At 55.7% G+C, this 129,480-nt stretch overlaps 11 protein-coding genes across 16 annotated transcripts; 7 read left to right on the forward strand and 4 right to left on the reverse strand.

The window, feature by feature from the left end:
• Positions 1-1,412: 1,412 nt before the first annotated feature.
• On the forward strand, positions 1,413-13,620 carry CACTIN (cactin, spliceosome C complex subunit). Its single transcript, XM_052643847.1, has 10 exons — positions 1,413-1,593; positions 4,262-4,751; positions 5,310-5,405; positions 5,867-6,012; positions 6,817-6,979; positions 7,059-7,173; positions 10,533-10,725; positions 11,161-11,283; positions 11,362-11,642; positions 12,145-13,620. Exons 1-10 carry the CDS (start codon positions 1,421-1,423, stop codon positions 12,633-12,635), a joined length of 2,271 nt encoding a protein of 756 aa, XP_052499807.1. The 5' UTR covers positions 1,413-1,420; the 3' UTR covers positions 12,636-13,620.
• Positions 13,621-22,575: 8,955 nt separating this feature from the next.
• TBXA2R (thromboxane A2 receptor) lies at positions 22,576-28,562 on the forward strand. The gene is made up of 2 exons (XM_052643851.1): positions 22,576-23,386; positions 28,043-28,562. The coding sequence occupies exons 1-2, from the start codon at positions 22,601-22,603 to the stop codon at positions 28,286-28,288; spliced, it is 1,032 nt and encodes a 343-aa protein (XP_052499811.1). The 5' UTR covers positions 22,576-22,600; the 3' UTR covers positions 28,289-28,562.
• A 3,541-nt stretch (positions 28,563-32,103) lies between these two features.
• GIPC3 (GIPC PDZ domain containing family member 3) lies at positions 32,104-35,493 on the reverse strand. The gene is made up of 6 exons (XM_052643854.1): positions 35,251-35,493; positions 34,304-34,489; positions 33,973-34,153; positions 32,808-32,920; positions 32,443-32,524; positions 32,104-32,321 (listed from the first exon to the last, which is right to left on the reverse strand). Exons 1-6 carry the CDS (start codon positions 35,491-35,493, stop codon positions 32,170-32,172), a joined length of 957 nt encoding a protein of 318 aa, XP_052499814.1. The 3' UTR covers positions 32,104-32,169.
• A 3,015-nt stretch (positions 35,494-38,508) lies between these two features.
• HMG20B (high mobility group 20B) lies at positions 38,509-44,320 on the reverse strand. Of its 2 annotated transcripts, none has more exons than XM_052643852.1 (10): positions 44,255-44,320; positions 43,919-43,974; positions 43,332-43,440; positions 42,645-42,848; positions 41,643-41,763; positions 41,236-41,282; positions 40,890-40,962; positions 40,482-40,651; positions 39,716-39,848; positions 38,509-39,179 (listed from the first exon to the last, which is right to left on the reverse strand). In XM_052643852.1, the coding sequence occupies exons 2-10, from the start codon at positions 43,954-43,956 to the stop codon at positions 39,052-39,054; spliced, it is 1,023 nt and encodes a 340-aa protein (XP_052499812.1). In that variant the 5' UTR covers positions 43,957-43,974; positions 44,255-44,320; the 3' UTR covers positions 38,509-39,051. The 2 variants fall into 2 exon arrangements, with proteins under 2 accessions (XP_052499812.1, XP_052499813.1); XM_052643853.1 differs by having other exon boundaries at positions 40,436-40,651.
• An 11,074-nt stretch (positions 44,321-55,394) lies between these two features.
• Positions 55,395-65,461, forward strand: MFSD12 (major facilitator superfamily domain containing 12). Of its 2 annotated transcripts, none has more exons than XM_052642757.1 (10): positions 55,395-55,789; positions 59,415-59,625; positions 61,305-61,443; positions 61,539-61,721; positions 62,015-62,107; positions 62,192-62,284; positions 62,750-62,920; positions 63,006-63,100; positions 64,063-64,193; positions 64,321-65,461. In XM_052642757.1, the coding sequence occupies exons 1-10, from the start codon at positions 55,492-55,494 to the stop codon at positions 64,335-64,337; spliced, it is 1,431 nt and encodes a 476-aa protein (XP_052498717.1). In that variant the 5' UTR covers positions 55,395-55,491; the 3' UTR covers positions 64,338-65,461. The 2 variants fall into 2 exon arrangements, with proteins under 2 accessions (XP_052498717.1, XP_052498718.1); XM_052642758.1 differs by lacking the exon at positions 55,395-55,789 and adding an exon at positions 58,357-58,472.
• Positions 64,812-68,520, reverse strand: TEKTIP1 (tektin bundle interacting protein 1). The gene is made up of 4 exons (XM_052643687.1): positions 68,387-68,520; positions 65,580-65,818; positions 65,350-65,475; positions 64,812-65,261 (listed from the first exon to the last, which is right to left on the reverse strand). The coding sequence occupies exons 1-4, from the start codon at positions 68,518-68,520 to the stop codon at positions 65,083-65,085; spliced, it is 678 nt and encodes a 225-aa protein (XP_052499647.1). The 3' UTR covers positions 64,812-65,082.
• A 1,868-nt stretch (positions 68,521-70,388) lies between these two features.
• On the reverse strand, positions 70,389-88,876 carry FZR1 (fizzy and cell division cycle 20 related 1). Of its 3 annotated transcripts, XR_008199678.1 has the most exons (15): positions 88,746-88,862; positions 77,360-77,480; positions 76,186-76,311; positions 76,020-76,083; positions 75,820-75,947; positions 75,343-75,425; positions 74,878-75,061; positions 74,175-74,240; positions 73,687-73,789; positions 73,420-73,604; positions 73,090-73,323; positions 72,676-72,780; positions 72,089-72,190; positions 71,171-71,805; positions 70,389-71,127 (listed from the first exon to the last, which is right to left on the reverse strand). XR_008199678.1 is itself a non-coding variant. In XM_052642854.1 (14 exons), exons 2-14 carry the CDS (start codon positions 77,426-77,428, stop codon positions 71,764-71,766), a joined length of 1,491 nt encoding a protein of 496 aa, XP_052498814.1. In that variant the 5' UTR covers positions 77,429-77,480; positions 88,746-88,876; the 3' UTR covers positions 70,389-71,763. The 3 variants fall into 3 exon arrangements, 2 of the variants coding, with proteins under 2 accessions (XP_052498814.1, XP_052498813.1); XM_052642854.1 differs by having other exon boundaries at positions 70,389-71,805; positions 88,746-88,876; XM_052642853.1 differs by having other exon boundaries at positions 70,389-71,805; positions 72,098-72,190.
• Positions 88,877-102,997: 14,121 nt separating this feature from the next.
• Positions 102,998-111,874, forward strand: DOHH (deoxyhypusine hydroxylase). Of its 2 annotated transcripts, none has more exons than XM_052643713.1 (5): positions 102,998-103,087; positions 106,338-106,671; positions 108,391-108,467; positions 109,837-110,077; positions 111,159-111,874. In XM_052643713.1, exons 2-5 carry the CDS (start codon positions 106,398-106,400, stop codon positions 111,476-111,478), a joined length of 912 nt encoding a protein of 303 aa, XP_052499673.1. In that variant the 5' UTR covers positions 102,998-103,087; positions 106,338-106,397; the 3' UTR covers positions 111,479-111,874. The 2 variants fall into 2 exon arrangements, with proteins under 2 accessions (XP_052499673.1, XP_052499672.1); XM_052643712.1 differs by having other exon boundaries at positions 103,008-103,087; positions 106,341-106,671.
• A 4,054-nt stretch (positions 111,875-115,928) lies between these two features.
• On the forward strand, positions 115,929-116,509 carry SMIM44 (small integral membrane protein 44). The gene is made up of 2 exons (XM_052642841.1): positions 115,929-116,130; positions 116,271-116,509. Exons 1-2 carry the CDS (start codon positions 115,929-115,931, stop codon positions 116,507-116,509), a joined length of 441 nt encoding a protein of 146 aa, XP_052498801.1.
• Positions 116,510-118,052: 1,543 nt separating this feature from the next.
• On the forward strand, positions 118,053-120,615 carry LOC128051695 (small integral membrane protein 24-like). Its single transcript, XM_052644336.1, has 4 exons — positions 118,053-118,119; positions 118,841-118,946; positions 119,205-119,270; positions 120,450-120,615. Exons 1-4 carry the CDS (start codon positions 118,053-118,055, stop codon positions 120,613-120,615), a joined length of 405 nt encoding a protein of 134 aa, XP_052500296.1.
• Positions 120,616-122,384: 1,769 nt separating this feature from the next.
• LOC128050331 (small integral membrane protein 24-like) lies at positions 122,385-123,693 on the forward strand. Its single transcript, XM_052642556.1, has 3 exons — positions 122,385-122,463; positions 122,555-122,666; positions 123,573-123,693. The coding sequence occupies exons 1-3, from the start codon at positions 122,385-122,387 to the stop codon at positions 123,691-123,693; spliced, it is 312 nt and encodes a 103-aa protein (XP_052498516.1).
• The last annotated feature ends 5,787 nt before the right edge of the window (positions 123,694-129,480 follow it).

Below are 129,480 nucleotides of genomic sequence, written 5' to 3' on the forward strand. Positions count from 1 at the left end.
TCCCCAGAGATTGTTCTGCCAGTCCGTCAAACTGAGTAATGCATGGACCCCTTTTAAGGGGAAAATATTTCTCCCTGACTCCCAATTTGAGAAACACTGCATTGAAAACAAGATCCTGTCTCTAAGCAAGCCCTTGACAACCCAGTTTTGATCCCAGACACAGATGGCACAGCTCGTTGGTACACGAGACTAGGCGATCACGACTATGTTCCCCTTATGGTCAGAGAGGAGATATGCTCAAGGATGCATCCGGGTGGGGAAAATCACGTTTTGGGCAAGCCTGTCACCAGGACAACCCACATCCCAAGACAGGCAGTTATCAAGGGTTGCCTCCATGCCACCACCCTCCAACCCGCGCTGCAGCACCAAGCAGAATATGCAAAGCTAGCATCTAGGATGGTGTATGGAAGTTGTGTTCTACACATTTAAAGAGTTGGCTTAAAGAATTAAGCACCATCCCCTGGGGTGGGGTTTGGGGAACTCAGAGCAGGACTTTGGGCTCCTCCAGATCTTCGGGCTTCCATTCTCACCCCTTTGTGGTCTTGCCCCTGCCTAATGGCCCTGCAGGGACTCCACCTAAAGACCCCTTATATCCCTCCCCGCTCAAAGCCCTGCCACAGTTTACCAACACCCACAGGACAAAGGCGGATGGGCCACCAATGAACTCCACACTGGCTCATTGGGGGCGGGGTTTTGGAGTGACTTTCCCTTTCTTAGCCTCAATTTTCCAATCTATAAAGTGAGTTAATGAGGAACTTAAGACGTTATGGAAGTGTTTTTTCAAAGCTTAATCCAAGAAACACAGGTATTGGCAGTGGTGTAGCATTATGAGGACTCTCACAGAAGGTCAGCCCGTCATCTAAGACTTCTCGGTCTGCATCCCAGCACTCACCCCTGGACTGGAGCAGCCGGGATTTAAACCTACAGTCTGGGGGCTTCCCCGCCTCAAGACCAGCGAGAGTTCCCCCCAAGGCACGTCTCCTTGCCCACGCCCCAGAGACCCCGCCTTCTCTTGACCACGCCTCCTAGACCCCGCCCATGCCCGCTCCTCTTCCTCTCTGGGCCGGCTTCTTGGTCCCGCCTCCCCAGGCCCTGCCCCTTACAGGTCCCGTTCACATTTGCTCCGCCCACTGCCCCTCTGATTCGCTAAGGTGCTAGGACCCACCTGGGCCTGCCCCTAGTATTGCCTGAAGAGCGAATCCCAAATTCTGGCGGCGACAGTCCGGCCGGAGTCCATCACTTAGGCCACATTGAGGATAGTGGAGAGGTTAAGGAGGATGGAAGTCCCCGCGGCATGGGGTGACAGGATGGGTTCCAATCTCCCTGCTCAGGCGTGGGCGGGGCAACCAGGCACGCGCCACAAGCGAGGAAAGCCCCCGGCACGGTATTTGTGTCAGCGCCGTCGCCGCCGTTCCAGCCGATGGGTCGGGATACACGCTCGCGCTCGCGGTCGGCTGGTCGCAGGGGTCGAAGGCAACGGAGCCGGAGCGGGAATCGGAGCCGAAGTCGGAGCGGAAGCCATGGGCGGCGAAACCGGCGTCGCCGAGACGACGAGGGGCGACGCAGACGGAGGCGGAGCAGTCGGGAGCGCAGGTAGGGTCGCTGTGTGAGCCGCGCTGGAGGTCCAGCTCCAGCCTTTGGGGAGCTGAAAGCCCCTCGAGCTAGTCAGGGAGGGCTTCCTGAAAAAGGGGACGTCTGAGCACGTCGGAATTAATCAGGCAGGGATAGGAAAGCGAGAGGCTCCGCGAGCTAGGCGTTGGGGAATCGATGAGGGCGGAGAGGAAGCTGGAGACCAGATCGTGCAGGCTTGTGTACAGTTGAAGCATTTGAGGGTTATTTAGAGGGGAGTAGGGAGCTGTGGAGGATTTCGAATCAAGAAGTGATGTCTGGATTACCTTGCACAATTCCCACTGGTTTTCGCCTGGAGAAGGGGCTCAGCGGGACTGCAGGAGTGACACCAAGGAGCAGGAACGTAGTAACAGTTGTCCAGGCAACAGATGATGACTTTCTCGAGGGGAGGCTGTGGGAAGGTACAGTGAGAAAGTGGGTAGATTGGAGAGGGATTTCCGAAGTAAAAGTGACAACACTTGTTCCTGGGGTGTGAGAGAAAAGAACGGTTGATGACAGGTGGCAGGACTCAGTTGAGTCCTCGGACTTGTTGCTCAGCTTCCCATCTGCCCACAGCCCTTTTCTTCTGGAGAAGGGGCACCTGACCAGACTTGGCTTGAGTCTGCTTGAGTCTGTTCCAACACAAGGGAATCAGCATGGAAATAGGGGTTGACTCTCAGAGCTGGGTTCTACTGCTGGCTCAGCTTGTAACTGACAGTCCCTGCCCCACTTTCACTCAAGTTCTGTCATCTGTGCTCTCAGGATCTCCACAGGGGCTCTGGAAGCATGCACTGTCTCCCATCCCTCCAGCCTGTTCTCCACACCATAGCCAGGGTGGCTGTCATCCACTGATGACCCTCTAGGTTTGAGAAGGTGGCTTTTCCTTTTGAGTCTCATAAGATCACTGTCACCCAGGAATTCCAGGAAGATAAAAGGAGTGAAAATAGTAAAGAGATGGTTTAAACCAGGATTTGGTAAACTACAGCCTGTGGACCAAGAATAGCTTTTACATGTTTAAATGTCAAGAGGAGGGGGTGGGATGGGAAAGACAAAAGAGTTGTACTTCATGACACATTAAAATTACATGAAATTCAAGTTTCGGTGTCTAGAAATAAAATTTTATTGAACAAACTTATGCCCGTTAGTTCATGTCCTGTTCATGGGCCACTTTTGCCCTGTGATAGCAGAGTTGAGTTACTGTGCTATAGACCATCTGGCCCTTCACAGAAAAAGTTTGCTGACTCTGGTTTAACGTTTAATGTTGATGTTTTAGCAGTGGTTTGTGGGTAGCAAGAAATTGTTATTGTCACCTGTTGGTTTCTAAGATTTTGGTTATTCACAAGAATCAGCCACTCTAGATAGGTCGTGAAAATCAATGTCATTTATGAAGATTTGACCAAATTTGTAGTTTTTGTTTAATGCCAAATAATTGGTTTTCAAGGTGTAAATTTTTTGTCGGTTGAGCTTAATGGGTGGAGCATCGGACAAAATAAAGACAGGTTTAGTTGCTCAAAGGCCCCCAACATTAAAGAATCTATCCCCAGGGTTCGTACTTTGCCTGCCCGCCTCACCTGCCCCGTCAAGGCTCTGTATTCCCGCCAGTCTTAACTCCTGCCTGTCCTATAGAGCTGGTAAACACCACCTTCTTTCTGTAAGCCCTCCCTGCTGCTGCTAAGTCGCTTCAGTTGTGTCCGACTCTGTGCAACCCCATAGACGGAAGCCCACCAGGCTCCCCTGTCCCTGGGATTCTCCAGGCAAGAACACTGGAGTGGGTTGCCATTTCCTGCTCCAATGCATGAAAGTGAAAAGTGAAAGTGAAGTTGCTCAGTCGTGTCCGACTCTTAGCGACCCCTTGGACTACAGCTTACAAGACTCCTCCAGCCATGGGATTTTCCAGGCAAGAGCACCAGAGTGGGTTGCCATTGCCCTCCCTGGACACCTTGTTATTATTGTTTAGTTGCTAGTTTCTGTCTGACTCTTTTTGCAATCCCATGGACTGTAGCCCACCAGGTTCCTCTGTCCATTGAATTCTCTAGGCAAGAATACTGGAGTAGGTTGCCATTTCCTTCTCCAGGGGATCTTCCCAACCCAGGGATTAAACCCATGTCTCCTGCATTGCAGGCAAATTCTTGACAACTGGTCTACCAGGAAAGCCCCCCTGGACACCTTGGACAGAGCTTATAGTTCCCTCACCATCTGGCCCAGGCCACCTGCCCTCCTGCCCTTCCTCCCATTCTCCCCCTCACTCACTCTGTTCCAGTCACACAGGCCTACCTGCTGCTGTTTAAATATGCCAGATGAGTTCCTGCCCAAGGGCCTTTGCTCCTGCTCTGCCCTTTGCCCCATCACTCCCTCCAGGTCTCCCCGTAGCTCCCCCACACTTCCTCCAGTGTCACCTTCTTAGCGAGCTCCTCTCTGACCTCTGCATGCCCTAATGCACTGTCTCTATCCTAGTGGCTCATGGTCCCATCTAGTGTCACACTTGTTGATGTGAGCCCCACAAAAGCAGGGACCATCAGTGTTTGGGTCACTGCCATGTTCCCAGAACCTAGACCAGCTCCTGGCCCCCAGCACGTGCCTGCCCAGTCAGTGGCAGTGGGACAGGTGACTGGCCAGCTGGCGGCAAGCAGAGCTTCTCGGGTTCCCTCCACAGGTCAGATTCAGAAGAGGAGCGGCCACGGCGAGGCAGGCAGAGCCGGAGCCCCCCTCCTGCCCACCGGCGCGCCCAGAACCGCTCCTCTCAGTCTGACTCGAGTGATGAGCAGCAGCAGCAGCAGCGGGGCCAATGGCCTCGCCGGCAGCGGCGGCAACGGACACGTTCCTGGTCCCCAGGCTCCTCAGCGTCCAGCTCCGTATCCAGGGACCACTCACAGAGTCCCCGGGAGGCAGCGGCGGCAGCCCTGAGCCAGCAACAGAGCCTGCAGGAACGCCTGCGGCTGCGCGAAGAACGGAAGCAGCAGGAGGAGCTGATGAAGGCCTTCGAGACTCCCGAGGAGAAGCGGGCACGTCGGCTGGCCAAGAAGGAGGCCAAGGAGCGGAAGAAACGGGAGAAGATGGGCTGGGGCGAGGAGTACATGGGTTATACCAACACCGACAACCCCTTTGGTGACAACAATCTGCTGGGCACCTTCATCTGGAACAAGGTGAGCCTCGGGCAGCCAGGCTGGGCCCTTAGTCCTGCTCATGCTGCTTGCCAGTCCTTTCTGCCTTTTTGCTTCATACGCTGGTTACAGCTTATTTCCAAAGACGTTGTTTAGCATTCCCAGTGCATGTGCCCAGGTTGTACCTGCCACTGACATTGTGTGCCCGCACGAGCACACACACCAGCTTCCGCCAGCTTCTCCTCTGATGACGCTCTCCTGTGGTGTAAAATTGCAGGCCCTCCACCCACAGAACCAGCCTAACCTCAAGCAGAATGGGAGAACAGGGTTTCAGCATCACATGTAAGGTGGGATTCCATGGTCGGGGCAGACAGAGCTCCACGTTGCTGGAGTGGACTGAGCTGATTCTGCAGGCAGCAGTTCCTGCAGGCAGCCGATTCCCTCAGCCTCACACCCCTCATCAGCAGAGCAGGTGCTTCGGCCTGATGGGTCCCCGCCTGGTAGAGCAGTTATGAAGTGTAGGAGGCTGTGCTGGGTGTTCCCAGGGAGGGTGGTGGGAGGAGGCATCTGTCTCAGCGGGCGTGTGGTTGGCCCTTCCAGGCCCTAGAGAAGAAGGGGATCAGCCACCTGGAGGAGAAGGAGCTGAAGGAGCGGAACAAGAGGATCCAGGAAGACAACCGTCTGGAGCTGCAAAAGGTGGGGGCGTCCTGGGGTTCCCTGCTTCCCTCCTGAGGGATCCACGGGAAGCAGACAGAAAGTGAGTCTGGCTCACCCTGGCTTAAGTCCAGGGGGACCTGATTGGCTTTCGTGGAAAGTTCAGGGGAGATTGGCCTCAGGCATGGCTGGATCCAGAGGCTCAGGCAGTGACAGTACCTCAGCTTTGCTGGCCTCGAGGATCTATTCTAAGGCCCTCCCTGCTGGGTGGCCAGAGCAGCCCTGGGCACTAAAGCTACTGTGTCTCTAGTAGAAAGAAGGTTCCCTTCGGCCCCAGGGTCTGTCCAGAGCTTCAGGCAGCCCTGGATGGATTCCTGGGGCCAGGCTCCAGGAACAGTACCCCCTCAAAACCTTGGGGAACCCCACAGGCTGAGAGGATAAGGGCAGACCCCACAAGACCCCGTCGTCTGCTGTCCCCCGTCATTCTCTGTATGTGCCCTCAGGTGAAGCAGCTGCGGCTGGAGCGGGAGCGAGAGAAGGCCATGCGGGAACAGGAGCTGGAGATGCTGCAGCGAGAGAAGGAGGCGGAGCACTTCAAGACCTGGGAGGAGCAGGAAGACAACTTTCACCTGCAGCAGGCCAAGCTTCGGTGCTTGGGCTCCCCAACCCCTCCTCCTCCTGGGCCCGCCCCTTCTCCTACTAAACCCGCCCTTCCTCCTCTTCCTCCTCCTGCTCCTGGGCTCGCCCCTCCTCCTGCTCCTGGACATGCCCCTCCTCCTCCTAGACGCCCCCTCTTCCTGGACCTAAGGGGGTGGAACCCACCCTTGCTCCCCACCCTGCCCCCTTGGCCCTCAGGCTTGCACCCCGCACCTCCTCAGGGCCCCTCCTGACTCACTTTCTGTCTGCTTCCTTCATCATTGCTGAGTAGAGGGTACCAACCAGCCCTGACTGGCTAGGCCCTGGCTGTCCCCAGCCTTTGAGGCGTTTTGCTCATCAGTTTCATCTACAAACAAGGAAAGCAAGTCTCCTGAGGTGTCAAGAGTTGTCCAAGGTCATGTGGGCTGTGCGAGCCTCAGGCCTGGCCCCTATTCACCTGGCTACCCACAGTCCCCAGGGGCTCAGACCTGCCTGGTCACAGGGCTCTCAGGGGTTGGAACAGGGTTAGCCTCTGATGCCCGTCCCCATGCACAGCACTGAGGCTTTAGATCTTTCACCTGGGCTGTCCTCTCTGCCCCTCTCTCGTGGCCCACCCATTGTTCTTCAGACCCCACCTTGCCCCTGTCTCTGCCTCTTTCAGGGCCTGTCCCTTCCAACTTTTCTTGCTTCTCGGCCTGATGCCTCCTCAAAGCCTTCCCTGACTGCCACCCACAGCGGGCTGGGCTTCTCTCCTGGCTCCCAGTCCGGGAGGGAGGACGTGCCCCTGGCTCTGACTCTGCCCTCTGCTCCCTGGCAGGTCCAAGATCCGCATCCGGGACGGACGGGCCAAGCCCATTGACCTGCTGGCCAAGTACATCAGCGCCGAGGACGACGACCTGGCCGTGGAGATGCACGAGCCCTATACCTTCCTCAACGGCCTCACCGTGGCTGACATGGAGGACTTGCTAGAGGACATCCAGGTGCGCCCTGCAGTGTGCCCACCACCACCACCTCCCGGCCCCAGCCGTGCCCTCACACCGTCTGTGCCCCCTTCTCCAGGTCTACATGGAACTCGAGCAGGGCAAGAATGCAGACTTCTGGAGGGACATGACGATCATTACAGAGGACGAGATCTCCAAGCTCCGAAAGCTAGAGGCCTCGGGGAAAGGGCCAGGTAATGTGGGCCAGGCCAGCAGTATCGCACCTCTGGGTCTCGTAGGAGCAGGTCAGGTGGCTCCACAGAAGACCCGATTCTCTGCAAGTCTCTGCCTCCCCCCGGGGTAGCCACAGCCTCATCAGGCCTCTCTGCAAGCCATCAGGAGCGGCTGGTGCTAAGCGAGGGGCTCTTCTGCTGGTGGGGGAGTCTCACCCAGTAGTGCCAAGGGCTTCCTTTAAGTAATCACCTAGCTCTTGGGTTCTGTGGTATCAACACCAGTGGGACTCTTCTGTTTGGGTGTTAAGTTTTCACTGGAGGCTCAATCTGTTTGAGTGAGAACAGGACCTAGCTCCACTTGGTAGGAACCTGTGCTGTGTGGAGGGCTTTTTTCTTGTTTTGGGTGTTTTTCTGGCCACGCCATGTGTTTTGTGAGGTCTTAGTTCCCTGACCAGGGATCAAACTCATGCCCCTTGCAGTGGAAGCTCCAAGTCTTAACCACTGGACCACTAAGGAAATTTGTGTTCCTTTTTAATTGCTTTTCTTCTCTTCAAAATGATTACATGCGTATAATTGCAAAGAGGACAAGCTCTAAGCAGTGTCTCCCCCCACAGCACTGCTGACATCTGGGCCCAGACCATTTTCTGTGGGCCTGTCCTGGGCCCTGTGGGGTGTGGACAGCCTCCCTGCCCCCACCCACTCACTGCCAAGAGCTCCCAGTTGTGACAATCACAGATGTTCCCTATATGGCCCAGTGTCCCCTGAGAGGAAGCAGGTTCAACTCTGGTTGAGAGCCAGTGTTATAAAAGCTTGTCAGCAATCACAGGAGCCCCGCCGCCCCTGCCCCTTGAAGCCACTGGCTTTAACGGCATCCAGCTCCTGGGGGCCTTGAGCCTGTGTCGCTAAGCTCTCAGCCCCGTATCTCGCTGCCCACCCACGGCGGCTGAAGAACAGGCGCCGTCTGTCCCCTGAGCCTATGTACATTCTGCTCAGACAGGGTGGTCGGGGCCATTTCCTTCCTCTTAGGAAGAGGAGGAGCATCCTTTATCTTCAAAAGTGGAGTTGTACTTCTCTCAGCCCTCCTCTCAGGGCGCATCCTGTAGTGAGTCCCAGAGAAAGGAAGGGGCTCTGCCATCAGCAGTGCGTGTCCAGAGTACTTCCACGGCTGCACAGCAGTTAGGGCCCGGCGTTCCCACTGCTGCAGGCCCCGGGTTCTGTCCCTGGTCGGGAAACTAAGCTTGCACAACCCTCCCGGTACGACCAAAAAAACCCCGAAACAACAACAGAAACGTCCAGAAACACCTGCTTGGTTGGCAGAGGTGCTGGTTGAGAGGTGCCGCAAGGCCCTTGGACTGGATGACAGCCTGGGGCATGGCTCTGGGGGCACACCCAGGCCAGCAAGCGAGTAGCTCGGCCACCAGGGGTGGTCAGCAGCCTCCCCAGAGCCTGGGTGTCCTTCCTGTGCGCAGGGGACAACCTCCCGGAGGGTTGCCAGAAGAGAAGTGAGCACGTGGTCAAAACATTCAAAACAGCATCCACCTTTATGGAGTTGGCGCCTAAGCTCAGGACTGTGGCAGGCATGGGGGATTTTTCACCGATGCCCCCACCTTCCACGTCACTCCCCACCTTCCGCTTCACTCCCCACCTTCCGCTTCACTCCCCACCTTCCGCTTCACTCCCCATGGGGGCAGACACCTGGAGGGTCCCATCTGGCCCACTGCCCCCTCCCTGGGCCCTTCCTCCCTGTTCCCTTGAGGGTGGGGTTGTCCGCCACCACCCTTCTGGGGCTTCCTGCCTTCGCACCAGCAGTGGAGCCCTGCTTTCTGGGACCCCCACGGCTCTTTTCTGCATCTTGGCCCCACACCCTCCAGTATCTTCTGGAGCGGGGCAGGAAATTGTTGGTGTCCCACATGTCAGGAAGCATTTCCTCTCCCCTCGCTGGTGTTTGCAGGGCTGGGGCTGGAGCTCGGCTCTGGGCGTTTTCCTTCTGAAGCACAGCCCACCCCAAGGCTGCAGGAAAGTGAAGGGACATTATGCCAAGTGTCTGTCCCCAGTCCCATACCCCAGCCCCGTTTCCAGAGCTCCCCGAGTGCCTGGCCCATGGCCCCCCCCCCATCCCCACCACATCAGTGGCCCCTCTGTCCCCTTTCCCCCTGCGTGTTGTGGTTGGGGCCCCAGGTGGCTCCAGGTGTCCTCAAAGAGCAAGTGTGTTTGTTTGCTTTGGGCCTGATTTCCGAGAGAGGAGGGGAGCTGAGAGGTGTGACCCCCCTGTTCCCAGAGCCCAGACTGGCCCTTTCCTTTCCTTCCTTCTTTTCCTTCTCTTTCCTCTTTCCTGTTGCCGCACCCCTGGGCGCACTGCATATGGAACTTGCCCACCTGGGGATTGAACTTGTACCCACTGTAGTGGAAGCAGAGTCTTAATCCCTGGACCTTTAGGAAAGTCCACCTTTGTTTTTTTTTCTTTTCCCCTCCCATCACCTCCCCTTCTCTCTTTGTAGCTGGGGAATCCTCACTATACAGTAGGGTGTGCAGGAGAAAGTGGGTCCTCGGACTTGTGTGGCCTCCCCAGTTCCCCACCCTGTTAAAGCCCCCTTAGGTCCTTTAGACAGTGGCTTAGCGCCTGTGGCTTCTATGGATTGTTAAATTTTCACTGGTGGCTCCATCTGTCTCAACAAGCAGATGTTGAGACATAAGCCCCTGGCTTATGTCTGAGTCAGTGTAGGACACAGTCCTGCCTGGCTGGGTGTGAAGGCTGCTGCCAGATTCAGTTTTGGCCCCATGATATGTTTGCACCTGTGAGAGACTACAGCCAGGCTGCGGGTCCTACAGGTCCCACTGAAGCCAGTGCTGCTTGGGAGCCCAACTGCTGGTTGCAGAGTCCCACGTTGGTTGGCTGAAGGGACTCGGGTTCTTCTTGACCCTGTCTGATTAACTGACCCTCTGTCCACTGGCAGGGGTTGGAGAAGCCAGCTTTTGAGCAGGGAACACGAGCTGGTTGCCTGCCCTCCATTCACCCACCCCAGCACAGTGCTAAGCAGATAGCAGCTGGAGGTCCCTTAGGCCAAGGGAGTAGGCTGGTGACTGTGGAAGGCCTCTCGGCAGACGGGACATTGTCTCAGGACTGAGGATGGCAGGGATCTAGGAGGCCAGCTTCATGGGGAAGAACTTACTGCTGGTGGGAAGCTCCCATGGCACGTGCAGAGGCCCTGGGGCTGGGCGGGAGGGTACACAGCTCGCTGTCTGATGAGCCACACAAGGAAGCCAGCCAGTGTGAGGGACAGGGGTCAGTCAGCCTTTGCCTCGCTATCTGGGGCCTCTCAAATTTGAGGGGTTAGGGCCTGGGCCCAGCCCTTACCCGAGCCACCCCCGTCCCACTGCAGGTGAGCGGCGAGAGGGGGTCAACGCCTCAGTCAGTTCCGACGTGCAGTCAGTCTTCAAGGGGAAGACATACAGCCAGCTGCAGGTCATTTTCCAAGGCATCGAGGGCAAGATCCGGGCTGGGGGCCCCAACCTGGACATGGGCTACTGGGAGAGCCTGCTGCAACAGCTGCGGGCCCACATGGCACGTGCCAGGTAAGCGAGTGGGGCCTCCCTGGGAGCCCCCCCACCAGCTCCCAGCCACCTTTCCACCTTCCTTCCAGCCTCCACTGAGCACTTGATCTTTGTTTTCCTGGGTCAGTAGATATCCCGGGAAGCCCCAGAGGCCACTGCCTCCCCCATCCCCAGGCTCCACGCTCCCAGTGTTTGAATTTTCTGCATGCTTGGGACCATCGTGTAAACACAGTTCCTGTCTGCCACAGAATGCAGTCACTTCTAAATTTATCCTCTTCCTCACCAGTCCGTGGTCCTTTTCCGGCCCAGGGCAGGGACCTGCCCCCTCCCGGTGTCTGTGCTGCAGCCCCTTGTTGCCCTCAACCTGGTCCTTGCTGCAAATTGGGGGTCATGAGAAATCTTGGGTAGGAGCCTTCCCCATAGGGCTTCCGGATGACTGCCTGGCCTGCCCTCCAGGCTCCGGGAGCGGCACCAGGATGTGCTGCGGCAGAAGCTGTACAAGCTGAAGCAGGAGCAGGGCGTGGAGAGTGAGCCGCTATTCCCCATCCTCAAGCAGGAGCCGCCATCTCCTGGCCACAGGTAAGTCCTGCCCTATCTGTCCCCACTCCCCAAGACCCTCTCCCGCCCCGGCCCTGCTCAGCCCAGCCCTCTCTGCAGCCTGGAGCCTGAGGACCCAGCCCCCACCCCACCTGGGCCCTCGGAGGGCGGCCCCGCAGAGCCGGAGGCTGAAGGGGCCACGCCAGTGGAGGGCGACGGGGACGGGGAGGCAGTGCTTATGGAGGAGGACCTGATCCAGCAGAGCCTGGACGACTATGACGCCGGCAAGTACAGCCCTCGGCTGCTCACGGCTCATGAGCTGCCACTGGATGCCCACGTGCTGGAGCCGGACGAGGACCTGCAGCGCCTGCAGCTGTCGAGGCAGCAGCTTCAGGTCACAGGTGTGCAGTGGGGGTGGGGCAAGAAGTGGGGCTTCCCTGTTTATGGGGTGGGCAAGGCCGGAGCTTCCCGGCAGAGAAGGGGGCATTGTCCTTGAGCCCACTTGGATCCTCCTCCTCCAGCTCTCCTGAGTGTCCCTTTGTTCACTTGGTCGCTCATTTGTCCAAAGGACACGGGGACGGTGGTGTTTACCTCCAGTGCCTGGCTCTGCTCTGAGCTCCTTACATGGCCGTGGGCCAGGGCCTGGGCCTCCCAGGGCGGCCATCATCCCTGGTACAGAGGAGAGACTGCCTCGGGGAGACTGGATCCAAGGTCCCCATGCGGGCCTTTTAACTACCAGGCCCTTAGGGCAACTCGGCAGGGGACACGTGGTGTTTGGTGCCCACCTTGGAGGACAGGGGGCACAGGGCAGGCAGGCTGGGAGTGGGGAGTGTGACAGGCAGGGCGACCGGAGGAGGGTGTCCGGGGTCCCAGGTAACGCGCCCCCCACCTCACCCCCTGCAGGCGACGCCAGCGAGAGTGCAGAGGACATCTTCTTTCGGCGAGCCAAGGAGGGCATGGGCCAGGATGAGGCCCAGTTCAGCGTGGAGATGCCGCTGACCGGCAAGGCCTACCTGTGGGCGGACAAGTACCGGCCGCGCAAGCCGCGCTTCTTCAACCGCGTGCACACCGGCTTCGAGTGGAACAAGTACAACCAGACGCACTACGACTTCGACAACCCACCACCCAAGATCGTGCAGGGCTACAAGTTCAACATCTTCTACCCTGATCTCATCGACAAGCGCTCCACGCCCGAGTACTTCCTGGAGGCCTGCGCCGACAACAAGGACTTTGCTACGCTCCGCTTCCATGCCGGGCCGCCCTACGAGGACATCGCCTTCAAGATCGTCAACCGCGAGTGGGAGTATTCGCACCGCCACGGCTTCCGCTGCCAGTTTGCCAACGGCATCTTCCAGCTCTGGTTCCACTTCAAACGCTACCGCTACCGGCGGTGATGGCCGGGCCCCTTCCTGGAGCCCCACAACCCAGAGAGGGCTTGTGCAGAGCCGGCAGCCTCCCCTGGCGGGGCCTGGTCCTCGCAGGGCGCCCCCCCTTCCCTGCATGAACAGGTCCCACTTCCCTGCGGAGCCTACCTGGGAACACTGAGGGGATGCACAGACAGGTGGGCCTGTGGCACTGACACACTGGAGGGGCTGTTAGGGGGTTTTCAGAGCCCAGGGGACCCGGCAGGTGTTGCCAGACCTCGGTCCCTGGGCTGACGCTAAGCCCCAAGCGAGACAGGCCCCATGTCGGCCATCTCAAGTCAGGGCCTCAGGGCTGGCAGGGCACTCACTGGCCCAGGTTGCTGATGGGTGGGTGTGGGACCAGTGGGACCCAGGCTCCAGGGCCTTGAGTGCATGCTCCCCAGGAGGCCATCCGGGGATGTCTGAGCTCTCAGGTCCCCCAGCTCACCCCCTGTGCTGGCTGGGGGTCAGTCTCCCCATGGGCACGGAGGTCCTGTTACTGCCCACTATCAAGTCTGGGAGCAATATCCTTCCATACCTGCCGCTGCAGGGCCCCCATCTGGCCTGGGCATTCTCTGGTCCCTTAAGGCTGCCACCCAGAGCCACCCTCCTTGTCCCCGAGTCTTGAATAGGGACAGTGGAGAGTCTGACAGGTACAATCTCTCACCAGGTCACAGACTGCCAGCGGGGCCCCAGGCCGGCCCCTGTCCCTGCCCCGCCCCAGAAACAGACTGCTTTTTAACAATTTCTTATGGAGACATTTCCAGCCTCAAGTGGGAAGAAGCCTGAAGGGCTGCCTCCACTCCTCAGACAGCGTGGCCCAGACACCTTATTTCATCTGGAAATATGTACATTTCAGGTTGTTTCTCTACAAAGATATTTTTAGGTGGGGGGAGAAAAATCTTGTTTATTTTCCTTTAATTGGTCTATTTGTGAGAGTGCATGTTTTTTTAATAAACATTTTATTTTAGAATAATTTTAGGTTGTCAGAAATGCCACAGAGGTTGTCTCACGTTCCCGCCCTCAACGCCCATATCCACACCCAGCTGTCCACATTGCTAACATCTTGTGTAACCACAGCACATCTGTCAGAACTAAGACACCAAATAACCAAGACCTTTAGAAAACAAGTACAGCCCCTAAAAATAGTCGGTAACGGTTCCCGAGGGAGCTCCTTGTCATCTGAGGGTTTCCTCCATCTTTGGCCCCCACCCTCACCCCCCAGAAGGAGGGCACATTCCTAAACACTCCAGGGGGTGCTTAGCTGCTCACCTAACCCAGGGGACGATGCTCAGCAGTGCCTAGGGACAACTGTGGTTGTCAGGACCTGGGGGACTCCTGACATCAGGGCGGGGGTGCTCCACACCCCACCGTGCCCAGGATGGCCACCCTCAGAGAGTGATCTGCTCCTAGGTCCCCAGCACTGAGACTGACAGCCCCAGGTCCCCCAGTCGTCTCCCAACCCTGACTTAACTGTGTCCTGGAGCCTCCGGTTCAGCTCTGGCCTCCGCTGATGTGCCCCACCCCACATGTTCTCATCAGTGGACATGTTCTAGATAGCAGGGCCTGGGGACTCGGGGGCGAAGTGCATGTAGTCAAGGGGCGCCCACTCCCCACTTGCAGACCCTGGCCCACCCAGCCAGCCTGGTCCAGGTGGAAGAGTATCTTTTACAGCAGCATGAAGACCCCATCCATCCCCTTTGGGACCCTCCATGGACATCACTAATCAATGGCTGACTGTCAGAGCAATCAGCATCTTCTGGCTTCCAGTTGATGCCGGGCCTGCTCCACCCTCAGGAGCAGGACAGGCCCTGGAGCAAGGTCGAGTCTGGGGCAGGGCTTGCTCACCAGATGGGTGGGGCCCTGTTCTGCTCTCAACATGCAGGCTGTGTGTGGCTGCAATGATCTGGCCTTTAGCAGCCGTTAGGCAGACCTCACGCCAGCCATACATGACAGCATTTACATCCACTTGGGGAACAGATTCACAGAGGCCCATGTTTTCAAGCCTGGAAACCAGCAGTCAGAACCCAGCCTTCTCCAACTTCCCATTTCCAGCCTCAGGTTCCCTACCTGCCCCAAGAGGAGTCCTACCAGCCCCAGCTTCTCGGTCCCTCCTCACTTCACTTCTGCAATCCAGGTGGCCTGTAGACCCCCAAGGGAGGCAGTGGCTCTGGGGGAGGGGAACAAGGCAGCCATGTCCCCGAATTGCTGGGCACGTGTTTAGCAGGAGCCCCCAGTCCAGAGGGAGGAGAGCTGCTCCAGGCAAGGGGTCAGGCTGGGGCAGGGGAGGCACAAGGTCTAGGGGTCCCAGAAGGGGTTCTGAAGGTTCCCTGGGAAAGGGCCATGCCAGGCCTGGGAAAACAGGGCTGCCGGACAGAGAAGGAAGTTGGGCCTGCCTTGCAGAGGAAAAGACAACAGGTACTTCCAGGGCAGTGAAGTGAACTGAAATTCACTCAGTCGTGTCCTACTCTGTGATCCCATGGACTGTAGCCCACCAGGCTCCTCTGTCTGTGGGGATTCTCCAGGCCAGGATATTGGAGTGGGTTGCCATTTCCTTCTGCAAGGCTTCCAGGGCATGGCTGAATGCAAGTCCAGGTGCTGGGCTCTAGGGCACTGGGGAGGCATAGAGGGTAAGTGAGCTGGGTGGGACACAAGCTGGGTGTAAGGAAGACCCATTAGGCAGATTGGAGGCACCACAGCACCCAGCTGCCCCAGGACCCAGCCCCTGCCCAGTGTCCACCCAGCGTCCTTCAATTGCCCCCAACCCCCACCTCAGCCTCTTCCTGCCCTTCGCTGAGTGTGAGACTAAGAATAGATGCTCCCTGACTCCCAGCGGAAACCATAGCCCCGGGAAGCCAGTCCTGAGCCTGACCTCTGTTTCCACCATCTGCCGCCCCCCACCTCCACCCCACAGACCATCTCAACACTTCTCACGACTCCCATGTGCCCTTTGACCAGGGCCGGGGCAGAGACCAAGAGACCTCCAGCCTACAGCCTGGGAGGTGGGAGAAGCGTAGAACTCATGGTCAGATCCCACCTGTATGTGGCCTTGGATCCAGCCTTCCTGCCCTCCAGGTCTCAGTTTCCCAGTCTATAAAATGAGCATTTTCGCCCCTGCCTTGCAGAGTCCTGCTGTGACCCAGGCACTTGCTAATCTCAAGTCAAGTGTGTTTATCTGACCCCTGCCCTGGCTGTTTACCAGAAGGAGCACTGTCCTTTTATCTCAGGGCAGAGGAAGTGGGAACGGAACAATCCTCCATCTCAGCCCACCACCCTAATCTAGAGCCCCAGCCCCACATCCTCTGCCCTCCTTACAGTCCCCTGAAGCCTCATGCTCTCTCTTACTTCCAAAGTTTTGCACGTATAATTTCTGCCCTGTCTCTTGGATGTGTGGAACTCCTATGCATTCCACAAAGCCCCCGTTCTCACAACTTCTGCCCCATCCCCACTCCAGGATGCCTTTCAGACTCACCTCCTGGGCCCCCCTAAGCCCTGTCCCTTCCTTTGGCCATGCCCTGAATGCAGGAGGCTGGGAATGTCTGTATACAGCTGTATTTTTCTCCAGCCTGGGGGATTTTTGAGGGCAGATGTGGTTTACAGTCTACCTGGGGCTCACAATTGTCCTACCATATGGGCTAGGGCAAACAGTTGCCCTAAAGAAAAGGCTGGGAGGAACAAGACTGCCTCCTTTGATGTGGGGGGCATCAAGGCTTTACAGAGGAGAGAGCCTCAGAGCCAGGGTTCTGCCAGATGCATAGGAGTCAGGGAGACTCCTTGTCAAGGAAGAGGAGTTAGGGCTAACCTGCTGCGGACTCAGACAATGGTATGGAACAGAGGAGGGGCCATCTGGAGGGATGGAGAGGCCAGAAGGATAGTAGGTGGACACAGTGGAAGGGAGATCAGGGCCAGGGCAGGAGTCCATCTTTCCCACTTGGAGCCTGTTCCAGTATGCCCCTCCCAGGCCCCCCAGGACTCAGTGGCGTGAGATCAAGGCCAAAGCAAATGGGTTCCAGACCACTCCAAGCTGTAACTCAGGGCCCAATGAGGCCCAAACTCACCCCTCTATGCCCCTACCCTGCCTTCCATGCATCCTCGAAGGCCAGTCCCAAACCCGTGGACCCCCTTCACTCACCCGAGGCCCAAGGACTGTGGGCAGGAAGGGCCTTTAAGAAGCTTCTCACTTTCCTGCACCACGGTCTGGGTTCAGTCCCCACACCTTTGCTCTAGCAGCACCTGACTGCTCACCCTTTACTTTCACAGATCTGGGCAGATGAGACCCTGGCCCAAAGCCCTGGGGCTTTCAAGGAAGTCCATCCTGTCTGGAGAGTCATTTCCCAGCTTCCAGCTCCCTGCCTCAAGCGCGATCATTCCTGCAGTGATGGGCTCTGGGGAGCAGAGGGAAAGCGTACCTCCCCACCCCCACCTCAGGGGCCCAATGCCAGCCTAGGTGCCCAGGTGCTCCCCCTAGAATGCAGCCACCACAGCCCTCCCGCTCACCTGCTCCCAGGAAAACCTGTCTGAGCAGGCTGCCCACCAGGCTTCCAGCTTCAGAGTGCGGTCCCTCTCCCCTCTGAACACCCCTGCACCCCCACCCCCAGCCCTGACAGGGCCCTCAAAGAAACCCTACACTGATGAAGCATCTACTGAAGGCCAGCCACCCCTCAACCACCACGCACCCCGCGCTCACCAGGTCTGAGCTCTGGGCCCCTGGGCTGCGGTCTGGGCGCCCTGGGGAGCTGACCCCGCCCCCGCCCCCGCCCCCTCTCGGTCTGGGGTGCTACCTAGACGGTGAATAATACGGGGCCTGGCGCCGGAAGGGGGCCTAGCTGGGGCAGGCTTGGGGGAGGGGGCGGGCGGAGGCTCCTGAGAGGGCGCCGGCCACCCCGGCTGCCGCGCCCCTGCCCCTGCGGCCCGGGATCCCACGGACTCCCCCTCCCCCAGAAGGCCGCGCGGTCTCCCCGGGGGCTGGGGGGCTCCCCTTGACCCTCGGCAGCCCGGCCTGCGGGAGGGGCGTGGCCAGCGCGGGGCGGGAGGGACTGATGCGAGACAGACGGAAAGACTGAGAAACTCGGGCAGAGACTGGATCCAGCTGCAGAGCAGAGCCCCCGCCCCGGGCTATTTTTAGACCCCGTGAGCCCCCCTCCAGGCCGGGAGGGGTCCTAGTCACCCCTCCTTCGGCCGGGGACCCCGCGCCTCCACGCCCTCCGTCGGTGCCCGGCGCGACGTGGTAGCGCGGGAGTCCTCCCGCTGTGACTCGGTTTCCCCAGGACCGGGAGGCCGAGCTGCCCTGCTTCCGCCTCCGCACGCCCTTCCTCCCGCCAGTCATTTACGCGTGCTCCAGGGCCCAAGACGGCGCGCCTACCCCTGCACACCCCCTCGACCACGTTCAGCTGAGGACAGTTGGCCCTGAGGTAAGGGGCGGGACATGAGAGTGGGCAGGTGTGGCTTGGGTGCATCCTACGGGCGATCCGCGCTGCCGTGGGTGTGTTCCCGTGGGCGGTGACAGCTACTACGTGCTGGGTGTCCAGGGGCAATCTTGAGCCTGGGTCCCAGTCTGGAGTGCTGTCTGCCCTGGGCACCTGCTGGCTGGTGTGAGCAAGAATGTGCTTGTGTGCGGATTCCCCTGAGTCTGAGCCAGGCCACTCTATGCCCTGTAGCGCTGCAGCCAAAGACAGTGCTGAGGTGCTGGGTATGGCTGGGAGTGAAAGCACACGCCTGGTTGGCTGTGTGTCTGCATGCACACTCGGAGTTGTGTCCATCACTAACCACTGGCTGCCTGGCCTGGATCGGTCCTGTCCCTCCGTCAACCATCTGTTCCCCTCGCCAGTGGTGAGCGCTCAGAGGATGCCCATTGGACAGATGAGGAAACTGAGGCAGGGGGACCACATGAGTCAGGGCCAAGGCTCAGCTCTAACCCAGGCAGGCTGACTGGGGTGGGGACCTGGTTGGTGTCACAAACAGGAAAAGTTCCCGGAAATTGAGCCTTGTGGTGCGGGGAGCCAGGGGCAGGTCTGGGAGCTGACAGGAGCCCTGCGTGTAAGTGTTTGTGTCTGTGTGGGCGTCTGTGGCTTCACAAGGGCGTGCAGAGGGTCCCTACCCTAGGGCGTGCAGGTGTGTACCGGGCATGAGCTGGAGCCAGTGCAGCAACGGGCCTGCTCCCTGCATGTTCGTGCCCGAGGGCGTGATCCTTGGTGAGCTGGGCAGCATCAGAGGACTTAGGGAATGGGCTGAGGCCATACAGCGCATCAGGGCTCCCGCCTGGCTGCTCAGTGTGTGCAGCCAGCAGACAAGCTGTGAGCACAGCCAGGAAGCAGGAAGAGTGCGGGCACCAGGCTGGGGTAGGGTGTGTGTGTGTGTGTGTGTGTGTGTGTGTGAGTGAAAACTCAGAGTCTCAATGGCAAGAGCAGGTTGGGCCTGGGAAGACCAGCCCAAATGCTGGCAGGCAAGTCAGTGGCCTTGTCCCCGTTTCAGAAAGAGGGAAACTGAGACTTGGCGAAGTCGAGCCCCCGCTTGACAGTGGCAGATCAGGGGCTCCAGTCCGAGCTTGTCTGAGGTCACTGTCACCCCTCCAGGGGAGAGTGGGTAGGCCCCTGGCGTGGGGACAGGCAGGCAGGCCAGGGGGTGGGGTGTTGAGAGGGAGAGGGACTTCTTAAAAAATGGATGGCTTGCGGAAGCAGGAGGAGGAGAGTGGGCAGGCAGTGATGGACCATCAGGCAGAGGAGGGGCCCAGCCCTTGGAATCCAAAGACCACAGTCTGCCAGGGCCACCGTGGTAGTGGGGGGGCGGGCAGCCTGGTGCCCACGCCCAGGCCTCTGGGACAGTGGTGGCTGGAGCCCTCCCACCCTCCCCGAGGTGAGCTGAGGGAGCACTGAATGTCCATCCCGCAGTCCTGCAGAGAGGAGCCAGTACCCGAGAGAGAGATTTCTGGAACTCAGGACCAGCCAATCAGAGCTCTGGAACCTCAGCCCCCTTAAAGTCTAGACGCTTCAGGCCTTTGCATTCCTGAAGTGGGACCTTGTTAGAATTCTAGAACCGGGGACTCGTTAGAATTCCAGAACTCTGGATTTTCCAAGTCCAAGCCTCTCCCACTCTCAGGTTATAGGATCCCTGGGTTTGTCCAGCAAATCTGGCGTCCATGCTTCTCCTGAGGCACAGAGAGGGAGAGCAGTTCTCCCAAGGGCCACACAGCGGTGCTTTTGGACCTTGGAGCCCTCCTGGTCAATGTGGGAGGGAAAGGGAGGCCTCGCCAGGTGCCCCTCCCGGCCCGCTTTCCTGGGGAACTTGAGCTGGCTGTTATCACCTGAACCCCTGGTTGGCGGACTGGAAACCACGTGCTGGGGCCAGAGGAAGTGGTGCCAGTTTCCAGTCTCCCCCAGGCCAGGGGCCCTGGGGTTGCAGTTTTTATTCCCACATATGGGAAGTGTGAAACAGACTCAGGGTCTATGTCCCTGGGTACATGAGCTCCTGCACAAAGTAGGGGACCCTGGGGCCATGAGATGTGGGAGGGGCTGGCAGTCACTCCAGGGTGAGGCAGGGGCAGTGACCACAGACACAGTCCCGAGAATGTTTAGAAACAACACATACCAGCTCTTGAGGGAGGGAGGGAGCGCCCTGTCCCGAGGGAACTCAAGTGCAGATCAAATCTGAGCTGACGACAAGCATACCCCTTCCCTGGAGTGGAGGGCTCAGACGGCCACGCAGCACCGCACCGTGGAAAGGCCGCATCCCACCCTCTCTCAAGCTTTAGTTTCTCACTCGAGGCCCCACCCCCACCAAGGTGGTGGTGACCTTGGCTGTCAGCCTGGGAGGGAGGCTCGGAGGAGCTGGCTACCAGGAGCTGGATAATTTATGAGGCTAGATAAGGAGTTGCTGAGATGAATTAAAGAGATGGGGAGTGAGGTGGAGTGCAGCTAAGCACACTCGCTGCTGAGGCTGGTCATGGGACATGGCCCTGGGGCTTGTCATTGGCCCCATTTTATCAGAAGGGAGACTGAGGCTCAGAGTAGGGAAGAGACTCCTCCAAGGTTCGTGAGGGGATTCATGGCAGTCATTTTAGAAAAATTCTATCCCTTTTTGGCTGTGCCTCATGGGACCTTGGCAGTGAAAGCATGTAGTCTTACCCACTGGACTGCCAAGGAATTCCCTAGAAATGATGACCCTCCACACCTACTTCTCACCAGCCTCCGCCTGACTGCAAGGCTTTTGACTCAATTGTACACATTGATCTCCAATCAACTCCGGCTAGGCTGTGTGACTTTGGATTAGTTACTTAACCTCTCTGTACTTCAGATTCCCTGCCTCTGCAAAATGGGGATCATAAGACTCCAAGCTCTCATTTCAGGGGACCCTGAAAGGTTCCATCCCTGGTCAGGTAACTTGATCCCACATGCTGCAACTAAGACCTGGTACCGTTTAATTAATTAATTAATTAATTAATTAATAAAATAATGTTGTTGTGGTGGTTTAGTCGCTCTGTTGTGTCCGACTCTTTTGCGACCACGTGTAGCCCTGGGGAGTGAGGTGGGGCTACTCTGTCCATGGGATTCTCCAGGCAAGAATACTGGAGTGGGTTACCATTTCCTCCTCCAGGGGATCTTCCCAACCTAGGGATCAAACCTGAATCTCCTGCATTACAGGCAGATTCTTTACCACTGAACCACCTGGGAAGCCCAATAAAATAATAATAACTAATTTTTTTTAATTAAAAAAAATAAGTGGACCTTTCTGGGCTTCAGCTGCCTAGAACCTCCGTGCCTCCCACCGTCCTGCCTCCCCACCTTTGTCCACTCTGATTCTGCGGCCAGTGGCCCCTCACTGCTGGCACAAGCGTGGTTTGTGACATGCATGCACACCACATGGGAGGCTGGCCCCATGGGTGACCCCGTGCCCTCCCAGCTGTATCCTTTGGGGGAACTGAGAGGAGACTTTTTTAAAAAATTATTATTTAAGTATAATTGCTTTAGAGAGCTGAATTTTAAATGGTGTCATTTTATTTCTCCTCAAACACTGGTCAATTCATCCACACCCCAGACAGTCTGACCCACACGTCTCTCCAATTTTCTCCCCCAGCCCCATGCTGAGTAGTTCATAGCCCATTACATCCCTGCTACTGTTTATAGCCTGTCACTAGGGACCCAGTTGCTTCCAGTGAACTGGGTTTTGTTTTTTTTTTCCCCAGAATGGAACTGGATTTCAGGGTTTATTTTTTATTAAACAAAAATGGCTGGGGGTGAGAAGGAGTCTACATGATTCTAACATGGGAGGAAGGATGTCCCTAAAAGACCAATGGGGTCAGATCTTCCTTGAGGCCTCCATGAGGAATTGTGACCTCAAGGCTGACCACAGAGCTGGCCTGAGAGTCAGTGACCTCTGGCCGCCAGCCAGTGGCCCTCCCCACACTGCACGTGTCCTATTTTACAGCAGTTGAAATCTGTCCTGCATCCTTCCTTCTATGAAGGACTCAGATGGATGACCCCCAGGGAACCCGAAGTTTAGAGAAGAAAAAATCATTTGCCTGAGGTCGCATAGTTGGTGTCAGGGCTAGAGTTCAAACCCAGAGCTTCTCAACCCTTCTCTGCAACCTGGCAGATACTAACTGGTGTCTTCCAGGATTCCCAGAAGAGGGAAAATTGATCCTTGAGGGTCACTGAGCCTGGGGCAGGACAGAGTTGGAGCAAGTCATACTAGTAATTGTAATAGCAGGACTACTACTAGGAGTAGTAATAGTAATGCTTACTGAGCTGAGAGTGGGATAAGTGAGGAGAGGCTTCTTCAAGGAGGGGCTATTTGAGCTGGGGCATTGAAGTTTGTGTAGGAGTTCACTGGGGCTACTCAGACTAAAATGCAGAATGAATCACCAAAATCTTCTCTGCCGCCCGCCTCCCCACAGGTGTCTCTGAACCACCATCAGCCTTGGCCTGATGAAGTGGTGACTCTCCCTGCTATGCTCCAGAACCATGTGGCCCAATGCCAGTTCTCTGGGACCCTGTTTCCGGCCAATGAACATCACACTGGAGGAACGGCGCCTGATTGCCTCCCCATGGTTCGCAGCCTCTTTCTGCCTGGTGGGCCTGGCCTCCAACCTGCTGGCGCTGAGTGTGCTGATGGGCGCACGGCAGGGCAGCTCCCAGTCTAGATCTTCCTTCCTGACCTTCCTCTGTGGCCTGGTCCTCACTGACTTCATGGGGCTGCTGGTCACTGGTGCCATCGTGGTGACCCAGCACTTCGTCCTCTTTGAATGGCAGGCCGTGGACCCTGGCTGCAGCCTCTGCCATTTCATGGGCGTCATCATGGTCTTTTTCGGCCTGTGTCCACTGCTACTGGGGGCCGCCATGGCCTCAGAGCGCTTCCTGGGCATCACCCGGCCCTTCTCAAGGCCCGCGACTGCCTCACAGCGCCGAGCCTGGACCACAGTGGGGCTGGTGTGGGCCTCTGCGCTGGCACTGGGCCTGCTGCCCCTTCTGGGCGTGGGCCACTACACCGTGCAGTATCCCGGCTCCTGGTGCTTCCTCACACTCGGCACCGATCCGGGGGACGTGGCCTTCGGCCTGCTCTTTGCACTCCTCGGCAGCATCTCAGTGGGGATGTCCTTCCTGCTCAATACCATCAGTGTGGCCACCCTGTGCCACGTCTACCATGGGCAGGCGACTGCCCAGCAGCGCCCGAGGGACTGCGAGGTGGAGATGATGGTGCAGCTCATGGGCATTATGGTGGTGGCCAGCATTTGCTGGATGCCACTGCTGGTGAGTGGCGGGGGTGGGGGGAGGGGACTGCCTGGGGCCTGGGTTAATCCTTAATAGATTCATAACCCTTAGGTTCTCATTAGCCCAAGAAAATGTGACCCCAGGGTCCAGGGGTACTCCCTTGAGTGAGACACAGATAACCCCAAACTGGGGGCAGGACTGGGGCAGAAGCAGTGTCCTGGGACTGAGATGTCCAGCGAGGGGATCCCAGGCTCTACCCACCCCAGGGGGGTATCAGAGAAGACTTTCTGGAAGAGGGTCATTGGAGCTGGGGTTTTGAAGGAGGAAGAAGAGCTTACCTGCTAGACGAAAGCAGGGAGGATATTCCAGGCAGAATCACTGAATCATTTCTACCTTGTGCCTACCCCAGCTTTGCACAGATGTTCCCTGAGTCAGGTGAGTTTACTGAAGTCCTTCCACTGATTAATATAATTGGCCTTTTGGAGTTGTTATTTTTCCATTTCTGATTCAGTCTGAACAAGTCTGAAGACCAGAATCAGATACTTGGTTTCCAGCCCATATGCAACAAGGACTTACCATGTGACTCTGGCTATGGGCTTCCTTCTTCCAGCCTCAATCAGTTCCTTAGATTTTTTAAAAGAAAGAAGAAAGTGTTTGTTGCTCAGTCATCTCCAACTCTTTGTGACCCCATGGACTGTATAGCCTGCCAGGTTCCTCTGTCCATGGAATTCTGCAGGCAAGAATACTGGAATGAGTAGCCATTCCCTTCTCCAGGGGATCTTCTTGACCCAGGGATCAAACCCGTGTCCCCTGCACTGCAGGCATATTCTTTACCGTCTGAGCCATGGGGGATGGGGATGATTTAAAAGGTGCCTGCCTCCCAGAGTGATTCAGGAGGAAATGAACTCATTCATCCATTTGTTTCTTCAACAAACGTTGATTGAAAACCAGCGTGTCGCCGGCTCTGGTCTAGATGCCGAGCAGGGAAGAAAAAGGACAAAAATGCTCAACTTCCTGGAGCTCCTTGATCGTGGTGGTGGTGGTTTAGTCGCTAAGTCGTGTCAGACTCTTGCAACCCCATGATCATGGGGAAGACAGCAAATAAACAGTGCATAAATAAGTGAGATGGTAGATATTAGGAAGTGATAAGCGCTAAAACAAAAACTAAATCTGTGGGATAGGAAGACTGCAGATTTGGTTGTGCTTTGTTTTGCTAAATGTTTTTACATGTGTCAGTGGTGGGAAAAGAAATAGAAGGGAGCATAATTTTTTTGTGTGTGATACGTGAAGCTGCAGGCGTGACGGGCCCCGGGGGAGCAAAAGTTACAGTATGATGCTTCTGGCTGAGCAACGTGCTTCTGAAACTCAGTCACTGGGGTGTCCCTCCCAGGTCTGTTTTCATACAGCTGAGACCGTTTCTATTTTTGTTTATTATAATTATTATCATTATTATTTACTGAGCAGCATCCAGAGGATGCCTGTGAGCATCTGATTCAGGTTTCCCCCTCTCTGCCTACAGCACTTCAGGGCTCCCATCTCCCTCAGGATAAAACCCCAAGTTCTCCTGCAGCCCACAAGACCCTGCAAGACCTTCTCCACCCCCTCCCTGCCCTTCCCTCCTCCCTCTCTCCCCCTTGCTCACTCTGCTCCAGCCACACCAGCCTCCTTGCTGTTCCTCCAACATGCAAGGCGTGATGCTGCCCCAGGGCCTTTGTATGCACTGTTCCCTCTGCCTGGAATGCGCCCCCAACCCCAGATCTCCATGTGAATCACTCCCTCACTCCTCCATGTCCTTGTTCAAATGTCACCTTCACCAAGAGTTCCCTGACAGAGGTCTGCCTCAGCATCTTCCTGATCCCTGCCTTCCAGGCTTGATTATCTTAGAATGCCCCAGATGACCCCTGCCCCTCGCCTGAACCATTGGAGCTGAGACTCTGAAGGATGGATAGGAGATTAGAGAGATGTGTGTGTTAGTCACTTAGTCGTGTCCGATTCTTTGTGACCCCATGGATTGTAGCTCGCCAGGGTCCCCGTCCATGGAATTTTCCAGGCAGGAATACTGGAGTGTGTTGCCATTTCCTTCTCAGGGATCGAACCCGGGTCTCCTGCATTGCAGTTGAATTCTTCACTATCTGAGCCACCAGGGAAGCCTGAATAGGATATTTGTTGTTCAGCTGCTCAGTTGCGTCCACCTCTTTGCAACCCCATGCGCACCAGGCTTCCCTGTCCTTCACTATCTCCCAGAGTTTGCTCAAACTCATGTCCATTGAGTCGATGATGCCAGCCAACCATCTCATCCTCTGTTTCCCTCTTCTCCTCCTGCCCTCAGTCTTTCCCAGTATCAGTGTCTTTTCCAGTGAGCCAGTTCTTCCCATCAGGTGGCCAAAGTATTGGAGCTTCAGCTTCAGCATCAGTCCTTCCAATGAATGTTCAGGGTGGATTTCCTTAGGATTGATTGGTTTGATCTCCTTAATAGGAGATAAGCTGCCAGATAAAAACCAGGAAGGCATTTAATAACCACTGAGCCATTAAATGATTCCCAAGTCCCCTTTGGCAGCCAAGTTTTTCCTAAAAGGCCATTTGGTATACCTTTTAAACACTGTCTCTGGGACAACCACACAGCTCTTGTATTGGGGTGTGAAAGCTACCTGGAAATGACTGGGCACGCCTGAGTGCCAAAAGGACTTCATTTATGGACGCAGAAATGTGAACTTCATGTAATTGTCACATGTCACAAAATATGCTTTCTATTTTTTTTCTCACCATTGACACATGTAAAAACATTCTTAGCAAAACAACAAACCAAAAAGGCACAAATAAAGCAAACAAAGCACAACAAAAACAGGTGGCAGGCCAAAGCTGGCCCATGAGCCCACTCATGCTCTGAAATCTCCCGTGGCTACCTGTTGTCCCAGAGGAAAGGGCCACAGACACTTCCCTCCATCTGACTGGGGAAACGCCTATTCTCCATCTGATTACCTCTCCCAAGCCTGGCCCAGTGCCTCCTCTGGGCTACAACAGTGCCTCCATGTCTGCTCGGTCACACCCACCCCACCGCCCAGCTGAAACCACCTGGGCATGTAAGTAGAGCCTGAGTCCATTGTGGCCATGGCACTGTCCCCAGAATTGCCCAGCACACAGTAGGTGCTCAGGAAACTACTGTAGTAATCCAGTATAATATTAATATTAATCATAGTATAATTTAAATTATAATTATGAAATATAATACCCATTATAATAATTATTTGTATTTGAATTAATATATATAGTTATAACAACTGTGATATAATTGTTAAATACTATATAATATGTACTATAATTATATAGTATTAATAAATACTTAATAACTATATCAATCATATATAAGGAAGCCCTAGTTAACACTTAATAATTATATCAATCATAATATATATTTATATATTATATAATTGTTAAATACCATGTAACATATAGCTATATACATTCATAATTAATTATATCAATTATTATATAATATATGATTATATATCATATAACTGTTAAATACTATATAACATATAACTATAATTAGGGGGTTTCCCCAGTGGCTCTGCAGGTAAAGAATCTGTCTACAATGCAGGAGGTGCTGGTTCAATTCCTGAGTCAGGAAGATCTTCTGGAGAAGGGAATGGCAACCCACTCTAATATTCTTGCCTGAAAAAGCCCATGGACAGAGGAGCCTGGCAGGCCATAGTCCATGGAGTTGCAAACAATTGGACACGACTGGGCAAAACTATTATAATTACATATTATTAATTAATATTTAATATATTGATCATTATATAGTATATAATTGTTAAATACTAGATAGCATATAACTATATATTATTAATATTTAATAATATATTAATCATTATATAATATATAATATAATTGTTGAATACTATATAACATATAACTATATTTGTTATTAATGAATACTTAGTAATTATATCACTCATATGTAATACATAGTCACATTACAATTATATATTATATAATGACATATATAATTTTAAATACCATATAATAAATAATATGGTTATAATTAACAATATATTATTAGGTAACTATATTATTATACTCTATAACCATTTATAAATTAGTATATATAATAATGTATATCTTATATTACATATTGTGTAATATTAAATATATATCCAATATTTAATAAACTATATTAAACTGATTTGCTATGTTTAACATAAAAATTAATATAAAATTTTTGTCATAGGATTTTATAAACTATAAATTTCAATATAATATAAAATGACAAAATAACATAAATTTTAATTATTTAATATAAATCTTATACCATAATTTGATATATTATTACATATAGTATATATATTTGATATGTGTAAAGTTTATGTAGAACATGTGTTTAATAGAATAATAACACTGGCAGTCACAGTGATGCCACCTGTTAGCACCTGCAAGTCCTCTTTGTCCACCATCTTTAATCATGTCCAGCGGAGGAGCAGGAAAAGTGTGCTGTTTTGCAGCCACATCAGCTGAAGCTCAGAGAAGTCAGGCAGATATCCTGAAGGTCACACGGCCCAGCAGGAACAGAATCAGCACTGGATCTCGGGGACAGCAGGTGGCACAGGCAGGTGTTGGTAGAGGGCAGGGCTGGCTGCCAGCCTGGCCCCTGGCTGACTGCTCTGGCCCCTGGCTGACTGCTCTGGCCCCTGGCAGGTCTTCATCGCCCAGACGGTGCTGCGGAGCCCGCCTGCCATGAGCCCGATGGGGCAGCTGTCCCGCCCCACGGAGCAGCAGCTGCTCATCTACCTGCGAGTGGCCACCTGGAACCAGATCCTCGACCCCTGGGTGTACATCCTGTTTCGCCGGGCAGTGATCCAGCGCTTCTACCCTCGCCTGAGCACCCGGTCCAGGTCACTGTCCCTGCAGCCCCAGCTCACCCGCAGGTCAACAATTCACTAGGTCCTAGGCTGGACATAGTGACAGCTCTGGAAGGACAGAGCACCCTGCCAGAATGTCCCGCACCAGACCTTTATCTTCCCTGTCGGTCGCTTCTGTCTGTCCTGATGCCCAGGAGCCAAGAGTGCAGCATAGACAGAGGGTTTGAACAACAAAATTGTGTCCTATCTTCCATCAGCCCCAGGGACACCCCCTCAAGTCTTCCCTGACTCCCCTTTCCAAAGCCCTTCCCCTCTCTCAGCCCCTACTTTGAGTCCCCTCCCAACCCCAGGAAGGATTTGACGGTGCTGGGCAGGTATCTGGAGGAAATCAGACTTGTAAGCTTTCCCTTGCAGAAATCCTCCAAAAATAAGGGGCTCCGACCCCTGAATCTGACCTGCTTACTGGGGTATGGTTGATTCCCTTTGACACCCCAATTCGTAAAGGCTCTGTCTAGAAAGGTTGAATGCCAACAGACCCCTTCTCTTGCCAAAATATAATCTCCACCTTGGCTTTATTTTCCTTTGGCTCTGAAATCATCCATCATTGAAGTTTCTGGTGTCAAGATTCCTATCCAGCCCACAGCTGGTGAACAGGACTAGGGTGGGGGTTGGGGAAGCCCCAGCTGAGCAGGACTAGGCGAGTCGGGGAAGCCCCTAGAGGTGGGGCTGGCTCCTCACTCCTCTACCCCCACCCTTTATTGAGTCTTGCCTGAGCATTTCACGGTTGAGATCTCCTGGAATCCTGCCTGCAACCCTAGGAGCGGGTTCTGGGTTAAACCCATTTTGCAGATAAGGAAAAGAGAGGACGAGATAGATACCCAGAGACCATGGGGTACACGCCTGCTTCCTCCGCTGCAGATTAAGCACATGCCTTCATCAGCTTGTGGTTTCACCATCTATCCACTCAGCCCCTCAGACTCCCTGCACCTTGAGCAAGCAGCTCCTGGCCCACAGTAGCTGCTCAATAAAAGTAGATTGATCTTGTACAGACTGATGTGTGTCTGCAGGGCCCTCAACACCTGCACAATTAGCACTTATAAGGTGCCCAGCACATAGTAGGCACTTAAGAAGCATCTAGTGTTTTCGTGTCAGCCCCTCTTCCTCTGCTCTCCCCCAAATACCCGCCAAAATAACACATCAGGCTGCAGGGGTGGGAGGTGCCTTTATGCCTTTATTCCCCATGAGCCCTCAAGGTACATGAGAAGGAAACTGCCTCCTGCCTCCCCTCCCCTCCCCTACCCCACTGCCCTCCCATAGACCTAGGATCAGCTGTTTCCACCCTCCCTTCCTCACCTGCCCCACCCCACTTGCGGGGATGGGGGTGGGTGTGGAATGAGGTCACCTGCTACTTCTGGGCAACCCAGGCAGGGAGGAGCAGGAGGAGCAGGATGGGGGCCATGGGGGCCCCAACTATGTCACGCCCAAGCTACTGCCCTCCGTGGTGGGGTAGGAGTTCTGACTCCCGTGGAGGTAACCCAGACTCCCTGAGCATAGAGGAGGGGGCAGGCCCCTCAAACGAGGGTTCAAGGGGCTGAGAACGAAGGAGGGCCACCCTGGGGGCAAAACTAGGGATGACAGATTTGGTGGGTGGGGTAGACTTCTGGGGTCCCAGCTGGGGCTTGGGAGAAAGGGCTGGTTTCTGGGGGATTAAGGGGGACTGTGGGTGTGGGGCCAGGGGAGAAGTTGAGGGGCTTCGGCCAGGGCCAGGGACGGGCAGGGTTCCTCGTACCAGATCATGGGGCTGGGGCTGGGGGCAAGAGATTTGGCTAGGACCTGGAGTTGGGGCTCTGGGTGGTGGGCCTAGGTGTTGAGGTCGGGCATAAGGGGTGGGATCGGGCTGGGTTTTGGGGTCAAGGCCTGGGGTCTGTGGGCAGGGCCCCTTTCTAGAGCTGAGCTGGATTCTTGGACTGGTCTGGCTTCTAGTTTCAGAATCAGATTCAGTTCTGGAACTAAGGTGGACTCCAGAGCTGTGCTGAGTGTTTGAAGTGGTCTGGGTTTCAGAGCTGGCCTGAGTCTCAGAGCTGAACTGAATTCTAAAGCTGCACTGGGTTCTGGAGCTGAACTGGACTCCAGAGCTGAGCTGAGTTCTTGCACTGGTCTGGGTCCCAGAGCTGGGCTGGGTCTCAGGACTGAGCTGGGTTCCAGAACTGGTCTGGGTTCTAGAGCCAGGTTGGCATCCAGAAGCAGGCTGTGTTCTGGAGCTGAGCTGGACTCCAGAGCTGGGCTGAGTTCTTCCACTGGTCTGGGTCCTAGAGCTGGGCTGAATCTCAGGGCTCAGCTGGGTTCCAGAACTGGTCTGGGTTCTGGAGCCGGTTTCGGATCCAGAGCTGGGCTGTACTCTTGAACTGCCCCAGGTTTCAGGGCTGGGTAGCATCTCAGACCTGAACTGAACTGTGGAGCTGGGTTGGGTTTTGGAGTTGTGCTTGACTCCAGAGCAGGGCTTCATTCCTGCACTTATCTGCATCTCTGAGCTGGGAGGGGTTCTAGAGATGAGCTGAGGTCCAGAGCTGGTCTGCTTCCCGAAGTCTGGCTCAGTCCCAGAGCTGCCCTGGGTTGTGGCCTGGATTTGGTTTCTAGAACTTGTCAGGCTTTCTGAGCTGAGCTGAGCCTCAGAGGTGTTTTGAGCTCCTGGGCAGGGCTGGGTCCTTGAACTGGGCCTACTCTCGGAGTTTGACACAGCTGTGGAGCTGAAGTCTGTGTCTGCATCCTTCTGGGTCCCAGGACTTGACCAGGTTCCAGACATTAGCTGTATTCTGGAATGCACCTGGGTCTCAGCAGTTGACTGTGTTTTGGAGCCAGGTGGGATTTCAGAGCCAGCCTGGGCTCTAGAACCGAGCTGAGGTCTGGAGCTGGGTGGAGTGCTGGAGGTGGACTGAACTTTGGAAAGAGGCCAAGCCCGGAGATCTGTCCTTGTCCCAGAGCTAGATGGCATTCTAGAGTTGCTCTGTGCTCTGCAGTGAGCATGGGGCTCAGCATCAGGCTGAGCTCTGGAGGCAGGTCTTGCCCCAGAAATGGGTGGGGGTCCAGAGGTTGTCTGAATCCTGGAGACAGGTTTGCTTGTTGCACAAGGCTGGGGGCTAGAGCTGGGCTCAGTCTCTGAGCTGGATTCATCACTGGAGCTGGACTGGGCCCTAGGACGCAGATAGGGTCTGGACCTGGGCTGGACTGAATTGTGCATCTGGGTTCCTGAGCTGGCCTGGGTTCGGGAACAGGGTTGCACTTCAGAACCATCTTTGACTGCTAAGCTGGAATGGCTTCTAGGGCTGGACTGCCTCTTGAGTCTCACGTGGGCTCCAGAACTAACTGGCGTTCCTGAGCTACATCGAGTATCCAGGTTCGGCTGAGTTATGGAGCTATCTTGAACTGCAGAGTTGGATCGAGTTTTATGGCAGGGCTTGGTCATAAAGCTGGCCTGGCTTCCAGAACCAGGCTGGATTTCAAAGCTGGGCTGGGCCTTCAAATTTATTTGGGTTCCAAAGCTTGACTTCACATCAGAGCTCCACTTAGCCCCAGAGCTGTTCTGGGCTCTAGAGCCATCCTGAGCTCTAGAACTGAGCTGGGTTCTGAAGCTGGATTGCATCTCAGAACTGGACGGGGTTCTCGTGATGAACTGGGCCTCAGAACTGACCTGGGTTCTAAAGGGGGATTTGGACTCTGGACAGGGCTGAGTCTCAGTTCTGGGCTTGGTCTCTGAGCTGGGCTGGGCTCTAAAGCAGAGCTGGGGCTCCGATCTGAGTTGTGTCGCAGATCTGAGCTTGGTCCCTGAACTGGGCTGGACTCTAGAGCAGAGCTGGGTCTCAGGTCTGGGCTTCTGGACTCCGGAGTAGGGCTGGGCTTTGGAAACTGACCGGGAGGGCTGGGGCAGGGGGCTGGGCTCCGAGCTGCACTTGGCACTGGAGCAGACTAGCCACAGGCTTCCCTGGCCTCGCCGATGGCGGCCCACACCTCCACCACAAACTCGTCTGGGAAGGCGAACTCGCCCAAGACGGAGTCTAAATGGCGTGCAAACTCCTGGACGCTCACTGTCTTCTTGGACGTCTCCACCATGGTGGATGCTGCAGGCCAAGCAGAGGGGAAGTGGGTGAGGGTTCTCCCTGGGGCTCGGGGGGGATCCCTGCCTCCTCCCCATGGGCTGTCCTCCCCCCAGGGTCCACCCAGCTTACCCTGGCCCCTTACCCAGCTCTGGGTCCCGAATGCCCATGTAACTCTCCAGCAGGTCGTCCACCCTCCGAGATGCCTCCTCCTCAAATTCACTGGGCTGGGGGCATGAGGGGCCAAGTAGAGAGTCAGAAGCCTGGGATCCTCCGGCCCAGCCCCCTCCCCAAGCCGCTACGCCTTTGGTGACAGCAGATTGGGACCTTCCATGAGTCAATGCTTCTGGTCCCACCATTACTTCCCTGCCTGACAAGAACCCATTCTGCAAACGGGGAAACTGAGGCTGGGTAAAGGAGAGGGTCTTCCCCAGGGTCATGCTGAGTCGGCGTCAGCAGTAGAACTCTGTGTGCAAGAGCCCCTGAAGGCCCCCCATCCCCTCCACTCACCACTTCCTCCACAGTGGCGGCCCCTCCAGACCGAAGCCGCAGGGTCTCCCTCCCACTGCTGACTTTCGCTTCCATGGGGTATTTGCTGCTCCGGCTCCTCTGGCCAATCATATCTGGAGGGGACAGAGTAGAGGAAGTGCGTGTGTTCCAGGTGAAGCTACATCTTTGTAAAGACTCAGAAGCCACCAGCTGAGCCCTTCTAGAACATTCCTACCCTCCAAAAGTCCTCCTTATTTCCATGGATGAATCCTCAGAGACCCTGTCTGAGAATCCTTCCTTCCCTTAAATTTCCCTCCTCTCAAAATGACTCTCCCTAGAAGAAACTACTTCAGATTCTCCTTAGGGCCAGTCTAGAAAGCATCTTGCTCTAGAATTTGCTCTCCCTAATGTAGTCATAGCTTCCCCGCTACCCACGCCAGTGTTCTTGCCTGGAGAATCCCATGGACAGAGTAGCCTGGCGGGCTACAGACCATGGGGTCTCAAAGAGTGGAACACAACTGAGCAACTAACACTTTCACTTTCACAACCTAGTCGTGAGGGCTTCCCAGGTAGCTGAATGATAAAGCATCTGCCAACCAATGCAGAAGACATAAGAGATACGGGTTCAATCCCCGGGTCAGGAAGATGCCCTGAAGTAGGAAATGGCAACCCACTCCAGTGTTCTTGCCTCAAGAATCCCATGGACAGAGGAGCCTGGCAGACTGCAGTCCGTGGAGTCACAAAGAGTAGGACCTGAGTGAACAACTGAGCACTCACACACGCATGGTGACCTCCTTATCTCACCCGTGGACCAGTCACAGACTTCTCTTTGAAAAGCTCCATTCTAGAGTTCCCTATGAAAGCCACTCTCTAGAACTCGCCAGAGACTCAAAGCAGGACTTTAAAAGTTGCCAGTCGGGTTACAAAATAGATCCAGACAGCTCCTTATCCTTTCTCACTCTTCCCAGGCTTCCCCCAACCCCATGCCTGGGCTGACTCTATGACAATGTAGAAATAACCCACCTGTTTCTCATACAGTGCCAGAAGGTCTCGGTCCTGTTACCAGGGGCATCTAGAACCTTCCATCCTGTCCCTGACCCTTTGCTGTTCCGTATATCCAGAGAACCCATTTGTGAAAGAGCTTCACCCCACCCAGCCTGTCCCCCAGGCCCCAGGTGGCCCTCACCGAAGGCTCTCTTGGGTTGCACCAGCCGTAGGGTGAAGGGCTGCGACTTCGGCAGCTCACGCAGCATCTTGGCCACCTCGTAGTGGCGGCAGCCGACGATCGAGTGGTCGTTTATGGCCTCAATGCTGTCTCCCACACACACTGCCTCGATTCGGTTGATGATGCTGCCTTCCTTGATCCTCTGCGGGGGACCCAGAGTCATTCACAGGACCCCACCATCCAGCCACCCAACTCGGGTCCCCAGAGCCCGTTCACACCACAGAGGAGCAGAGGCTCACCCCAGGTCGCTGGACACCCTGGAAGCCACCTGCCCCGCCCCCAAAGTGGGCACCTTGATGAAGGCATAGCCGGCCCCGTTGTCCGTGATGGTCAGTCCCAGGGCGTCCTCCGTCTTAGTGACCTCCACCTCCTTGGTCTCGCCTCGCACATGGGCAAAGATAAAGTCCTCCAACCCTATCTGGCCGCCCAGGAGTTTCTGCATGTCCACCTTGTGGCTGTTTAGGGTGCAGAATAAGATCTGCCCCAAGAGGAGAGGGAGCCCCAAATTAACGACAGCCCTCATTCCCCACCATCTGCACAGAACAACCAGGGGATGGGCTCAGGGGCCTGATAGGGAAACTGCGGCACAAAATCATGAAACCCCCGCCTTCCCCAGGGTCGTAGTCATGCTTAAGGGCAGAATATGGGATCCTCAGAATGGAGTAGGAGGCGAGACTGGGACCCCCAGACTGAGGAGTAGGATGAGAAGGAGGCTGCGGACAGATGGACACCCTTCTTCCATCCTCCCTCAGACGTCCACTTTTAACCCTTTGGTGACCTGACAACCCCAGACCATCTTTTAAAGGCAGTTAGTTCCAAATCTCCTGGCGCCCCCTGGGGGCTGAGGGGCGCATTTGCGGCCCAGCCCCTGACTCCCACGACCTCGGACCGTCTTACCTGTCATGGGGCTGCCTAGAACCCCAGTCCCCAGCTGCGCCCAGGAACCAGAGGCGCTTCCCTGAGGGCTGGGGTCCACTCCTAGCTGGGTAGCCCAGTGTTTTCCGGACGATCTAAGGATCCACGAACCCTAAGACTTGCTCACCTTTTTGCACAGGGAATGCAAAGGGGGTCCACGGGGTATGGGCACCGCAGGATCCAAGAGGTGAGTCTCTGAGATCTGGAGACAGGGTCCCCTCCATCCGGAGATGGAGGATCTGGGGACCCTGTCCCAGAGTCCAGGGTTCACCCCTATCCCCGGTCGACTAGTGGGCCTCCGGTGCTGGGGTCCGCGGGCCTCACCTCGGTGGGCGCGATTCCGAAGGCCTCGGCGATCTTGGCGTAGAGCTCGCGCACGTTGGTGAAGCCCTCGATCTTGCCCGTGGGGCTGCCGTGCGCCAGCTGCGTGCGGAAGACGAGGCGCGGGCGGGCGCGGGGCGCGGCTGGGGTCGGGGACGCTGCCGGGGGCTCGGCGGGCGAGGGCGGGGGCGCGGGCAGGCGCTGAGCCTCGGCCCCCCGGGCCTCGCGGACCGCTGTGGTCTCCATGGCAGGAAGAGCTCGGTCACCCGGGCCACCGCCACAGCCGCCGGATCCGCCGCTTCCTGCAGCCTCCCCTCCCCCGGCCCAGGGCGCGACAGCCGAGCCTCCCGGGGTAAGGGGATCCGGGAACCCGAGCCTCCCGGGAAGGCGACACCGCGGAGTGTGTATGCGGGGGTGGGCCCCAGGTGTCCTGGCCCTGCCAGGGCCCGCTGTGCTCTCCCCGGGGAGCAGGGGGAAAAAAAAGGATCACAAATAAGGATAGGGCAACTGCCAGTGCCAGAGTGCTCACTCTCAGCTGGGCGCACTCATTTAATCCTTGCAACAACCGTCGGAGGTGGGGAGAACCCTTACCCTGGCATAACTGAGCTACATCGTGTCCATCCCCTGCCCACAGCCCTCCAGGGCTCCCACCTCCCCTGGGGTAAACCCTAGTCCTCTATTCTGCCCACAAGGCCCTGCACGAGCTGCCACATCCCCATCCCTGCCCCCTTCTCCCTCTTTTCTTCTGGCTCACTCTGCTCCAGACACATGGGCGTCCTTCCTGCTCATTCCACACAGGGCCCGGTCCTGCCCCAGGGCCTTTGCACAGGCTGTGCCCCCTCCTGGAACGTCTCTCACATCTCCAAGTGGTTCACTCCTTTGCCTCCTCAGCTCTTGGCTCAGACGTCAGCTCCTCACCAGGTCCCAATTTCTCTTCCCTGCTTTTTTTCCTCCCTAGCACTGAGTGTGACCTGGCAGGGCAGGTATTTTATTTATTCATCCTGTGTTTCCTCAGTCTCCTCAACTGGAGGAGAAGAAGGCAGGAGTTCTCTGAGCCCATTGGGTTACAGATGAGGAGGCTCTGGGTACTAGGAGGTTTCTCTCAGAATCCCCTGGGGACCCAGGATCACCAAAAGGAATGTTGCTTTTGGCTCATAAATAGCACTGGAATGCCATATAGCAGTTCAAAAGGGGGGCCTTATGCCTCTGAAGCGGAGAAGGCAATGGCACCCCACTCCAGTACTCTTGCCTGGAAAATCCCATGGACTGAGGAGCCTGGTGGGCTACAGTTCATGGGGTCATTAAGAGTCGGACACGACTGAGCGACTTCACTTTCACTTTTCACTTTCCTGCACTAGAGAATGGAGAAGGCGATGGCACCCCACTCCAGTACTCTTGCCTGGAAGATCCCATGGACGAAGGAGCCTGGTAGGCTACAGTCCATGGGGTCGCTAAGAGTCAGACATGACTGAGCGACTTTACTTTCACTTTTCACTTTCATGCATTGGAGAAGGAAATGGCAACCCACTCTAGTGTTCTTGCCTGGAGAATCCCAGGGACGGGGGAGCCTGGTGGGCTGCCATCTATGGGGTCACACAGAGTTGGACCCGACTGAAGCGACTTAGCAGCAGCAGCAGCAGCATGCCTCTGAAGAATCTCAGAAACCAAGCATTGCTGGAAAAGGCAAGTTGCAGAAGGCTTCGGACGAGGTAAGAAAATTTACTTAAAGCTTGAAAACGTGCAGAACAGCATACACACCGTAACACAGATGAGCCTTGAAAACCTGATGCTCATTGAAGGAAGCCAGATTGCAAAGGCCACATAGCCTGGGCCATTTAGATGAAGTGTCCAAAACAGCCAATGCATGGAGACAGAAAGTGGATTTGTGGTTGCCAGGGGCTGGGGGAGGGGAAGATGGGGAATGATAGCTAACATGGAAGGGGATGCTGTTTGGGGGGTGATGAAATATTCTGGAATTAGGTGGTGCTGACGGTTGCACAACTTTGTGATTATACTAGAAACCACAGAACTGTACATTTTCAAATCTTTAGAAAACAAACTTAAAAAAAATCCATCAAAATGGTATTCTTGTGGAAAGACGTCCTTTAGTGCTAAAGGTTATGTAAAGACCTGACCAGGAATGGTAAGCTCCAAACCTGCAATGAGGGTATGATGCCAGGGAGGGGGTGAGGTGAGGAAGCACACAGTTTGTGTGTGTGTGTGTGAGACAATATCCATCTTTTCCAGTCTCCTGGGGCAGCCATAACACAGTACCGCCAGTTGGGTGGCTTAAAAACAATAGAAATTTGTTCTCTCAAAATTCTGAAGGCTAGAAATCAATTTGTCAGCAAGTCCAAGCTCCTCTGACTCCTTGGGTGGCATCTTCTCCCCCTACCACCACTCCCAGCCTCTGTTGGTGGCTAACCATCCTTGGCCTTCCTTGGGGGTGTGCTCTGCTCCAGTGTCTGCCTGTTGTTACATGGCTGTCTCCTTTCTCCATGTCCAAATCTTTATCTTCTTATAAGGATCACTAGTCACATTGGATTAGAGGCACCCCCACACACACATACTCCAAGATGACCTCATCTTAACTAATTATATCCTCAGTGACCCTATTGCCAAATAAGGTCATATTCTGAGGTTCTGGGGGTTAGGGCTTCAAGATTTTCTTTGGGCGGGACTAAATTCAACTGATAACACCAGTGTTTGTCAAATTAAATCTCTGGAATTTTTAGGGTGTCTCAAATATTCCATAAAAAGCTGAAGTCTCTGAAAGCGTTCCCCAGTAAGTTAAGCATAGGATTATCATCTGACCCAGCAAGTCTGCTTCTTGGGATCTACCCAGGAATAAGACCAGGTGTTCAAACAAAAGTCTACGTGTGTGTTCTCAGCAGCATGATTCGCAAAGCCAAAAGGTGGAAACAACCCAAGTGTCCATCAACCAATAATGGGTACACAAAACATGGGCCATCCACACTATGGAATATCACTCTGCCAGAAAAAGGAATGAAGCACTGAGAAACTCTACAACATGGACTCTGAGGACATGACATTCAGTGAGAAAACCCAGACACAAAAGACCCACAGTGTTTGATTCCATTTATATGAAACATCTAGGACAGGTAAATCCAGAGACAGAAAGTGGACTAGTGGTTGCCAGGGGCTGGAGAGGGTGGGCCTGGGATCCCAACAGAGGATCCTGGCCCATTCCCCTTTAAAAAAAAAATACGCATTTAAGTTTGAAATTCAAATTCCACCTTTTTTATTTTTATTTAAGAAGTCCAGATCGAGTGGTGGCAAAACAACTGCCTCCATGGTGGTTCCTCAGCTGAATGAGCATGGGGTGGTGCCAGCCCCCCCATTCAGGGGTGCAGGAATGTGAGGGTGACAGATAGATGGCCCTGCCAGGAGTGTGAGAGTGTGTCCCTGCAAGGTGCCTGCCCATGTGGGTACTTAGGGTGACACTTGCCAGGCAGGAGTCCCCATGTATTGGATGTGGGTTTTGTCTGCCCTGGGTCTGGGAGGTGGTCCTGGGGAGTGGGTATAGGGTGTGTAACTCTCCCCACACCAGCTGTGAGCGGCTGTGGGTTTCCTCCTGTCCTGGGTTACATTGCCCCTCATGTGTTCCCACGTTTGTGTAGTGTGATGTGACCTGTGAGGCCAACAGGTCTGGCTGGGCCCTGGGAGTCTGTGCACAGTGCACGGTGGGTGGGTTTTCTGGGATGGGGACCTGGGGAGATTCAAAGCTAGAGGGATGCTGTAGAAATTTAATTTTAGGGGGGCTAGAGCCCCCAAGGTGCAGGATCAGGCCTGGCCCCAGAGGATGGAACCCCCCCACCCCTCCTCCAGGGGGTGCAACTGGGGGAGGGGCCATGACCAGAGCTTGGTCTTCTCTGGATCCGTGGGGTGGCCAACACCCTCATAGATGCTCACTGTGACAAAAGAAGAGATTAGGTGATGGGGGACACATCAGGTCTCAGCCCCCGTCCCCATCCTGGGGTACCCCAGAGGCCACCCCCCTCTACTCCTTCAGATGCTAGGGTGGGGGCCCTGGAGTTGATCCCACCTATCCTGGGCAGCTAGGAGCCACCCAGAAAAGCCCACGGAGAAGCTGTGGTGAAGCTCTGGGTCCCCTGAGCCAGGGGTGTGCTGGCCCCAAGATCCCCCAAGCAGCATTTAACACAGTACCAGGCTGAATTAGGGCTCCCCAGGAGCTAGGCCATTAGCCACTTACATCAAACCAGCCCCACCTAGTAGATTCTGCAAGCACTGTGGCCTCGGAATAAGATCTGGCAGCTAGATCCCACCTGGCGGCAGCGGCCTCAGACCCCAGAAAGCACGCTGGAGACCTAAAGCCGGTTTATGTAGCCAGGCTCCTCCAGGGCGCGTCTAGCCTGAGGTGGTCCCCACGCGAAGCAGCCCAAGGTGGGCTGAATGGGACGGCGGGCAGACCTGCCCGGGTACACACCTGGCGACCTGGGCCAGGATCTCCTTGATGCGGACGATGAGCTTCTCGTGCTGGGCGGGGTCGCGCTCGATGGCACCGTGCAGCCGGGCCATGTAGAAGTCCAGGGTGCTGAGCGTGGGCGTTTCGCCGGTGCCTGGGGAGACAGGGACCCGTCAGAAGAGCCCAATGCAGGGGTCACCACGGAAACAAACTTCAGAAGGTGGGGGTAAGAGAAGGGGACCATGGGTGAGCTTCAGCGGGGTCAGGTGCGTGCTGTCAGGGCGTCTGGACCCGGGGAAATCAAAATCAGCTGTGGCAGAGGTCAGAAGATGGAGAGGGCGGGGTCGTGATGGGGGGATTCGGGGACTGGTAGGGGAGAAGTTGGCCTAGATCAGCCGCCGAGGAATGAACACGGAAGTTAGACCAGGGGAGAGGCCGGGCGCGAGGGCCACTGTGGGCGGGACTGGCACGAGCAGCGTTCAGTGAGGACGGGGCCGCGGGGGCTTAGGATAGCCGGGAATAAGGGTCAGCAGGGGAGCCTCGGTCGGACAGAGAAGCGGGTTTGCGAAGCGACTGGGGGTGAAGGGATGCCAGAGTGAGGACTCGCCGGGCGGGGTCAGAGGGGGCGGGACTCGCGGAAGCCGGGGCAGAGCCCGAGGTCGTCGAGGGCGGGGCCAGAGGGGGCGGGACTCGCGGGGTAGGCGGGGCGGGACTAGGTTGTTGGGGGCGGGGCTTCCAAACCCGGCACTGGCAGCGAAGCGAAGCTGGCGGTGAGCGCCTGGCGCACCGCCTGGAGCTGCTGCTGCAGCGCCAGCGTCCGCCGCTCCTCCAGCGCCAGCTCCTGCTCTAGACGCTCGCGCGCGCTGCTCATGCTCTGCGTGTGCCTCTGCAGCACCGCGTTCTGCTCCTCGAAGGCCACGTTCATCTTCCGCAGGCGCCGCAGCTCCGCCTCTCTCGCTGCAGGCGGGGAGCCGGGTCAGAGCCTGACGCTTCCCCGCCATCCCTCTGCCGCCTTCCCTCTGCCGGCTTTGCCCCGAGCTGTGCCCCACGCCAAGCCTTCCGTCACTGCTCTGTCTCCAGCCCCACACCTCAGCAGTCTGGGCTGCGAGGGCAAGAGAGGAAGACACCCACTGCCTCCCGCCTCGATGCCCTCTCGGTTCAACGCTTGCTTCAAGAACCGCTGGTCAGCGCTCACCTTTGTTTTGGTCCAAGAACTCTTCAGTGAAGATGGGGACGTCGAAAGTCGATAAGCCGTCACAGTCCCCACCCTGGGACGACAGGACAAGGTGGCAATTTTGCGGGGGGGCAGTCAACCCTCCTATGGGACATCCCCTAAGCTTGGGAGAGTCTGCTGAGGCTACCTGGGTCAGAGTCCATTTTACTGCCCCCCCCCCTCAATTTGTGTGAGTGCCCTGCCTCCACTCGCACACATCTGGACAGGGTGCTCATTTCACCCCATGAGCGACGGTCCTTGGTCACCCGGGGGTTTAAACACTCCAGACCTTTCTGGCCCAGGTTCTCCTTGGAGGAGCGACGCTTACCTTGTGTCCATTCAAAAGGGTATTCATGAGCCCAGAGCTGGAATCCTCTGGTGGGGGAGGGAGGAGAGCAGGGTCAGTCTCCCAGGTCTCCTTTGACCCCCTGCTTTGCACATGCTGTCCCCTCTGCCTGGAACGCCATTATTTCCACCACCACCACCACCACCCCCAAGCCCTGCTCATCCTGGATCAAAGGCCCCTCCTGGGCCCCTCCCCCCACCCTCATATCCATGTGTGTCCCATCTCAGTACAGATCGCCCCGTTCACTCACAACTGTCTGGTTACATGTGCCTTGTTCCCACGTGACCGTGAGAGACCCTTTGGGAGGGGGTGGGGTGGGGGGGGCATCGGCTTGGGTCACCTGTCTCAGAGTAAACACTCAGATGCCTGGGGGCTGAGGCCCTTCGCACCTTTCTTGATCTTCTTTTCCTGGATCTTCTCCGCACACATCTTGTAGGCTTCTGACTGCTGGTAGGCCCTCAGCTCCTTCATATACTGCTGCTTCTCCCGTTCAGCCTCGTCCAAGTACCGCTGGTGGGGGCAGGGAGAGAAGGCTCAGCCCAGTGGCAGCGGAGGCCTCACAGGCTCCATCACTCAGCCCGCTGTGCTACACTTTACCACAGCTCCCTGCTGCCCTCCAGACAAAACTTGGCCCTTCACTCTGCTGCTCAGGCCACCTCCCAGCTCCCGGACCTCACTGCTGCTGCTGCTAAGTCGCTTCAGTCGTGTCCGACTCTGTGCAACCCCATAGACAGCAGCCCACCAGGCTCCCAATGGCACCCCACTCCAGTACTCTTGCCTGGAAAATCCCATGGACGGAGGAGCCTGGTAGGCTGCAGTCCATGGGGTTGCTAAGAGTTGGACACGACTGAGCATCTTCACTTTCACTTTTCACTTTCCTGAATTGGAGAAGGAAATGGCAACCCATTCCAGTGTTCTTGCCTGGAGAATCCCGGACCTCACTACCTCACCCCAATTCCAGCCTTTCTAAACCACTCCCTGGTGTCTGACTGTCTGCAGGCCCCCACCTCTGGGCTGACCTGCCCTCCGAAACCCATTTTGCCTGTTGAAATCCCATGTAGAGGGTGCAAGCTGCTGGTGATTTCGTTACATTTCCTTGATGTTTTTGCAAATTTTAAATTAATTACCAGAACTTTAAAACTGTAAGGTCTCTAACAAAAATCCAGCATCCACCCCTGACTTCTTTTATAACGGTGTTTATTAACTTTTATGTCTATTCCAGCCAACTGCCACCCTCCCCTCCCTTCAACAAGCTGGAGAGAGCTAACGGGTGGTCAGTCCTTCCGGCAGAACGAAGGGCCTGCCACACCTGTTCCTTGAGGGTAAGTGATGGAGGATGGATGTCTGAGTGAGTGAGGGCAGGTCAGTCAGTGGTCCCAGGCCGTCCCCACCTGTTTCTCCGCCGGCTGCAGCTTGCTCCACTCGGCGCCCAACATCTTGGTGATCTCGGGAAAGGGCAGGTCCGGGTGGCGCGTCCGGATCTGCTCGCGCCGCTCGTTCAGGAAACGCACGTAGCCGGTAACAGGTGCCTTGGGCCCATTCGGCAGGATCTTCTTCCGCTTCTTGCCCTTGGGCCAGCCGCGCTTCTTCACCGGCTGCCGAACCCAGTCGCGCTGTTGGGAGGGGTCTGGAGGGCTGGGGCTGGGCACAGAGGGCAAGGGGCGGGGCCCTGGAAGACTTGGGTAGGGCCTAACCACGAGGTGGGACCCAGAAGGTATGGAAGTATGGCCTGGTCAGGGTTCAGAATTGGGAGAGTGGGGTTAAGAGTGGGGTTAAGGTTTACCCTGGCCATGGGTAAAGGGATCAGAGAGGTACTGGAGACAGAGCATTAACCCAAGGATGGGGTCGGCTTGTGTTGTGGGCGTGTCCCCTGTATGGGCGTGCCTTAGAGTCCCCGGGTAGCGGGCGGGGCCTAGACTGGCAGTGGAGCTCTTGGGGGCGTGGTATCTGACATGGGGCGGGCCTCAGCTTGGGCAGGGAAATCTGGCCTGTGGGCGGAGCCACAGCAAATTCAAATTTAGCTCGGGGCGGAGCTTCAAGGGTAAGGGCTACCGCCACGGCAGTGCAGGGACTCTCACCTCCTCTTCGTGGGACCCCTTCTCTCCGGCCCGCGGGCCCTCGCCGCGCTCTTGCTTGACAGCCACCACGAAGCCCCCATGCTGTCCTGGAGCCTTGGCGCTCGCCGGCCTGGAGCCACGGGAAGCCAGGGTCATTCCCACTCCCCACCCTCGACGACGAATTTGGCAGCAAGGGGCCTGAGTCCTCAGAAGAGGGCTCTGAGAGGGTCAGGATACGGAGGTTGAGACTGGAGCACTAGGGGAGCAACAAGGGACCTCGGAGAGACTAGAGCTACGGGACGCCAGGGTCACCCACCCCTTCCCCCACGACTAAAGCGCTGGCAGCTAGCGGCCTGAGTTCTGAGAGCAGGGGTCTGAGGAGGTCAGGATCCGGGGTTAGGGCAGGAGAACTAGAGGAGCCCAGCAGGCCACTCCTGAAAAGGACTGGAGCACGGAGGTTTGGGGGAAGCCCGTGGGAACCCCGAAGTGGGGGGCTCCTGTTCCAAGTCGGAGGAGTCAAGACCCTGGGCGCGGGGGTCGAGAAGCTCCAACGGGACGGGGTGGCTGCAGCCCCGAGTGAGCTGAGGGGGAGGGGATGTCGCACTCACGCGGAGGCCGAGCCGGGCTGCTTGGGGCCGTGGGACATGGCCACTCCCGGCCGCACCTGGAACGTAGACGCGTGGCCAAGTGAGGGTCGCCCAAGCCAGCGATGGCGGGGCTGAGCTGGGAAGCCCTGTAATGCCAGGTCCGGGGCGCCTGGGGGGGCCGGAACCGGGGGCGGGGAGGCCCTCGGGGGCGGGCGCCCCAGGGATCCTTTGTTGGGCGATCGCCCCCCAGGAGGCCTGGGTCCGCACCCTCCCGCCCCAGGAGGGTCCCCGCCCCGGCCCTGGGGTCCCCGCGCCCCCGCCTCCTCGCAGGGCCCCGAGTTCAGCGGCTGTTTTCACCTCCAAAGAAACTTTCCCGGACCTCTCGGCTGCTACGACGCTCCAACCAACCGCCGGGAGCCCGCCCCTGCCGCCCGCTCCGCCCTGCACCGCCCCCGACATGCTAATAACGACTCGGCGAGCGATCGGATTGGGTATACTCCTCCCTTGGGGCGTGACCATGCAGATGAAGGTCGGCGCGCCCGTTGGTGATTGGCTGCGGTAGCCACTGAGCCGCGTGGGAGGTAAGTAGGGAAAGCTGCAGGCGGGCGCGTCAAGTTCGGCTGTGCTCGGCCGCTCTCGGGACCAATCAGGATGTTTTCAGATTTCGCCGGGTGGAGCCTCTTAAAGGGCCAGCAGGCGCGGCTCAGACTCCTCCTCCCCTGCTGAAGGCGAGACTCCCCGCCCCTGCAGGATCCGGAGACATATGGGGCCGAGTCCGGCCCCGCCCTAGTTGTCATGGGGACGGTAGTAGGTTGCTAGGGAAGGGGTTAAGGTCTTTTAGAGCAGTCCCTTTCCCCACTGCGTAGTGGGGACCTGTTCTTAGCAGACCGGGTGGAGAAGTTTCCCGTTTATTGACTGGACTTAAAGCCCCCAACGGGGCCGTGCCCCGCCCTGCATGTGAAAGGGCCTCCTGTGAAAGGGCCTCAGCTTTCTCTACTATGCAATGGAAGCGTTGCACAGGGTCCATGTCCAGAAGGCCGGATGAAGGGAAGCTGAGACCAGGAGCTGGGCTGGAAGCAACTAGGAAGAATGTGGTGGGGACAAGAAAGCTGCGAGGACCTCGTGAAGATGGAGGGCCAGGAGACCCTGCTCTGGGATCTTGGGGAACCCCAGACAGTAGCCTGGTCCTCTTACAGCTTGGACTGTGTTTCCTACTACCCCAGGATAATTGTGGTCACTGGATGCTCAGGATGACCCGTTAGACCGCAAACAACCTACCCACAGCACTTTTCTGCTCTCGCCTCCCTGCATTTTCCTCCTCACTTACTCTGGCGACCTCAACGTTCCTTAGATATGTCCATTTCATTCATTCCCACCTCTGGGCCCTTGCACTTGCTCTTAATGCCCTTTCCCCAGATTAAATATCCCCCTTTCCAGTGAGACATTCCCAGGCTTGTACCCCACCCCATACACCCCATCTTATCTTTGCTCCATGTGTTCATTTCCTCCTTATAAGCTGCCAGTTTGCTCATTGCTATATTGCCAGCACCCAGAATAGTGCCCACAGGTGCTGTCAATGCATATATATTAAATAAACAAATAAATGTATAACGTAAATTTCTAACAGGCAGGTGCAGCAGCTTTGGAATGCAGTCTGGCAGTTCTTCAAAAGGTTAAAAAAAACAAAACATAGAGTTACCATGCGATGTACCCAGGAGTTAAAGAATGGGCTTGCAATGCAGGAGACCCAGGTTCAATCCCTGGGTCAGGAAGATTCCCTGGAGAAGGAAATGGCAACCCACTCCAGTAGAGAGAAGCGCCTGGCAAGCTGCAGTCTGCTACTGCTAAGTCACTTCAGTCGTGTCCAACTCTGTGCGACCCAATAGACGGCAGCCCACCAGGCTCCCCCGTCCCTGGGATTCTTCAGGCGAGAACACTGGAGTGGATTGCCATTTCCTTCTCCAATGCACAAAAGTGAAAAGTGAAAGGGAAGTCACTCAGTCGTATCCGACTCTTAGCGACCCCATGGACTGCAGCCTACCAGGCTCCTTCATTCATAGGATTTTCCAGGCAAGAGTACTGGAGTGGGGTGCCATTGCCTTCTCCAAGCTACAGTCTATGGGGTCTCAAAGAGTCGGACAAGACTGAGAGACTAAACCACCAGCATCCAGGAATTACTATGCAATGCATCCACTGGATATCCGGGAGAATTAAAAACATACATCCACACAGAAACTTGTACATGAATGTTCACAGCAGCATGATTCACAATAGTGCAAAAGTGGAAACAAACCCAAATGTCTATCAGTTGATGAATAGGTAAATACTGTGGGCCAGCCATCCAGTAGAATATTCTTGGCTATAAAAAGGAATAAATTGCTATGTCATGCTAGGACAGGGATATGCCTTGAAAACATTAGGCTCAGTGAAAGATGCCAGTCACAAAAGGCCATACAGTGTATGGTTCCATTTATATGAATTTTCCAGAACTAGCAGCTCCAGAGAGACAGGAAGTGGATTAGTGGTTGCCTGGGGTTAGAAAGTCAGTGGGCAGGGGCAAAGGAGGTCACGGGGGCTTCTTTTGGGGTGATCAAAACGTTCTAAAATTAGACTGCTTTGATGGCTGCATAACTCCATTAATGTACCAAACCTCACACAATTGTACACTTTACACAGGTGCATTATCTGGAGTGTGAATTAGATCTCAATGAACTTGTTTCTCTAAGAGGCATCCCAGAGCTGAGGAAGATAAGCTGTGCCCTAGAATCTTGACAGACCCAAATTCCACACCCTGCTCTGTTGCTTCATCAGATGTGGGACTTCCCACGCCTGCTTGCCTCTCTCTGCTGGGTTAGAAAATATCTAGGTGAGAATTCCAGCCAGGAGAATAGGAAAGACCCACCCTCCAGGCCCTGCCTCTGGCTTGATTGACAAAACTGATGTTGCCATAGAAACGTGTCCTTCCACTCCCAAGGTACCACACAAGGAATTCAGGGGTCTTCCTGTGTGTGGAAAAGAAATGAAAGGTCTTGAGGTTGATTTTTTTTTAAATTTTTATTGGCATATAGTTGATTTACAATGATGTGTTAGTTTCAGGTTTACAGCAAATTGAATCAGTTATACATATGTCCACTCTTTTTAGATTCTTTTCCCATATAGGCTATTGCAGAGTATTGAGTAGAGCTTCCTGTGTTGTGCAGTAGGTCCTTAATTGGTATCTATTTTATGTATACTAGCGTATATGTCAGTCCCAATCTCCCAACTTGTTGATGTCGATTTTGAAAGCAGTTTGCAGCTCCTTGGCATCAGGACAAATTCCTTGCTGTGTGGGTATTTTCTGGGAAAAACAAAAGTGTCTTGAATCCAAATGGCATTGCATCCACTGCAATGCATGTGATCCAGACACACACCCATTCCCAAGAAGCAACATGTAAGAAGCAGCATTTCTACCGTTTGACTTTACATCTTTCGTTCTTTGATCTAAAAGCAGATACTTTGGCCCCCCCAGAGTATAAATAGGTTTTTCCTTAGCTACAAACTTCTCTCAAGTCCTAGCTCTCAATAAAACCAGGAAGTGGTTTAGCTATCTAACCTCGTATAATTTCATGTTAGTTTCTTTGTATGCATTTCTATGCTCCATTTGGAAATTTTTTAAAAAATATTTTTATTTATTTGGCTGCATTGGATCTTAGTTGTGGCATCCAGGCCCAGTTGCTCCACAATATGGAATCTTAGTTCCCCAACCAGGGATCAAACCAGCATCCCCTCCCACTGGAAGAAGAGTTCTTAACCACTGAACCACCAGGGAAGTGCCTGGAAATTTTTATCATGTGAAACCAGGAAGAGGACCCCAATTTGTCGCCTGAGAAATACAAGATCCATTAACAATGACTTAACTGTCTTTGTGAAATTAATTTTATGATGCAAGCAATGTGCAAATTCATTTCATTTGTACAAATTAAAGTCGTGTGTGAAGGCTACAAGACCCATACCATACTCCCCCTTATCAGCTTGTCACATTTCTTACCAAAACTTTTCCTACCTACCTATACACACACTTACTCTGTGAGTCTCCTAGGGCTATAGGAACAAGGCACCACAAACTGGGTGACTTGAACAACTGAAATTTATTTTAAAAAATAATAATATGGGCTTCCCCAGTGGCTTAGTGGTAAAGAATCCACCACCGATGCAGGAGACACGGGTTCCATTCCTGGTCCAGGAAGATCCCACTTGCCTCAGAACAACAGAGCCTGTGCTCTAGAGCCTGGGAGCCACAACTGCTGAAGCCAAATGCCCTAAAGCCCATGAGAGGCCACTGCAATGAGAAGCCCGCGCACAGCAACAAAGGGCAGCGCCCACTCGAGGAAATGGGAGGAAAGCTCACGCAGCAATGAAGACCTAGCTCTGCCAGAAATAATTTTTAAATGATCAAAATATTAACTAATAAGTAAAAAGGACTTCCCTGGCAGTCCAGTGGTTAAAACTCTGGGCTTCCACTGCAGGAGGCATGGATTCGATCCCTGGTCAGGGAAGCTCTGCATGCCCTTGTAGTGTGGGGGAAAAAAAACAAAACAAAACAGTTATGGGGACCAGAAGTTCAAAATCAAGGGCTTGGTCGGCACTGGTTCCTTCTGAGGCGGAGTCTGTTCCATGCTCTCTGAGCTCTCCCAGCTTCTGGGGGATCTCCTAGCCATCTGCAACCTTCCTTGACTTGTACAAGCATCACTGCATCTCCACCTTCACATGTACACGAGGTTCCTGTGCGCGTCTGTATTTCCAAATTTCTCCTTTTTTATTAGGTCGTGGGTTGTACTGGGAACCACCCTGCTCCAATTGTGACTCATCTTAACTCATTACATCTGCAATGACTCCATCTCCAAATAAGGTCACATTTGAGGTCCTGGGGATTAGGACTTTCACCTGGGAAGGTTGGGGGGGCACAAAGCAAAACACAACATGTATACACACACATACACACACACACGGGTGTGAATGCACTCCTATAAGGAATGTAAGCTCACATCTTGCTTTTTTTTTTTTTTTTTGCCACACCAAGAAGCATGTGGGATTTTAGTTCCCTGACCAGGGAGTGAGCCTGTGCACCCCTGCAGTGAAGCCTGTAGTCTTACCCACGGGACCTCCAGCGGCGTTCCACAGCTTGCTTCCTGTGATCATATGATCAATCACACCGTGAACATCCTCTGCAAACTCTTGAGTCCGCAGCCTTTGGCCCAGTGGCTTTATATGTGAAGCCCAGAGCCCTGCCTCTGGGGCTGGGTAATTTTTCACAGCAAGACCTCATCACCGCCTGTGTAACGAGCTCTGGCAACTTCTGGTCCTTCCTCATACGATTGTGTTGCCGCCTTTGTTTCAAACGTTCCGAACCAGCTGTCTGGACCCCTTTTCCAGTGTAGCTAGGAAAACATGAAGTTACGCGTGGTGCCTCCCACCGCCGCCCTCCAAGCCCCGCCTCTTTGGCTTGATCGACAAGGCAGGCGTTGGGGCGGGGTTACGGTTTGGGGGGCTTTTTGTTTTGTTTTTGTTTTGCAGGGATGCGCTGTGCAGCGTGCGGGATCTTAGTTCCTCGACCAGGGATAGAACCCGTACTCCCTGCATTGGGAGCAGAGTCAACCACTGGACAACCAGAGGCGTCATCCCCCTAACCCACGCCTCCGCGTTTACGTCTGTTTTTAATACGCATTTGCCAGCACCGGGCGGTTCAATTTCTCTCCATCCCCAGGAAGGATCGGGATGCGGTCGGCGCTCTCGTGATATCCCTGCCTTCCTTAGGCTCTTTTACAGAGTGGATTTAATTCAGGGGATTGCCGTTGTGAGCAATGAAGGGCCAAGGAGGCAAAAGCGAAACGCAGAGGCAAACGCTGTCGGAAGGAAGGTGTGTGGGGACGGGGTCTCAGTCTTTTGGGAAGGGGACACTCCCCCTACACACACACCGCTGCTGCTGGACCCTCCTGGGCTCAGGGAGGCGGCGCTGAGGCCCACCTCTGTGACTTGGGCAATTTACCAAACACTCTGTGCCTCAGTTTGCCCCACCGCAAAGTGGGCTAATAAGCACGTCTGCCTGTATGAGGTTGTGGGAAGGATTTAACGAGTTTAATTCAAGCACAGTGCTCGCGACCGGACCTGGCTGGTCAGTGCTCCATAAAGCATTGGTTACTCCTGTCCACCGAGACTGAGGCCTCTGGTACAGAGAATTTTCTAGTGTTGTGGTTTCCACCCAGGGGTAATTCAGCGCCCCTCCTACCCCTATCCAGGGGTCTGATGTCTAGAGACATTTTTGGTTGTCATGTCTAGGGCGAGTGGGGCTGCTCCTAGCATCTACCCAGTGAAGGCCAGAAGTGCTGTCATGCCCAGGACAGCCCCCACCACAAAGAATAATCCAGTGCCAAATGCTGGGAGGGATTGGGGGCAGTAGGAGAAAGGGACGACCGAGGATGAGATGGCTGGATGGCATCACGGACTCGATGGACATGAGTCTGGGTGAACTCCGGGAGTTGGTGATGAACAGGGAGGCCTGGCGTGCTGCGATTCATGGGGTCGCAAAGAGTCGGACACAACTGAGCGACTGAGCGACTGAGCGACTGAACTGACCTGAACTGAACTGAACTGAGCTGAAGCGTAAGCAGTGAACAAGATTGGGAAACTCTGTTCAACGGTCTAGGAAGTGCTCTATCTGCCTGATCCCCCTAAGGTCTCCCAACAACTCTAATCAGAGTTGCTCCTCTTCCCTGGTGGTTCAGGGGTAAAGAATCCACCTACAATGCAGGAGCTGCAGGAAATGGGGGTCAATCCCTGGGTCGAGAAGATCCTCTGGAGGAGGACATGGCAACCCACTCCAGTATTCTTGCCTGGAGAATCCCATGGACAGAGGAGCCTGGCGGGCTCAAAGAGTTGGACACAACTGAGCATCATACACACTCTCACCTCCGTTTTATAGAAAGGGGAAACTATGACCCCGTAGCTTGCACAAAACTGCCTGGTTTGATCTTGGCTGTGGGCCCTGGGATGTAAGGAAAATTTTTTTTGAGTGTTAGAACCTTCCCCCTCTGAGTGTCTGCCCACCCCCTCACCCCCCACCCATTCTGACCAAAGATCAAAGGTCAGAGAAGATCAAAGCAAGTAACTTCCTGATGCTGGATGGGGGCTGCCAGGTCATCCGATATGCAGCTGGAGGAGGAAAGCCCGGTCTGGCGTCTGAGGCGGCTGTGGACGCTCTGAGGGGAATAAAGCATGTCTGGATCTCCTGAACACAAGCTTGTCTGTCCTTCCTTTTGTCCTACCCAAGGGCCCAGCATTATCTGTCCTTCCTGGCATCCCTTCCCCTAGGCATGGCCTTCTCTGATCTTCCCAGCAAATCTGACCCCATCCCCCTTATTAGGGGGGCCTACATGCCCTCCGGTGGTATCCACCCAGGCAGCTGAGGCCTGTTTTGGGATAAACCACCTTCACCTCCATTCCCACCCCTACAGGCTATTTTTTTTTTTTTTGGCTGTGCTAGGCCTTCGTTGTTGCATGGGAACTTTCTTTAGCTGCCGTGTGTGGCTTCTCATTGCGGTGGCTTCTCTTGAGCCTTCTCACTGCAGTGGCTCCTGGGCTCTAGAACATGTGGACTCAGTGGTTGTGGCACATCAGCTTAGTTGCCCCACAACATGTGGGATCTTCCTAGACCAGGGATCAAACCCATGTTCCCTGCGTTGGCAGGCTGATTCTTAGCCACTGGACCACCAGGGAAGTCCCCTCATAGACTTCTTATCTGATTCTCCCCACCTATTCAAAACTCTACTGTGGCTCAGTGACCTAAGGGTAATGTCCCAACTCCTCTGACATTCTGTCACCCTTCCTGGTCTGATTCTTCCAGTCCCAGCACTGATCATGGCGGGGTTTGGAGGATTCAGCTCAGCCCTCACTTAGAATTAGGGGCTTCAGAATCTTTGGGGCTCCAGCATCGCTCAGGCTGAGACCAGATCCAGTGAGTGAATGAGTTCATACATTCATTCATTCACAATGCTCTGAGGCAGCTCCTTGGCTCCCCAGATCAGTCTTGTTCCTGCCATCCCCACGGAGTCAACTTTCCTGGTGGCTCAGACCGAAAAGAATCTGCCTGCAATGCAGGAAACCGGGTGTGATCCCTGGGTGGGGAAGAAGCCTTGGAGAAGGGCATGGCAACCCACTCCAGTATTCTTGCCTGGAGAAACCCATGGACAGAGGAGCCTGGCAGGCTACAGTCCATGCAGTCACAAAGAGTCCAACACGACTGAGCAACTGACACTTGCCAGAGTCAGGGCCAAGAATTACTGCTGCTGCTGCCGCTGCCGCGAAGTCGCTTCAGTCGTGTCCGACCCTGTGTGACCCCACAGACGGCAGCCCACCAGGCTCCGCCACCCCTGGGATTCTCCAGGCAAGAACACTGGAGTGGGTTGCCATCTCCTTCTCCATTGCATGAAAGTGAAAAGTGAAAGTGAAGTCGCTCCGTTGGGTCCGACTCTTAGTGACCCCATGGACTGTTGCCCACCAGGCTCCTCCGTCCATGGGATTTTCCAGGCAAGAGTACTGGAGTGGGTTGCCATTCCCTTCTCCAGGAGCTCTTCCTGACCCAGGGATTGAACCAGGGTCTCCTGCATTGTAGGGAGATGCTTTACCATCTGAGCCACCAGGGAAGTCCCAAGAAGTACTAGCTGGCTTCAATAGACCAAAAACCCAGAGATGAGAGATGTGTTGGTACTTCCACCAAACAGCCCCTCCTCCCTCTGCTGGATCTGCCCCCAGGGGCTGCCAGGTTGATGCCTTGGGCTCCTGATCCACACAGGAGGCTGATAAAAGAGGGGAAACTCAAACATCTTTTACCCACAGGTAAAAGATTATTCACCTGAAAGTGAATAATTAACTCAAAGATATTGGAAGTCACAGGGAATTCCAAGATTCCAGGGATCTTCAATCCACCTCTTGTCAGCTGCTTGCCCCCGGCAAGGAATTTCTGTCTGAGCCTCAGTTTTCTCATTTGTAAAATGGGTGTGAAGTGTTGAGGTAAGAAAAGAGAGGAGGAATGCAAATTAAAAGCTTAGGCTAATAGGGTTGTATTTATTTTTTATTTTATTTATTTGTTTGGCAGTGCTATACAGCATGTGGGATATTCCTGCAACCAGGGATTGAACGCACACCCCCTGCACTGGGGCTTCTCAGGTGGCTCAGTGGTAAAGAATCTGCCTGCCAATGCAGGAAACTCAGGAAACCTGGGTTCGATCCCTGGGTTGGGAAGATCTCCTGGAGGAGGAAATGGCAACCCACTCAAATAGTCTTGCCTGAAAAATCCTATGGACAGAGGAGCCTGGCAGCCTACAGTCCACAGGGTCACAAAGAGTGGAACATGACTGAGCGACTGAGCACACCCCAGCAGTGGAAGTACGGAGTCTTTGGACCGTTAAGTCTTTGGAGTCTTACTTAACCATTGGACCACCAGAGAAGTCCACTGGTAGTGTTAAAGTCGTCTTCTGGGGACTTCCCTGGTGGTCCAGTGGTTAAGACTTCCCACTTCTATGCAGGGGGCTCGAGTTCGATCCCTGATGGAGAACCAAGATTCCACATGCCTCAGAGGGTGGCAGAAAGTTGAAGGAAAAAAAACCCCTGAAATCGAAAGGAGGCAACCTTGGCCGGGAGGAAATGTGGTCCTCTGATCTCTCCTTATCTGTTTATCAGAGATCTGGGTCTACCCCTATCTCCTCTCTTTTTCTACCAGGCTATCTCTCTTGAAGCCACTATTTCCCATTCATACCCATTTCAGTTCCTCTCCATGAAAAAATGTGTGTGGCAGTAATTGGTCCTTATCAGTGTCAAAGTCTGGGCTGGGCACCCCTTGGGTTACTTGAGCCTCAAGTTTACCTTTTGCTTTTCTTCTTTTTCCAGCATGGGGGATCCTAGTTCCCTGAAAGACCAGGGGTCAAATCCACAACCTATGTAGTGGAAGCGCTGGGTCTTAACCACTGTACCACCAGGTAAGTCCCATGAACTTTAAGTTTATAAATGGATTCCCCTCTGTTTCCCAATTTCTGTTTGCATTTTTCTGCATTTCTGATTCTTTGCCTTTATGTCCATTACTCAATCATTTGACAGATATTTCTTTAGTTCCTACTATGTGCCAAGCATCACTGGGGACAACCCAGTAACTAAGAGTGTGTATTAACGGGGATTATCGTCCAGTGGGGAAGACAAAGGGTTACAAATGGGGCAGGGGAGAGCAGGATACTGTGGAACCCAGAGTAATAACTGAGTGGGGAAGAGAGGGTGCTGAAAAGGCTTTCTGGCTGAGAATATTAAGCGCTGATGCTTATATCCTTTTAAAAAATTTTTATTTTATCTTATTTATTTGGCTGGGCCAGGTCTTAGTTGTGGCATGCAGCATCTAATTCTATGATAGGGATCAAACCCAGGTCCCCTGCATTGGGAGGGCGGAGTCTTAGCCACTGGACCACCAGGCAAGTCCCATGACGCTTAGATCCTTTTAAACATACAGCATACCCATTCTAGAGCTGGGGAGTCCCAGGAAGAGATGGGACTTGTCCCAGCAGGAGGAGCTCGGAGTGGATGGGGCTGGACCTGGATCCCGGCCTCTGGTTCCGGAGTGCAAGTTTTAAACCACTGCTGGTGGAGACCCGGAGGCCAGGGGGAACTGCACCAAACTCTTGGAGGAACTTGAAATTGTGTGCGCGATGACCCAGTCGTGGCGAGGGCTGCGGGGGTGGTGGGTGGGGGAAGGCGTTGGAAGGAGGATGGAGAGGAGTCGAGACCGCTGGCCTCAGAGTCGCGTGCACCTGACTCACGATGAGCCCCAAAGCGGTGTCTCGCCTGTGAAATTGGAGACTTGCTCCGCCTCCTGCTCTGCTGGGAGGAGAAAATCCACGTGGGCGCTTGGCACGATCAGCGCTCATAAATGCCAGCTGGTGTTAATATTTTGATCATCCCCATTATCGTTAATAACTAATTAATTAGAACTAATGTGTCCTCTCTGCGTCGGACTGGGTCTCTCCAGGCCCGGAAATCACCGGGCCCCAAGCGAGGTCGGACTCGGACCGTTCTTTCACCAACCCGCGTCCCTAGCCCACCCCGTCCTCCTTGGCCCACAAGAGGCCTCGTAAATTTGCGGGCAGACTGAAACGGCGTGTGTCTTAAGGCGCGAGTCTGATTAGGAGCACCCTTAGCGTCGCCCCCAACCTGCGTGGGAGGGGGTCCGCAAACCAATGATAAGAACGGTGGGCACTAGGACCTCGCAGCCCCGGCGGGGCTGAATCCGCTGGCGCCCGGCGTTGAGAACCCATTTGCCCCCAGGCCACGTCCCCTCTTCGTGATGATTGGCTTGCCGTCTCCGGCGTGTGGCTCCGATTGGCGAGAGTGGACGCCGCTCCCGAGATTCCCCGCCCCACCCGAGGTTGTCCCGGGTCCACCAGCACCGCAGCTGCCAAAGCGCTCGGCGGTGTAGGGCGGAGGAGAGAGGCGCCGCGGGGAGAACCGGACGCGGACAGCCCGGCTCTGGGGTCCAGTCTGCCAGCGCCGGACGGACGGGCCGATCCCGGAGCGCCGCCATGGGCCCGGGGCCGCCGGCGGCCGGAGCCGGAGCGCTCCCGCGACCGCTGTCCCTGGTCGCGCGGCTGAGCTACGCTGTGGGCCACTTCCTCAATGACCTGTGCGCGTCCATGTGGTTCACCTACCTGCTGCTCTACCTGCACTCGGTGCGCGCCTACAGCTCGCGCGGCGCCGGCCTGCTGCTACTGCTCGGCCAGGTGGCCGACGGGCTGTGCACGCCCCTGGTGGGCTTCGAGGCTGACCGCGCCGCAGGCCGCTGCGCCCGCTTCGGCCCGCGCAAGGCCTGGCACCTGGTCGGTAAGCCCCGGTCCAGCCTCCCTCATCCGACTGCCGGCCCCTCTGTCCCACTGCTCAGTCCTCTATCTGCCCAGCCCATGAGCCTTCCCATCGGTCCACTTGACTGCTCTGTACTCTTCCTCTGTCTGACTGTCTGATGGCTGCTGGGTGACCCGTGGAACCTCCTCCATGTGACTCTGGGTGTGACCCTCTAGTGTCGCTTTTCTTCATCTGTCTTATGCTCAGGGGCACCCTGAACCCTCTCTGGGTTGGATCTTCCTGCCAGTGCCTCCACTGTCAGTCTGTCTGGTCTGGCCTGACTTCTCTCTGTCTGTATGAGAGTGACCACCGATGACAGCTCTGAGTTAGGTTGCCTAGAACCCCGTGTCGCTCTCTGTCCCCTCAGTGCACTTTGTCCGTCTGTCTTCTGCCCCATCTTGGGCAACCTGGCAATTGGTGACTTTGGGGAGCTGCCCTGGGAACTGGGTTGTGGGCTGGGTGAGCCAGAAAGGTCAGGGTTCTGTGATTGTCCAGCTGATGGGATGGGGTTCTTCAGAGAAGGCTATGGGGTTACCCTCTGTTCCTTCTGGGGGAGTTGCCTGGACTGGAGGGCTGTCTTCGAGGGGAGGAGGTAGGTGTCACAGGGGCAGGAGTACCCTCCCCCGTGCACACCCCTGATAAGGCCCAGCTCCTAGAGTCCCTCCTCTGCCTGCCTGGACCCTGGGCCCTGAGATTAGCTGTGGGCCACTTTGCCTACTGTTCTCTTCCTGGCAGAAGTACTAGCCGCATCCTGGCACTTGGGGCACGCCAGGCATTTCAAGAAGCAAAGTCAGGAATCCTGCCACTTACGAGAATTCAGGGTGGCAACTTTTCAAGAGCCAGGAGGGCCGGCTAGTATCTCCCTGCCCTTGAAAACAGTGACTGAAGAGGCAGTTATTTGCCCCGGGCCCTTGTGCGTGACATATTTGCAAGGTTCAGCAGACCTCCAGGTTGCCTGTGGGTGGCCGGCATTGCTGTATCTGCAGCAGCTCGGGGCTGGATTTCAGGTTTCTTAGACACTGAGCATGCTCAGGCTGTTAGACGAGCAGCCAGGGAGGGGAGCAGGTAGAGGCAGGTGACTCAGACCGCAGACGGAGGTGTCCCTCCATGGGCTCACATTGGGATCGCTTACAGAGCTGAATTCGCAATCTCGAATGCAATTTTGTTCATAATATTTGGGTAGACTTGTTGATACACACACCAAACAGGTCGTTCCTGGGCCAAAGAGGTGTGAGGACTCTTTTTGTTTTCTGGGATGGACAGATGAGACCCTTCTAAGGAGATGAAGCCTTCAGTGGGTAGGTGGCCCTGGCAGTGGATGCTGCCTGTGCAAAGGCCCTGAGATGGGACCTAGTAGCAGTGCCGACTTCCCCTTTTGTAATCAGAGGGCTGAGCTTCAGTGAGGGTCTCACCTGACCCCAGACCAAAATCTAAGTCCCCTAAACTGAAGACTTTGTGTTTAGGCAAAACAGATGTGGGGAATGGGTGCCCCAACCAGATATCTACCTGTACCCTCCCCCTGCCTTGGGGTTAGCACATAGGAAGATCCATGAAGATCTGTGGGAAGAGGAAGCCAGGGTGGCCCCTTGTGAGGCCTGATAAGGTGACTTGAATGAAGGTCACCTTGGCCACATTGCCCACTTCCACTCTATTTTGCCCCTGAATCTGTGGGTAGTGGGGATGGACTTGATGTTCACCTTTAATGAGCATCTGGGCTCCCCTTCTAGCCCACAGAGGACCCAGAGAGCACATGGATACTCCTGTGGGGTCCAAGCTGGGGCCGGTGGGTAGACTGGACTTCATAAGGAAGAAGCAGAGCACTGGAGGGGGCATTAGCTTTGGGGTTTTGGAGGATGATTAGGAGTGTGTGCTTATGGGGCGGCATTCCAAGTAGTTGAAACAGCATCTGCAAAGGTGTGAAGTCTCATGGCTTTGAAGTTGCTGAGACAGGAAGTGGCTCAGAGTAGTAGGAGTTCCCAATTTCATTAACTCTTAATCCTCACACCCATCTTGTGGGGTATTTTCATTAGCTCCCTTTTCTGGAGGCAAAGGCCCAGAGATGTAAAGTCACTTGCCAAAGTCCCGCAGCCAGGCAGCCTGGGGCGCTGACAATGGTTAACTACCTGAGCAGTGGCAGGGTAGAGTCTGGCTATGGCAGCACATTCTTCTGACCAGAGTCTACAGTTCCTGTCTGGCCCTGAGTGGCCGCCAGACCTCCAGGCATCTGGAGGGGCCCGGGGTGCCCTTCTCAGGCACCAGTTCCAGAGAAATAGCGAGGGTGGTTTGGGTTTCAGTTCCCAGTCCCTGGACTGTGGGGGCGGGCCGAAGGTCTGGGGGATGAGGTCACCTCCAGAGCCCGAGCCAGGGCAGGAAAGAGGAAGAACGGAAGTCTGACTCCAGGCCCTCCGGGGATGGGAGGAGAAGGGTGGAGGGCTGGACTCTTAGTTCCATAGCTCACTCTGTGGGCCTCAGTTTCCTCATCAGGAAATGGGGTTAATAATAACATGTACTGCTTTGGGCTGTAAACAGAGGCCACTGTTATTATTCACTCATTGACAAGATCTTGGTGTGCCAGGCTCTGTAATGGGTGCCAGGGACACAGAAGTGACTTGGAGAGACCTGTTACCCACCCTCAGACAGACAGGCAGACAGACAAAGAATTTCTGTGAGTGCCAAGGGATATGAAGAAGAGAAAGCAGGGTTCAGACGGTGTCTGGGTGGGGAGGGGACTGCTGGCAACGGAGCTGGTTGGGAGGGGAGCTTTTTGGAGGAGGTGACATTTGAGTTCAGTCCCAAGGGATGGAGAGGAGTGGGTCTTGCTCAGATGTAGTGGGGAGAAGCATTCCAGGCAGAGGACACAGATGGTGCCAAGGCCCTGGGGCAGGAGGGACAGCTGGAGGCCCAGTGCCTGGAGCAGAGTGAGCTGAGGGGAGGAAGTGGGAGGAGGGGAGGGCAGGGAGAGTACGGGGCAGGTCGGCAGGGCCTTTGAGGCCTCGAGAAGGACCTGTGCTTGTTCTGAGAAATTAGGGTACTTTCCAGGTAGAGGCCCTCTCATGGGCTCATGGGGACACTAGGGTTCAGGGAGGGCAGGGTCCAACCAGCCCCACCCAGCGTCACCTGGGAGGAACTTGGAGGAAAAGTCCTCCTTGGTGGGGAGGCAGGAAGGGGAAGTGGTGGGCACTTCCCCAGGGGACCCCGCAGCGCTCTTTCAACCTGCTGCATGGCCTCAAGCTCTGCTTCAGTTTCTTGAGCTGTCACCTAGGGGGCGAGCCTGGGGAGTCCTGAGCTGGCACGGGGCCCCCCATTCCTGCCCCTGCCCCCTCATGGGTATGGCATGTGACCTACTCTGTGTGTTTCCCCGCCACACACAAGGGGCAGGTAGCCTGGATGGGGAGGCCCAGCTGCTCTGTCCTGTTTGGGGGTGTGTCCTCGGGGGACCCCTAGATCTCTCTGCCGTGGTTTCCCTATCTGTCACAGGGCTGTGAGCCCAGGGAGCCCGGGGCCTCTGGCCCTCACTCACTGTGTACCCTTGTCTGTGTCTGTGTCTGGGGGGCCTGGGGCCAGCGGGAAGGCCTGTGACATGCCCTCCCCCTCTGCTTGTCCACAGGCACCATCTGTGTCTTGCTGTCCTTCCCCTTCATCTTTAGCCCCTGCCTGGGCTGCGGGCCCGCCACACCTGAGTGGGCCGCACTCCTCTACTACGGGCCCTTCATTGTGATCTTCCAGTTCGGCTGGGCTGCTACACAAATTGCCCACCTCAGCCTCATCCCAGAGCTCGTCACCAACGACCACGAGAAGGTGGAGCTCACGGCTCTGAGGTACCACCTCTGGGGCAGGGCAGGGTGGGGCAGGGGGCCCGGGGCAACCTACCATGTCTGAGCTCTGCTTGGCTGTGTGGCTCTGGGTCTCAGCCCCAGAATGGACATCCGTCAATCAGTGTATCATTCAGCTGTTGCTGTGTAACAAATAGCACTGCATCAGCAGCTTCAGACAGCACATATGGACTGCCTCACAGTTCTGGCAGGTGAGGAGTCTGGCTTCGCTTAGCTAGGTTCTCAGCTTCAGGCTTGAGGCTGCAGTTGAGGTGTCAGCTGAGGCTTCAGGTCCCTCTGCCCCGCTTATGTTGTCATCGTTTGCTATGTTTGCTTCCTTTTAGAAGTCCTGGGGTTTGCTGCTTCTTTGTGGCCAGCATGAGAGTCTCTGATCTCAGGGATGGTGTGAGCCGCCTTCTTTCTGGGGGTCACTTGATTAGATCAGGCCCACCCAGGATGTGCTCAGTCGTTCAGTCGTGTCCAACTGTTTGCGACCCCATGGACTGTAGCCCACCAGACACCTCTGTCCATGGGATTTTCCAGGCAAGAATACTGGAGTGGGTTGCCATTTCCTTCTCCAGGAGGCCCGCCAGGGATAGTCTCTTTTAATTACATCTGCAAAATCCCTTGATCTTTGCCATACGATGTTATCTTAACATGGCCTGACATCCCATTGTATTCATAGGTTCTATTCCCCAAAGGGAGGAGGTTAGACGGAGAGGAAGCAGGGCAGGGGGATCTCTGGGCATCTTAGCATCCTACCTGTCACATGTGGGTACAGCTGGCCCCCAGCTCATCCACTGACTTACTTAAAGGTGGCGATTCTAGGTGCGGTGGTAGCAGGAGCCCTTTAGAACACTTGCCGTGTGTGAGCATAGCAAACCATCTTTCATTCTCATGACAAGCCCAGGAGGTTGATTAACATGTGCCCAGGGAGAGGGTTTGAGCAGAGTGGGGCCTGTGTCGGGGGAGCGGGGATCAGGAGGTGACTGTTGGGCAGGAGAGATGCCGCTCCTGCAGGTGGCCGTTCAGGCATGAACGCTGGTCATGAGGCCCCGCCTCTCCGCGGCCCAGTTCCCCATTAGGGCTGGGAGCTGCAGGCACTAACGGCATCGGGGGATTGCCCAATGACTGGGGCCCCCAAAGGCCCCAGCTGCAGGGGGTGGGCTGGGCTCATAGAAGTCAAGCTCTGGGTGCTTTCTACCCACAAGAGCCTCGTGACTCTGGGGGTGTTCTTGTTTTCACTTTCAGAAAGGGAAACAGAGTCCCAGTGAAACCCAGAGGCTCCTTATCTGGTGAGGCCCTAGGGGACAGGGCTCAGGGGCTACAGGCAGGTGCAGGCCCGGGTAACTCTGCCCAGCTGAAGCCCAGGGTTTCTGAGTATCTCAGGTCTCTGGGTTGCAGCCTGACTCGGCCCTGCTTCGTGGAATCTCTGCACTCTGGGCCCTGGGTAGGCAGGACCTCGTGGTGGAGTCTTGGTTCAGAGCAGGAAGTCTGATAATGTGGAGGCTGGGGAAACTGAGGCCAGCAGAGGCTTTCCGGGGACTACCTGATGTGTTGGTGGCTGACATCATGTGGCCAGGACTTCCCCAGGCATGGCTAGCATCTCTGACTGGGTGACCGCCTGGGAAGGAAGCGGTTGTGTGGCTTCTGGGTGGCCGCTCTGAGGCCTGACTGTCCCGCAGGTACGCCTTCACTGTGGTGGCCAACATCACTGTCTACGGAGCTGCCTGGCTTCTGCTACACCTGCAGGGCTCTCCCCGCACTGGCCCCGCTGAGGATGTCAGCGACCAACTAGGGGTCCAGGATGTGCCAGTGTTCCGGGTGAGCTGGGGGCGCTGGGAGGGGTGCTCCCAAGGACCTGAGCTCAGGGTTGGGGTCAAGTGTCACTGCTGACCACTCTCCTACCCGGTCCCCAGAACCTCTCCCTGCTGGTGGTGGGTGTCGGAGCTGTCTTTTCACTGCTGTTCCACCTGGGCACCAGGGAGGGGCGCCGGCGGCAGGTGGAGGAGCCCGGTGAACACAGCCCCCTGTTGGCTCCCTCTACCGCCCAGCCCTTGCTGCTCTGGAAACACTGGCTTCGGGAGCCAGCCTTTTATCAGGTATGACATTAGGGGGAGGAGGGTCAAACAAGGTTGGGGTTGATGCTCCTCCCCCACCAGGGCCCTCACTGTGCTGGGCTGCAGGCAGAGATGGCAGACACTAGAGCAAATGTACCCCTTCCGCAGTCCACACCCAGAACAGACATTACTAATAGATCATGCCATCTTCTCCACCTGACCAGCTAGGCGGTCACTACTAATGGTCAGGTGCCAGCTGCTGGGTGGCAAGCTGCAGGGTGACTCATCCTGACTTGGCACCCTGCCCCCTGGCCCCATGCTTCATGTGTTCCTAGGTTGGCCTGCTGTACATGAGCACGAGGCTTATTGTGAACCTGTCCCAGACGTACATAGCCATGTACCTCACCTACTCCCTCCACCTGCCCAAGGTGAGCCAGGCGGACAGGTTGGGACAGGGGTCCCTGAGCCTGCTGAGCCAGGCCCGACGTGTTTGCGCCCTCTCCACCCCATAGAGGTTCATCGCCACCATCCCGCTGGTGATGTACCTTAGCGGTTTCTGCTCCTCCTTCCTCATGAAGCCAGTGAACAAGTGCATCGGGAGGAATGTGAGTGGGAAGGCGGGGAGGGGGGTGCCCCCAGAACCTGGGCGACTCCAGACAGGGCACCCACATCCTGATGGGAAGTGAGTTGTAGAACCCGGCGTTGAGCACCCTGTGACCACCCACAGCCCTCTAGAGGTCAGGAGTAGGCCTGGCGGGTATGACTGAGGAACCAAACACTTCATTTGATTTCCTTTATTAACTCGTGTTGAGACATGAGTAGCCACCAGTCTCTAGTGGCAGCCATGGCAGACAGCTTAGCGGTAGAACATGCGCTCCATGGATCACTCAGTATCAGCAGGCTCAGAACCTCGGAATTCTCCGAGGTCAGAGTTGGGGGCTCCTTAGGGATGACCCAGCTCAGTCCTCGTTTGCTGGGGCTGGGGGCCAGATTGGAGACCAGAAAGGGCTGGTGTCCGGCTCAGGGCTGCCCAATGAGGTGGGCCTGACGCCGGGCTGGGTGCTCTGCAGATGACCTACTTTGTGGGCCTCCTGGTGATCCTGGCCTTTGCAGCCTGGGTGGCGCTGGCAGATGAGCTGGGCGTGGCTGTGTATGTGGCGGCTGTGTTGCTGGGCATGGGCTGTGCCACCATCCTGGTCACCTCGTTGGCCATGACGGCTGACCTCATCGGCCCTCACACGGTAGGATTGCTGAGTGGGGCCAAGTCGAGGTTGGGGACTGGGGCCGAGGCCTGGGGTGCTGACCCCCCTGCCTGTGTCCCTCCAGCACAGTGGAGCCTTCGTGTACGGTGCCATGAGCTTCTCGGACAAGGTGGCCAATGGGCTGGCAGTTATGGCCATCCAGAGCCTGCACCCCTGCTCGTAAGTACCCCATCCAGCTGTCGTCATGTCTAGTAAGGTGTGCCAAGCCTGTGTTGTATGCCAGGCACTGCCCGCAGACTATGGATTCCATGACCGACAGAAGATCCCAACACAGTGGTGGTGGCCTCAGAGTCAGGGAGACCAGGTTATTCCCCACTTCCAGCACCCATTTATTCAGAGTGGACAGTGTGCCCTGTGCTGGGCGCTGACAACACAAAGGTGGGTTGGGTGACGGGAGTGGACAGGGCAGTGGGAAGCCTGGAATCCCTGTCATTCAGATCCTTAGGCCTTAGGGTTCCAGGCACAGTACTATCCCATGAATAAATGTGTACGAGGGCTTGAAGGACACCACTTAGGAAGGCCCACTAGGGCAAGAGGTCAGGAAGGGCTTCCTTGAGGTGACATGGGATCTGAAACCTGGGGGATGTCAGGGATTTCTAGGTAAATGGAGAGGAAGAGCCTAAGCAAAGGCCCTGGGGAAGGACCAGGCCTGGTATGTTGAAAGAACAGTGGAGAAGGCCTGGGTGTCTGGAGAGTGAGGAGGGCAGGGAGGGGATGGCGCAGGCAGGTCGTGCAGAGGCAGCAGCAGGGGAGGATGACTGCAGGGTTGGGGGTGGCCCGAGCCCTGTGGGAAAGGGGTGGGCCTGACTCAGTTGCTTACTGCGCCCTCTAGTGGCTCTTGGAAGGACAGATGGGGCAGTGAAGGTGGGAACCGGAGGGGACTAGGATGTAGGGGTGGGGGTGGTGCTGGGCTGGACTGGGTTGGGGGTCCCGAGGGAGGACAAATGGGGAGTCTGGGATAGACTTTGAAGGCAGAGCTGACCTTACTGGTTGAGGTATCAGATGCTGGAGGGGATAAGGGGGTGGAGGGTGACCCACCACCTCCTGAGAGGAGCAGGAGGTCCAGCCTGGGGCCAGAGGGTACCTAGTGATAGCTCTCACTCCCTCTTGCTCCTCCCCAGCTTGGAGCTCTGCTGCAAAGCCTGTGTGGCTTTCTACCATTGGGTGATGGTGGTCGTGACAGGTGGTGTGGGCGTGGCCGCCACCCTGGCTCTGTGCAGTCTCCTGGTCTGGCCCATCCGCCTTCGGAAATGTGAGTTGTAGGTGCCCCCACCCCACAAAAGCCCCAACTAGTTCTGGGTGGTGGTAGGTCTGGGACAGCCGGGCCCAGAACTGGCCGGCCCATCCCCCCAACCCCACTCCCACCCCTTCTCTTGCAGGGGACCCTGGAGCCTAGCCCTGACCCCACCCCGTGGCCCCTTGCCCTTTGTAAATTAACCTCGACTGTGAACATCTGATGCCCAGAGGTCTGGAGCAGCCCCTCCGCTCCCTCCCCTGCATGGTCCTGTCTCTGTCTGGCTGTGGGTGGAGGTCAGGATGGATGAGGTCCCAGCAGCTTATCCCTGCTGGGGTAAGGGGAAGACACCGAGCTGGTGGGATTCTTGTGGTTTGGTGTACTCCAGTGCCAACTCTAACCCATCTCCCATGGTCTGGATGATGGAGGTGCTTTGTGTTATGTGGGGCTGAATATGAGGGTCCTGGGCCCAGGGGCTGCATGGAGTTCAGCCCTGGCCAGCCAAGGGTTTCCTGGGTGCTGCAAGGCCCTGGAGGACAGAGCTGTCGCTAAGCCTGCCAGGAGCCCCAACCTGGGGTTGAGCGGCTGGGCCCAAACCCTGGCCGTGGAGGCGGCGAGGCTCAGCGTGCCTGGCTGGGGTCCACGAGTGCAATCCCCTGCGCCCAGGCCACTGCTGACCATGAATAAAGAGCTGCCTGGGCCGGGACTGCCTTGGCGGTTTGCCTCGGCCAGGGGCGGGGCCAGGGTGGGCGTCTGTCTGCCTCTGCCTCGAGTTTGGCCACCAGGCTCTCCCTTTACCTGACTGCCCCCAGGCCCCGGCCCCAGAGGCGGACGGACGCCCAGGGCGGGTGGGAGTGGTGGCGCCTGCGCCCCTGCAGAGCCGCGTCGGGCAGCAGCACGATCTTTATCAGTGACTGGATGTATAGACGGGCGGGGGCCGCTGGTTGGTGGCGGGACAGTAGGGTTCCAGGCCCCACTGTCGGTAGTTCTGGGCGGTGTAGCGCGGGCGCTGGGGCGCTGACAGGTACTGCACATAGTCAGACGCCCGCCAGAGCGGTTCCGCCCCGAAACGGTGCCTGTTGATGGCTGTGGGGTGGGGCCAGGACCCGGGTCACAGCTGGCCACGCCCCCGGGCGGTCCCGCCCCGAGCCCCGTCCCCTGCCCCCGGCCTCACCGAATTCTTTGCCCCTGATGGGCCTGTCCTTCCACAGCACGCTTCCCCACCGAGTGCTGGGGTCTGTGTACTGGGCGGGGATGATGGGGTCATACCAGGCCGTCTCCCGCAGACGCTGGGTGTAGGCTGCGGGGTGGGGGTTGGGGTCAGCTCCGCACCTCCGGCCCCACCTGTTTTCCAGGCCTGGGAACGGTGGGGGAAGGTAGGGGTGGGAGGGGACGGGCGCTCACCGGGGGGCAGGCTGCGCTCCCGGTGGCCATAGCACCCGTGCCAGCGGGCATAAGCCTCACGGTACGGGCTGTCCGGAGCCCGTGGGAGCGTGTACCAGGCTTCCCGGGAGTCCGAGTTGGTCAGGCCCGTGTACCACAGCTGGCCGGCCGCGTCGCGTCCCATGGGCGTGTACTTCCAGCGCGTGGCCTGCTTGATGGCCGGAGTCCAGCGGGGACCCTCCTGGGACAGGTAGTCATCGCTGTGGGCAAGGGGCGGGAGGAGAGTGACTGAGCTTGCAGCCCCCCTGCCCTCCCTGGGTCTCTCTGTCCTCTTTGCTGGCATCACGGTGCAGAGGCAGAGGCCCTGCCAGAGGTGCGGGAGGCTGCCCCCTGGTAGCCCGCCCCCTGGTAGCCCCTCCTCTCTACCCCATCCTCCCCGACCCCCAGGAACCTCTTAAATGCTTCTTCACCTTTTCTCGCCTCTACTAAGTCCCTTGTCCAACCTCACAGACCTGCAGGCCCTTTCCTCCAGGAAGCCACCCTGGCCTGGAAGTGTACTGGAAGTGGTCTCAGCTACAGCTGAGTGGCCCAGATTTCACTGTCACTGGTCTTGCCTGGGAGCCATGGGCTGAGGATCCAGGGAAAACGTGTGGAGGGGCCCAGGCTCCCAGGAAGTGCCCTCACCATTCCTCCAAGTCCCCAGGGGCACCCAGGCGCTAAGACTGGCTCACATTTAAAGAAGCACCTATGCCTCCTGTTCCAGGGGCCTCTGGTACCAGACCCTCTCCCAGGCTGAGCACCTCAGGAGGGCTTCCTGGAGGAGGAGGTAACAGTGATGTGAGACAAGCAGCTCGTGCAAAGGTTGTGGGGCAGCAGGGGAAGATGTAAGAACTGAGGCTGGAAGAGCCAAGGGAAGTGGAAATATGCTGATGGTGACACTAAAACCTCAAGCAGGCATCATTGAAACTAAAGCTCCCCTTCTAGACACCCTGGCAGCACCACTGCCCGAGGGACAGAGGTGGGTGCGTGCAGTGACCTGGCAATCTAGCTCCAGGGACGTGGGTGCCCCAGGGAATGAGCCTGTGACCCCAAGATGGTGCCAGCAGGGCTGCTGACTAAACCATCTCCTCTGTGCCTGCTTGGGGTTCTCACCCCACAGGGCAAACAAACCAGAAGAGGAGGGTGTGGCCTACTGTGTCTGGGAAGTGGCCGTGGGCTGGGTTTGCTGCTTGCAGGGAGGGGAACTGCGGGACCCTCTGTCAGGCCTTACCCTTTTGAGCTACAAAATGAACTGAAACCACAAAGTGCACGTGGTTTGTGGAAAGGAATTTAAACAGCCTAAAACAACACACAGTGAAAGTGTCTGTCAATTATTACCTCAAGAAATAAAAACACTGCATTACAGCTGAAAGAAAAATGTTTTTTTTCCTAATAAATGAAGCCTTCTTGGTCTCGAATCGAGACACCTACTGCCGTTTAAATGAATGTGTTGTGCTTAGTTGCTCAGTCGTGTCTGACTCTTTGCGACCACATGGACTGTAGCTCGCCAGGCTCTTCTGTCCATGGGGATCCTCCAGGCAAGAATATTGGAGTGGGTTGCCATGCCCTCCTCCAGGGGAGCTTCCCCACCCAGGTGGATTCTTTACCACCTCAGTCACCAGGGAAGCCCAGCGTTTAAGTAGAGCACTGAAGGAAGGTCATCTCCCACTCCAGCTGCCAGCCCTGACCCGCTCCGTCGTTCCCCCAACCCTCACAGCCGTCCTGTACTCATTGCTGTCCATCCCCTCGCAGCAGCAGTGTCTGTGCACGCACCTGTGTCCCACTGCACACCTGTGGGACCCTGCTTCAATCGAGGTGGCACAGCTTTTCTTTTCTTGGAAATGCAGCACCCAAGGTACTCACTCACCTTTTTTTGTGAAGCTGCATAGTATACCATTATAGTTTATTAATGATTAATGGATACGCTAGTGGGTTGAAGGTGTCCCCCAAGTTCCTGTCCACCTGGAATCTCAGAATGTGACCTTATTTGGAGATATGGTCTTCGCAGATTAACTCCAGAGGGGGTGGGGCTTCCCTGGGGGCTCAGTGGTGAAGAATCCCCCTGTGCCAATGTAGGAGACGTGTGCAACCCCTGGTCCAGAAAGATCCTACATGCCGGGAGGCAGCTAAAGCCTGCGTGCCTACTGAGACTGTGCCTTCAAGCCCAGGAGTCACAACTACTGAAGCCTGAACACTCTAGAGCCTGTGCTACACAGCAAAAGAACCTGCTGTAATGAGAATCCCGTGCAGCAACAGACCCAGCGCAGCCCAAAAAAGGGTCACGCTGGGTCAGGGAGGCCCTAACATGACCCCGATGCAGACTCCCAGTAAGGGAGGGGATCTGGACGGGCAGGGGAGGTCACGTGATGCGGAGGCAGTGTGGGTGATGCCTTTACAAGCCAAGGGACCACAGACCGCCCACACCCTCAGCCCAGAGGGTCAGGGGACAGGCGCCCCCTCGTGGCCTCAAGAGGCCCCAACCCTGCAGACAGAGAGCTTGGTCTTGACCTCCGGCTCCCAGAGGGGAGAGGGTGTATTCTGTGCCCCTTGTGGAAACTAGTCCAGCAGCGTGGGGTTCACAGGACCCTCTGCTCTGCTGGCTGGCTGTGCTGTGCAGGCATGAACCACCACGTGACCTGCACCAACTCCTGCCAGGTCCCAAGCCAGGCACGGGTGGGAGGGGATGGGCGCAGGGAGCAGCCAGGTTAGGAGAGGGGAGCCTTTATGGAGCAAGACTGAGGCTGGTGGGAAGCAAACTGGGGGAGCGGCATAGGGCAGCATGTGCTCACCTGTAGAGAGGCGGAGGGAAATCCACTTCCAGGGTCCCCCGGGGAACACAGGGCCAGGCAGCCTGCCGCCTCAGGGTCTGCATGTCTGCCTCTGCGTGCCTGGGGGCTCCTGCCTCCAAGTCCTGTGGGGCCATTGTTGACAGCGACAAAGGCCACCCCAGTGTCCTGGCAACAGCTGGGCCTACTGGCCCCCATCCAAGCCACTGCCTCCTTCCCTCAGGAGAGGGGCCCTCAGTGGAGCTCCTGGGTGAGGCCGGCCTGGGGCTCGGTCCAACCGTCTCTTTTCTGTCCCCCAACACCCCCACAGGGGCATCTTGGAACAGAACCAACTTTCTGAATCTCCCTTCCACAATCTCAGCTCCACCTTCTCCCCGCATCCAGTCCTTTACCCAGTTTTGAGAGTCTGCACACGTGTGTTCACAACAGCACACGCCACCAAAGCCAGAGCGGAAGGAACCCAAACACCCACCAACCGCAGAACAGAAACCCCAAGCAGGGTCCCTCCGTGCTGGGGAGCACTTCTCAGCACAGAACGGAGTGATACACTTGACACAACCCTGAAAACACGACGCTCGTGAGAGAAGCAGACACAGAAGGGCACAGGGTGTGACTCCACTGATGGGAAATGTCCAGAGCAGGCAGGTCCACAGAGTGGGTTTCTGGTTGTCAGGGGCTGGGAGGGGGAAGGCGGGGGGTGACTGCTGATGGGGATGGGGCTTCTTTTCAACATAGGATACATACTAAAAACATACTGAATTGTACACCTTAATATGTTACACGCATTTCACCACACGTAAAAAAATTAACAAATCTAGAACCTGGCTGTCTTTCACCATCTCCAGTGGCTTGTGGCTATACTCCTGCCAGCACCTGACAGGGCACAGCCTCCTCCCTGGTCCCTTCCCACCTGTGTCCAGGTCTCCACACAGCAACATGGTCCTGTTCCACCTCCCTGGGGGTAAAAGCCCAAATCCTCTCCTCAGCCCACCAGGCCCTGCCTGACCTCCCCCATCCCCTCCCTTCCTTCCCCTCCTCCCTCTCCCCCTTGCTCATTCTGCTCCACACACAGAGGTCTCCCTCCTCTGTTCCTCCAACATGGTCCTGCCCCAGGGCCTTTGCATAGCTATGCCCACGGCTTGGGGCACTGCCTCAGCCCGGCTGTTGTCTGTGCCCCACACTGGACCCTTACTCCCACCTCAGCCCTGGGCTCAAGAGAGCTGCCTCTTCCCAAGCCCCCCACCCTCCTTCACACTGTGCCTGCCACATGCACTTAACACTTCACTGTCCACTCACCTGCATGACAGAAGCTACTCAAGGGCAGGTCTGGACTCCGGCCTCCCTCGTCCCCGCTGCCCAAGACAAGGATCTTCACAGGCTGTACCACCAGTCGTGGGCATCTGCTCACTGCAGGAGCCTCACCTCGTTTCTTCTAGGACCCCCTGGGTCTCCACCTGGGGGGCCCATCCAGTGTCGCAGCCCCTCCAGCCTGGCTGCTTTCTTCCTCCCCATCTCACCCTCAGCTGTCACTAACACCCTTCCCCTTTGTCAGTCTAGGAGCAATGGAAACAAGTCCTACCCACCTCCCCACCCCCAAGCCCAGGGCCCTGAGCCAGGCCTTGCTGGCTACTCACACCACCACCCCTGGGTCCACCCTCTCACTCCCACAGAACCTGCCACCAGCTGGGCTGCAAGGACTGGCATGGATCAGGGATCCAGGCATTCAGGGACACTGGCACTCCCTGTTGACCACCTACAAGTGGCCTCCTCAGCCTGTCACCGCCTGCTTGTGACATTCAGGCTGCTCTGGGGTTACGGCGAGTGCAGACCATCAGAGCCAAACACACTGACAGACCCACTGGGCATGACCACGTGGTTGGCTCTCCCACCAGCCGCCTGCTCCCATGCCCAGCCCTGCCCCTGCACTGGAAGACAATACATGCTTCATCATTTCTGCCCTGTCTGTGCCCTCAAATGCGGGGCCCACAAGCAGAGCCAGGCCGGGTGCGGTAGACACAGGACTGTTTTCTTATTAAAAAAAAAAAAGACTCAAAACAAAAATAAGACCTGGACCAATGGGCATACACATGTCTATACACACTGTCCCTCTGCCCCCTGCAAGTAGCTGGGGGCAGGCCCACCCTTCCCCAAGTTCAGACACCCGCCCACCCTCTGAATGCTAGGGCTTTAAGAGCTGTGACCCGTTTTCCCCAGGGGTGGGGATGGGTCACAGCTCCCTGCCAGCGAGCCTTAACATTTGGGGACCAATTTACAGAAACACAAAAACAAATCCAAAGGAAAGTCACAAATACATATGTACACATGCACACGCTGGCTGCTGAGGGTCAAAGGTACTCAGAACCAAGAGCAGGGATCCTGCACGGCCTGCCCCACCCTGTCCACGCCCATCCATGACCTCCCACCTCAGAAGGGGAGAGGGAGGCAGCTGCTCGGGCCCCTGGCCACAGCGGCCTAGCCTCCCGCCTCCGTCTCCTCCAGGTGCAGCGGAAACAGGGTGAAGCATGACAGGGAGGTGGGCCCAGAGCCAGGGGAAGCTCGGGAAACTTGAGGGGGACCCTGCGGTGCCCCCTGCCCTGGCTGAAGGTGCAGACAGGACCCACTAGGGTAGCCTGGAAGGAAGGGCTGGGGAGGGCCAGGCACCCACAGGACCTGACCCTTGGGATCGATTCTGCCCTCAGGCTACCCTGACTGGTCACCCTGCAAGTGCCAAGAATCACAGTTGCCTGTGACCCCGTGAGCAACAAGGAGGGCTCAGTTGGGGTGAACACGTGACAGTGACAGATCCCCCTAGAGTTCTCAGATAACAAGTCCACCTCGAGATGACCTCTGGCATGTAGCCTGCCTGGGCCTGCTCCCAATGTCGTGCACTCAAGAGTCAGCGGGGGGCGGCCAGGTCAGGGAGAGCAGAGGCGGCTGCAGAGACCCCCTCAAGAGGGCACGTTCCTGTGATCCCTCCTGGCCAACCGGCGTGGTGTCCAGCTGTCCTGTCCTGCGGCAGGCGTGGGCGGCGGTGGGCACATGCTTCTGGGCATAGCATGCAGCCCTGATGAGGCAGTGGTGGTGATGGGTGATGGAAGCAGCCAGTCCAGGAGTCGTCCTGCGCTGGGCACACTGTCCGAGCCGGGGCTGCCCAGGGTGGGGAGCCAGAGCCCCACTCCTGCTGCTGCCCGCCCCGGCCCTGCCCCAAACACTGGCCAACAGGGTTCGCAATCAGGCTTTAATGGAATCTTCAGGGTCTCTCCAGGCCCAGCTCCCGCCCCACCCCACTGCCGATCTTGGGCCCGTGTGGGGGGGAGCAGAGGGTCCATGCACGCTGACAAGGTGTTGCTCTGCGACCAGGACGGCCGGTAGCTGTGGGTTTACCGGATCCTAGTGAAGAGGTTGAGGACGGACACAGACTCCTGCAGGATACACAGGGGCAATGCTGAGCCCTCAGCCCAGCCCCGCCGCTCAGGCATGGGAGGGAAGCTCTGCCCGGAGAGACCCCGAGGCTCTGAGCCAGAGGAGGGGCCTGTGCGGGCACCAAGCATGGTGAGCGCCCCAGGATGTGCAAGAGGGCCAGGCAATGCAGAAGCAGAGAGGGGCTGGGGGTCCTGGAGAGATCAAGGCTGGTGGGGCGGGGCGGGGGGGGGGGCAGGATATGCTGGGGGCACACAATTGGGAACATGTGGCGCTGATACCGACCCACTTTACCTTTGTTGAACGGGTTTTGCTAAAGACATTCCAGAACCTCAATGTCTCGTCTCCAGCACCGGTGACGATGGCCTCTCCGTCGGGGGACATGGCCTATGGGAGGAGAGAGAGGCCACTGTCCCTGCAGCTGCAGGCACCCAGGGAAAACATAAAGGACATCCTGCCTGCTGTGACGAGGGATGACCTTGCTGTGCGATTCGGCAAAGGACTCGCTGGCTTAAGGACAAAACTTTTTTTTGGAAAACACCAAAATGCTAACGAGGGCATGTGCGTTGAGGAGAGGGGCTCCTGTCACCAGACACGTGAGAGTGGCTGCTTAGTGCACCGTCTAGAGATGACCTGAGCAAGTACATGGGGGTTATCTGCAGCATCTTCCACTTCCATGTGGAAGCAGACACCTGGAGATCACACAGTGCGCAGAGCCACCCTTGCTCACAGGGCAGGGAGCTGGTGAAACAGACTCAGAGTGACAATGCCACAACCTGTCACTCGGTCCCGGGGCCCGGAGCTGGCCCAGATAGGAGGAAAGACCTGGGCAGCAGGGCGTACTGCCTCTTGGGCCTGGCAGGGAGACTCACCAGGTACAGGACCCGATAGGAGTGCCCGGTCAGCTTGGCCACCTGGGTCAGAGAGGGGTACTTCCAGACCAGGATCTGGTTCTGTGAGTAGCCGTGTGTGCTCACCTAGGGGACAGAAAGGGCACTGTGCCGGGGTCCCAGGCCCCCAGACGCATCCACAAAGCACAAGAACACAGGACCTGCCTAAGGGTGCAGAGACCAGCAGGTGACAGCCCCCAGCCCGGCTCCCTCGTCCACGATTGGACAGACACAGGGACCACACTGCCCATGAGAGCCCTTGGGCCTCTCTGGGCGTCACTCTGGGTATGGCCTCTCTGGGTATGGACGCCTGGGTGAGGTTCTGCCAGATCTGGCTGGCCAAGGCCTGACCGCCTACCCCCCTGCCGCCCACCCGTCCTGTACCCCACCACTCACCAGCTCGTTGGCGTGCTTGGACCAGGCTAGGTTGCACACCTGGGAGCCAGTGTCAATGCACTGCAGCGGCTGCCCTGTGAGCGTGTTCCAGAAGCGGATGCAGCGGTCAGCCGTGCCGCCACCAGACGCCAGCAGCCCATGCTGGTGGGGGGACCAGGCGATAGCCTTGACGGCGGCCAGGTGCTCTGTATACTGCTGCACGGGGCTCAGGCTTGAGTGGTTCCATACCAGCAGCTGCGGGGACGGGGCTGTTGAGGCTGGCGTCCCTCGGCACACCCCCGTCACCCCTGCTCCACAGAGGGGGCTGCAGGGAGCGAGGGGCTGGCCTACCTTGTTGTCGTTGCCTCCCGAGGCGAGGAGCTGGTGGTCGGTGGACCACTTGAGCCCGCACACCTCCTGCCGGTGACCCTGTAGCCGCCGCTCTGACTGCAGGGGGGGTGTCCGGATGTCCCTCTGCAGGATCATGCGGTCCCGGCTCCCGGATGAGAGCTGGTCAGCGTTCCAGGCCAGCGCCCCTGTGGCCAGGTGGAGGGCAGGCTGAGGATGCGGCCTGACCCCACAGCACACCCCCACCCCTGCCCCCAGGTGGCTCCTCACCGACACGCGCCGTGTGGCCTTCCAGCATTGACAGCTTCTTCCCCGCAGCGGCATCCCAGATCTGCACGAAGCCCTTGTGTGTGCCGACAGCCACCAGGTTCCCCTAGGATGGCAACAGGGGCAGGTGTCAGGCCCAGCATGGGGCCCTCCCCTCCCTCCAAAGTCTCTTAATGCTTGTGCCATAGGATCCCCTCCTCGCAACCCAGGCAGGTAAGTCATATGGAGCTTAGGTTTGTTAACACCCACATGACATGCGCAGAGATCCACATGCGTCACAATGTGGAGCAAACCTGGCCACCCCCGTGTCTGTCATCTAACCAGGCTAGGGACAGCCAGGGCGCAGATGTCACTGGGGCTAGACAAATGACCATAAGGCTCCTTCTGGGTGTGCAAGGCCCCACCACTGTGGAAGTCCCTTCCAGTGAAGTCCAGTCAGACCTCCCCTGTGCCTACCCTGCCCAGCAAGGGGATGGAGCTGGTGTACTGACCCTCTCAGACCAGCCTACGGAGGTCACTGAGTCCCCTTCCACGGAGAGGTCACAGAGCCGGGTCACCTGGTGGAAGGCGTAATGTTGGTGCGACAGATGTTGGGCCCACTCCTCCTTTAAGGCCCAGATTGTCTATCCACCCACCCACCCACCCCTTCACTCTCTCATTCCCTCACACCTCAGGCCTGTGGGCAACGGCCTCACTGTGGGCCCAGGAGGTAGCTGGAGGCTCAGGGACACACACAAGCACAGGGATGCTGACTGCACAGACTGGAGGGGCACGGGCATCACAGCCAGGGGGCCCTGCAGCAGGCATCAGCCACGGGCTGTAGGGGATGTGTATGTGGGTGTGCCAGTGTCCCTGTGGGGGGCTCCACTCACTTTCTCTGAACCCACCAACATGTAGTTCTGTCCCTCAAACATGCCACCCTGAGGGCCAGCAGCCACCCAGAGGAGGGGGAGTTACTGCTGGGTGGGGGCCCTGTGCTCAAGCCGGAAGCAAAGACTGTTAACTGCTGGAAGTCAGGCCAGGGCAGGGATGGTCTGCACCCTGAGGAGACGGGGTAGGAGAAGGGGGTGGCTGGGAACTATCCAGGCCCCAGCAGCTCCCCCATGGCTCACACAGGGCCCGGCCTGGCTTGGCTGCTCCCTAGCACCATCCTCCGCAACACACACACGTGTGCACGCGCTCAGCGAAACCCACCTGGCTGGTGCAGGCACTCCACAGGTACACGCAGGTCCCCAGCCCCACGCTGAGCACATTGAGGGAGGACCAGTCCACTAGGTTCAGGTAGAAGTCGTCCTGCAGCTCGGGAGCGTCCAGGACCTTGAAGGGGATCTTAGAGATCTTGCGCGTGGGTTTCCGTGGAGACCGCAATAACTTCTGACTGCAGGGAGGAGGTGGGGTAGTGGCTTTGCAGTGACTGCACGGACCTCACAGTCTCCCTTTCCAGCAGCCCCTGGTGTTTTCGGCTCATCCTGACTGACACACTGTGACTCCAGACCTGTGGGTGACCCCATGGCCACCAACCCTCTGCCATGGGTGCTCAGCTGCCCTGAGCGCTGACATGCACTTGCCCTCTGCTTGGAGCCTCCTCCAGGAGCCTCGCTGACCTGTGCACAGCCCCCAGCACTGCCCCCTCCCCACCCTGTGCGAGTCTGGACTCACCTCTTATTGCTGACGGGGGACAGGGAGTACGGGGACACGTCATTGCCATCATCGGGGCTGGAGCGCTTGGTGCTGAGGGAGTACTGCAGGTGGGGGATACCTCTGAGTGGATGCTGTGCCCCAAAGCCCCGGTGCCCTGAGCCCCTGGGGGGAGAGCACACAGGGCGCCAAGCCGGAAGCACTCTGACTAGAGACACGTGTCCCCAGAAAACCAGGCCTGGCCCCCGAGGTGTCCTCCCACAGGCCTGCTGGCATCCGCCCATCTCTCCTGGCCCCACAGCCACCAGCTCCTCAACTCAGAGTGTCAGGGGGGTCCCAAGCCAGGCCCCTGACGCTGCCCTGGGGCTCACGCACGAAAGGAGTGGTGGGCGGCTTGAGGTGAGCCTGGCATGAGGCAAGGGTTAAAGGGGCCCCCACCGTCTGGACTCCAGCTCCCAGCAGGGCTGCGCAGGAGGCGGCAGCGGCCAGTGGGCTCACCGTGAAGAGGCCCTTCCTCTCAGGCGTGGAGGGCTGCAGCCGGCGGTCCTCTGTCTGTGGGTCCTGAACCTTCTCAATGCCAGCGCCCAGCAACTCGTTCTTGAGCAGCGCTGAGTAGGCCAGGCCATCTGTGGGCACCAAGCTCCGTGAGGCCAGGCTGGGGGTGGGGGGCTGGGGGTGGGGGAGACCCGAGTGCTGACCTTTGCCATTGTCCGAGGTGGCGTCCTTGGCTTTCCGGTTCTGGCTGGGGGATTTCTCATTTTCCTGTGGGTGGAGTGGGGAAGGAAGAGTGAGTGGGAAGGATCGGCCCCTGCCCCCAGGCTGCATAGTCAGGGTCTCACCCTCCGCCCTTCGGCAGCCCCTCACGTTGATCCTGTGGAAATTCACGCTCCAGTTGGCACCAGCTCGTGAGGGGATGAAGCGGTCTCCGTGCTTGCTGGGGGAGGACACGGGGGAGTTGGCAGGGGTCAGGGTTCGCCGCATCTCCGCCACCTGGAAGGACGGCAGGGTGGGCTGGGTGCCTCAGAGCCCCCAAGGCCAGTGACTCCTCCCTGACCAAGGCCCCGACCGCTACGTCTCCTTGTCCGTGGCCTCTGGCTAAGGGTTTGATCTTGGAAGTAACCCATGTGCTGGCGCCTGTGAATGGCACCACGTCTGAGGCTCAGTTCGTGTGTCCCGCTCCCTGGGCAGGAAGTGGCTAGAGAGCGAGAGCCCAAGTGCGGGCATCACCACGACCTGCAATCCATCTCCAGGGTCACACACGGACAGGAGAGGTGGCGGCACAGAACACAGGGCGTCCACCTGTCCCGCCACCCACATCCCCACATGGTCTCTTCCCCGGCTGTGGTGTCAGGCAGTGGGAATGTCCCAGGAACGCCCTTCCTCCTATAAGGGAGGTTCAACTGCGCTCCCCAGAGAGATTTGCTGCGGTCCCGCCCCTGGGACCTGGGGTGCGACCTTAACCGGAAATTGGGTCTCTGCAGGATGAGCTCACATTGGAGCAGAACAGCCCCAAACCTAAGGCCTGTGTCCTCAGAGGAGACAGAGACATCAGCACACAGAGGAAGGGGTGGCAGAGTCAAGGCAGAGGTGGGGTGGACAGGTCTGTGCGCCCAGGAGTGCCAACAACCCCAGACACTGGAAGAGGCAAGAAGGAGCCCACTCTGGACAGCCTGTGCAGAGCCAAGAGTGCTGAGAAGTGGTGGGCACAGCCTGCCAAGTGTTGGGAGCCTACAACATGGCGGAGCGGGTAGGAGCTTGGCAAAGAGCAAAACAGCTCCCCCCATTCATCTGTCCCAGTCACCCAGAGAATGAGGGGTCTGTGGCCCCAGCAGCAGAGGAAGTGTGGGGAGGTGCTGGGGGGTTCACACCTGGGTGTGACCATGCTGCCACCATGGGGGAGAACGTGTGTGTCACCTGTTGGGCACCTCTGTTCTCAAAGGACAAAGCCCAGCGGCTGAACACACCTGGGCCCCCACCAGCCCCACCACACAGGCTCCACCAGGCAGGACGGCGCTGGCGCGCTAGCCCCAGCACTCACGCACGGCATCGTGTTCTCGTTCTGGATGACGATCTGCCGCAGGAGGCGCCGCTCATAGTCCTGGTCCATGGTGAGGCAGGCAGGCACGGCCTGCCAGCCGTGCTCAGCAGCCCTGGACGGCCTGGTGGGGAGAGGGGGAGAGGTCAGCACCGACAGACAGCGGTCCCCTGGTCTCTGGTGACCATGGGGTACCCTGGGCGACAGCCGAGTCCCCCTGCCATGTGGGTGGGGCCTTCCCCCTAGGAGCCTGGAGGGCCGTGATGGGGCAGACAGGCTCCTCTCTGGTTGTCCTGTGGGGAACCTGCCCCCAGGAGCCCTCCTCTTCCCGCACAGGCCCAGGTCTTGCCACCTCTGGACCACATCCTCGCTCCTAGGGCCCCTAGAGAAAGGAGGGGTGGTGCTGATCCCTGTTCCTCTAAGCAGAGCAGCTTTGATCCCAAAGCACAGAACAGGGGGCAGGAGTGGGGAGGGGGTCCATCAGCTGCCTGGCCCTCCCCATGGAGATGACTGGGCACGAGGCCTGTCTGGTGGAGGGACATCGCCACCAGTGGACAGACAGGTTCCCCGCCAGGTCCCCCAGTCGGGAGGCCTCTCTGAAGACCGGAGTCAGAGTGCGGCATGAGGGGAGGCTGAAGAGAGAGGCCTGAGGCAGGAGGGCTGTGCACCTTCCAGGACAGGACGCCTCGAGAGCAGCACACCATTCCCAGGGGGACAGCAGACCTGGGTCCAGGGTGCCCACGACCGCACGCTAGCATGCCCTGAGGGAGGGCAACATGAGGCTCGGGAGGGGGCCGAGCACGGCATGCCCAGAGCCCGCCGCCTCTCCCGCCACTGTCAGTCTACTCCTGCAGCTGGAGGGCCATGTGCAGGTGGGGCCAGGCCAGCTCCAGCCCCTGAGCCTCCAGGCCAGCACACAGAGGTGACAGACCAAATACGAGCGAAGAAAGCAAAGCCTGGCCAGAAATTAAGCTTACTAATACAAATTGCTAGATGTAGTGCCCTGGCGAAGTCCACTCCTGCCTTAAAAAAATATATATGGTAAAGTACACATAACGTAAAATTCACCATCGTCACCGCCTGTAAGTGCACAGCTTAATGGCACTAAACACACTCACTGTTACGCAACCATCCTCCCATCATCTCCAGAACTGTCCCATCTTCCCAAATGGAAGCTCTGGGCCCATGAAACACTCACTCCCCACTCTGTCCCTGTTAAACACTTGACTGCCCCCAGCCCCTCACCCGTTAACTCTTCAAGAAATCAAATATACACAGTCACGAGACCCAGCAAGTGCACTTCGAGATATACGTAGATATACACCCAGGAGAAAGGAAACAGACCCACAAAGAAGCCAGTATTCAAGGGCCTTTACATACACTAATCACGAAAACCAAGAAGAGAAACTCAAGTCATCGACAGTGAACAGATGAACAAATGTGGTCCCTCCACACAGTGGAGTATCACTCAGCCTTAAAAAGGAAGGAGGTTCTGACACCTGCCACACGCCAGGCGGGCCCTGAGGACATGATGCTGTGAGAGGAGCCAGACAGGAAAGGTCACACGCTGGGTCACTCCACTCTTAGGAAGTCCCAGAGTCGTCAAATCCATGCAGACAGAAAAGGAAATCAAAGAACATTTGCTCTTACGTGTGACCACGAGACCAAGAGATGCTCAGGCGGATCTGCCCACGTCCTACTTCCACACCTCAGACAGACTCCCCGAGTTCCTGGGCCTGACCCTGGGCTGAGGCAGAGGCACTGGCACGAGCCTGTCAGGTCCCCGTCCCTCACTGGGACTGTGCCAGGCACAGGGCGTTCTCAGTGCGGCTTTGGCCCAAAGGCAGACGCTCGGCCAAAGCAGAGCCAAGGGGGCTCGACCCTGAGGGGCCGTTAACACAGCCCCCTGTGAACTGGCTGCCTGCACCCTCTCGCAAAGATGAGGACGCGAGGCCGGGCAAGCGGTCAGGGGTCAGGGGTCAGGTGGGGCAAGCAGGGTTCCTGCCTGGAGGTCCACCTGCCCTCCCTCCCCCACCCCAGGCCACGGCACCCCCTCACTTGGCCTGGGGCTCTTCCGAGCCCTGCTGGTCCACAGCCCTGTCATGGACTTCCCACTGAGAGAAATGGGGTTGCAACACTGCCAACCCCCACTCCCATTTCAGGTGAATCTGTGAAAGAAGCCGCCCCTTTGTGGCCATTGGCATCCTGTCTGGCAGAGGTCCCTGGACACGTTTTGTCCACTGTGGCCGCAAGACAAAGCCTCTGAAATGACTGCCAGTCATCTCCTTCTCTGGCCTTCTACTCCTCCCCCAAGGGGCCTGTGAGCAGGTTATGAGCAGGCAGGACACTGAGAGGAGCCACTGAGCTCTGTTCCAGCGTCTGAGTTAGGTCAGTGGCTGTCCCTGCTTGGCAGACACACGGAAACCAGGCTCAGAGGGCTAACTTCCCAGCCCGACATACTGAATGTACTCCACAGACCCAAACAGGGCCTCAGCTGCCACATGGCGGGCAGGAAGCTCCCGGGAGCCCATGTGCTCAGGGGCGCCCCCTCTGGGGCCTCAGCTCAGGGATGGCGAGGAGGGTGCCCACAGGGCTGATGGAAACCACGGCCTCTCCATTCACAGACCAAAGCCACCATGTCAACGCCCCTAGCGGCTCCTTGTGTGGTCAGATGGCAGGGCCCAGACAGTGGTGCAGATGCAGCCCACACACCAGAAGTTAAGAGCCCAAAGCACTGAGGCCATTGCAGAGTCCGTGAAGACTGGTTTTCTAGGACGCACAAAGGAACTGCTGCTAAAACGCTGAGTGTCCAGGCACCGGGTGTGCACTAAATCTGAATCCAGTGAGCACGCCCACGTGAAGCGCCCTTTGCCATCTGTGGGCTACGTCCCGACAGGACAGTCTGCAGAAGGCCGTGTGGTGGGCAGGCAGCTCACTGCTGACAGGTGTGGCTGCTGAGGATCAGAGAGGTCCCTAGTCCCTGATTGTGGCTGTGTTCCTTATATGGCAAAACGGGCTCTGCAAACGGGGTTAAGGCCCCTGAGATGGGGTCGACCCAGGATTCCCCAGGAGGCCCAGTGTCATCACAGGGTCCCTCTAAGAGGGAGGGGGAGGGTCAGAGGCAGACGGGAGATGCTGACTCCCACCTCACGCTGCAGGGCTCCAGGATCAGAGGACACACCCTCGCCCGCGGAGGAGACACTCCCACCCACTGCTGGCAGGAGCCGAAATCTGGCAACAGCTTTCAAAATCTAAAAACGCACATCCTTTTTGACTTCTAAGAATTTCCCTTTAGAAACTCTGGCACACATGTGCAAACCCATGTGTACGGGGAAGCTACTGTATGTAGGCTGCTCAGGAAAGCAGGGGACAGAGCTCAGATGTCTACCTGGGGGCCTGGCCTTTTTCCCAGTGGTAAAGGGGTGGGGGTCTTGGGGACCCACTGCACGCACAACACGCTGTGCAGAACAAGCTGTTTTCAGAAGGTTTAGACAGTCTGGGGAAGAGGAACTACAGGATGGGGTCTACTGAGGAAGGAAGCCCTGGTCTCCTGCCTTGTCACTTTGTGCTTCTTGGACTCTGCGTCTCGGGAACTCGCCAACCTTTCACAGAAATAAGCAGCCAGACACAGCAGGGGTCACGCACACCCGGCGTGAGACCAGAAGAGTCTCCATGGCAGGGGCACGGCGAGCTGTGCACACCAACACTCTGCCCCCTTTGCTTGTCTCCTAACAACTCCTGGCTTTCCAGCCGCTGCCCCACTGGAGGAGGCTTCCCCTGCAGTTTCTCACTAACCCCTGACCTCGCCCAGCCCTCCAGCCTGCAGGATTTCCAGTTACCAAGCACTCAGTACAACCTAGTGGTCCTCACCAGAGTGGTTCTGCCCTGGGGACACCGGGCCAAGTCTGGGGATATCTGTGCTTGTCATGACTGTGGGTGCTGGAGATGTCACTCCACACCCCAGTGCCTGTCACGGCCCCCCAGAGAGGATGGATGATCCGATGCAGTGCTGGGAAGGCCCACAGGGCCAGGCCAGTGAAATGACAGAGCATGGGCTGGCCCTGGGTTGGCAGGGACTCAGGGGCCAGAAGATAACCCAGTGTCCAAGCCCCAAGAGCTCTCCTGACAGCTGGCGTCCCACCCGAGGAAGAACACAAGGGCAGGTGCTCACCTCCAGTCACTGCAGCCCCAAGGGTGAGCAGGAACCACCCCTCCCTGAGCCCAGAGGAAATGAGGTCAGACAGTGGCCTGTGGGGCAGGACCCAGGATAGTGAGCCCCTCCCACTGTCGCTGTCGAGGCCTCCTCAGGTTGAGAGCAGGATCCTGGGCATACCCCTGGCAAGTTTGTGCCAGGCTCACAGGGCCGTGCCCTGCTTCCAGCAGTGCTGAGACCAACTGCAGGTCCTTTGGGGCCTTGCTTATCTTGAGAACCGCTCCTGCTGTTTTCCTGCTGTGGGGCTCTGAGGCCAAGGAGACACCCCGTGACGTGGCTCATGACTCAGGACTCCAGGCAGCTGCTGGCCTCCCCCATCCCCAAGGTACTGCTGACATCCCAGCCATCCAGGGCGCTGTGGGTGTAGAGCAGGCCCCCAGGCCCCCACCTGTCTGATGCTAGGAGGATCCCCCCAGTTGAGTGGATCACTGATGTCCCCAGACACAGTCCAGTGTCCCGAGGTGGGAGGGGAGGCACAGCATCACTCTAGAGAGGGTAAATCTGGCCTCTAGGAGGGAGGTCACACAGGCTACCCAAAGGCTCTCTGAGGACACAAGCCAGCAGAGCCCGTAGGCACTGCATCCCAGGGGATGGGACTCTGCTCCCAGCCCTGTGGGGAGGCGGTCAGGACACAGCTGACGGCAGGGACACGAAGCCCACCTGCGCCCCTCCAGAAGCCAGCGAAGCGCCAGACAGTCCAGGTGCATGACTCAATGCAGTCCCCAGGCTCAATTCTATCTCCGTTCCACAAAGGAGGGACCCTGGGGCTTAGGAGGCTGGTGGGCACCCGGGCACCAGCAGGCCAGCTGTCTAAAGCTCCCAGGCCCTCTCGAGACTGGTCATTACAGCCAGGGTGAAGCAGCACCAGTCGGCTCCAGTGGGAGATATCCAATTAGGGGTCGTGGTGCCCAATACCTGGGGCTCCCTGAGAACCATCAGCTCGGGGCAGAGCCTCTGAGGGGGTTCCTAAACCTCCAGGAGGCACCCTCCTGGCCCATGAGGCATGCAGCTGAAGAAACCAAAGACTGCGGTAGCTCTGGTGCCAGTCCATGGCTTCCTGACCAGCAGCCCCTGAGAAGGCAGGGCAACTGGCCGTCTTAGTCCAGCCAGACTCTGAGGGGTGGGGGAGAAGTCCCACAGAGAGAGACCCAACCAGAAATGGGGGCCTTCCAACCTTCTGCTCCCAGCAGAGTCTCTGCTTTTGCCTTGTCCACGTGGGCGCAGGCCGGCCAGCCCTGGCAGATCCCCTTCTTGCGATCATCACCAGTCCCAGGGCAGGCTGTGGAGGGGGACAGAGCTGGCTGTGAGTCTGGGCTTCGACCCTTACTGGCTAACTGGCACGGGCAAGCAACTTCTCCTCTAAGGACCTGTCTCTTCATCTCAAAGTGGGGATCATGGAGTAACACCACAAGTGCAGGGGTGAAACCGGGTGCAACTTCCATGGAGTAGCTGGTAGGGAGTCTGACCCAAAGGGGACTCTAGGGAGCGGAGCTGGTCTCCCGGGCTCAGTGAGGGGCGCACGACAGGTCCCAGCCGCACCTGCTTCCTGCCCCTCCACTGCCCAGCAATGTAGGCTGTGCGGCATGTGGGGAGCACAGGGCAGGGCCCCATCTTCTCCCCAGAGGTGACAAGGACTGGTCTCCCCTTGGACAAGGGAGGAGCGTCCTGAGAACAGGAGAGGAGTGGGATTCCCGCCGGCTGGAGGGCTGGCCGCAGCTGTACCGGCGTTGACTCCTGACAGACCTGGGCTCTGGGCCTTGCCACAGCGGAGGCACAGACAAGGATGTGAGCAGGGAGTGGCTGCACCTGCAGAGGGGACCCAACCAGCGAGCAGCCCCTCACGTCTAAGGCCAAGGAAGGACAAGCCTGAGGACGGCCAGAGTCAGAGAGGGCTGTGCCCAGTAGGGGACAGTGTCTTCCAAGTGACTAAGGAGCATCACTGGGTGGGGAGGCCCGGCGGTGAAGCTGGGGAGCCTCTTCTTGTCCTTCATTCACTCACTCACTCATTTAGCAGAGGCTTACAGCCCCATGTGCGGGCAGGTGTAGGAGCTGCCAAGCAGCGAGGACTCACAGCCTGGAGGCAGGGAGAGCCATGTCGACACAGCTCTCCTGCCCGTGACCACACCCCAAGAGAGTCTCACTTCCAGGTCCTTCACCCTCACCTCCTGGCTCACAGGGCACCCCCTCCCGTCAGACTGGGTGAAGCTTTCAGGCCTTAAGGGCATCTGGGTCTGCAGCAGCTCAAAGGATGCAAGCCTACGGAAAGGAAGAAGGACTTGAGCGCCACAGCAGTGACTCATGACCATCTATATGACCACAGCTCCTGATCGTGGCCCATCAGGACCCCAGAGCCTTCACAGATCTCTGTGTCCGCCTGCACACCTGGGCTCAGGGACCTCACCCCTCACAGGCAGCCCTGAGTGTCAGAGGTACTTCCTCCATCTCCTCACTGTGGTTTCCACCCACGGGTCCAGGGTGGGAGTGGCAGAAGGAAAAGCCTAGCATGTCGAGGGCAGCCCCCTCCACACATACTGATACGCAGCCAGGTCGTTCCCTGTGGGGACTCTTCTGGGCAGTGGGGTTGAGCAGCATCTCTGCCCCTCCCACTGATGTTGCACCCTCAGTTTTGATGGCGACCCTCTGGTTTAGGGGACTCTTTAGGGGGAAAAGTTGCCTCCTCCGGTTCTGAAGACTAGCACTGACCTCTCAGTGCTCAGCCCTTCTTCGAGTGCAGACAGACAGACACTCAGGCCTACCCCCGATCTGTTCCCCCCACCTCAAGTGGCCTCCCCGTCATCATGGCAGCCTGACCCTGCCTCGTGAAGCAGCTTCAGGCCTGGTAGAGATGACACTCTCACTGAGGGTCACAACCCTATGACTCCCAGGCTAGTTCTGATCTGGGGAAGAGTGGGGGGTTGGAAGGCATGGTCTGGGGGAGCACACTGGGAGCAGGAAGGGGGAAAGGTGACGAGGCTGTCACAACCTCCTGGGCTGTGCCTTGGGGTGGCTGGTGGCAGGGGTGGGGAAGGATGGGGCAGGGGCTTGATGAGAGGTGGTTTAGTGGGCTGGTGAGGGGCTGGGATCTGCTTGCTCAGGTAAGAAAGCAGGTGATCCTAACAAGATGTGGGGGGTGGAGAGGAGGAGTCCCAGGTGAGGTTGGGGGACACAAGGGAGGGGGGTGGGCAGGTCTGAGGAATGGGCCACCTTTTCTGGACATGCCACATAGGGGAGGCTGACGGGCTGCTGGCCACGTGGGCCGCAGTCAGGAGCCAGGTCTGGGCAGCAGCAGCAAATGAGGACAAGAAACTGAGGGTGAGGGGAGGCCACTAAGAGAGAGCAGAGGTGTCCTAGCCGAGATGGAGCAGGTGGGTGCCCCCATGTCCCAAGCAGCTCTCTCCCAACAGACAGAAAGTGCCAACAGCCCAGGGGCCTGCCAGCTGGTGCAGAGACATCAGGACAGAGCCCATCCACACAACAGAATTATCCAGCCACAGAAAGGAGGACATGCTACAGCATGAACGACCCCAAAGACATGATGCTCAGTGAGAAAAGCCAAACACGAAAGGCCACATGTTGTGTGATGCCATTTATACGAAATGCCAGGAATAGGCGGATCCAGAGACCAAGAGTGGGTTAGTGGTCGCCAGGGGTGAGAAGGGGCTGGGAATGAGTGCTGATGGAAACACTCTGGAACTACAGTGGTGACAGACAGATGCAAACACCACATAAACATACTGAAAACCAACTGAACAATTTAAGTGAGTGAAGTGTGGAGCATGACAATTTTATCTGAGTAAAGCTGTTACCCACAAAAATCAGATAATAAGAGAAACATCACTGGAGCAGTTAATCCTAAAGGAAATCAACCCTGAATATTCACTGGAAGGACTGATGCTGAAGCTCCAATACTTTGGCCACCTAATGCGAAGAGCCAACTCATTGGAAAAGACCCTGATGCTGGGAAAGATTGAGGGCAGGAGGAGAAGGAGGTGAAAGATGAGATGGTTGAATGGCATCACTGACTCAATGGACTTGAGTTTGAGCAAGCTCTGGGAGATGGTGAAGGACAGGGAGGCCTGGTGTGCTGCAGTCCGCGGGGTCGCAAAGAGTTGGGCATGACTTAATGACCGAACAGCGACAGTGGAGGCGACTGAAGGACAGGGGGAAGGTGCAGGCTGCCACGTGAGTGGTGGTGGGGTGACTAAAGCAGGCCAGGCACAGTGTGCGCTCTCATTCCCTTCACACCTGAGGACACTGAGCCAGGAGAAGGCAGTCACGGCAGTCGGGGCCACCGATGTCCCGTGGAGACTGTCAGTGGGGGCCGGGCCCTGCGCCTGTCCCTTGACTTAAACACTCCCTGCCTGCACTGGGCAGGCTCTGCAGCAGCCAAAGACTTGGGAGGCAGTGAGCAGCAGGCAGGCCAAGACCAGTGGGCCTGACGAGCTGGCTGACACAGCGAAGCAGCAGCACTGCTCCCAGCAACACTGGGAGCTACCGGGGCAGAAGAGGGCTGAACACCCCTTTCCCAGCTCTGCAGGCTGCTGGCTCCCTGTGCCAATCACCAAGATGGACTGCCCATCCTCTATCCACTCCAGCCCCAGCGTCGCAGGGCACTGACACGGAGACTCTGCACTCATAGGCTTTGGTCGGTGCTCTGGTCCCAGGCCTCCAACTTTGGCACCATGGACTTTCAGGGTCATGGTCAGATCACTCTCAGTGGGGGGCTGTCCTGGGTCCCATGGGGTATGGAGCCCCATCTCTGCCCCCACCCCTCCAATGTTAGAAGCCTCCCCAGTCGTAACAACCACAGATGTCCCCAGACATCACCAGTGTCCCAAACAAAAATCTCCAGGATTATAAGGTATTCCAAGTCGGCTGGTTTCTTTAAGAACAAGTCCCTTGATCTCCAAGTCAGCTCAGAGTCCCAGACAGATTGGAAGATAGACTGGCTTCTGATCCTCATCCCTCTCAGTAACACTGAGCTAAAGGTCCCCACAGCCAACACCACCATGGGCCTCCCCAAAGGCAGAAGTCCCTGGTACACAAAACCTGCCCCAGTCAGCAGCTCCAGTAAACATGAATGGCAGGAGACTTCCTGCCGCAACACAGGGCCCAGTGTGAGCTTCTATGCAGATCTGCTTCTGAAGCCTTGTGAGGTTTCAAGGTCCCCTGTGCCCAGCCCCAGACAGACGCCACCAGCCCAGGCACAGACTCTGAGACCTGCCTGGGCAACAGTCCTGGCAGCAAGCTGGCCAGCGCCGTCACGGGAGACGCTGCCCCCCACCACAGCAAAGCAAGTGTCCTTTGAGCCAAGCACTGTCCGAGGACCAGGGCTCTGGGTTTGGGAGAGGCAGGGCCTGCATCCTTAATGGAACCCTCTGGGAGCAATTAAACCTCACTCACGACGCAAAGCACCAGCGAGTGGCCAGCACACCTGCCTCCACTTTCAAGTTCAGAAGAAACATGAGCCCGGTGTGGCCAAAACAGAAGGGACCCTCCACATCACAGGCCACGAGGACGCACGAGACAGTCCATAAATGGGCTGGGAGATGTTCCAAGCAACAAAGTGCACCACTCTGGGGACAGCCCCCCTACCCCCACATCTCAACAGCTTCCAGAGGACAGATCCAGCCCCTACCATCAGGAGTGTGTTATGTGCCCGACTCTTTGTGATCCCATGGACTGCAATCCACCAGGTTCCTCTGTCCATGAGATTTTCCAGGCAAGGATACCGGAGTGGGTTGCCATTTCCTTCTCCAGGGGATCTTCCCAACCCAGGGATGGAACCCAGGTCTCCTGCACTGCAGGCAGATTCTTTACCAACTGAGCTACAAGGGAACCCCCTCAAAGGTCTTCATTACACAGACATTCCCACCTGGCCCCATCTGGGGGAGGGATCTGGCTGCATGAGGTCTTAGTGGACGGTTTTTCTTTAGGTAAATTGTCCTCACTCAAGGGATAGTAAGAAGTGGAGTGGAGGGGTACAGAGGATGGGGTGTTGCCTCAACAGCCAGAGGCATGAGGTCATTGCTCAGCGTACCAGGGTGGGGGCGGGGGAATCTAGTCCCCAGTCTGAAAGGCCCCTTGAACCCAGAGTTGATATGATGGAGGAAAACAAAACGGGTTAAGGCTGGACATGGACACCACAGTGGAACTCAGGCTTTTAATTGGGGGCAGGTCAGAATAGGCACGGCCAATGGGAGGCGGGGGTCAGTTTTTAGTTGAGGAAGATGGCTGTGATGGGGTGACTGTGGCCTTTCCCAAGTGGCTGCGCTTGTGCTTGGAGGAAGACCAGAATGATCCCGGGCTGGAGGGCGGTTGGGCACAGCCAGGCCATCTCAGATATTGGTGGAGTCAGCGGCGAAACGAAGAGGTGGATTCTGGGTGGGTCGTGGTCAGAACGGGACAAACTGGGAGGGAGGGAGGCAGAAGCAGAAACCAGAGGGGCCGGGAGTCAGAGGGGCACTTAGGTATTCAAAACTCGTCGTCTAACTGCTTCCATGTGCCAGGAGCAGAGAGAGGCGCGGTGAGTACAATGGGGAGCGCCGACGGACAGGGTCTCCGCACCCTCAGCCCGGTTGTTCAGGGTCCACAAGGCTTGGATTGTGTCTTCTCCGGGCGGGGACGGGGGTTGGTCCAGGCCTGGGTGAGTCGTGACAGCTCGAGGGCGGGCGGGGGGGGGGGGGGGCAGTTTCAATTTGGGCCGGGCCCGAGCTCGGGAGACCCGAGGTTGACAGGCCAGACATGCAGAGTAAGGATTAGGGCGTAGGCCGGCCGTTTTGGTGGGCGGAGTGGTGAGTCCCCCGGTTTAGGGGTGGTCAGAGCTCAACCTCATAATTAGAAAGAACAGGGACGCTGACCTCGCGGGGAGATGGAGGGCTGCAGGGGGCTCGGGTTGGGGAGGTCATCCAGGGCCTGGTCTGGGGGAAGGCTCGGACATGGGGGTTCAGAAGGGAGGTGGGATGCTGAGGTCACTCGGGCCTAGCTCGGATTTGGGGGCGGCGCTCGGGGGTCTGACCGGCTCCCGGAGCGGGGCTCAAGCCTGGGAGTGGTGGGCCGGATCGCCGGCTCGTTTTCCGAGGCCCGGGACAGACCCACGCCGCTGCCAGGCCCGGCCCGGCTTCAGGGTCGCAGCTCGGGTCCAGGGGGCGGGTCCCCAGACCTCAGCCGCCTCACCTGGCTCGCTCCCGTTCGCCCGCTGGCTCCACCGGCCCCGCCTCTCCCGGCGCCGCGACGCGCCCACCTGCGCTGCGCGCAGCCCCGCTGCGTCCGGCAGCGGCCGCAGCTGACGGGATCCCGGGCTCCGCGCTCCTTAATATGGCGTCGGCCGCTGCTCCGCGGCCTCCGGCGCCCTCGTCCGCCGCGCGCGCTCCCGCGGCCAGCCACGCCCCCGCGCCGGCGCGCTGCGTGCCACCGCCACGCCCCGCCACGCCCCCGCGCGCCCGAGCATCGCGCCCGCGCCCCATCACGCCCCGCCCAGTTCGCGCGGTTGCGCCTGCGCGCCTCGGGCATCTCGGGAGGACGTGACGTAAGTTGCGATTCGAATCAATACAGGAAGCGTGGCGCGACAGGTCCTGAACCGGATCTGCGGCCCTGAGGAGGCGGCTACGTGGGAATCTGGGGTAGTGACCCGGTTCAGTTTAAGGCGTGGTTCTTAGAGGACCACGCAAAACAGGTGCCCGCTGGGCAGAGCCATCATCGCAATGATTGAAGCAGTCACACCCCCAGATAAGCGCAGGTGGGTGCGCTCTGCTGGTTGTGCAAACCCCACTGCCTGTTGAAACACATTTACTCACTCATTCATTCAGTACCATCTTATAGTCCTCTTGGGTGCTCCTCCAGATCCTCCAAGCAGGGAACTGAGAAATTTAGTATTTCCTGTGGTGTCAATAACCAAGGATGTCACAGTCATCAGCAATTGTAGCCCTCCAGTGTGAGCCAGTGAACCTGAGGGAACTTGGGAAGGAGAATATCTGCCCTCTATCAGCGTTCAGACTACAGTCACTCCCTCTGGTGAGCCCAGAGGAACTCAGGATGTGAAAACAGGATATGGTCCCCAGATAGCTGACGTGCATATCAAAGGAGTGATTTCACTGAGCCCAGACTCCAGCATCTTCTCATACAGAGAAAAACACTAAATTCCTTAACTTGGGTTATCTGGTTTTCTTTAATTCACAAAATTACTTTGGACGTTCAGACTACTTGCCTGTTGTTGCAAAACTTCTATGTAACCTGACTCCTAAACACACACACACATACACCCCCCACCACAAACACGCACACACACACTCTCCTCTGAGCAGTTCTCTCAGGGTTACTTGAGATGCTGCCTCCTGGACTTCAGTCCTAAAAATTTGCTCCAAATAAAACATAACTCTCAACCTCTAGGTCACTTGTATTTTTTTTTCAGTCAACAAAACAGATAAAAATCTCTGTTCAAAAAATGGGCAAAGAATCCAAATGGATGTTTCTCCAAAGAAAAGAAAGAAATGGCCAACTCATGAAAAAAAATACTTACCACCTGCAGTACAGGGAGAAATGCAAATCAGATCACAAAACTACCACTTCAGCCTACTGGATGGCTGTGATTTTAAAAAAATAATAAAACACCCCCCCACCATCACCAGGAAATAGAATGTTGGCAAAGGCATAGAACCCTTATACATTGCTGGTGGGATTGTAAAATGGGGCAGCCACTGTTTAGCCAGTGCCCATAAAGTTATATGTAGAATTATCAGATGACCCAGCAAGTCCACTCCTAGAATTGGAGATCTGTGTGAAAATTAATAAACAGAAGCTTCATTTAAAATGCAGTTAGGAAGTTCCTTGGCAGTCCAGTAGTTAACACTCAGTGTTTTCACTGCTGTGGCCACCTGGGTTCAATGCCTCCTATAGTAGCTAAGATCCTGCAAACCAAAAAAAAAAAAAACGAGTCAGAGGAAAACGAGTCAGAGAGCCAGAACTTGGCCTGCTTTCTTTGTTTCTTTTTGGCTGCACTGGTCTTCCTTCACTGCTGCCTATAGGCTTTCTCTAGTTGCGGCGAGCAGGGGCTACCTTTGTTGCAGTGCATGTTTTTTTGTTTTTGTTTTTTTTTTTAATTGCAGTGGCTTCTCCTGTTGCAGAGCAGGGCTCTAGAGCTCAGGTTCAATAGCAGTGGCTCACAGGCTTAGTTGCCCCATGCCATATGAAATTTTCCCGGATGAGGGATCTAACCCAGGTCTCTTGTAGGTATTGACAGGTATATTCTTAACCACTGGACCACCAGGGAAGTCCCAGAACAGCATTCTTAAATCTTATTGTAACTGAATATGACCCTATGGAGCCTTCCAGGAACTAGGCCTTACCCCACCCCATGTCCTCCAACAGCCTCTTGTCCATAGAAAAACTTTAGACTCCTAGGTCTTCCTCGAATTCCAAAAGATAAATTTTATCAGTGAAAGTGAAAGTCGCTTAGTCATGTCCAACTGTTTGCAACCCCATCGTCTATACAGTCCATGGAATTCTGGCCAAAATACTGGAGCCTTTCCCTTCTCCAAGGGATCTTCCCAACCTAGGGATCAAACCCAAGTCTCCCACATTGCAGGCAGATTCTTTACCAGCTGAGCCACAGGGAAGCCCAAATTTTATCAGAGAAGTGAGAAAATGCAGAAAGAAAGGAAAACAGTCAAGCAACACAAAATAATACTAATTTAGACATTAAAGTCAAGGAAAGATATACCCAACTGAATGCAGAGTTCCAGAGAACAGCAAGGAGAGGTAAGAAGGCCTTCTTCAATGAACAATGCAAAGAATAGAGAAAACAACAGAATGGGAAAGACTAGCGATCTCTTCGGAGAAGGCAATGGCACCCCACTCCAGTACTCTTGCCTGGAAAATCCCATGGATGGAGGAGCCTGGTAGGCTGTAGTCCATGGGGTCGCTAAGAGTCGGAGACGACTGAGAGACTTCACTTTCACTTTTCACTTTCATGCATTGGAGAAGGAAATGGCAACCCACTCCAGTGTTCTTGCCTGGAGAATCCCAGGGACAGAGGAGCCTAGTGGGCTGCCATCTATGGGGTCGCACAGAGTTGGACACGACGGAAGCGACTTAGCAGCAGCAGCAGTGATCTCTTCACAAAAATTGGAGGTATCAAAGGAATATTTCATGCAAAGATGGGCATGATAAAGGACAGAAAGGGTAAGGACCTAACAGAGGCAGGCGAGATTAAGAAGAGGTGGCAAGAATACACAGAATTGTACAAAAAAGATCTTAATGACCTGGACAACCACAATGGTGTGATCGCTCACCTAGAGCCAGACATCCTGGAGTGTGAAGTCAAGCAGGCCTTAGGAAGCATTACTATCAGCAGAGCTAGTGGAGGTGATAGAATTCCAGCTGAACTATTTCAAATCCAAAAGATGATGCTGTTAAAGTGCTGCACTCAATATGTCAGCAAATTTAGAAAACCCAGCAGTGGCCACAGGACTGGAAAAGGTTAGTTTTAATCCCAATTCCAAAGACGGGCAGTGCTAAAGAATGTTCAAATTATCATACAAGTGCGCTTATTTCACATGCTAGTAAGGTTATGCTCAAAATCCTTCAAGCTAGGCTTCAGTAGTACTTGAATTGAGAACTTCCAGATGTACAAGCTGGGTTTAGAAAAGGCAGAGGAACCAGAGATCAAATTGCCAACATTTGTTGGAAGATAGAGAAAGCAAGGAAATTCCAGAAAAACATCTACTTTTGTTTCATTGACTACACAAAAGCTTTTGATTATGTGGATCACAACAAACTGTGGAAAATTCTCCAAGAGATGGGAATACCAGACCACCTTACCTGCCTCCTGAGAAATCTGTAGGCAGATCAAGAAGCAACAGTTAGAACTTTGCATGGAACAAAGGACTGGTTCAAAATTGGGAATTGATATGACAAGGTTGTATATTGTCACCCTGTTTATTTAACTTATATGCAGAGTACATGAAGCGAAATGCTGGGCTGGATGAGTTACAAGCTGGAATCAAGATTGCCAGGAGAAATATCAAAAACCTCAGATATGCAGATGATAACCATTTTAGTGGCAGAAAGCAAAGAGGAACTAAAGAGCCTCTTGATGAGGGGGGAAGAGGCGAGTGGAAAGCTGGTTTAAAGCTCAATATTCAAAAAACTAAGATCATGGCCTCCGGTCCCATCGCTTCACGGCAAATAGAAGGGATAACAGTGGAAGCAGTGACAGATTTTCTCTTCTTGGGCTCCAAAATCACTGCGGATGGTGACTGCAGGCATGAAATTAGAAGACTCATGCTTCTTGGAAGGAAAGCTATGACAAACCTAGACAGTGTATTAAAAAGCAGAGACATCATTTTGCCAACAAAAGTCCATATAATCAAAGTTATGGTCTTTCCAATAGTCGTGTACAGATGTGAGTGAAAGTGAAAGTGCTAGTTGCTCAGTTGTGTGCGATTTTTTTGTAGCCTCATGGACTGTAGCCTTCAAGGTTCCTCTGTCCATGGGATTTTCCAGGCAAGAATACTGGAGGGAGCTGCCACTTCCTACTCCAGGACAACTTTGGGAGGGGGCGTTATTCAACCTGCCACATTTTTGGTTTTGGCACTGTTTTGTATTATGATTGCAGTGGGCAGATACACAAATTTACACAGTGATAAATTTGTATAGAACTTATATACCCATGGATCAATGAGTGCAAGTAAAACTAGTGAAATCTGGATTAATTTGGTATATTGTTATCAATGTCAATGGCCAGTGACGACATTACACTAGTCCTTTGTATGTGTGTGCTCTCACATGTCAGTAATTTTAATATTATGCACATCAAATCATGGTAAAAAGACGACTATAAACAAGATGCATTGTGCTCAGTCACTTCGGTCGTGCTCAACTCTGCGTCCCCGTGGACTATAGCCCACCAGGGTCCTCCATTCATGGGATTCCCCAGGCAAGAATACTGGAGTGAGTAGCCATTCCCTCCTCTAGGGGATCTTCCTTACTCGGGGATCAAACCTGGGTCTCTTGCCTTGGCAGGCAGATTCTTTACCATCTGAGTCACCTGGGAAGCCCCTTAAACAAAACACAGCCCCTCTGTTTCCATCAGCAGCCCACTGCATCATAGCCGACATCAAGGGGGTTCTTCCAGCAGTGCATTTTGTGACAAGTCATTAAGAATCTTCTCAAATCTGGACTTCCCTGGTGGCGCAGTGGTTAAGAGTCTGCCTGCCAACACAGGGGACGTGGGTTCATATCCCTGCTCCAGGAAGATTCCACATGCTGCAGACCAGCTAAACCTGAGCGCCACAAGAACCGAGCCCGTGCTCAGCAATAAGAGAAGCCACGTGATGAGAAGCCCATACATAGCAACAAAGACCCACCACATCTAACATAAATTTAAAAAAAATTTTTTAAGGGATATCTTCAAATCCAGTCGTCTGATTGTTACCCCTCATAACATCCTAATATCCGGTGAAAGGTTTGAGCTTGGAAGAAATGGAGGACGCTGAACCTGTGCTGCTTCGAATTCCATCTGCAGTTTTAGTGGCACAAAGGGCCTCTGGATGTTTCTCAGTGTGGAAAAGTTCATTTTATCTCGGTTGGGCTGGAAAGTTTTTTCTGGCCATTCAAGAGGATAACCAGGCAAAAGTTCATTTTTTCACACAAGGAAAATCCTGTGGAAGAAGATCATGACTTTCAAAAAGTCCACTTGCTGGAAACTCAATGACTGGAATCCTGTCGTTTGGCTGAGGTTCAAGTCCTCTGGCAGGAATCTTCCGCTTCCTTGGGCATAGCCTCCTCGTGTGTGTGTTGAAGATTTATTTACTTATTTTCTTTTTTGGCTGTGCTGGGTTTTTGTTGCTGTGCGCAGGCTTTCTCTAGTTGCAACAAGTAGGGGCTACTTTCCGTCACAGTGCTCAGGCTTGTCATTGTGGTGGCTTCCATTGTGGAGCGCAGGCTCTAGGCAGGCAGCTTCAGTCCCTGCAGCACCTGGGCTCAGTAGCCGTGGGCGCACCGGCTCAGTTGTCCTGTGGCATGTGGGATCATCCCGGAGCACGGATCAAACCCATGTCCTTCGCATTGCAAGGCAGATTCTTAACCACTGGGCCACCAGGGAAGCCCTTCTGTGTGTGTTTTGCATGCAGTTGCCGTCAGGGACAACTGGGTGAAGGGCGCACTGCAATCTTCTGTGTGATTTCTTACAACTGCATACAACTCTGCAGTCATCTCAATGCAAATGTCTATTTTTTTAAAAAATTAAAAAAAAATGTGACCACACCCTGCTGCTTGTGGGACCTTAGTTCCCTCACCAGGGATTGAATCTGCAACTACTGAAGCCTGAGCGCCTGGAGCCTGTGCCCTGCAACAAGGGGTCCTCACACTGCAACGAAGAGGAGCGCCTGCTCACCGCAACTAGAGAAAGCCCAGGCAGCAATGAAGACCCAGTGCAGCCAAAAATAAAAATTGAAGAAAAAGATAACCAACAAAGACCTACTATGTAGCACAGGGAGCTATATTCAATATCTTGTAATGATCTATAATGGAAAAGAATCTGAAAAAGTATATATATGTATAACTGGAAAAAGAGTTATAGATATAGTCATACATACAAATGGACTTCCCTGGTGGCTCAGATGGTTAAGAATCCTCCTGCAATGCAGGAGACCTGAGTTTGATCCCTGGGTTGGGAAGTTACCCTGGAGAAGGGAATGGCAACCCACTCCAGTATCCTTGCCTGGAGAATTCCATCCACAGAGGAGCTGGGCGGCATACAGTCCATGGTGTCACAGAGTCAGACATGACTAAGCGACTAACTTAACTTTTAATACATCCAAATAACGGAATCACTTTGCTGTATACTGGAAACTAACACAACATTGTAAATCAACTGTACTTCAATTATTAAAAAAAAAAAAAAGAACCCTCAGAGCTGAAAGTGGGTTGGGTCTGACTTAGCACAGACTGCCCCCTGGCTATCAGTCTCCCCACAAACCTGCATGTTCAAGATTCCAAGTTCACAGAGGTACACAGGCCCAGCTTTTGGGCGTGGCACCCATTATCTGCTTCCTTCAGTCCTGGGTCTATCTCCTCTCACTCCCAGAGCTTCCCTGGGGCTGCTCACACCATGCAGTCCCAAGTCTTCTGGAGTCACAGCACCTGGCCCACGGGGCAGCTCAGTGTGGATATAAGCCCGAGCCACCCAACATGGTTGTTGATGGTGGCCCCGCAAGCCAGGCAGGTCCGCTGTTAAGCCAGCTGTCTGGAATCAGCTTTCGAACACACAAGAGGACAGTGGAAAAGTACTATGTATTTATACACTGCTGTGTATAGATAGGACTTCCCCAGCAGCTCAGTGGTAAAGAATCCACCTGCTATGCCGGAGCCACAGGAGATGTGGGGTCCATCCCTGGGTCAGGAAGATCTCCTGGAGGAGGGCATGGCAACCCACTCCAGTGCTCTTGCCTGGGATATCCTATGGACAGAGGAACCTGGATGGCTATAGTTCATAGCGTCGAAAACAGTCGAACACGACTGAAGTGACTTAGCACACATACACATGCCAGGGTTCAATCCCTGCTTCTCTGGGAACTAAGATCCCACAAGCCCCAAGGTACAACCCAAAAAAAAAAAAAAAAAAAAGGGCTTCCTTGGTGGCTCAGTGGTAAAGAATCTGCCTGCAATGCAGGAAACAGATTCGATCCCTGATCCAGGAAGATCCCACATGCCTCAGAGCAACTAAGCCTGTGCACCACATCCCCTGAAGCAAGCCCTAGAGCCAGTGCTCCACAGGAGAAATCACCACAATGAGACGTCTACATACTCCAGCTAGAGAGTAGCCCCCACTCACCGCAACTGGAGAAAGCCCCAACAGCAAGGAAGACCCAGCACAGACAAAAATAAATAAATAAATTAGTTTTTTAATGTCAGCTTTTTTTTTTTTTTTTAAGATGACCAAAAAATACCTACTATACAGCACAGGGCGCTCTACTCAATATTTGTAATAACCTGTAAGGGAAAAGAATCTTACAAAGCATGAAGATACGCATATGTATAACTGAATCACTTTGCTGTACATCTGAAACTAACACAACATTTTAAATCAACTATCCTCCAATAAAACTTAAAACACGAAAAGGAAAGTAACAACCATTGGGATATCAGCTCCAAGAGGCCAGAGACTGCTCGTTCTCGGTGCCTGCCATGCAGCAGATAATAAATATTTGCAAAATGAATGACTGAATGTTTACATCAGCCATTGGCCTATCAAAGAGACTTCTCTGCTGTGCATGGCATGTTGATGTTTTTCATTCACGGACCTCATGCTTGTTTGTTTAATAATTTTATTTATTTACTTTTGACTGTGCTGGTTCTTCCTTGCTGTGCAGGGTTTTTAGTTGCAGTGAGAGGGGGTTGCTCTCTAGTTGCAGTGCCTGGGATTCTCACTGTGGTGGCTTCTCTTGCTACAGAGCTCAGGCTCCAGGGCCCTCCGGCCTCAGTAGTTGCGGTGCACAGGCTTAGCTGCCCCTCAACATGTGAAATCTTCCCAGACCGGGGATCAAACCCGTGTCCGCTGCATTGGCAGGCAGATTCTCAACCACTGGACCACAAAGGAAGTCCTTCAGCATCTATTTTGTGCCAAGCATGGAATAGCAGTTGGTGATCCACTTAGTGAGTCAATATACATTGACTCACAAGAGACACTATCAGGAATTTTGTGACTGGGCCATGACGGGAATATTTACACCCCAAGGATTGGCAAACACTGCAAATCAGGGTTTTAAATTACTTTTTCCAGGTTGTTCATTAACCAGCACACCATTGTATCTCATCATGGAGAACAAATTAGACATAAATCCCTGCTCTCATGGTGCTTATATCCTAGTGTGTCCTAGTGGCGAAAGCAGTAAACAAAGCAATTAAGTAAAATGTACAGTAAAATATGGGCTTCCTGGGTGGCTCAGTAGGAAGAATTCACCTGCCAATGCGGGAGACATGGGTTTGACCCCTGGGTTGGAAAGATCCCCTGGAGGAGGGCATGGCAACCCACTCCAGTGTTCTTGCCTGGAGAATCCCCATGGATAGAGGAGCCTGGCTGGCTACAGTCCATGGGGTCGAAAAGAGTTGGACACGACTAAAGTGAGTGTGAGCACACACAGAGTAAAATATAGATACTGTGGAGAATGAATCAGGGGACTGGGTTAAGGACTGCAAAGGCTGAGGTAATTAAAGCGCTCAGGTAGGCTTCCTGGAGGAAGTAACATTTGCGTGAAGGAGCAAACACTTGCACTTGAGTGAAAGAGTGAACAAAGGTGTTTGGAGGAACACGTCTTCCAGGCAGAGGGCACAGCATACACAACGGCCTTGGGGCAGGACTGTGTCTGGTGTGTTGGAGGAACAGCGGGGAGGCTGCGTTTCTGGAGCAGAGTGGGCGCGGGGGAGAGAGGGAGGAAAGGAAGGCTGGGAGAAGACGGGCAGGTCGTGCAGGGGCTTGAGGGCTGCAAGAGGACTCAGGCTTTTTACTCAGGAAGGTGGGAGCCCTGGAGGGCTGTGGGCAGAGGAAAGGCCGTGCCTGACTCAGGCGCTCACACGCTCCCTCTAGTGGCTGGTGCGGGGAAGACAGACTATGGTGGTGAGGGTGGGAGCTGTCGCTGGTGCTCACAGGCGCCCTCAGGTGGCTTCCTAGGGGAGGACAGAATGTGGGGGAATGGAGAGAGGTGGGGCGGGGGTGTCCAGGGTGGAGGCCCCTTTACTGGTCCAAGTGAGTGATGATGAGAACTGAACGCTGAGGGAGGCAGAGGAGGAAGTTAGTGGGTTTTTTTTTTTTGCCATTTCAAATAATGTGGAAACCAATGCTTTTTTTTTCACTTTTTTTTTTACTCTTAGTGTCAGTGAAATTCCTCAAAATGGATTTGCAGACTCAAAGATTCCTCATTTAATAGTTAAAAACACTTTTCAAATATTTAACGTTGAAATGCTGAAACATGGAGAATAGAAATTGCCCTCCTTTTCCCCACCACCTATTTTTCGAACAGTTTATAATGAAAACTTTCAAGTACACAGAAAAATTGAAAGACTTTTACAATGAATTGTCATATGCCTACTGTCCACTTTCTCAATGAACACTTTGCTATTTTTGCCCTATTCTGTATTTATCCATCCTTTTATCCATTCATCAGTATATCTCACTTTTTAAAGTGAAGTGAAGTCGTTCAGTTGTGCCCAACTCTTTGCGACCCCATGGATAGTAGCCTGCACCAAGCTCCTCCGTCCATGGGATTTTCAAGGCAAGAGTACTGGAGCCGGTTGCCATTTCCTTCTCCAGGGAATCTTCCCAACCCAGGGATCGAACCCAGGTCTCTCACATTGTAGACAGATGCTTTACCGTCTGAGCCACAAGTTGTATACGTCACATCCATTAGGATGGCTACTATCAAAAACAAAATAACAGGACTTCCTGTTTGCCAAAAGTTTTACTTTCCTTTTAGGTTCAAAGGATTCCTTTAGAAAACAAACCACTTGTCAAACACACAATAAATAATTCCAATATTTAATAGAGGATTATTTGATTTAATTTCAAGATGCAGCCATTAAAAAAGGGAAATAGAGGGCTTTGCTGGTGGCTCAGTGGTAAAGAATCTGTCTGCCAATGCAGGGGACATGATTCAATCCCTGATCTTGGAAGATCCCACATGCCTCAGAGCAACTAAACCTGTCCACCATAACTCTCTAGAGCCCAGGAACTGCAGCTACTGATGCTTGTGTGCCTAGAGCTCTGCAACAAGAGAAGTCATTGCAACGAGAAGCCTGAGTACCACAACAAAGAGTAGTCCCTGCTCACTGCAACTGGAGAAAGCCCGCGCAGCAACAGCAAAGACCCAGGGCAGCCAGAATTAAGAAAATAATTTTTTTTTTCCAAAGAAAGGAAATAGAAACAATAGAGAAAAGTAACAGCACACACATCACCAGCTTCGGCTGACCAACATCCAGACTTGAACAGCGTTAGGAAGTCCCTTGTTAACAGAATAGGTCCCAGGTGGTGCGTCCAACCAACTGGTAAGATTTCAAATTGCAGTTTCGGGCACACCCACTTCTAATCCCAGGCAGAAAATGATATCATCATCAGTTTGAGCGCAACATTTTAGCTCCAGTTTTTCTTTGAACTTTTACAATGCTGTTTGTTTCACCTCGTGAGTCATAAGACTTCTTAAACCCCAGAGGGTTGACCAGATCCTCAGAAGCTTAACAGATTCCAGGACTCACTTCCTTTCTTATCTGAAGTGCTGTCTGGCTTGCTGTGCTTGGAGGCAGGCACAGAATCCCAGCAGTGTCTAGGCAGGTCAGATGCAGGTCAGAGGCCTGCTCCCCTGCTTCTGAAGTCTGAACAGGACTTCCTCCATTTTAATTTCCCTAACACTTCCCTGGTGGTCCAGTGGTTGCAACTTTGCCTTCCAATTCAGAGGGTATGGACAATTCAGAGGGTATGGGTTTGATTCCTGAGAAAGAAAGATGCCAGATGCCTCTTAGCCAAAAAAAAAAAAAAAAAAGAAAAGAAAAAGAAAGAAGAAGAACCCAGAACATAAAATGGAAGCAATATTGTAACAAATTCAATGAAGATTTTAAAAATGGTGTACATTAAAAAAAACACACACAGAAAATAACAAGGGTTTCTATGAGAAAGTGGAAGAATTGGAATCCTTGTTTGTCACTGGTGGGAACATAAGATGGTGCAGCTATAGACAACAGCTCAGCAGTTCCTCAAAGAGTTAAACATAGAACTACTATATGATCCAGAAATTCCACTCTTGGGTATATGCCCAGAAGATCTGAAAATAGGGAATCAAAGAGGTATACCTCTTTGTACACCAGTGTTCATAGCAGAATTATTTACAATAGCCAAAAGGTGGAAACAATCCAAGTGTCCACTGATGGATGAATAGATAAACAAAATGTGGTCCACTCATGCAATAGGAAGGAAATTTTAAAAGGAAGGAAGTTCTGACACATGCTACAGTGTGGATGAACTCTGAGGATAACTATGCTCAGCAAAATAAAGCAGGCACAAAAGGACAAATATTGTTTGATCCCACTTGCTAAGCTTCCAAGAGTAGTCAAATTCATAGAGAGAAAATATGCTAGAGGTTACCAAGGTCTGAGGTCACTGTGAATAATGCTGTGATGAACATGGGTGTACAGTTATGGAGTCCCTGCTTTCAATTCTCTCTAGGAGTGGAACTGTTGGATCACATGCAGGGGATCCTGGTTCGATTCCTGGATCAGGAAGATCTGTTGGAGAAAGGATAGGCTACCCACTCCAGTATTCTTGGGCTTCCCTGGTGGTTCAGGACAGTAAAGAATCTACCTGCAACGTGGGAGACTTGGGTTTTATCCCTGGAGAAGGGAACGGCTACCCATTTCAGTATTCTGGCCTGGACAATTCCATGGACAGAGGAGCCTGGCAGGCTATACAGTTCATGGGGTCGCAAAGAGACAAGAGACTGACACGACTGGGCAACTTTCACTTTTTTATGCTAATTCTATGTTTACCTTTTTGAGGAACTACTCTTTTGGCATAATCCCTTACAAGCTCTCTTTTCTTTGCAGGCAGCATCCTGGAGACAAAGCGGTAAAATGAATGAAGTGATTGAATTCCAAGTCTATTTCATATTTCAGAAGTAGAGTTAACTGGATGGTTAGCATAGGGAGGTTAATAGTGCTTGCTCCTTGGAAGAAAAGCTGTAACAAACCTAGGCAGTATATTAAAAAGCAGAGACATTACTTTACCGACAAAGGTCAGTCTAGTCAAAGCTATGGTTTTTCCAGTAGTCATGTATAGATGTGAGAGTTGGATCATAAAGAAAGCTGAGCGCTGAAGAGTTGATGCTTTTGAACTGTGGTGTTGGAGAAGACTCGAGAGTCCCTTGGATTGCAAGGAGATCCAACCAGTCCATCCTAAAGGAGATTAGTCCTGAATATTCATTGGAAGGACTGATGCTGAGGCTGAAGCTCCACTTCTTTGGCCAGCTGATGCAAAGAACTGACTCATTGGAAAAGACCTTGATGCTGGGAAAGACTGAAGGCAGGAGGAGAAGGGGAGAACAGAGAATGAGATGGTTGGATGGCATCACTAAATGGACATGAGTTTGAGCAAGCTCTGGGAGCTGGTGATGGACAGGGAAGCCTGGCGCCGCAGTCCCTGGGGTCACAGAGTCCAGACAACTGAACGACTGAACTCAAGTGGATGGTTCATGGTGGCTCCATTCACTTCAGGTGTCAGAAACCTTGTGCTTATCCTGATCAGAACTCTCCCAAATGCCATATGCAGTCCAGCTGCAAATCCTGTTTGTTTCACCTTCAAAATTAACTCAGCATCTGAATACTTCTCTCTGCCTCCACGGTCCCTCCTGTCTGTTTTCTTTTTTGGTGGGGAGGAGCGCCATACAGCATGTGGGATCTTAGTTCCCTAACCAGGGAGCAAACCTGTGCCCCCTGCACTGGGAGTGTGTCTTAATCACTGGACCACCAGGGAAGTCCCATAAAGTGTTTGTTAAATGAATAAATAAATGAATGAATAAATGATTAGGTCAAGTCCGTTTTTTCATTCCTTCCTGTCTAGCATTTGCGCTTCCCTGGTGGCTCAGAGGTTAAAGCGTCTGCCTGCGATGCAGGAGACCCGAGTTCGATCCCTGGGTCGGGAAGATCCCCTGGAGAAGGAAATGGCAACCCACTCCAGTACTCTTGCCTGGAAAATCCCATGGACGGAGGAGCCTGGTAGGCTGCAGTCCACGAGGTCACTAAGAGTCGGACACGACTGAGCGACTTCACTTTGACTTTTCACTTTCATGCATTGGAGAAGGGAATAGCAACCCACTCCAGTATTCTTGCCTGGAGAATCCCAGGGACGGGGGAGCCTGGTGGGCTGCCGTCTATGGGGTCGTACAGAGTCGGACGCGACTTGCAGCAGCAGCAGCAGCAGCAGCAGCAGCAGCAGCAGCAGCAGCAGCAGCAGCAGCAGCAGCAGCAGCAGCAGCAGCAGCAGCAGCAGCAGCAGCAGCAGCAGCAGCAGCAGCAGCAGCAGCAGCAGCAGCAGCAGCAGCAGCAGCAGCATTTACCTCGCCCATTGGTCACGCCCCTGAGACTTGACCACGCCCCAGGAACACTAAGCAAGCTGCATCGCTTGCCGACCCCACCTCTCGGCTGAATCGGGACAAACCATTTCCATTCGTCGTATCGGGATCGGGTGGGGAGGCCGGAGAGAAAATCTCTTATGTGGAAAGGATGGAAGCTGCCCTTCCGTTTCCCCGAGAAGTGCCCGTAGATTCCTCCTGGTGTGAGTGTGAGCTATGGCCCCGTTGCTAACTCGCGCTTGCGGGACCACTCATGCTGCGGAGCCTTAGATTGGATCCTCCCTCGGGGCTGCGTTGGTGCCGGCCGGCCTGGTCACGTGGGCGGCAAGATGGCGGCCCCCAGAGCGCTGTAGCAGTGTGGCGGTTGGCGAAGTGTTGGTGGCAGCAGACGCGGAGCAGGCGGGCTCGGTAGGTCCTCCGATCTGGTAGCTCACTGGGGTGTTCTGGCGGCGAGGGGGACGGGGAGGACGCCTCACTGGGGTCTCGGCCCTAAGATTCTTTCGCTGGGAAGTAGAAAGGCCTCCCTTCTGAGAGGTCCCGGCGAACTATTTCGCTCCGGTTCTGCAGGCCCTGTCTCCGGGGATGCGCGCAGTGAGCAATCAGCACGCGGGGCGCGGGGACGGTCCCGTGTTGGGTGACCTCTTTCTCGGGGTTCTGGGAGAACCAAACTGTGAAGGATCAGGTACTGGGGGACACACGTAAACGGATCTTATTGTTCAGTCGCTCAGTTGTGTCTGACACAGGCTGCCCCATGGATTGCAGCATGTCAGCCTTTCCTTCACCATCTCCCGGAGTTCGCTCAAACTCACGTCCACTGAGTCAATGATGCCATGAGACATCAGTTCCTGGGAGTCTCCTCCAAGGAGCTTTGGGGAGCCGGTCGTCGCTGGGGGGTCCTGGGAGCAGCCCCGAGTGATGCCGTGTCGGGGCGACCTGCCTCTTTGCGGCAGCGGGGGCGGGGGTTTAGTTATCAGAGGTCGTTTTGTTGGGAATTCTTGGTTTAGAGGGAGCGGATTTCGGGAATTCCGAACTTCCCTTCTTCCATCCCTTACTCACTCTTCATTGAAGTCTGTCTCTGAGACACACCTTCGCAGGGGCGAGCGGATTCCCCGTGCCTTGGTTGGGGACTGATCTCTGTAACCCCACGTTCACAGCCTTGTCCCCCTTCCCACTGAAAAAATGGACCTAGAAGTATGAGTAGTGGGCGTACAGGTGGCCAGGTGTACCCCGGGACACGCACACCTTACCCTCCTGAGCACAAAAGTGGACGTTGGGCTACATGCAGAAGTAACTTAACAACAGCTCTGTTTTTATCAAATGCATAGTAAGTACTAGCGGTGGTATTAAGTGCTCTGTGGGCGTAATTCCATTCGCAGCAACTCAGTGAGTTCCCTATGCCCCTTACACCCGTTTTACAGATGACACAGATTTATACTGTGTATAAGGCACTCAGTACCTGGTAGGCAGTGGATAATCAGTTCATTCAACAACACTTAAGTGCTTGCTGCTGTGGTGACGACACTGTGCTAGGCCTTGGAGACACAGTAAGAAACAAAACAGTGTTTCTCCTTTGTGTCTTGAAGGAGGCCCTGCACAGACTGGGAGTCAGGAGTCCTGACTTGGCTGTGTGACCCCAGACAGGTCACAGCTCATCTGTTGTAGAACAATGAGTCGAACCTGGATGGTCCCTAATGAGCTTGCTCACGCCTGGCTTCTGCAGTTTCTGATGGTCCCTCTTTTGTGTTTATTTAGATATTCATTTATTCATTTGGCTGCCTTAGTTCTGGCCTAAGGGATCTAGTTCCCTGGCCAGGGTTAAAAGCCAGGCCCTGCATTGGGAGCTCAGAAACTTAGCCACCGGGCCACCAGGGAAGTCCCTGATGATCCCTGTTTTGAGTGCCACCTCCTTTGATAGTCACCTGTGCTCAGACAACTGCCCCTCCCTTATTATACCAGGTTGGCCCTCCTGACTCTGCTGGGAGCCACAGCCTGCTCGTAAGCTTCACGAAGCGTCCTCACTGGTCTGGAGGGTGAAGACCAGCCTCAGCTGCGTCCTTTCACTTTAGTCCTTCATTTCAACCCTTAGTTTGTGGTTTAGACCTTGACCCTGCAGCCCAGCTGCCGGGATCTCTAACTCTTCACTGGGTTCCTAGGCAAGTGCTTCACCTCTCTGTGCTTGGTGGCCCCTCCTGTAAAACACTGACGACCATGGTGCTTGTCTCAAAGGGTCATGGAGAGGATGGAGCGAGTTTAGGAATGTAAGGGCTTAGAATAGATGGCTGGCACATAGCACATCCTGTGTACATGTCAGTTGCTATTATTGTTATGGTCATTATTCTTTTTAAATTTTTTTTTAAGTTGTTTTTTTATGTAGATCATTTTTAAAGTCTTTGTTGAATTTGTTACAATATTGCTTCTGTTTTATGTCTTGGTGTTTTGGCCACAAGGCATGTGGGATCTCAACTTTCCAACTAGGGGCGGAACCTGCACCCTGTGCGTTGGAAGGTGAATTTTTAACCCCGGGACAGCCAGGGTAATCCCTTCTTTTTCTTTCTTTTTTTTAAAAATTTATTATTCATTTTTTGGCTGTGCTGGGTCTTCGTTGCTGCGTGCAGGCTCTCTCTAGTTGCGGTGTGGGGGCTTCTCATTGCAGTGGCTTCTCTTGTTGTGGAGCACAGGCTCTAGGGCGCTCGTGGGCTTCAGTCCGGCAGCATTCTGGCTCAACGACTGTGGCTCGCAGGCTTACCGGACCATGGATCACATCAGCGTCCCTTGCATTGGCAGGCAGATTCTTAACCACTGGACCGCCAGGGAAGTCTATGGTCATTGTTGTTATTAAGGAATTGTGTGCTGGGTGTACAGGGGTATCTAGCACTCAGTCCCTGCCTTCAGAGTTTCAGCAACTGAACAACAACAATAATGTAGGCACTTAGCTCCCCGACCAGGGATGGAACCTGCGTCCTCTGCACTGGAAGGCGGATTCTTAACCACTAGACCACCAGGGACGTCCTCAGCAGCTCTAAACAGTAGTAACACTAATTTTCAGTTCTGTGGGTCAGGGGTCCGGGCCTGGTTTAGCTGGGTGTCTGTGGCTTTGATCGCTTGTGAGGCTGCGTGCAGACCCTGGCTGGGCTACGACATCTGAGGGCTGGAGTGGGGCTGGGGGAACTGCTCTCAAGCCACCGCTCTCACCTGGCTGTTGGTGGGAGGCTTCAGTTTCTCCACCATGTGGGCCCCTGGAGCCACAAGGAGGAAGCCACAGGGTCCCTTATGACCCTCCCAAGTCACAGTGCCATTTCTCCCATATTCACCCGAGTCAGCCCTATTCGCTGGGGTGTGGCGTGAGGTCCACACAGTCCACAAACACCAGGAGGTGAGAGTCCCTGAAGGCCATATTGGGGACCAGTCTCCACAGCCCCTCTGGCTGCTGTGTGGCGAGCAGACAAGTGGAGTTCATTGGTGAGGTAGATAGAGGCCACAGGCCCAGAGAGAAAAGTGCCTTAGGGAAGGCCACACAGCAGGTAGGCAGGGCTGGACCCAGGCACCCAGGCTGTTCAGCAGTTTGGAAACCACCCCGCTGAGGTCCTAACTCTGAGATGAACAAGTCAGCTAGCAGCAAATGGCACCTTTAACCTGGCGTCTCTGTTTCCCCTCCCAGCAGGTTCTCAAGCTGAGAGTCCCCTGGTTTAGCCCAAGTGGGGAGGAAGGCGGCATCGCCATGGTGACGGAGCAGGAGGTGGAGGCAGTGGGGCAGACGCTGGTTGACCCCCGGCAGCCCCTGCAGGCCCGCTTCCGGGCACTGTTCACACTGCGTGGGCTCGGGGGTCCAGTGGCCATCTCCTGGATCAGCCGGGCCTTTGATGATGACTCAGCCCTGCTCAAGCATGAGCTGGCCTACTGCCTGGGCCAAATGCAGGACCGGCGGGCCATCCCCGTGCTGCTGGACGTGCTGCGGGACACCCGCCAGGAGCCCATGGTGCGCCATGAGGCAGGTGAGCAGACGGGGTGCGGGCTGTACCTGGCGAGCGCTGGAAGGGGTGGGTGGTGAATGCCTTCGACTGTCTCTGCCCCATGTCTCAGCTCTGCTGCCGAAGCACGGGAGCCAGGTAAATCCCAGGTAATGGATGGGTGTTGCCTCGAGCCAGTCCGGCTTTATGGGCACTGAGATGTGAATTTCATGAGTCATAAATCGTGATCCCTTTTTGGTTTTATTTTTTTGGTTGCTCCATGTGGCGTGTGGCATCTTAGGTCTTTCACCAGGGATTGAACCCGCACCTGTTGCATTGGAAGCTGAGTCTTTACCACTGGACCACCAGAAGTCCCTGTCTCTTTGATTAAAAGAAAATACACAGACAATGCGGGAGACCTGGGTTTGATCCCGGGTCGGGAAGATCCCCTGGGGAAGGAAATGACAACCCATCCCAGTATTCTTGCCTGGAGAATCCCATGAACAGGGGAGCCTGGCGGGCTACAGTCCATGGGGTTGCCAAGAGTTGGACACAACTGAGTGACTGAAAAAAAACAGTTAAAAATGGAAATATTGTTCTTTGCTCATACGAAGGCAGGCAGTGGCCATAGCCAGCCACTCTGTCACTTCACTTACTGGACAGTTTTTTCTTTTTTTTTTTTAAATGGCCACTCCAGATGGCTTGTGGGATCTTAGTTCCTCAACCAGGGATCAAACCTGTGCCCTCTGCAGCAAAAGCATAGAGTCCTAACTGCTGGACGCCAGGGAATTCCCTGGACAAATGTTCATGGACCGTCTACTGTGGGCCAGGTGCTATTCTCACAAGAGACTCAGATAGCCAGTGAGGGGCTGTGGTTCCACTTATGATTGTTCTTGGTCCTTTTGAATATTCCCTGAGATAATCTCCAGCTTTGTCAGGCTGCCTCGGACTCCTCTCAGGATCCCAACCATTGACTCCTCTGGGAGCTCTCCTTACAGAGAAATATTCGAGCCCAAACCTCAATTTCGTGTGTGTGATTTTCTGGAATACCGAGTCATGTTATGGTGCAAATGCTTACCTAAGTGTCAAGGAGGAAAATAAAGCCTGGGAAGGGGTGCCAGAGGTGTTGCCTTTTTTTTTTCTTTTTTTTGGCCTTTCCATGGGACATGTGGGATCCTAGTTCCCTGACCAGGGATTGAACCTGCGCCCCGTGCGTTTGAAACTCGGAATCTCAACCCCTGAACCACCAGGGAAGTCCAGCATTACTGTTTTTAATTGCTGGACAGAGATCCGAGTGGAGTAAGGGAGTAATCTAGGTAGTTGTCTGGGGAAAGGGGTTCTGGGCAGTGCAAAGGCCCTGAGGCAGGATGGTGCCTGTCTGCTGACCCTCCTTGCCCACATCGCAGCTTAGAAACCTCCTCCAGGTTTTCGGGGCTCTCCGTGATGGACTTGACTCAGTGGACTGTTCTTGGCTCTCGCCACCCATGTCCCCCAGTTGTAAGGACACGCTTATCTGCATCTCCCCTCTGGGCCATGAGCTCTAGGGGTGTGGGCCAGTGTGGAGTCAGCCAGGTTCCAGCAAAGTCTGATTTCTGGGGAAGGGACACTCACTGGTGCAGATTCATTCAGGAATGGACTGGTCTCTGCTCCAAAACTCATGGCTGGGTGGCCCACCCACAGGACACAGGCAGGGGCGGTGAGGGGGAAGGCATTTGGGGTGTTTCCTAACCAGCCAATGTACGCTCTCTGCCCTGTTCTTCTCAGGGGAGGCCCTGGGGGCCATTGGGGACCCAGAGGTCCTGGAGATCCTGAAGCAGTACTCTACTGACCCTGTTGTCGAGGTAACACATCGACACCCCCATCCCCACCCCATCTCGGATCCAGAAACTGACCTCAGACCCTGTGTCTGGTTGCCAGGGTGACCACCTGGCCCAGGGATGCCAAGAGAGGGCTGCAGTCAGGATGGATGCCAGCCACTGCCCCTTTGGGCAAAACTGAACTCTTTATACTTTTAAAAAAGTGAACTCTTGATTCACATGTAACACCCACCCTGCTCCACTGGTGCTGGCCCAGCCCCCACTCGCCTCTCTCCTAGCCTCCCACGGGCAGTCCCTCGATCGTGTAGATCTCCCAACCCACCCACCTCTCCACCTCCACCCAGCGTCATCCAGTCTTTCCCTGCCGCCGTCCCTATATTTTCTTTAAACAACAGCTTTATTGAGATGCGTCACATACCAGAAAACCCACTCCCTGAAAGTGGTCATTTGGATGGTTTTTAGTACATCCATGGGCTTCCCTTGTGGCTCAGCTGGTAAAGAATCCACCTGCAATGTGTGAGACTTGGGTTTGAACCCTGGGTTGGGACGATCCCCTGGAGAAGGGAAAAGCTACCCACTCCAGTATTCTGGCCTGGAGAATTTCACTGGACTACGTAGTCCGTGGCGTCTCAGAGAGTCGGACATGATTGAGTGACTTTGACTTTGACTTCGTATATGCGTAGAGTTATAAAACCATCACCACTGTCTGATTCCCAGAACAGTCCATCCCCCAAAAAGGAAGCCCCATCCCCATCAGCAGTCACTCCTCCATTCCTTGCCCCAGCCCCTGACCACCAGGAACCCACTCTCTGTGTCTGGGATCTGCCTGATCCCATCAGTGGAGTCACACCCTGTGTGTCCTGCTGTGTCTGCGTCTCTCACTGAGCACCTGTTCTCAGGGTCCATCCATGTGGTAGCAGGTGTCTGGGTTTCTCTCCTTTTCAGGGCTGAGTGATGCTCCAGTGTGTGGAGGGATCACATTTACTTATCCATCATCTGTTAACCTATTCTGTGCCTCAGGACTCATGGTTTGTCATCACCTTTAGGACAGCAGTCTTAAGCAGTCTGGCCTCCTCAGGCCTGGCCTCAGGTCATGTCTGTTGCTGGCTCCCCCTGACGGTCCTGCCTTGGGGCCTTTGCACTGGCTGATCCCACCTGATGCCTTTCTCACTGGTCACCTCTGAGTGACTCCTCCTGACCCACTGTTCCCCTGTCACTCCCTGATCACAGCAGTCCCTGCCGGTTGTTTCCAGCCTGGAAGGATCAATTAGTCCAGAGTCTGTGGGCTCTGTCCCTGCTAAATCGGGTGCCCTGGGGGCTGGAGGGGGACCTGGCATGTCCACTCCCTTCCCTTCCATCCCCAGCGGCCGCCTGTGTGCCCCTCTCCCTGCAGGTGGCCGAGACATGCCAGCTGGCTGTCCGGCGGCTGGAGTGGCTGCAGCAGCAGAGTGGGGAGTCAGTGGTCCGGGGGCCCTACCTCTCTGTGGACCCGGCCCCGCCCGCTGAGGAGCGTGACCTGGGGCAGCTGCGGGAGGCGCTGCTGGACGAGGCCCGGCCACTCTTCGACCGATACCGAGCCATGTTCGCCCTGCGTGACGCTGGAGGCAAGGAGGCCGCCCTGGCGCTGGCCGAAGGTGAGGAGGGGCTTCGGGGGTCGGGGTCGGGGCCCCTTGGCCCCCGTGGCCATATTTGTCGCACAGAGCTGCATAGCATCCTGGACAGGTGCATCCTGGGGCAGATACTCTTATTACCCCCGCTTCTCCGTGGTGGGAGCCTAGGCCCAGAGAGGCAGAGGGACTTGTCCAAGGTCACACAGCAGTCTCAGCTGCAGAGTTTGGGTTTGACCCCAGGGGCCCCCATTACTGTTACTGGTGGCATTTTCTTCTCAGCTCTGCAGGGAGCCCTGTGCAGGTCTGAGGGGCTGTGGCTCATCCAGCAGAAAAGGAGAGGAGGGGCTTCTGGGAATACTGGGGTCCCTTGCTCCCCCCCCCAACTCCTGAGGTGGCTGCTTCTGGTCCACAGAGCGCTCAGAGCCCCTCTGCCTTCCTGGAGCTTCCTGTCTAGCCAGGGAGATGCTGGGACATCACCACCACATGGATCCGGGGTGGGAGCACAGAGGGGGCAGGTGTGGGTTTGTCCTGGGTGGTTGCCTGGAGCAGCAGCTGCACAGTCAGGCGGGCTGGCCTCGAATCCCAGGTCTGCCTCCAGAGGACATCAGATCACAGGCAGGTCACTCCTGGGTCCAAGGCTGGGGCCCTAGCAGGAGAAATCTGGCCCCTCTGTTTGGCTGTGCTGGTGAAAAGCCTGGGACTCTGCCTGTCAGGGTCACTAAGACTCTATGGAGTGTGGGGATCATGCAGGAAACGATCCAGAAGCACAAAATGTATAAGACGCCTGCAGATCGCAGTGGCAGTGTGGGCACAACACGGAGCCGGGGTGCAGGGGGACAGGACGGGAAGGAGGCGGCCATGCCCAGTCTGGCCTCCGGGGAGTGGGGAGGGAGGGGCGAGTTTCCAGAGCCCGATGGGCCCACCCTGCTTCCCCAGCCCCTCTGGTGGCGTAGGGTCCCACCTCTGAACTCCGTGACTGGCGGTGGGGATGTTGGGGAGTGCTCCCAGATACGGGAAACCCCTTTTGACCCCTCTTGGTCCCTCTGTCCCCCGGTGCCCCGCCCCCTCCTCGCTCTGTGGTGACCCCAGCCTTCTTCCCCTGTAGGCCTGTGCTGCGGCAGCGCCCTCTTCCGCCATGAGATCGGCTACGTTCTGGGCCAGATGCAGCACGAGGCGGCAGTGCCCCAACTGGCGGCGGCCCTGGCACAGCCCACTGAGAACCCCATGGTACGACACGAGTGCGCCGAGGCCCTGGGGGCCATCGCCCAGCCTGCCTGCCTGGCCGCCCTGCGAGCCCACGTGGCCGACCCTGAGCGTGTGGTGCGGGAGAGCTGCGAGGTGGCCCTAGACATGTACGAGTACGAGACGGGGTCGACCTTCCAGTATGCGGACGGGCTGGAGCGGCTGCGCTCACCCCTCTCCTAGGGCCTTCGCGGGGCGGTCTCCCTTTTGGACTCGGTGCATAAACCATGCTGGAGTGAATCGGATCTTGCTTCCCTGCCTTCCGGCCCCTTTTGCATCTTGATCGCAGGCTCCTGGGGGCCACGCTGAAGTCACTTCTGCCACTGAGTACGAGGGGAGGAGGACCGAGGGGTTGTGGGAACAAAGCTGCGTCTGGGGGAGTCAGGGGGCAGTGGCCCTGCTTCTCTAGGAATGAAAGGGCGCAGGGAAGGCACTGTGGGGAAACCCAGGCCCCCAGGGTTGGGGGTGTTGGAGCTGTCCTTTGTGGGGTGGGGTGGCCTGGAGCTAAGGGCTTAGGGAGGGCAAGCAAGTCCCAGGGATACAGCTTAGATGGACTATTAAATTATTTTTGCCAAGTGATGACTCTCAGAGTGTGTTGGGGGCAGCAGAGGTGAGGGATGGCAGCTCTAAAGGAACATCTTAAGTGTGGGGGACAAAGGCGTGTAGAGAGCTCAGCTCTGGCGTCTTCCCTGTCCCAGAGACTGTGTGACCAACCACAAGCCAGTGCTCGTTTCACCATCAATTTCCAGGAATAAAATCTGCCCAGCCAGTTCCCCTCAAGTCAGACTCATCCTCACCCAGCCTTTATTGGAGACAGAAGGGAACGGGTTTTGTGGTATGGCTAAGAGCTCGGGCTATGAGTTCCCATCCCACCTCCGTCCACTACTTCCTCCACCTACAGTCTCTAGCAGCCCATTTACTGCTTTGTAAAATGAGTGTTGACAAGAGAATTCATTTCATGTGTGACACATTTTCATACCAAGAAATTCTCAGTTTCTACACTGGCATCAGCTGGGTGTCTTACAACTCAGTTCAGTGCTGACACCATCTGCCCAGAGTAAGTGCAGACCTTGCAGGTTCAGGGGTCGGACCTGCAGAGCTGCCCCACTTCAGACGCTGGTCTGGTCTCGAGTCTGGACCTCCCATACTTTTGATCGACTGGTTATAATTTGGGGCTCCCACCACCCTCTCAAGTCAGGAAAACAGTTTACTTACCTATTTATCATAAAGGAGGCAAATGAACAGCCAGATGAAGAGGCGCAAAGTCCAGGAGGGTCCCCAGCACAGGAGCATCTGTCCTCATGGAGTTTGGGGCGGATGCTTTCATCCGCCTGGAAGCTCTCCAAGCCCCTTCCGGTAGGGTTTTCAACATGGGCACGGTCTGTTAAATCATTCGCCATTGGCAATTAGCTCAGTTCCCAGCCCCTCTCCCCGGGGTATACTCAGTTGTGTCTTAGTCGTACCCGACTCTGCGACCCCGTGGACTGTAGCCTGCCAGGCGCCTTTGTCCATGGAATTCTCCAGGCAAAAATACTGGAGTGGGTTGCCATGCTCTCCTCCCAGGCATCTTGACCCAGGGATCAAACCCGGGTCTCTTGCACTGGAGGCAGATTCTTTACCATCTGAGCCACCCGGAAGCCCTCTCCCTGGGGTGGTGGAGCTGAAAGTTCCATCCCTCTATCCAAGAGTAGGTTCCCTATGCCACTGGGGCCCCCCAACCCAAAGCTGCCCCCACACAGGTGACACAGGTGTGGTGGAAAGAGGCTGATTATGAACAACAGAGGAGGCTTCCTTCATCCCATCACTCGGGAAATCACAGGTTCTTGGGAGCTCTGAGTCAGGTGCCAGGACGAAGAACAAACAGATTTCCTGTCATCCTGCAGCGTCACTCTCGGGTGCTGGCTGCGAGCCCCCTCCCCCATTTTTCCCCAGGGCCCCAGCCCGTCTCGTCAACTTGGCCCTGTGGCATATGGGATCTTAGTACCTTGACCAGGGGTCAAACTCATGGCCCCCACATTGCAAGGCAAATTCCCAACCTCTGGACCACCAGGGAAGTCCCTGTAATTTAAGAGCAGAAAAACAACCACCATCACACACAGTCCTGACCCCATGCCTTCCAGCTCTCGCCCCCATAAGCCCTAGGAAGTTGTCAGCCCCTTGCCAGCTGGTTTTCTCCCAAACCGGCTCCAACTAGGACTGCCCCTTAAGTCCCCAGAACTGTCCTTGCCCACAGATGACCTGTGAGTGCGTGCTAGGTCCCTTCATCGTGTCCGAGTATGTGCGACCCTGTGGACTGTAGCCTTCCAGGCTTCTTTGTCCATGCGGATTCTCCAGGCAAGAACACTAGAATAGGTTGCCATGCCCTCCTCCAGGAGATCTTCCCGACCCAGGGATTGAACCCAGGTCTCCTGCAGCTCCTGCTCTGCAGGCGGATTCTTTACTGCTGAGCCACTAGGGAAGCCTACAGTGTGGCCTCCCAGTGTCCAAATCTCGTTGTCACATCACAGTCTGCACTCTCGTCCTCGGGGCAGCCTCTGACCGCCCAGCCCCTCTGCTCCTGGGAATTTCTCAAGGACCCCGCCTCTGGTCCGCCTTCATCTCCCCTTCCTATCCTTCATTGGCCCAGGGCTGGGTCCTCAAGCCCCACCCACATCCTAGCCGGGCAGCTTCATCCACTGCGGCTGCTGCTGCTGCTGCTGCTAAATCGCTTCAGTCGTGTCCGACTCTGTGCGACGCCATAGACGGCAGCCCACCAGGCTCCCCCGTCCCTGGGATTCTCCAGGCAAGAACACGGGAGTGGGATGCCATTTCCTTCTCCAATGCATGAAAGTGAAAAATGAAAGTGAAGTCGCTCAGTCATGTCCGACTCAGCGACCCCATGGACGGCAGCAATCCACTATTGGGGCTTAAATCCCATCTATGCTTCAATGATACCCACCGTCCTGACTCCAGCCGTTGGGTGGGCGTGGGGGAACGTCCTTGGAGCTCTTGACTCAGGGTCCAGTCTGCTGCTGCTGCTGCTAAGTCGCTTCAGTCGTGTCCGACTCTGTGCGACCCCATAGACGGCAGCCCACCAGGCTCCTCCGTCCATGGGATTTGCCAGGAAAGATCACTGGAGTGGGGTGCCATTGCCTTCTCCGCAGGGTCCAGTCTGGATACCTCCAATTAGCTGATGGGGCTTCCCAAACTTAGCAGTCCTTAGACTTATTACCTCCCACAGTGGCTCCTCCTACAGGAACTGGAAACTCCTGTCATTCCAGGTGTTTAGCCTGCCAACACCAGGGTTTGATCAGTTTAAAGTCTGCCCCAGCTCTGCCTACTCCGCCCCACTTTTCTGCCTGCACCTGGTCCAGCCTCATTATTGCCCATCTGAACCAGCGCAATCCCTCTGGCCCATCCATCCCTTGGCTCCCAACCTCACCTCCAGGATCTGTCCTCCCCACAACAGCCACCGGAGGGCGCCTGTGAGCACCTGAGTGAGAGCCCACCCTCACCTCCACAGTCTGTCTTCCCCACAGCAGCCACCGGAGGGCGCCGGTAAGCACCCGAGTCTGGTCATGTCCACCAAGTCCAAGTCGGTCCTGCTGCAGGGCTTTGGCATTCAATAAACTTCTTCCCTCCGGTACTGCCGGGACTGGTTCTTTCCTCCTCTGGGTCTCTGATCAAGTATCAGCTGAACGTGACCTCGGCTTCCCTATTGCAAACTTTAACTTCCCTCCTAGCAGCCCTATGCTGCCCTCAAACCACTGAGGGCAGGGTGGTCTTCCCGCCCACCCCACCCTCAAAGCACTGTTCACTTTCTCTTTTTTAAAAAATTTAATATCATTTATTTTGGCTGCACTGGGTCTTCATTGCTACACACAGGAGCTTTCTCTAGCTGTGGTGAACAGAGGCTTTAGGAAGTGTGGGCTTTGTACGTGTGGCACAGGGGTTCATTAGTTGCAGCTTGCAGGCACTAGCATGATTAGTTGCCCTGTGGCATGTAGAATCTTCCTAGACCAGGGACTGAACCTGCGTCCCCTGCATTTGCCGGAGGATTCGTAACGACTGGACCGCCAGGGCCGCCCCACTGTTCCCTTTCTAACACAATACAGTCATTACTCTAAGGTTATGCTTTTCTCAGAGCCTGTCCCACCATGTGCACGCATGCATGCATGCTAAGTCACTTCAGTCACGTCTGACTATAGCCTGCCAGGCTCCTCTGTCCATGGGGTTCTCCAGGCAAGATTACTAGAGTGGGTTGCCATGCCCTCCGCCCAGGGGGATCTTCCTAACCCAGGATGGAACCCACATCTCCTGGATCTCCTGCAGTGCAGGTGGATTCTTTACCACTGAGTCACTTGGGAAACCCCCTATCTCCCCATCTTGACCATCAGCTCCAGGAGGGTAGGGATTTTCCCAGAAGAGGGAGCAACCTGTGCCAAGGCCCTGTGGGGGGTGATGGATGTGCACGGTAGCACCTGGCAGTGGCTGTTGCTGAGCAAGGGAGGGGGGCAGTGGGCGGAAGTGGTTTGCAATGTGATCACCCAGGCAGATGGTGGCCACAGGCGAGCCCCAATCCTCTTACCCAAAGCTCCTTAATACTTCCGCCAGGCAGGTCACCTCCGGGCCTCTCCTGCTCCGGGTGGCTGTCATGCCGGGGCTGGCAGCCGAGGAGGGGATGGACGACTGGAGCCCAGCCCCGCCACTCTATGAGGAGTACCGCCCGCCACCGCTGGATGCCATCCGCCTGCCCAGGGGCGTGCTGTACCTGCTGCTGGCTGCCTTCCTGGTGGTGGCCGTGGCTTATGCCATTGTGGGCCATCTCATCAAGGACCTCGCCCACGATCTGGCTGGTGAGCCACTCTCCACCTCACCTGGCGTGGGCTAGTGCAGGATCACGGCGGGAGGGAGGTCCCAAGGGTCTCCCGTAGCCAGGGAAGAGGGCAGAAGGTGGCCATGCCTGGGGATGCTCCTCATCACCTTCCTGTCGCAGACTGGGCTTTTGGCCCGAAGCCGGATCAGGAGGACGCCCCCCGGGAGCTGCCTGAGAGCCCCGAGGGCGAAGACCTGGAAGAGCTGGACCTGCAGCTGGCTCTAGCCTGGCGGGGCGAGGAGGACGCGGGTGGGGGTGGTGAGGGGGCCCCCGCAGAAGCCCCCGACCGGGCCCCCCGCCGCCCCTCCATTGCCTTCAAAGATCCGCCAGTCTGGAGCTCCTTTTGGAAGCTGGGCTGAGTTGGGCCCTGCCCTGGGGCCGAGGAGGCCGGCTCCAACCCCTTTGGCAGTTTTATTAATATAAAGCGGACTCATGCCCATCAGAGCCTTTTCTCCACTGATCTGCGCTGTCTTGACAGAGAAAACATGGTCTTTCTTGGCTGGCAGGCTCCAGTGGTTGGACACTGTTTTATTTGCATGCTCTGGCTTCCCCCATTCTGCCAGAGCCTAACCCAGTCCAGTTTCCACCAAGCCCTGGGCAACCTGTAAACCAAAAACACTAAGGAGATAAAAAAAAAAAAATCTCACAACAATAGCGGCCAACCCTTAGCTAGAGTTGTGGGATGCTAAGCAAGCTCTTTCTGTATTTTATTTCATTCAGTCCTCCAAGGTGGGACTTATCCACCCATTTATCAGATGGGAAAACAGAGGCATGCAGCCCAGACGTGACTTGGTTGGAGTGGAGAGAATTTTTTGCAGAATGAGGCCAGCCCAGCAAGCAACCCGCCTGGGGAAGCAGAGGTGTGCCCCCTGGGCTCCTCCATCTCCAGGTCCTCTCAGCTAGATTATGGGGTGGTCTGTCTCTGGGGGTCCTGACTTCCTAACTAGCCTGAGGCTAGGGGCCTACTTCCCTCCCGAGCTTTGCATGGGGCAGGGCACACAGTACGGACTTCAAGTGTGCCTGATGGGCTGGGCTGACTGGGCTTGCCTTGGCCTCCACTCAGTGGTCCTCATGCACCGCGGCCATGGTCAGAGTTCAGGAAGGGAGGGGGCAGTGATGCTGGAGGCCTGGAGGAGGGCCAGGCCTCCCCACCCCAGTCTTCCTGCCATGTGCCTGGGCCGTGGCTGTCCCATGGCGGCTGTGGGGTAGGGTCCCCCTTCTGCCAGGCAGGGCCATCTATCTAATCAACTTAGTGATCAAGGTTGACACCCAGGACAGCTTGGGGCCTGAGTCATCAGCTGCTCCGGGGCCCCATTCTCCAGGGTTTGAAGGTGGACGGCGGCCCCTCCCTTCTTGCTCCTTGTGCTCTCCCTGGAGTTGGCTGTGGGTGCCCCGGGGTCAGGGAGCCACAATGAAGCAGTATAAGCTGGTGACGAGAGAGACCTTGTTCACATCCTAGTGCTGGCTGTTTCTGCCCAGCCTGGCACTCCTGGCCTCCCTGTAAAATGCAGGTGGCAAAAGTCTGTGGTGTGTGCAGAGAAAGAAATGTAATGAGGTGTAAAAGCACTGAGTCAGGAAGCAAGGTCAGGGCCATCTCAGCTCGGCTCCTGTGGGGCGAGCCTGGGGGCCCCGCAGGCTGGCTGTCCAGGGGTGGGACACAGAGCAGAGGGGCTGGACTCCCGAGTTAATAGTTACAACCAGGTCCAGAGTCTGCCCTCCTGGAAGGCGGGGGAGAGGGTGTGGGATGCCAACCAGGTGGGGCAAAGGGAGGGGCCCTCACTCGGGGCCTGCCCCCCGCCGCCAGACCCACCTGCCCGCTTATCAGGAGCTGGGCAGGGCCTCCCCTGACCCTGACGGGGGGACCGCACACTCCAGCACCCCGGCTGCTGGCTCCTCTGCACGATGGGGACCTTAGGGATCCTGCTTCTGCTCATGGGTCTGCTCCTGTCGCCAGCTGAGGCCCAGAAGGGTAAGGCTCTGACCTCTGGTTTGGGGGGTGGGAGGAGGGGTTAGGGGATGGGCTCGGACATGGGCTCACCCCCTCCCCACTTGATGAGAAACCAAGGACCCTGAGAAGAGAGGGGACAGGCAGAAGAGAAGGGAGGCCCCCTCCCCAACTCTCCCACTCCCTTGGGGCTTCCCACCCCGTCTCTGAGGCACTTCCCTGCAGTCCGGTGTTGAGGACTCTGCTTTCTCACTGCCCAAGGCCTGGGTTCAACCCCTGGTCGAGGGACTGAGAGCCCACAAGCTGCGGTGTTGCAAAAACAAGCAAACAAATTAAAAGGACTTCCCTGGCAGTCCTGGGGTTAGGACCCCACACTTCCACTGCCCGGGGCGCGGGTTCCGTCCTGGTTGGGGAACTAGGTCGCCCATGCTAATGTCTGAGCATCTCCTGCACTCTTCTTTCCCTGTCCTCTTGGGGGCCCCCACCTTTCCCTGGTGCGTCCCTGGTGGCTCAGAGGGTAAGGAATCCACCTGCAATGCAGGGAGACCTGGGATTGACCCTTGGATTGGGAAGATCCCCTGGAGGAGGGCGTGGCAACCCCCTCCAGTATTCTTGCCACAGACAGAGAGGAGCCTGGTGGGCTACAGTCCATGGGGTTGCCCAGAGTCGGACACAACTGAGGGACTAACACTCCACTTTCCACCCTTCCCGTTTCTGAGTCCCCACTGCCCCCGCCTCCCCACAGAGCGCCATCTGAAGCCCTGGCTGGTGGGCCTGGCTGCGGTCGTGGGGTTCCTGTTCATTGTCTTCGTTCTCATGTTGGCCAACCGCCTCTGGTGCTCCAAAGCGAGGTGGGAGCCCCATTCCTCACCCCTTCCCCTCCCACTCCCGAAGTGCTGGGCACCTCCTCCCACTTCATGACCCTCTCTGGTCCCTTTCCTTGTCTCCCCATTCCCTGCCCCCCTTGCACCCACAGCCCATGACAGTCATGCAGTTCCCCCCACTGGCTCTTGCTTCCTGGAGTTCCTTCAATCTTGGGGAGACTGAGGCTGCCTCCACTTCCTGCCCTTTATCCATCCCCACCCCTCCGACTCCCATCTCTTCTGCAGAGCTGAGGATGAAGAGCGGCCCTCATTCAGGATGCATCCCAACCCATATGAGGAGGTGGATCTGAGGTACTGCTATGTGAGCATGAGAGCGTGTGGTCAGTGGGTCTGTATGAGGCGCCTCTCAGGGACAGGAGGGGTGGGTGTGCACTGATGACCTCTTTCTGTCCTGGAACACCTCAAGCACACTCTGGTCCCAGGGCCTTAGCACCTACTGTTTGTTCTGATTTGTACACCTTTGCCCATATCTTCTGGCTGGCTCTGTCTCTCCTCCAGTCCCTGTTCAGATGGTTCCTCCCCACAGAAGCCCAATCTGACGAACAGCCTTCCTGATGCTCTCTCTGACACAGCCCTGCATCTTTGCACATATTGCCAACTGAAATTATCTAAGTCATTTACCGGTTTCTGAACAGAACTTAGCTTTGGTTCAGGCTGGGTCCCCAGGGCTCTGCCCAGGGCCTGGCATGCGGTAGGCACTTACTAAATGCCTGTTGAACAAGATGGTGGTGTGGGATAGTGCAGGGACTGTGTGCAAGCGTGTGATTTGGTGTGGGTGACTCTCCTGGATTCAGCGTCTCCCATGATCCTGTTTCCAGATGTGACTCTGGTGAGAGCTCAGGGCTGGAGGCTCTTATGGAGCAAGCACCCCAACTTTGGGCAAAGGTTTGGGGACAGGAGTAGGAGCTGGGAGCTGGGAGGAGACTATCCTGGCTGAAAGATTCTCAGCTGAACCCAAGATGCCTGAGGGAGGGGTCTGGGCTGGACTATGTTTAGACCCAGCTCAGCCACAGTAAAGTGTGATTCCTGCTCTCAGGATGTGCTGGAGGCTCCAGGTCCAGTAAGTGCTCCTAATTCATAGTTTGCTCCCTGCCAGGTTCATTCCTTCCCCATCCATCTGTTTACACTCCCACCCACAAATCCTCCCATCCATTCTCCCATCCATCCACCCATCCATCTATCCATCCCCCCATCCATCTATCCATCCCCCCATCCATCTATCCACTCATCCATTCTCCCATCCATCCATTCTCCTATCCATCCATCCATTCTTCCAATGAACAACTGAACCTTAGTTCTGCCTTTGTGAAATGGAAATCACAAGGCTGCCTTGTAGGGGCTGTTTTGAAGATGCAGCAAAGACTTTTTGTAAAGCATTGGGACAGGTAAAGGCCTGGCACAGGTGAGGGTCTGTTAAGTGGGAATGACTCTGGTTTGTTACCAAAGTTTGGGGTCTTTGTGTCCTAACAGAAAAGAAGACAAGAAGGGGAAGGCAGAGAAGGAGGAAAAGACTGAGGAGAAAAAAGCTGGGAAGGGGGAAAAGGCCAAGAAGAAAGGAAAGAGAAACTTCGGGCTGGAGCTAGAGGAAAATGAGGAGCGCAGGGACTACGAGAAAGTCAAGAACACGGCCATGTGAAGATTCAGTCACCTCCTCCAAGCATCCCGCCAGAGATGCCCCTTCCACACCCTAGAAGCAATGAACTGAACCTGAAGCCACTGTGGTGACTCCATCTGAGGTTGAGAGTACAGCACCCTGAATGAAGAGGCTTGGAACCCTGCCCACTCCCCACCAAGGAGGGCTCTTCATGTGTTATGCAGTCTGTATTGTTAGGATTTGTTCTGTCTGGTGATTCTTCTTGCACTCAGAGACCATCCCTGGTTCCCGAGAAACCCCCAACCCCCACAATCTCACTGCTCCACCTGCTTCTCCCCACTGCCTGACATCTATTGGCCAAGACCTCCTCCCTCCCGTTCAGCTTCAGGACCAGTATAGGCCAGGGACTGCCTCTTGGGGGAGAGCCTTTCAGAAGGGCTTCCGTTGTCCCCGGGGACTCAGTTTCCCCAGGAGGAGACAGTTTTGGGGGCTGGGAGCAACGCCCGGGCAGCTATGGGAGACCAAACTCCACCGTGCCCAGGTGCTGGGCAGATCAGATGCTCCCCTTGCAATCTTGATCCTGCTGTCCTGAACCCTGAACTTTGAGCCTGAGGGCTGTCTCCTGGGAAAGCCTTGCTCCCCCCACCCCCAGCTTTTTGGCTCATGTGATTCCATTTCCAGAAACTGGGTCTTGACGGGTGGGGTGCCTCTGGGTGCACCATCTTGGGAGGGGACAAGCCTCCTCAGCTCTCCTAACTTTCTTCAGGCCCTGGACCTTGCCCTGGATGTTAACCATTTCCTAATGAGAACTTTAATAAAGGCTGGTGTTTATCATTTTATTTATTGATTGGCTGTGCTGGGTCTCCGTTGCTGCGCAGGTTTTTCTCTAGCTGTGGCCAGCGGGGGCTCCTCTCTTGTGCAGGCTTCTCGTTGCGTTGGCTTCTCTCGTTGCGGAGCAGGCTTCAGTAGTTGCATAGGGCTCCCTTGTGGAGCCAGTAGCTGGGGCGGTAGCCCAAAAGGCGGGGAGCTTCTGAGACTATCCCAGGATCGGCCACCAGGGGGCAGAAAAGTCGTAAATAAAAATATATAATAATCTCCCTAAAAGATGCTTCCGCTGAACGCCTAGCATCCTTATGGTCTCAGTCTCAGTCGGTTTTCAGTTCGTCCCATTTTCCAGCTGAAAATACTGAGACTTAGAAAGAAGGACGCCACCAGCCCAGGTCTCACTGGCCGTTGTTGGCAGCGCTGGGATGGAAGCCTAGGCTGCCAAGGGGGCGGGCACATGCAGGGGCTGGCTAAGGTCAGATTTGGAGGTTCATGTCCTAGGACGGGAGAGGGTTAGGGTAGAGGGTGTTCCTAGCTGGGAGAACTGTGTTCCTCTGGGATGCTGTGTGGCCCCAGGGAAGTGGCCTAACTTCTCTGAGCCTCGAGTTGGCTCCACTTTTGCAATGTGAGGACAAAAGTTCTGACCACCAGAGTGTGAGACTTGATGGAGGTGCTGGGACTTCAGAGCCAGTGCAATGCCTGGTGGTCAGGAAATGAGTTTCCCACCCTTCTCGAGCCGCCCCTACTGTGGCTCTGACCGTGGAGAGTGAGGGTCAGGATGGGCCTCAGGGAGACAGGGACAAGGAAGCTCAGGACCCTGAGTCCCTCCCCATGGTGCCCAGAATTCATGGAGGGGACTCCACCTCCTACTTCCTGGGGCCCCGGCCACACCCTGCCCTGGGGTGCGCTGAGCAGGCCACTTCCTTCTCCCTCCGGGGCTGCAACCCCAGAATCTGCTGGATAGGGGCGAGGACAGAGGGCACAGGATGGGTAGATTCTGGAAGACCCCCGGTCAACTCTCTCTTCTCGCAGCTCTGATCCCAAGGCTGGTGGAGGCCCAACCCCGTAAGGCCTTGGGAGGGAGTAGGGGTAGGGTAGGGAAGAGAGTCCCAACCTGGAGGCCCCGACGCTGACCCAGCCCTGCTCCCGCCCGCAGTGGCCCAGCGGAAGTCGTGGCTGGTGGGGCTGGGGGCTGCGCTGGCCTTTCTCTTCCTCATCTTTGTCCTCACCTTGGTCTACGCCGTCTGGTGCTGGGAGTCCCAGGACAGGTGGGTTCTCACCCTCTGAGCCCCTCCCCATCATTTACTCTTTAACATCTCAGCTCCGCCCCTCTCTGAGTCCCACCCCTCTAAGCTCCTCCCCTACCGACCCCCTCCCCTCTCTGAGTCCTGCCCCTCTAAGACCCTCCTCGCGCCAAGCCTCTCCCCTCCAAGCCCCTCCCCTCTAAGTCCCTCCCCTCTAGGAGCCCCTTCCCTCTCGAGCATCCTCCAAGACTGGGCAGGACCAGCGGGGTAATTCTCTGATTCTGAGAGGCCCCCAGGGGGACCTCACAGGACCTCACTGACTTCGCTCCTGACTACCCACCTGCAAAACGAGGGTGGCTTCCTCAACAGAGATACCCCATCCCTAGGATGTGTTTCAATAGGGGGGTCTATAAAGTATCACCCCCATGCCAACACCACCCATTTATCCATCCACCTGTCCATTATCCATCCATCATCCCCCCTGACCTGTCTCCCACCTTTTCTCTCTCTTTCCCTCCCTCCATCATCCATCTCTCTTATCTGTCCATCCATCCATCCACCCACCTTCCCACCCCCCCATCCATGCGTCCATTCGTTCATCTATCCACACACTCATTAATCCATCCACCCATCCGTCGCTCAAGCCCTTCATCTCTCTGCCGGTCCACTCACCCACAGTTCTGAAACCCAGAAAGCCAAAGAGGCCAGAAATTAAGAGCTCAGTTTTGGCTCATACAGTTCGCGATCCTGAACTTCCTTCGTGTTCTAAGGGGGCCAGTGTCCTAAGCTGCCTGAGTCTCGTCCGCTTCTGTGTCATGGGAACAGTAAGGGTGCCTGTAGGACTCAGAGCTTCTGGGAGAATTGTCAGAGGCCTGGAGCACTGTCTGTCCTTATTAACTCGGATTATCGGGGCTCTTCTGGTCTCCACAGCAGTGAAGAGAAGGAAGAGGAGACTGTGAGAAAGGAGAAGGGAGAGGACGACTGGGGGCTGGAACTGGAGGAGACAGAGGGGCCTCCGAACCATGAAGCAATGGCAAGTTCCTCCACATGAAGTCTTCCCACTCATCTCCTCCAGGCAGTCCTCCAGGGATGCCCCAATGCCTTCTCCACACCCTGTCAGCAATGGACCTGGTCCTGGGGCCAGTAAGATGACTCTCTGGGATTCAGAGTTCTCAGAACCCGCTCTAAATCCCTCTCAGAGGGCTCTCTGTGTGTTACCTGGTGGTCCCGTACCCCTTCCCAAGCTTGGTCTCCACCTGATGATCCTTCTTGAGCTTGGAGGGTGCCCCTGGAGGAGTCGCCCACATCCCCGCAATAACCTCCCCCCACCCACTGTCTCATGTCTCTTTACCCAGTCCATCGCAAGCATCTTTTTACCCAGCACCTGATTTCTTTGCCCACCTCCAATTTCTGTCAGGTTTTGATTTCATCAGAGAAGGCAGGTCCTCCTGTTGCCCAGGTGTAAGCTCTTTCAAGAGTTTTCTTTGAGTCCCAGTCCCTCTCCTGGCTGCTGTTCGCTGTCCCTGGCTCAGCGCGCAGGGCCGTTTCGGGGGAGATGAGGGCTTCTCCTACCCTGTGCTGAGTTTCAGCACTCTGTCCTGCAGGCTAGCACTCCCAGGGGGTGGGGTGAGGGTGCAGGGCTGGGAGTAGGGGGGCGACACAGGATCTTCCTGTCCTGCACTCCTGGTGGGGAGGCTCCATAGAGGAGAAGGAGCTGGAGTCCTCATTTCTTTGCTGTGTATCCCGGAGCAAGTAACTTAACCTCTCTGTGCCCAAGAGTCTAGTTCTGTAAAAGGATAGAATAAATCCTTCTTAAGTTGTCATGAGGAACTGAATGAAATACTGTCTACAAAACTCCGGAGCGCAGAACCCAGCACCCTAAAGGCATCTAACAAGTATCAGCTTTCTGTATGCTGAAATGGTGAGGATGGGGGTGGGGGCAAATGAGCCTGCTGCCTCAGACTTGGGGGATCCTGAAGGTCAGAGGGTGTGTTTTCAGACAGTTCTGGGAGCGTAGTTTTCAGTCCTCCAGTTTCCTCCAGGCGAGGCCCGGCGCTTCCGTGTGGGTGGCCGTGCGGAGGGTGGGGCGGGAAGGGAGAAGGGAGGTGCTCTCTGGGCTCCTCCCTTTCCGCAGGGGCGGGACTTCCCTACTAGGAGGTGTCTGGGGGCATTTCGGGGGAGTTTTTTGGTTGTCGCAAGCCTTCCCCTTTTATGGCATTTAGTGGGGAGTCAGTGCTGGGACAGCCCTTTCAAAGCCCCCAAATTGTTTTACCCCAGGGGCCAATGGATGAAGACTCGGCTTTCCTTGAGATTAAAGGCCAGATTGAGTCCCCCTACCCCGGCTGAGCCTCGACCCTGGGATGAACCTCCAGCCTCCGGCTGAACCCTCCATCCCAGCTGAACCCCTACCAAGTTGAGCCTTACCCGAGATGAGAGCCCCATCCCGCAAAAGAAGCTCCTTCTAGATCCCCTCTTCCCTTCTTGCCGCCCCCCCACCCTTCCTCCCAAGCGGGACTGTGGGGTTGGGGGTCAGCTGACTCCTCCACCCGGGACCTGGTTCCTGGATCCAGGTCCTAGGTCTGACCACAAGGGGGCGCCAGAACCTCTTCGCTGAGCGCAGAAGCGACCATCCCTTCTGGGAATGCAGCAGGGGCAAGGGAAGGGTGCGCGTCCACCCGGGGGTCCTGGGATCCCTCATCCCTGCCTCACGAGTGTTCTGCGCCTGTTACCGGGTGGCGAGGTGGGCTGCGTCCCTGGGTGTCCGCGTCGGCGCATCCTACCTGAGTCCCTCTCCGCTCATCTTGCCGTTTTTCTGTGCCTCAGTTTCCCCATCAGTGAAAAGAGATAGAAACGTCCCTCCCCGGAGTGCGGGGTGGCGTGTGGGTAAGATGGAAGGAGCCTGGGCAGCCTGGGAGCTTTGACTGCATGTCTTGGGGCCTCTGGGGGACTGCTAGGGGGTAGGATGAAGGAGCCCCTCCCCCCCAAGAAGGGGGAGTGGCTGCCCCTCACAGGCATGACAAGCTTCTCTGATGGCTCAGATGGTAAAGAATCCACCCGCGATGCGGGAGGCCAGGTTCAATCCCTGGGTCAGGAAGATCCCCTGGAGAAGGGAATGGCTTACCCATTCCATTATTCTTGCCTGGAGAATCCCATGGACAGAGGAGCCTGGTGGGCTACAGTCCTTGGGGTTGCAGAGTCGGACACAACTGAGCGACTTTGATAAGCATGATACTTCCGTACCGCCACCCTCTGTGGCTTTGGGGAGAGCTGGACATGAGTGGTTCTGAGTGGTCAGGGGTGGGGTTGGATAGACAGAGATGCTGGGGTGCTGGGAGGGCAAGCATGGGCTCCACCTAGGCAGGTGGGTAGGGCCTCCTGGAGGTGAGGGTAGAGGAACCAAGCCAAGCCCCGTCCCCTTCTCTGCCCACAGCCCTCCAGGGCTCCTGCCTCCCTGGGGTTAAAGTCCCAAGTCCTCCTGTGACCCACAAACCCCTAAACAACCTGCTTTGTCTCCTCCCTGCCTTCCCCTCCTCCCTCTCTCCCCCTCCCTCACTCCACTCAAGCCACACAGGCCTCCTCACTGTTCCTCCAGCACACCAGGCACAGTCCTGCCCCAGGGCCTTTGCACGGTGTGTGCCCTCTGCCTGGAACACTCTTCTGTCAGATTTTCAGGAGGCTGTTTCTTCTCTCCATTCAAACTTCTGTTGAAAGGTTACTTCCTCATGCGAGGCCAACTCTCCTATCCCGTACTCTGCTCTATTCGTCTCCCTGGCATTTATCTCCTCTGACATACATTTATTTTTATTGTTTATTTTCTGTTTTCCCAACTTTGAACTGTGCCACGAAGGCAGATCATTTAGGGCGTTTTGTTCTCCACTGTGTCCCAAGGGCTGGATACCCAGAAGATACTCAGGGAATCTTTGGTGAATGAATGGGGTTTTGCTAGGTGGGGGAAAAACAAGGAAGGAAGGCAGTCTGTACATTTATGGAACACTGGCTGTGTGCCAGGCTTTGTCCCTGGAGCCAGGCAGGAGGTGGAATTACCTGAGCTGGCACAGAGCAGGTGCTCCATAGATGCCCATGGAACTTGTTGATCAAAGGCGCTGAGGAATTCCAAGACTGGTTTTCTGAGGCTACCTCCCCCTCCAGCCTCTTCCCTGCACTTTGACAAGAACCTGGAACAGCCTGAACGCAACACAGAAAGGAGGACCCAAGACAGCTAGAAAGAGTCGAAGCATAGCTTGTTTAATTTTTATACATTTTTTCTTTTTTCTTTTTTTTTGCCTTTTATTGAATCTTTTATGGAACCCCCCTTTTCATTTTTTTTCTTTTTCTTTTTTTGCATAGGGAAACAAACAAACAAAATAATAACAGCCAGAGTCACTTTCTGTAAATGGTACTTAGGTAGGCGAGTCCGCGGAAACTGAAACAACTGCGTAATATACAAGGTTATGAACGGAGTATGATGTGGGGGCAGGGGAGCAGGCAAGGAGAAGGCTGGGTCTGGGTCTGCCCGGATGTCCGGCTCCTTGTCCCCCATCCCTGCCTTGGGGAGGAGAAGAGGGGGGAGGAGATGGGCAGTGGGCTGGCCTGGCACCAACCTTCTCCTGACATAGGTTCATGAGCATGGGGGGTGTGTGTGTGTGTGTGTGTATGTGTGTGTGTGTGTGAGAGAGAGAGAGAGAGAGAGATCCGGTATGTGTGGCAAGCAGAAAGCGAGAGACAAGAGTAAACTATCCTGGTAATATTGGTAAAATACAAAATGGGGGAAAAAACTCAAAAAATATCTCCGAGGCGACAGGAAATGAAACAGCAACACCACCAAAAAATGAGAGGAAAAAAAGAGAGAAAGAAAGAAAATTCAGAGAGAAAACGAGTTTCCCTCCTTTCTCCCTGTTGCCCCCCACTGACAACACGTGTTCTGTCCCTCAGACACCTTGCTGTCTCGCCCTCCCACCCCCCATGTGTGGCCCTGGCAAGGGGGAGAGGGTGAGTAGTTGGGGGTAGGGGCCAGGACCCCTGGACTGGAAGGGGCTTTGGTTTCAGGGGGCCTGGCTGGGATCCAAGATGGGAGGCTGGGGTGCTGATGCACTTAGGGAGTGAGCTTTGGGGCTCACGACCGGAGGGGGGCTGGGTAGCTCCTGGCCCCTTTCCAGCGCGTCTCCTCCTAGCCAGGTGGTGTGGAGGACAGGAGTTTTGGGGGGAGTGGGTCTTCCTCTTCTGGAGCCCATGTTCCTGTTGGATCCCGCCTCCTCTTTCCTGAGGCCTAAGGGAACCCCTGGGCGTCGGGAAGGAGGACCTCAAAGTTACACCAGCAGACGTGTGAGGCACTGCTTGGGAAGTCTGTTTTGGTATCGCTGGCAACAAGTCCTGCTGGGATTGCTTTGGGTCTCCTTGCTTCGCCTGGGGAAGCAGGGTGGGGTGGAGGTGGGCCTCCGGGGCCAGCTTGGACCCCACACACTCTGAAATGCTTAGGGCTAGATCAATGGGGGCAGGGGAGGTGGTGTCAGTTTGGAGATGCGGCTCTCAGGGAGTGTCCCAAGAGGCAGAAAGATGGAAGGATGCAGGAGATGTAGGACCTGAGGGCATGTCTCTGGAACCTCTCTCCCATCACCCTCCCTAACCCACCCCCCCACACACAAAAAGTAAAAATCAGGGGTCTCAGAGAGAGAGAGAGAGAGAGACTCCAGGCCAAAATAAAAAGTAGCCACTGGATAATCTGTATTATGAGAAAAAAATTCCAAAATTATACATATATATATATATAATGTATAGTATAGCCCTACACTGGAGGTCAAAGTACCATCAGAGAAGCCAGAGGGAGTGGGTGGCTGGGGTCCCGTCTCTCACAGAGGGCTGGATGGCTGCTCCTGGCCCTGGGATCCTGCCTCACTGGTAGCTGTCCAGCCAAATCTGTTTGCTCCTGGAATGCTGCTGTCTCTGGCGACAGAGGGAAAGTTCCAGAGCTGGGGGTGTGGGGGGTGCTGAGGCTGAAACTGCTGCTTGGGGAGCTGCAGCAGGGCCCCCTCCCTGCAGCTTCCCTTGGGGTTCCCTTCCAGTCTGATTGTCTAGCTCAGGGTGGGAATCTGGGCTCATAACCCAGCTAGAACGTGGGTTCCAGACCTGGGCACTGGGGACCCTGGACCCACCCTCCATCCCCAGGTCAGATAGGGTGGGGTCGGCCTGCCTCTCCACACCTCCCCCTCCACCCTGGTCAGGGTCTGCTACCTCCCTCCAAAGAGAGGGATGGAGGTGATCTGCATATATTGGGGAGGTCTCCTTAACTCTTTTCCACAGCAAGGGCTGGACCCCAAGGTCAGGCTGGGGGATTCTGCATGGGATAGGCTATGAGTGAGGGGGTGACGGTGGGCTTGGGAGGGGATGGGGTTTGAGATGTCAGTTTCATAAGTGTCAAAAAAAACAAAACCCCAAAACACCCAACACCCTGCCCACCTCCCTCCCAGGGCGTGAACCCCAACCGCATTGGCAGGTGGGAGCCTGATTCCTAGTGTTTCTGCCTTATTCTGATGCAAAGCAGGCAAGGAAGGGAGGGGCTCTGAGGCCCAGGGTGCTGTGGGGTGCAGTCATGAGGGACACCATGGTTCGAGGCGAGCCTATGGAGGAGGGGTCCCATAGGGACGTGCCACCCACTCCCCTGTGCCACTGGCTGTCCCCACTTCCCTGGTGGCTGGGGGGATGAAAGCCGGAAATGGGCCCTATGGAAACTGACAAGCAGGGCCTTGGGCTCTTGGGCCACAGGGCCGTTCTCAAGGGCAGGGTCAAGGCCAGGGCCAGGTCTCTGCCCCTGGCCCTGGGGCTGGCTGAGGTGTCTTTTCAG

The sequence above is a fragment of the Budorcas taxicolor genome, chromosome 7 (genome assembly GCF_023091745.1).
Source record: "Budorcas taxicolor isolate Tak-1 chromosome 7, Takin1.1, whole genome shotgun sequence".
NCBI classification, from domain to species: domain Eukaryota; kingdom Metazoa; phylum Chordata; class Mammalia; order Artiodactyla; family Bovidae; genus Budorcas; species Budorcas taxicolor.

Coding starts and splice junctions, on each gene's coding strand:
- GIPC3 (XM_052643854.1), bottom strand. CDS start 35,493: ATGGAGACCACAGCGGTCCGCGAGGCCCGGGGGGCCGAGGCTCAGCGC. Junction 32,525..32,807: donor CCGCCACTGTGGAGGAAGTG/GTGAGTGGAGGG, acceptor TCATGCCCCCAG/CCCAGTGAATTTGAGGAGGA. Junction 32,322..32,442: donor CATTCGGGACCCAGAGCTGG/GTAAGGGGCCAG, acceptor CTTGGCCTGCAG/CATCCACCATGGTGGAGACG.
- TBXA2R (XM_052643851.1), top strand. CDS start 22,601: ATGTGGCCCAATGCCAGTTCTCTGGGACCCTGTTTCCGGCCAATGAAC. Junction 23,387..28,042: donor TTTGCTGGATGCCACTGCTG/GTGAGTGGCGGG, acceptor GGCCCCTGGCAG/GTCTTCATCGCCCAGACGGT.
- DOHH (XM_052643713.1), top strand. CDS start 106,398: ATGGTGACGGAGCAGGAGGTGGAGGCAGTGGGGCAGACGCTGGTTGAC. Junction 106,672..108,390: donor CATGGTGCGCCATGAGGCAG/GTGAGCAGACGG, acceptor TGTTCTTCTCAG/GGGAGGCCCTGGGGGCCATT. Junction 108,468..109,836: donor CTACTGACCCTGTTGTCGAG/GTAACACATCGA, acceptor CTCTCCCTGCAG/GTGGCCGAGACATGCCAGCT.
- SMIM44 (XM_052642841.1), top strand. CDS start 115,929: ATGCCGGGGCTGGCAGCCGAGGAGGGGATGGACGACTGGAGCCCAGCC. Junction 116,131..116,270: donor CCTCGCCCACGATCTGGCTG/GTGAGCCACTCT, acceptor TTCCTGTCGCAG/ACTGGGCTTTTGGCCCGAAG.
- HMG20B (XM_052643852.1), bottom strand. CDS start 43,956: ATGTCCCACGGCCCCAAGCAGCCCGGCTCGGCCTCCGC. Junction 42,849..43,331: donor AGGGGTCCCACGAAGAGGAG/GTGAGAGTCCCT, acceptor TGGGTTCGGCAG/CCGGTGAAGAAGCGCGGCTG. Junction 40,963..41,235: donor CCCTTTTGAATGGACACAAG/GTAAGCGTCGCT, acceptor CTGTCGTCCCAG/GGTGGGGACTGTGACGGCTT.
- CACTIN (XM_052643847.1), top strand. CDS start 1,421: ATGGGTCGGGATACACGCTCGCGCTCGCGGTCGGCTGGTCGCAGGGGT. Junction 4,752..5,309: donor GCACCTTCATCTGGAACAAG/GTGAGCCTCGGG, acceptor TGGCCCTTCCAG/GCCCTAGAGAAGAAGGGGAT. Junction 10,726..11,160: donor GCCCACATGGCACGTGCCAG/GTAAGCGAGTGG, acceptor CCTGCCCTCCAG/GCTCCGGGAGCGGCACCAGG.
- LOC128051695 (XM_052644336.1), top strand. CDS start 118,053: ATGGGGACCTTAGGGATCCTGCTTCTGCTCATGGGTCTGCTCCTGTCG. Junction 118,120..118,840: donor GCCAGCTGAGGCCCAGAAGG/GTAAGGCTCTGA, acceptor GCCTCCCCACAG/AGCGCCATCTGAAGCCCTGG. Junction 118,947..119,204: donor CTCTGGTGCTCCAAAGCGAG/GTGGGAGCCCCA, acceptor TCTCTTCTGCAG/AGCTGAGGATGAAGAGCGGC.
- FZR1 (XM_052642854.1), bottom strand. CDS start 77,428: ATGGACCAGGACTATGAGCGGCGCCTCCTGCGGCAGATCGTCATCCAG. Junction 75,948..76,019: donor CACCTCGGACAATGGCAAAG/GTCAGCACTCGG, acceptor TGGTGCCCACAG/ATGGCCTGGCCTACTCAGCG. Junction 73,605..73,686: donor AGGCCACACGGCGCGTGTCG/GTGAGGAGCCAC, acceptor ACCTGGCCACAG/GGGCGCTGGCCTGGAACGCT.
- TEKTIP1 (XM_052643687.1), bottom strand. CDS start 68,520: ATGGCCCCACAGGACTTGGAGGCAGGAGCCCCCAGGCACGCAGAGGCA. Junction 65,476..65,579: donor GGAGCGCAGCCTGCCCCCCG/GTGAGCGCCCGT, acceptor CCCACCCCGCAG/CCTACACCCAGCGTCTGCGG. Junction 65,262..65,349: donor CATCAGGGGCAAAGAATTCG/GTGAGGCCGGGG, acceptor CCCACCCCACAG/CCATCAACAGGCACCGTTTC.
- MFSD12 (XM_052642757.1), top strand. CDS start 55,492: ATGGGCCCGGGGCCGCCGGCGGCCGGAGCCGGAGCGCTCCCGCGACCG. Junction 61,444..61,538: donor AGGATGTGCCAGTGTTCCGG/GTGAGCTGGGGG, acceptor CCCGGTCCCCAG/AACCTCTCCCTGCTGGTGGT. Junction 62,285..62,749: donor ACAAGTGCATCGGGAGGAAT/GTGAGTGGGAAG, acceptor GGTGCTCTGCAG/ATGACCTACTTTGTGGGCCT.
- LOC128050331 (XM_052642556.1), top strand. CDS start 122,385: ATGGGTAGATTCTGGAAGACCCCCGGTCAACTCTCTCTTCTCGCAGCT. Junction 122,464..122,554: donor GCTGGTGGAGGCCCAACCCC/GTAAGGCCTTGG, acceptor TCCCGCCCGCAG/TGGCCCAGCGGAAGTCGTGG. Junction 122,667..123,572: donor TGCTGGGAGTCCCAGGACAG/GTGGGTTCTCAC, acceptor TGGTCTCCACAG/CAGTGAAGAGAAGGAAGAGG.